Here is a 144,179-nt window from a genome sequence, read left to right on the forward strand (position 1 = left end):
TTTAGTCTAAAACTTCAAAGCAGCGCGAAACTCAATTTGTCTTGGCTGAGTCCCAATTTTAGAGAACCTCTGGGGTAAAGCGACGTCTACCAAAAGTATTTCCATCCATATTGTTTTTGATTTGTGTTTGTATGAATCCTTGTTTAGTCTAAAATTTCATAGCAGCGCAAAACTCAATTTGTCTTGGCCGAGTCCCAATTTTAGAGAACCTCCAGGGTAGAGCGACGTCTACCAAAAGTATTTCCATCCATATTGTTTTTGATTTGTGTTTGTATGAATCCTTGTTTAGTCTAAAATTTCATAGCAGCGCGAAACTCAATTTGTCTTGGCTGAGTCCCAATTTTAGATAACCTCCAGGGTAAAGCGACGTCTACCAAAAGTATTTCCATCCATATTGTTTTTGATTTGTGTTTGTATAAATCCTTGTTTAGTCTAAAACTTCAAAGCAGCGCGAAACTCAATTTGTCTTGTCTGAGTCCCAATTTTAGATAACCTCCAGGGTAAAGCGACGTCTACCAAAAGTATTTCCATCCATATTGTTTTTGATTTGTGTTTGTATGAATCCTTGTTTAGTCTAAAACTTCAAAGCAGCGCGAAACTCAATTTGTCTTGGCTGAGTCCCAATTTTAGAGAACCTCCAGGGTAGAGCGACGTCTACCAAAAGTATTTCCATTTTTATTGTTTTTGATTTGTGTTTGTATGAATCCTTGTTTAGTCTAAAATTTCATAGCAGCGCGAAACTCAATTTGTCTTGGCTGAGTCCCAATTTTAGAGAACCTCCAGGGTAGAGCGACGTCTACTAAAGGTATTTCCATTTATATTGTTTTTGATTTGTGTTTGTATGAATCCTTGTTTAGTCTAAAACTTCATAGCAGCGCGAAACTCAATTTGTCTTGGCTGAGTCCCCATTTTAGAGAACCTCCAGGGTAAAGCGACGTCTACCAAAAGTATTTCCATCCGTATTGTTTTTGATTTGTGTTTGTATGAATCCTTGTTTAGTCTAAAACTTCATAGCAGCGCGAAACTCAATTTGTCTTGGCTGAGTCCCCATTTTAGAGAACCTCCAGGATAGAGCGACGTCTACCAAAGGTATTTCCATTTTTATTGTTTTTGATTTATGTTTGTATGAATCCTTGTTTAGTCTAAAATTTCATAGCAGCGCGAAACTCAATTTGTCTTGGCTGAGTCCCAATTTTAGAGAACCTCCAGGGTAGAGCGACGTCTACCAAAGGTATTTCCATTTAGATTGTTTTTGATTTGTGTTTGTATGAATCCTTGTTTAGTCTAAAACTTCAAAGCAGCGCGAAACTCAATTTGTCTTGGCTGAGTCCCAATTTTAGAGAACCTCCAGGGTAGAGCGACGTCTACCAAAAGTATTTCCATCCATATTGTTTTTGATTTGTGTTTGTATGAATCCTTGTTTAGTCTAAAACTTCAAAGCAGCGCGAAACTCAATTTGTCTTGGCTGAGTCCCAATTTTAGAGAACCTCCAGGGTAGAGCGACGTCTACCAAAAGTATTTCCATTTTTATTGTTTTTGATTTGTGTTTGTATGAATCCTTGTTTAGTCTAAAATTTCATAGCAGCGCGAAACTCAATTTGTCTTGGCTGAGTCCCAATTTTAGAGAACCTCCAGGGTAGAGCGACGTCTACTAAAGGTATTTCCATTTATATTGTTTTTGATTTGTGTTTGTATGAATCCTTGTTTAGTCTAAAATTTCATAGCAGCGCGAAACTCAATTTGTCTTGGCTGAGTCCCAATTTTAGATAACCTCCAGGGTAAAGCGACGTCTACCAAAAGTATTTCCATCCATATTGTTTTTGATTTGTGTTTGTATGAATCCTTGTTTAGTCTAAAACTTCAAAGCAGCGCGAAACTCAATTTGTCTTGGCTGAGTCCCAATTTTAGAGAACCTCCAGGGTAGAGCGACGTCTACCAAAAGTATTTCCATCCATATTGTTTTTGATTTGTGTTTGTATGAATCCTTGTTTAGTCTAAAATTTCATAGCAGCGCAAAACTCAATTTGTCTTGGCCGAGTCCCAATTTTAGAGAACCTCCAGGGTAGAGCGACGTCTACCAAAAGTATTTCCATCCATATTGTTTTTGATTTGTGTTTGTATGAATCCTTGTTTAGTCTAAAATTTCATAGCAGCGCGAAACTCAATTTGTCTTGGCTGAGTCCCAATTTTAGATAACCTCCAGGGTAAAGCGACGTCTACCAAAAGTATTTCCATCCATATTGTTTTTGATTTGTGTTTGTATAAATCCTTGTTTAGTCTAAAACTTCAAAGCAGCGCGAAACTCAATTTGTCTTGTCTGAGTCCCAATTTTAGATAACCTCCAGGGTAAAGCGACGTCTACCAAAAGTATTTCCATCCATATTGTTTTTGATTTGTGTTTGTATAAATCCTTGTTTAGTCTAAAACTTCAAAGCAGCGCGAAACTCAATTTGTCTTGGCTGAGTCCCAATTTTAGAGAACCTCCAGGGTAGAGCGACGTCTACCAAAAGTATTTCCATCCATATTGTTTTTGATTTGTGTTTGTATGAATCCTTGTTTAGTCTAAAATTTCATAGCAGCGCGAAACTCAATTTGTCTTGGCTGAGTCCCAATTTTAGAGAACCTCCAGGATAGAGCGACGTCTACCAAAGGTATTTCCATTTTTATTGTTTTTGATTTGTGTTTGTATGAATCCTTGTTTAGTCTAAAATATCATAGCAGCGCGAAACTCAATTTGTCTTGGCTGAGTCCCAATTTTAGAGAACCTCCGGGGTAAAGCGACGTCTACCAAAAGTATTTCCATTTATATTGTTTTTGATTTGTGTTTGTATGAATCCTTGTTTAGTCTAAAATTTCATAGCAGCGCGAAACTCAATTTGTCTTGGCTGAGTCCCAATTTTAGAGAACCTCCGGGGTAAAGCGACGTCTACCAAAAGTATTTCCATCCATATTGTTTTTGATTTGTGTTTGTATGAATCTTTGTTTAGTCTAAAATTTCATAGCAGCGCGAAACTCAATTTGTCTTGGCTGAGTCCCAATTTTAGAGAACCTCCAGGGTAGAGAGACGTCTACCAAAGGTATTTCCCAGGCAAATACGATTCCTAGTATCATTACAGAAAAAAAGGACGAGAAATTTTCCTCTGAAAATGTTTTACAATTCGTACTCTACCATGGATTTTGGTCAGGTTATTTCGGATAATTTTAACGCTTCAAGGAGTGGATATTTAGTGCAAACATCACTACATTGAAAATCGTGTTGAAATCCAAGAAAACGGAATCTTTGGTCGAGAAAGCTGAGAAATCGTTAGCAAAAATTGAAAAATCACGGTAAATATTTGTTTTGTAAGACTGATTTGTGGTTATATATATATTTTTTTGCTCTGAACATTTATTTGATTAATCGAATTTCCCTTAAATAAATTATCCCATAAATATGAAATTATCAAATGCCAAATTCACAATTTTTCAACATTCTATGGTGAAAAATGTCATCCATGAAAGCTATTTGGATTTGTGTCTGCTTGTCAAATATTGTACCCTGTTGATCAAAATGTTTAATGACTATATAAAGAGTAATTATAAATAGTGATGCTTATCTTTAATGAGCTACCTCGTATATAAAATATGTATTATCGTTTGGGTAGTTCACAAATTTGATAATTTTATTATCAATTTAAAATTTTCCCAATCTTGATACCGCTGGTTTTTGAACGTATCCTCCAAAACTCGTTCAATCATAAAAACCTTTTATATATCATCCCTTTTTTACCTAAGCTCCGTATTTTGGTTTCTTTACATGTTGAATTCAAATTAAGCAGTGTTTTAAAGTTTTTTTTTTTATTTTCTTAAATGTAAATCTACATAAAATCGTTTGATCTCCGACAGATGGCTTACAGAAGGTTGCGTTACTACCGAATACATAACCTAAAAGAGGAAAATAAGCCGAGGGCTATGCATTTACATCATTAAAGGGGTTGGTAATGGTTGGGGTGGAGTCGAGATATTCCATCTAAGTTTTGTCTTTGTGCTTTAAAAATATTTATATTTCGGTTAGCGAGGAAAGTAGCTTAGAAACACTATTGTGCGGTTGAGTTGGGGGCGTTTAACGCGGAAAAGCAACCCTTCTGGCGTTTTGTACTTCAGAAATAATGTTATGTATACAACGAATCGGCGTACAAAGACAATTAACTAGATTATTATTGTGTGTTGTTGTATAAGTTGCAATTTCAACATACTGGCGGTGTATGTTTATAAAACATTCATCTTATCTCGAAATTTTTATCTTCAAGGGGATTTTTCGAAATATTTCTTTCCTCTACATGTTTCATGTCATCTGTTTCAATTTGACGTTCAATATACTTTTATTATATCATGATTAGATGCATCAATTTCGATTTTTTTTTATCGATAAACATCAGAATAAAAAATTAGTTACATTTCAATGTTCCACCCAGTATATATATCCCTGTTTTATACATAAAAGTTCTGGTAACCCGACTTGGATAATCTAGTAAACTGTATTCAGATTGTACCATCTGAGCTTTTCTCGTTTCGTTTGGTCTCAGGTGGCTGAAGTCGAAGCTTTTATCCGAAGTGCAATACGCAGTCCGATGCAAGTCCATTTTTACCAAATCACCGGCGGGTTGTAATCTTTTCTACCAGACGTTAATTCGATTTATTTACTTTTCCGTTCAACCTTCAATAAAGTTACGAATTTGATATTAGATCTTGTTTCATAAGCAGGATGTCCCGATACAGTGCAGAAACGTATATGGGAGCCCAAAATAGTTGATTCCCTCAAAGAAAATAAAAAATTTCGAAAAAATTTATTTACAATCCTTCAAAATACCAAATGTTGTACCCTGTATAAGAATAGTAAGGACATTGGGTAGTGGTAAGTATAAGACATCGAATCATTATGGGGGATTAATTACTAGTCACCATTTTTTTTATTAGTTATTCGACTTTTCTTTGAAAATGACATATGACAAATGACAAATAACGAAAGTAAAAATGATTAAAAATAAAATTATTATTTGCGGTATGGAAATAATTTTTTTTTTAATCAAATTACAGATCAAAAACTTCTTTGAAATAATTTAGTTAGGTAACCCCAAAATCCTCCACGATTGTTCATGCAATATTGAATGTATGCGAGTCGAACCAATGCCCAAATCTCACGTTATGTCACATGACGATCTTACAAAATCAGTATACGCACAAAATGGATGTTTACTGGCACAACAGCCGATTTTAGACGGACCATCACGGTTGAATGTTTCAAGTAACTGTAAACAACTCAAATAGCACTCGTATGACAACACGTTCTGAGTACGTTGACAATTCAAAACGTCACATGATGGAAATGTGACATTTGACGTATTCACATCAATGTTGCCACATCTCAAAGCTTAAGTAGCAACCCTCGAGGTTGATGACCTTAACTGTCTCATACAATGTACCAAATTAAGTTAAATGGTTGCAAAGAAATTATATTTTCTATATTTTTCTGTTCTTATGCGGTACATTTCGTTTTTTATTGGTTTTATAGCATTCGTTATTGAAAGGTTCGATTTGTGATGAAACTTTTCAAATTTCCAGTTATTAAATAGATTATAAAAATTGTCGCAAGAGCATTTTAAAACAAATGCAAATCTCAACCGAGGTCGACAATAAGATAATGACTTTGTTTTACTACAGACGAAGAAGGTGACGTCACTAATAAAATAACAGTGTTTGACAATAAGATAGGCGCCATTTCAATTGAGGGCCGTTTGTTTTATTTCCACTGCCTGCTTCTCTTTAATATTTATCACTTGATTTATACTTCAAGAGTTTAATTGTAATTGATACTTCCCGTCAAGAGGAACTACACGATCATCGAAAAGAAACCTTTGATTGCTTTAAAACTGTTCGCTTGTACGCAGTGTCCCATTTATTTCATTAATGTGATATTGACCAACATTTTATTTCACACGCGCGATGAAAATAATTGAAGTTATTTGGAAGAGTACAACTAAATGCGAAAGATACAATGAAAAAAGTAAAATTTCCTAAAATTTACCCAATTAAGTGTCAATTTATATAAAATAATCGAATTCTTCAATAAATTCTGCACATTTTTCATTCTACAAGTTTTAGTGTATCTCTTCAAATAAGAGGTGGGGGAGAGTTGGAACTTTGTTATGAAGAAATGGCTGTAAGTCCGGTTCTGTTTATCCGATTTTTATAAACTTTATATTATTTGGAAGCGAACTTTGTGATTTTTTGATTATATTACAGTTTTAGGAAAGAAAATATAACAAAAGGGGCCCCGAGAAATACGTGATAATTATTTACAGAATTCTAGTTGTTCTATTAAAGGGTACATTTGAAAAGATACAATTAAAAAAGTAGAATTTCCTAGAATTTACCCAATTAAGTGTCAATTTATATAGAATAATCGAATTCTTCAATAAATTCTGCACATTTTTCATTCTACAAGTTTTAGTTTATCTATTCAAATAAGAGATGGGGGAGAGTTGGAACTTTGTTATGAAGAAATGGCTGTAAGTCCGGTTCTGTTTATCCGATTTTTATAAACTTTATATTATTTGGAAGCGAACTTTGTGATTTTTTGATTATATCACAGTTTTAGGAAAGAAAATATAACAAAAGGGGCCCCGAGAAATACGTGGTAATTATTTACAGAATTCTAGTTGTTCTATTAAAGGGTACATTTGAAAAGATACAATTAAAAAAGTAAAATTTCCTAGAATTTACCCAATTAAATGACAATTTACATAAAATAATCGAATTCTTCAATAAATTCTGCACATTTTTCATTCTACAAGTTTTAGTGTATCTCTTCAAATAAGTGATGGGGGAGAGTTGGAACTTTGTTATGAAGAAATGCCTGTAAGTCCGGTTCTGTTTATCCGATTTTTATAAACTTTATATTGTTTGGAAGCGCACTTTGTGATTTTTTGATTATATTACAGTTTTAGGAAAGAAAATATAACAAAAGGGGCCCCGAGAAATACGTGATAATTATTTACAGAATTCTAGTTGTTCTATTGAAGGGTACATTTGAAAAGATACAATTAAAAAAGTAAAATTTCCTAGGATTTACCCAATTAAATGACAATTTACATAGAATAATCGAATTCTTCAATAAATTCTGCACATTTTTCATTTTACAAGTTTTAGTGTATCTCTTCAAATAAGAGATGGGGGAGAGTTGGAACTTTGTTATGAAGAAATGGCTGTAAGTCCGGTTCTGTTTATCCGATTTTTATAAACTTGATATTGTTTGGAAGAGCTTTTGCTCAGCAATACAAAATCTATAAATTCTAAAAATTTAACTAGCAACGTAAATGCTAGAGGACCTTGTTTCACAAATTTTAGATATCGTGATTTCTCTCTCTTTTGTCTGTCCGGAGATATCTCTAGAAAAGTGTAAATAACGAGAATTTTTTTTGGGTTGGTTCGTCCAAACGGAAATTAAAAATTAATCTAGATTACTATAGATTTTAATGTGAAATAATTTGAATAACAATAAAGCCATATCCAATTATAAATATTTGTTTTTGTTTGTCTATATCAAAACTTAAGTAGCAACCCTCGTATATAAATCAACAACCAACAAATAACTTCACACAGCAAATAAATCTGCATACAAAAACTCACGACAAAAGCATTTGTTTACCCCACGACGACCATTTTTAAAAGAGGATCAGATGACTTTAACAATTCGTTAAACGTGTTGCCTTCTCATTATCAAAACTTAGTGTCTGTAGAACTATAAGAAAGCAACGTGTGTTTCAGAAAAAGAAGAATGGGCGCTAAATTCAAATCAAAATTGTGTGTCATTATCAAGAATGGAAATCGTAATCACATGCTAGTTGAAATGACTAAACCGAAACTCGTTCATGAATTAGAACAAGCGGAAAAATTAATCCCAGCTCACAAATAATACATATGACCTTTAGTAAAAGAGATATGAGACATCCATTCTGACAATTAACGTCGGAGTAAAGTCACAGCGTTAATTACTAATTAACAAACTAACACAGAGTTGGCGTGGGAAGCGTGTGAAATTTTTATGAGAACCGAGTCTCTCGCTAATTTTTCATGATTCTGTATAACGAAGCAGAAAGCAGCATGTGCCTTACTCGATGGTGCCGCTTGAAGTGAATGCACTGTTCGTATTTGGAATCGTAATTGAAACTTCCGTTCGTACAGTTAATATAATAACAAAACGTTATTTGGTACATAATAGTTGTAATATATAATCATAACTTTTTAATCACTTAATTCTTTTAAGAACTATAATTCTCACGGAGATATGGTCTCTTTTATCACAATTAGGTCGAATACGTCCTAATTTCTGAACTAAATGCTGTGGTAAATTCGGCCAGAGAAATTTGGGAAACAATATTTGTACACGTAAACTCGGTCAGATTTTAAGTCAGCTTCTCCTAGTTGGTATTAGTGAACTAACCAGTACCCACCGATCGATTTGAGGTGTTTCTTAGCTTCACTCTCTGTTCTAGTCGCTTTCAAGCTCGAGAAGAGACATCTATTGAACCATTCCACCAACTTACAAGGTCTTACAGTTTCCAGGAGTGGAGCTTAACCAAATCTAACCTAACCTAACCCTACTTAACATAACCTAACCTAACATAACCTAAAATATTGTTATGACTAGTTCCGAGTTGTTTCTATCACATCATCTCATCTTATGGGGTCCGTCGTCTCTGTTACCCGCTCTCCATTTTACTTCCATGGATTTGATGGTGTCGTTTCCTTTTGTTTAGGGTAATTCTATACTTTTTTGTTACAGTTTGAACACTCTCGTTGGTAGATTTTTTTATGTCGTCTAAAAGGGACAAAAGGATGTTGAGGAGTGAATATTAAGTTGTGTTTACTCAAGATCTTGCTAATATCTTTGGATTAGTCCTTCCTTTCACTTCTTGTTTCTCCTGATGGTCGCGACAAAGCTATTTTCTCTGTCTAGGAAGGCTGGCTTAGTCTTTCCCGGTGCAGGTAATCCGTTCTGTCAACTGGATGTCGGGTGACGCCATAGCACTTCCTAGCCTTCGAGCTTAATTGAATAACCTTTGCAGTGTATATTCAAGATGTAGATGCGTTCAGCATGATGGAGATAAGGAGACTTAATCTTCAATTCAAACTTCGAGTGTTTCCCTATGAAACTCGATGTCTCGCCTTCCTCTTCTTGATCACTGAGTAGTCGATGTGGTCCTTGATCATCAGTTCATGATTTAGGATGACCGCCAGCTATTTAGCCTTCGTGATCCAGGTAATTTCTCATCCATTAAGTGTTATTTTTGTAGAAAATTGTTTGGGGATTCTATGAATTGATACTGATGTTCCAGATTGCACTGGGAGTATTCTGGAGAGTACCTGGGACATCCTAGTTCAGATCTAGCTCTTAAGATGGATCCGGACATATCGTTGAAGGGGAGAGCCATGGAAAATTCGATTTATCTTGAATATAAAGTATTCGTTACTTTCAGAATGTTGTGATTCCTATTACTTCTGTTTTTTTTTAACATAACTATTCTCTACATCGATTGTTTTTATAAACTCTTTGTTTTTTTATATACTTATTAGTGATATAAGCTGTTTGGATTAACAGAATTTACAGTTATGTACCAAATGACGTTTCAAAAAACAATAATCGAAACTATTTATTAATTTTGCGTTTTATTTCCTGGTACTTTTCTAGCGAGTCATTAAATGGATGTAATTCTGTTTGTTGTAGTAATGAGTGGCAGCTGTTATGATATTTTCAGGGATAGGATATCAAAATAAAAAGCAGCTCTAGCATCAAATTAATATCAATTTGAAAAAACAACATCTCGAGAGGAAGTCACAGCATTTTATCACTTTTTTCAATTCTTTTAATACTGGTAGGTTTTTATCTGGCGATTTATATTAGTTATCGACTATTGAAAATGATAAATTTTCGATACAAGAAATCTTTCATCAATTCTGGACATTAGGTATATTTCAATTACTAATTAATCAAGATAATTAGCGTCATGTCTCACGAATTGTATTCAAATCCTTTATAATATCAAAGAAAATAGTAATTCACTTTCAAAAAAACAACTACTTTCCTGGCTAAAGTTTCGACGAATATTGAATTACAACTCCTCTAAAGAGCGTGCTGTCAAACGTCAAAATAGAGGATTTCTACTATTCACCTTAGGAATCATTTCGAAATTCAATATTTAAAAAATGAATTCTGTCGTTCCTAGAGGGAGAAAACAACTACTTTCCTGGCTAAAGTTTCGACGAATATTGAATTACAACTCCTCTAAAGAGCGTGCTGTCAAACGTCAAAATAGAGGATTTCTACTATTCACCTTAGAAATCATTTCGAAATTCAATATTTAAAAAATGAATTCTGTCGTTCCTAGAGGGAGAAAACCACTACTTTCCTGGCTAAAGTTTCGACGAATATTGAATTACAACTCCTCTAAAGAGCGTGCTGTCAAACGTCAAAATAGAGGATTTCTACTATTCACCTTAGGAATCATTTCGAAATTCAATATTTAAAAAATGAATTCTGTCGTTCCTAGAGGGAGAAAACAACTACTTTCCTGGCTAAAGTTTCGACGAATATTGAATTACAACTCCTCTAAAGAGCGTGCTGTCAAACGTCAAAATAGAGGATTTCTACTATTCACCTTAGGAATCATTTCGAAATTCAATATTTAAAAAATGAATTCTGTCGTTCCTAGAGGGAGAAAACAACTACTTTCCTGGCTAAAGTTTCGACGAATATTGAATTACAACTCCTCTAAAGAGCGTGCTGTCAAACGTCAAAATAGAGGATTTCTACTATTCACCTTAGGAATCATTTCGAAATTCAATATTTAAAAAATGAATTCTGTCGTTCCTAGAGGGAGAAAACAACTACTTTCCTGGCTAAAGTTTCGACGAATATTGAATTACAACTCCTCTAAAGAGCGTGCTGTCAAACGTCAAAATAGAGAATTTTTACTATTCACCTTAGGAATCATTTCGAAATTCAATATTTAAAAAATGAATTCTGTCGTTCCTAGAGGGAGAAAACAACTACTTTCCTGGCTAAAGTTTCGACGAATATTCAATTACAACTCCTCTAAAGAGCGTGCTGTCAAACGTCAAAATAGAGGATTTCTACTATTCACCTTAGAAATCATTTCGAAATTCAATATTTAAAAAATGAATTCTGTCGTTCCTAGAGGGAGAAAACCACTACTTTCCTGGCTAAAGCTTCGACGAATATTGAATTACAACTCCTCTAAAGAGCGTGCTGTCAAACGTCAAAATAGAGAATTTCTACTATTCACCTTAGGAATCATTTCGAAATTCAATATTTAAAAAATGAATTCTGTCGTTCCTAGAGGGAGAAAACAACTACTTTCCTGGCTAAAGTTTCGACGAATATTGAATTACAACTCCTCTAAAGAGCGTGCTGTCAAACGTCAAAATAGAGAATTTCTACTATTCACCTTAGGAATCATTTCGAAATTCAATATTTAAAAAATGAATTCTGTCGTTCCTAGAGGGAGAAAACAACTACTTTCCTGGCTAAAGTTTCGACGAATATTGAATTACAACTCCTCTAAAGAGCGTGCTGTCAAACGTCAAAATAGAGGATTTCTACTATTCACCTTAGGAATCATTTCGAAATTCAATATTTAAAAAATGAATTCTGTCGTTCCTAGAGGGAGAAAACAACTACTTTCCTGGCTAAAGTTTCGACGAATATTGAATTACAACTCCTCTAAAGAGCGTGCTGTCAAACGTCAAAATAGAGAATTTCTACTATTCACCTTAGGAATCATTTCGAAATTCAATATTTAAAAAATGAATTCTGTCGTTCCTAGAGGGAGAAAACAACTACTTTCCTGGCTAAAGTTTCGACGAATATTGAATTACAACTCCTCTAAAGAGCGTGCTGTCAAACGTCAAAATAGAGGATTTCTACTATTCACCTTAGGAATCATTTCGAAATTCAATATTTAAAAAATGAATTCTGTCGTTCCTAGAGGGAGAAAACCACTACTTTCCTGGCTAAAGTTTCGACGAATATTGAATTACAACTCCTCTAAAGAGCGTGCTGTCAAACGTCAAATTAGAGAATTTCTACTATTCACCTTAGGAATCATTTCGAAATTCAATATTTAAAAAATGAATTCTGTCGTTCCTAGAGGGAGAAAACAACTACTTTCCTGGCTAAAGTTTCGACGAATATTGAATTACAACTCCTCTAAAGAGCGTGCTGTCAAACGTCAAAATAGAGAATTTCTACTATTCACCTTAGAAATCATTTCGAAATTCAATATTTAAAAAATGAATTCTGTCGTTCCTAGAGGGAGAAAACAACTACTTTCCTGGCTAAAGTTTCGACGAATATTGAATTACAGCTCCGATCGATTGCCATCGCGCTCTTCAGAGAAGTTGTAATTCAATATTCGTCGAGACATTAGCCAGGAAAGTAGTTGTTTTCTCCCTTGAGGAACGACAGAATTAATTTTTTAAATATTGAATATCGAAATGATTTCTAAGGTGAATACTAGAAATCTTCTATTTTGACGCTGACAGCACGCTCTTTAGAGGAGTTGTAATTCAATATTCCTCCAAGCATTAGCCAGGAAAGTAGTTGTTTCCGCCTAACTAACTCAAACGGCTTCTGGTTTCTTATTCTCTGGACTAGAAATAAAAAACACCCGGATCAATCAATTTTTTTACGATGATTAGTAAAATAACGGTTTTATCATAAATCATAACCATTTAAAAAATTGTTTTCAACTGATTATCAAATTCTATCGAAGGATGCCAGCATAGCTCAAAGCACCTAGTATCAGAAACAATATTCATTTGAAAATTATAAGGGTACACAGTCTAACGATGGGGTAGAACGGAAATATCTTGAACAAAAACCCATAATAGGGGTAGCAGATGGAATAGAGGGACAAATGGAACAAGTGAATATAGCTTCACGCGACATTAACCTGTTGTTAGAAGACAGTGTCTAGAAAACTCGCCGCCCCGCGATTAATTTCGATGTCCAACCTAATTTGCAGAAACTAAACAACGATCGCTCGTCCGGTCGTGTTTTTATCACCGAAATGAAGAAGACAACAATTTAACGCAACAAATTGAGTATGTCGAGTTGATTCAGTCGGAACGGTTTCTTTGAAGTATATAAAATTAATAAATTCAAAATTTATTTCGATGAATTTTTGTATAGAGGGTGAATAACCAGTTATTTCAAATCATACTAACGCAAATTCTACAAAAATTACAAAAATATGAAGCTTGAGAGTCTCCCAAGACGATAACTTCACAAATCGGTGGTCGAATCTTATTTTTTTTAATTAATTTCTCAAAATAAAATTACTTAGGTGGAATAAATACAGGGTGGCGCAATATAACGTGCATTTATTAAGTATAGGCTAAAAAAATAAATACATAAGGTATTGTTGAAATCTGACCCAAGTCACCGATCAGTGTTACCAACCTAACTTCTCAAAATTCCCTATATAGAGCGCGAAATTCGAATTAAAATATAAAAATGTTTATAAAATGAAGTTTATTTTTTAAAAATAAAATCATTTAAATGACGGCCATCTCCAAGACGGCACTTCTCTAAACGCGAACGCAGATTTGTGAAACCTCTTGTCAATAAATCTGGAGTAATTGCAGCCATTTTCAGGCGTCCCTAGAATTATTCATGTAGATTTTATGTCTGAGTAGTCTTCACAAAAAAAATTCAATAGGCGACAAGTCAGGGCTATGTGGGGGCCGAGGGATATCACTTCTTTTGGAAAGCGGTCGGTGTTTCGTCCACATGAACCTTCAAAGAAGAAAGGGCCAATAATTCCTTAACTGAAGCTTATAATGATGCAGTTTGAGACCTAATTTCAAAATTCGTTGTCGCGACAAGTTTAAAGCCATGCGGATTTTCTTGTACTGACTCCTTCACCATATCAATATTGTCTGAGGTCTTAGACGTTCTTGGACGACCTTTTGCTGGTGGTTTAAACATGGAACCGGTCTCTTTAAAACGTTTAACCCATATTTTAATTAAATTTTCACTAGGAGCTTCATTAATGTGTCTTAATCGATATTCTGAACGATTTTAAGACTTTTCGTCAAAGTGATTCGTGGCTACTAAAACTTCACGAGTACAACTATCCAACTACGCAAGGCTGCGCCACCCTGTATACTGAACTTTTAAGTTTTTAACTGTCTTTTTGGATTCTATTTTGTCCTTTTGAACGATCATATTTAATTTACTCACAATACTGCTGTGAATTTAGAAAATGCGGTAATTCGATCAAAATATCTGTTTAATCTAATTATATTCGCAGTTTTTCACGAATGTATCTCTATAATCTTTAAATGAAACTAAGAAAAATACAGCTAAAGGGCAAATTACATAAGCGCGCAGTCCCAGACTTACAAAAACCAGGTGCAACCATCAACAAATCTGTATATATGAAAAACTAGTTCGAAATAGTACATTGAACTAAATAGCAATAAACAAAATACAGTTGAAAACACCGAGAGAGAGAAAATATAAAACATTGTCCTGAAGGGGGCACATTAGGTCCTTATACAATGGCAATCGACACCCAAGGATCAGTATCAGTCCTGCTTTGCAGTAAAATTTTAGCAGATGAAACAATATTATTTTCGAGAAAGAATTGGCTTGATTTTAACCCAAGGGGGTTAAAGACCGTCCGCTGAAGATGTCTTTTAAAACGGTTCTGGCAAGATTCCGTGTTACAGGTAGTGATGCTTACAAGTAGAAGAAGACAACAAGTATTACCATCCATGCAGACGATGAATTCTTGGTTTTATGATCAGACTTTTACCACAAAATAGGCTTTTGCTTCTGAGCTCTTGATCGAATCACAATCCTCAATAATAGTCCAGTGAATAACCGTATATTTTACCGAAGGACCATGAATGTGTTTGGTAGGATACCTCATCGATGCATTTTCAATTCAAGCTGTGAAAAATTATGTAAATAGAAAATTTACGAATAGATGGAAAGGTCTATGTAATCTGCCATTCAGATTCCCTGATATTTTCAAGCGACTTACAACTTCTTCTTGTTTATTAACAGTAACGTGGCCCTTTAAGTGCTTGCTATCCATCCACTTAATAATTATCAAGCATCATAAAGTTTGTAACATTAAATCATAGACATTATATAAATTGCAGAGAGACAACACAATATATATTGATGATTTCATTAGATTTCATTTGATTGAACCCGTAACATTACACTAATGAGATAAAGTTTGTTTTGTCAATTAGTAATAAGAAATGCTACAGATTTATTTCATTGAGTCAAAAATAGACGTGACTCATTTGAGGAATATTTAATTTTGTTCTGTTGAATATTTATTGATAAATGAGATGACTTAAACTATTATTTAATCATTTGAATCGATTCAAAGCAGTAGTACTGAAAATACAAGAGCTTTAGGGTATTTCTACCCAAATAATGAACAAAATGGATTTTTTTCGACGTAGACTAACGTAGATTTCATTCAACTTATAATTAAATTAATGATGATTATGCTGGACTTATCAATGAAATGACAAGAAGATTATAATGTGGAATATTGACATGGAATCCGAAAATAAATGGGTTTTTGTTGGTAATTAAAGTACATTTGTTAATTAAAATCATGAAAAAAATCCATTCGGAAATTACAGTACAATCTTGATGCTTTACAGATTATTTCGAACGCATTAAACTTCAATCAAATTTTCAAAAACTAATCATACTAAGCGGTTTGTTGTTGGGAACGTGGCAATGAAACACCGAAGTGGACTAACTTTAATATATTTTCCGAGTTTACGAATACTGGGACTGAAATTATGGTCAAATACAATATAAGAAATATGTATAAAATTAATAAAATTTCTATTTACAATAATTAATTAATATTTTCGGTAATTTTGAATCGTTTTCTTGTAATAAATTTGAAAATTCATAGGTTTCAAAATTCTATATTCAAATTGACGTTGATAGAATTATTGATTCTGGTTACTATAGGAATTTTCATTAATTTTTATAGGTTAGATGAGGATAAGTTGTAGTGAATGATGTTCAATACTGATTGGTTAATTTATGGATAACATTTCAATAGGCTAGGTCGTTATGAATTGTAATTCAAATTGGGCGTGGAAACTTTTCTATTTCTGAGTTAGGTTAGGTTAGGTTAGGTTAGGTTAGGTTAGGTTATGTTATGTTATGTTAGGTTAGGTTAGGAATACCCCCAGTCCTTAACTAAATAAAACAAAAGCATGTATGGTTTTAACAAACTTTATTTATTGGTGTAATGTGCAAACAAAAGTAAAAAAATCTTTCGTTTAGCCATCTCTACCTCTAGCGTAAGATGTCCCTTGCCTATATTATTTGTTGTAGCTCCGTCCCATCCATATGAGTCGGTTTATCAAACAAATTTAACTCTTGTAGGACAGATAGGAGTAATTTGGGGCACTAAATCTACTCTGCATTAAATATGGTAGATTTCTTTTACTTTAAAATAAAGCCTGTACTTCCAGCTTTACTAATGCAGAGTTCCAGATTTCTTTCTAAGGAAAAATCGTAAGAAGACTTTTCCGATAGCTTCGATTCTAAATAAGTGTGAAATGTGTAGAGCGTTTGTAAATCTGTAGGCGATCGATGATCCAAATGACGAGGTGCAAATCCCTGGCTTTGCAATTTTAGTATATGGTCCACTAGCTTCTTTTCATTGCTAAATTAGTGCCCAGCTCGCATTTCTCAACAGCCTGGACGGCTATTAATAAGTTTTCTTCTGTCCAGTTACCTCTTGAGGTAACTTGAAAGCTTGACCATAAAGTTGTAGTAGATGGGGTGCAGTTGGAGGTTTGGATATATCGCCTGCACCTAGATCTAAACTGATCAAATTGCGAATAGCATGCTTAGTGATTATTGATTTGACAAATTAGAAACTATTGTAGTGCCTACATTTAGATATTTTCAAACACGAAAACCACAATCTGTGCCCGAAATGTAACCAATCGACTTTGTTGGGACCGTCTGCGACACCGCATATACCGCTGAAATAATGTCATAACTCAAATAATTAGAAAATCTCTTTTATTATATTATTGGTGGTAGAAAATTTGGAAATCTTATTTCAAATTATGTCGCATAAATATTTTCTATTACAGTAACTTTGTTAGTTTTTGACTTATCATCCGATAACTTTCCCTTCAAACGCTTGTTACTCGATAGTATGTTTTTTAGACTTATGACACTATTTGGAGCATCATAAATCTGAATTCTATTTATTTATTATATAATTTTTTATCTGCTTCATCATTCGATTTTCTTAATGACACTTCATCGAAACAACCCTTATCTTTGTCCGTTTTCTAACAAACTTCTCTTTCAAAGTTCAGTAATTTTCCCTTCATTAAGTAAGCAGTCCACGCTGGCGTAGTGAAATGCCGAGTTTTCCGATTTTATGGCTATTTTGCAGCGTCGAGAACAAAGGAAATCTCAAGTGATTTACCAGCGATTGTTCTAGATTCAATAACCGGAAATATACGTTGGACCAATCCTGTCCTTTGATTCGGACTTGATTGTTTTCATAATGTAGCTACGTTTTTGTTTTTTTTTTTACCCAAGAAGACCTTTTCCTAAAATATGAACGTAGAGGGATTTTAAACTTAAACGTAGTGGAAAAGAGTGGAAAATATAACGATTCCAAGACAAATGAATTTTACTTTTACCAGTTATTATTATTAACAATTTCTTTTTTAACTGTTTTTGATTTGAATTCATTCGTATCCACAAATTTGATGTGGGTACCAGAACTTTTTCCCGGTTTTAAGAATCTTTTGACTGACTTATCTCTGAAAAGCAGCTCAAAAACAGGGTTTAAAACATCGACAGGGGTTGTAGTTTTCGAGAAGGCAACATATTTGTGCGTATAAGTTAAAATTTGAGATGTTGAGGTGTCGAATTGAATTTTACAACCAGACTATTTGATTAATGAACCATGCAGAAGTCTACTGGATATCTCTTGAGCAATTGGAGGTTTTGAGTTCATGACGAAGATCTTTTGGCTGCCAATAATTGTAGAAGTGAAGCAATAACGATTGCAGATAAACATACAAAAGACAAAAATAATGGAAACATTAAGTAAACCAGAAGAAATAACTGGTAATAACAAAAAATCCCATTAGAGGCTAGTCAATAGCAGAATAATACACCAGGTATCAAGATTCAATTACCTTGGAGTGAATATATTTAGTGAAAGAAACCTGACAGAGAAGGCACGAACGCAAGCGATGAAAGCATCAAAATCAGCGGTTGTATGAGAGATAAAGTGTGGAGAAACAAAGCGATGAGTCCACAAAGCAAGACCAGAATCTCACATATGCCTCAGAAACTAGAGCCGAGACATCAACAATAAAAAGATTAATGAGAACCACAGAGATGAAAATACTGCGAACCATCAAGGGAGTCACCCTTAGGGACCGATGACATAAGAGAAGAATTGGGCGTAAAGATTCACGTAGAAAGAATGCCAGAAGACAGATGGGCTAAGACTCAGAGACCGAATACATACAGACCACCAAAGAGGTGGTACGAAAGCTGGAGTTCAGCTTTACAGGAAGATCCAGGAAGAGGGCCAAACGCACAGGATTGAGCAGGACTTGGTCCTATTGAAAGAGGAAGAAGAAGGAATAACTGTGCAAATACAACAACTCGTTAGACCATATGAAAGAATTGACGAAGAGGTCTTATTTAGAGAATATTTTTCAACATAAAACAGATAACAAAAGGAGGATAGAAAATGTGATGGGAAACCAAAAAAAACCCAGAAGAAAATGGAATGGAGAACTAGCAGATAAGTTGGTGAAAAGAGGATTGAATTGGAGACGGGCCAAACAAAAGATAGAATTAAATGGTGATTCAATATCTCTGCACTTAGAGTAGAAGAGGTTGCGTTTAAGTCTTCGACAGTGGGTTTGTCAGCTATACGATGTAATCACGAGCTTTTGGGAATCTTAAATACCTCATATCCATACGGAGCCACCTGCAGAAGGTGGAAATTGTGTTTTGTTTCTATGTAATAAACTGGGATCGCTTATGTTAAAATAAGTCTTTACTTTTTTGCGAATTAGAGGGTGAAGTTTGACCATTGAAATTTTAGGTTTTGTACTTGTTTGTTATTCATGTAGACATCTATAGCTATCCACATAGCGTGGCTGTTTATTAGCTTTGATAATGGAAACGTTGTTGGAAATCTTGAGCATTTCGAGATAGTGTCCTGACGATAATGTGTACGAGTTGCACTAAAGCCTCTTTTGCAATTAAAATATTGCTTATACCATTCGTTTCTGCAGCTATATTAGTTACATTTTTTATGGAAAATCTATGTGAATCATTTCACAATTCCACGCTGCATTTACGGGGTGATATTTGATTACAGCTAACGTGGATGATAAAGTTAGTAAAGCATACAATTGACAAAAACGAGTCACATGATTTCAAGGCGAATAAATTTCAATTTGGTGTGTTCTTAATTAAAAGCCCGACCATGTTTCATCTAGGGCCAGTGAACATCATCGGGCTAGTCAGCGAATTGTTCTTTCGGTCAAAGGGTGAGTTGCACATTTTCTAATTAGGATCGGGTGGAGCTGCTCAGTGTTGTATGAGTTCGAGCAATGTCGTAACGAAAAAATATTATAAAAGGAAAGAAATATTTACAATAGGGCAGAGTGAACGGGTTTAAAAGTACTCGATGCACGACAAAAGTTTACTACTTTGATATTAACTGTCAACAACTTTTTTTGTCATACGAAATGTACTATGGCCACCAAAAAGGAAAAAATTTGACACATCAGGTTTCTATGTAACATCAAAACATATATTTTTATTAAAAAGTACAATAATCACTAATACTGATTAAACATTTGTTATTTTCTACTTTATAATTGCCATTTAGGAAATATTTTCTATACAAATCATTCAGTTTTCCTTCAAAGTTTGTATCCTCCCCGTAATTGTGGACCAATTCGATTTTTGCCTCGCTGAGTTTGGGAAATTTTTCTTTCCGATATAAGAATACACTTTTACAAAATTTTTCATCAGTTTTATATGTAACGGTGATTGAAATATGTCATCAGGATTCACTGAAGGACCATTCGCATATGAAACAGCAATATTTTGTGTAACTAAGCTGTAGCCCAAGCAAAAGACTTCAATGACTTCAAAATCTCCACAAATTTTCGAACTATGTTCATTGTATTTAATTTGATTCAAAGGCTTTGGCACAGGCAGTTCGTCACTATGTAGGTCTGTTGGCCGATAACAAGTTTGGGTACTGAAACAGTGTGCTTGAACTTGGTTGTTTGAATCAAACAAAAATAACAATCACTCAGATATATGTGGAACCCAGGATATATCCTGGTGGCGCACAGGGAAACAAAAATAGCACTTTTCAACAATAGGTGATTCTCCAGACACATTACAAAAATTGTTCGGATTATTAGGTTCTTTAAATCATTCCAGAAGTGTTTAGAATCTTTCTAAATTTCTCTGTATTATTGAGCATTATTTATGGATGTTTTAAATGATTTTTTACTACTATTGAGACCTCTAGACTAATCTAGAAAATTATAGATTACTCTTAAACGTTTTACAACACTTTAAATCATTCCAGAAGTGTCTAGAATCTTTCTACGTTTCTCTGTATCATTAAGCATTATTTATGGATGTTTTAGATGATTTTTTAGTATTTTTGAGACTTCTAGACTAATCTAGAACATTATAGATGACTCTAAAACGCTTGGCAACACTTTAAATCATTCCAGAAGTGTCTAGAATCTTTCTACGTTTCTCTGTATCATTAAGCATTATTTATGGATGTTTTAGATGATTTTTCAGTACTTTTGAGACCTTTAGACTAATCTAGAACATTATAGATGATTTTTAAACGTTTTACAACACTTTTAATTATTCCAGAGGTGTTTAAAATTTTTCTAAAATTCTCTGTATCATTGAGCATTATTTCTGGATGTCTTAGATGATTTTTTAGTATTTTTGAGACCTCTAGACTAATCTAGAACATTATAGATGACTCTAAAACGCTTGGCAACACTTTAAATCATTCCAGAAGTGTTTAGAACCTTCCTAAATTTCTCTGTATTATTGAGCATTATTTCTGGATGTTTTAGATGATTTTTCGGTACTTTTGAGACTTCTAGACTAATCTAGAACATTATAGATGACTCTTAAACGTTTTACAACACTTTTAATTATTCCAGAGGTGTTTAAAATTTTTCTAAAATTCTCTGTATCATTGAGCATTATTTCTGGATGTTTTAGATGATTTTTTATTACTATTGAGACCTCTAGACTAATCTAGAACATTATAGATGACTCTTAAATGTTTTACAACACTTTAAATCATTCCAGAGGTGTTTAGAACCTTTCTAAATTTCTGTGTATAATTGAGCATTATTTATGGATGTTTTAGATGATTTTTTAGTATTTTTGAGACCTCTAGACTAATCTAGAACATTATAGATGACTCTAAAACGCTTGGCAACACTTTAAATCATTCCAGAAGTGTTTAGAACCTTTCTAAATTTCTCTGTATTATTGAGCATTATTTCTGGATGTTTTAAATGATTTTTCACTACTATTGAGACCTTTAGACTAATCTAGAACATTATAGATGATTTTTAAACGTTTTACAACACTTTTAATTATTCCAGAGGTGTTTAAAATTTTTCTAAAATTCTCTGTATCATTGAGCATTATTTCTGGATGTTTTAGATGATTTTTTATTACTATTGAGACCTCTAGACTAATCTAGAACATTATAGATGACTCTTAAATGTTTTACAACACTTTAAATCATTCCAGAGGTGTTTAGAACCTTTCTAAATTTCTCTGTATTATTGAGCATTATTTATGGATGTTTTAGATGATTTTTTAGTATTTTTGAGACCTCTAGACTAATCTAGAACATTATAGATGACTCTAAAACGCTTGGCAACACTTTAAATCATTCCAGAAGTGTTTAGAACCTTTCTAAATTTCTCTGTATTATTGAGCATTATTTCTGGATGTTTTAAATGATTTTTCACTACTATTGAGACCTTTAGACTAATCTAGAACATTATAGATGATTTTTAAACGTTTTACAACACTTTTAATTATTCCAGAGGTGTTTAAAATTTTTCTAAAATTCTCTGTATCATTGAGCATTATTTCTGGATGTTTTAGATGATTTTTTATTACTATTGAGACCTTTAGACTAATCTAGAACATTATAGATGATTTTTAAACGTTTTACAACACTTTTAATTATTCCAGAGGTGTTTAAAATTTTTCTAAAATTCTCTGTATCATTGAGCATTATTTATTGATGTTTTAGATGATTTTTTTGGTATTTTTGAGACTTCATTCCAGAAGTGTTTAGAACCTTTTGCGACATATTTACAATGTAACAAACGTAACTTAGTTAAAAGCAATTAAGTTATTGAAAGAAAAACACGTAAATGAGGTCAGAAAAAACTGGATGTGACTGAAACTGACTGTACATCAAAACAAATCACAAAGTTTGTGTGACAAAAATAGTGTTTGTCAGTGTAATCTACAGTCTCACAGATTTTTTTATTATTTCACATTTACCGTGTTTTTTGCTTCTTCATTAAGAATAGAAAGTCTATACTGACATGTCTTTTGTAATTTTATATTGTTGAACTAATTCTATTTGAGAGGCTTCTTCTTTGGAGGAAACTTGTTTAGATATTGTTTCAAGAGCTTGCTTCTTTATCTTTGAATATGACCATGTAAAAAATAGCTAACCATACCCGAATTGTCACCTTATATTGATTGAAAATTTCTGACGTCTATTGACGCCAATGAAGTCGAAATCACACCAATTCCAATATATTTGGGTGTATTGGCGTTTACTTTTGTCAGATATATTCGATTTACATTGAAGCCGATTGAGGTCGATTGTCACTTTATGATGTTGATCCGTCTACAATTACTAAAGGAAAAGTTTCGATCCCCCTTTCTTTAGGTTAGGTTAGGTTAGGTTTAGTTTGAAGGGTCTTCCTAGATAGAAAATTTTACTTTACTTTTACTTTTACTTGTTTCCCCTCTACGTATTTATATTATTAACATTTTGGCTTCGACTTTGTCCAACTTTAAACTTTGTCCACTTCTATCAAAGACTTATCTTAAACTATAATTTATTATTTAATTATATCGCAAGTCGTTTGTATCGTAGATTTATAATGTTCATTTTGTTTTTCTATACCGTTGTCTCCCTCGACTTCAATCTTAACTACGCCATTGACAAATAGTAACCGAGGACATAAAATAAAGGAGCTTTAATGACCGTTCTCCAAATATAGCAGTTAAACGAGCTTGAAGAAGGATAAGATTTAAAGCTAGAAACGTTGCAATAAAAATGAACGGCAATTACAGGCTTTATCTTAAAACTAAGGCCCATCGCTTTAGTCTCGTATTCATATATGTGTTGAAAGGCATGAAGGAATGTACAATAATTAAACTTCGAGGAAAGGAACTGGGGTGTTAATACACCAGTAGCTCTTTATCAAGATAGGTTTGTGTGACGCGAAAATGTCGAAGATTAAATAGATCGCCATGTGGTATGAAAATTTACTTGAGTAAACAGAATTCAATTCCAAGTTTTCAATCTAACCAAACATCTTAAGCGAAATCTTCAAAATGAAGCGAATGATGATTGTTGAACAACATTGTGTCAATGTGGCAAAAAACCTTTCCATTAGATCAATCGAGAAGTCCACCTGATTGAACGACCAGTGACTATCATTTCTTTCGAGGAATGAAGGCCTTGAAGAAGCTGTTAGTAAGTACTTCAGCTCTTTGGGGGCGAACTTACCCGCAGGTGTCGAAGGAAAGCTAGTTTCTGGTTGTACCGAACGTTTCATGGTGACCAGGGCAATTGCCGTAAGGGAGAGATGGCCCATTGAAATAATTGTGGTGTTACAGTTACAGTTGGTAGGCTTGGCGTCGCGTAACGAAGGCAAATTATTTTGTCCTAACCTCAAAATTATTTGTGTTGCGACTCCTGGAAGAAAAACAAAGATGGATGAGTAGTGGTAGACGGCATACAATTTTACACCGATGATACAGAATTATTTTGAATTGTTAAAGATGCCTAATGAATATAATTGGAAGTCGATAGCTGTGAGAGGTAATTTATCGGTCTGAAGAATCCCTAAAAGCCGCAATAAGTCTTGTAAAAAATCATGAATTTTCCGTGCGTGGAAAAATAACGACAGAAAGGGGCTTATGAGACCATCTAGTTTATTCGGAAAAGAATCATCTTAGACCAAACTATGTGAATATCTCGGAAAATCGATATACCCAGTGAAAACTTGTATCGTGGCATCCTAAAACTAAACTAGGGTTTCGTTTTCTATGGGTTTTACGGTAATGTTATTTCTTATCAATATTGTAGAGCATTCAATTCTTTATAGCTTGTATACCTTGAACTATTTTCGAAATAGGGGGCCATCTGTTGGTCTTGATGAAAAGCTCGTAATATTAAGGTTATAATTTATTGCTAAATGTATAATTATCATTTTTAATGCACCTAAATGTTGTTGATTTTAGGTCTCTTTTGTTTCAAAATTAGTTTTTTTTATTATTTTTAAAAGAAAGATAAATTTTGACGTTTCGACTTTTCTTTAAGTCCTTATCTTTTAAAATCAAGAACATTTAAATGTTATAATATATCAGAAGGTCTAAGAAATAAGAAATTGAAGAAAATTATCATTTTTCATTAGCATTTCTTCTGGTTATTCATCTATTTTTAATTAAGTGTCAATTTATTTAATAACACTTACCTGGCAATGTAATTAAGAAATTGTTGAGGAAAATACTACTTAAATTTTATTTTTGACTTTCTACATAAAAAAAGAAAGAAATTTTCAATTCATATTTTTATTAAACGTGTCATTTTATAGATTTATTATTGTCAAAATTGATGAAAATATCGAGAACTAGTTCTAATTTAAATTTTTTTCTTCTTCGTCATCGTCGTCATCGTCCGTCTGTTGCAGAATTTCAAGTTCCTCTTCATTACCGTCTTCAACGACGTTAGTCTCCAAGTCTTTGGTGATTTCTAGGTCAAAGGTACTATTATCATTAATATCGTTTTGATATGGTACAATATTAAGACAAGCTTGTCCATTACACTGGTCGCAAGCTAGATAGCACTGGAACCCCGCTTTCTTGCACCCACATCATAATCCACAACTACTTTATAGTTACACATTTTTGTATTGAGTAATTCACCTGGAGCAGGTTGTAAAATAGTCATGGTAGGTTCCAGGAATTAGTTACGCATTGTCCAGCTCCATTCCTGGGGTTCTAATTCATTCCCTAAACAAGTTTGAGCTGCTCTACTCGTTGGTGTGATATTTCATAACTGTACAGGTTTATTATTTATATTATATGATATATGATTCCCAAGTGTAATTGTTGAAGTTATGAAAGAATTTAAGAGTTTACGGGCTCTAAATAAGATATTTCTCTAACCGCGCGCTCGACGCCCTGTATCTCGAAAACAGTTCGAGGTAAAAAAAATATGGAATACAAAAGTTGTAGAGAATTTAATGCTCTACGATATTGATTATAAATACAAATAGCGTAAAATCCATAGGAAACGGGATATTTGCAAAAAATATTAAAAAAAAATCGATTTTAGTAACATTTTATAACTTGCAACCATATAATTACATGTGAATTTTGAGGATAGTTTTAGGATGTCAAGATACAAGTTTTTACGTGGTAATATACTGGGTATGTCGATTTTCCGAGGTCAATTCCCTATAATAACTAGACTAACCGAATTATCTGGCTAAGGATCTTTTGGACTGCCCATTGTTAATTTTTTCTTTTATTTTAATCCAAAATTAATCTAATTTCAAATTTCGGTTACTTTTTCTTTTATAGAAAGGACCTATCTACGACGGAATCCAAAAATAGTAAACAGTAAAAAAGAAACATCCAAGAGAATGCACGCGTACTCTTGGAGAAGTCGTCGTTGGATTTCAATCCTTCTCGAATTAAAACTGAATCATCGTCACTAAATATTGAGGCAAATAGCCAACAGTTCTGGATACTGGCGTAAATATAACCTTTTATCGAGCTTAAATTTATTAATTAAATGCATAAAAAGTTGCAATTAAGATAGCAATAACCTAAAAACAATCTACTTTTGGCTGAACCGATTTTAATAAAATAAAATAAAAGAAATGCAAACCAAAGATATTACTAAAGTCAGAAGGCGTCTCCTCGGCTCAAGTAAATGCATATTTTCAACTTCTGGAAAGCGTACTTTTGAAATACAATGAGATACTACCACCTAATTGTGTTTATTAACATGGACTAGCCAGATCTGCGAGTCAGGTCTGCAGTTGAGTAGTCGTCGTGGTACTCAAAGCGGTCTCCACAATTACTTCAACTCATAAAAGGAGAAACGACAACCACCATAATTATAATGTTAAAGGTGATTGTTGTCGCCATCATGAAGGACAGAAACGAAAAACTCGGCTATGCCCTTAGGATCAAAACTGCTCCCGAACATCAGCATATATCACTTCAAAAATATATTGAAAACATACTTTGTTTCAAGAAAACCAACAGAAAAAGTTGATATACTTCTAGATAACTATTTTACTTACAAGTAATTCCGTGGAAATATTGGAATATGCTAATCAGCACGAAATTGTTTTGATATAGGTGCCAAGTCTTATCATCTACAACCTTTAGATCGTTAGTAAATAGCGTAGATTTTGTCTTAACCACGATATTCTTTAAGAACGTTTATCTAGTGCTTCCAGGTTGATCTAATGAACTAAGAAGACATCCAGGTTATAGCTCCGAAATGTCAAGAACATTTCCACTATGTTTAATGCTTCACCCTTTTTTAGAAAGTTAAACTTTTCGTTGGGACACCATGTATGTATATACTGCGTGAATGTTGGCAATACTGTAGAATCGTTTCCCTAGAAAAAGGTGTGAATAATAGTCAATATATATATTTGTGTTCCACTAAAATAAAATATCTATGACTCTATTACAGTATTTCTTTAATTAATTTTAGTGTTGATTAAATCGTATGAATGTAATTATCAAAGTCCGGTATTTCTCATGCAACTCTCCAGAGGTGGAACTATGAAATGCACTCCCTTGTTGGCAGAAGAGACTTTTAAATTAACACTGTCATTAATTCGAAAAATAGATTGCTTTGTTTTGCTTCCGTGACGGATAAAACACATGAAAAATGTATGAACTTTGGAAAATTAAGAAGATAGACAACTATATCTCTATGTATGTAAACGCATCATTTTGACAGCAGTGACTGGTAGTCAACGTTAATTTAATTCTAATTCTATTTCCGTTTGTACCGAAAAATATTACAAATAAAAAATAAAGACAATTATAGACAATTAAAATTTATTTATAATTTAAACCGTTAAGATCACGTTGGGGATATTTTAGGTAAACGAAAAGGTAGTTCGAGGTACTAATTACTTGGAATTTAGTATTTAATCCATTTTGTAAAGTTTAACCTATTCAAAAATAGACGATTATTTGGTCAGAAAATTACACAGCCCAATATGCATCCTTATGGGCATCCAATTCCAGTGTATGTCACTTACGACCAATCCGTGTGAGTCATTTCGTTGTTAATTTTCTAAATTATGTCCCCATCAACATCGAAATATTGTCAAAAGTCTTATTACGGTACATCAATTTCAGATAAATAAATAATTTGTGTATAATGTAAAAAAATTATTTTCAAAGTAATTGAAATAAACACATGTGTTGCTCTAAAAAACAAAGAAACGACATTTAATGTTTATTTCTTCAAATCTTTCTTAAATAACAAATATTTCTTGATCTACATTAATTAACCTCTATCGTCTATCAATCAAAATTGACATTTGTGACATCCATGACAGATCTATCATAGACATCATTATCCACAGATAAATGAAGTAAACCATATTAAAACTAGAGAAATACTAAAAGACTTTTCCTTTATGACTTTTCTTCAATTATACTTTTGTTATTATTCTTTTGGAATAAGTTTCGTTATATGTATATTTCTTGACTAACATTAATTAACCTCTATCGTCTATCAATCAAAATTGACATTTGTGACAGTGACATTTGTGACATCCATGACAGATCTATCATAGACATCATTATCCACAGATAAATGAAGTAAACCATATTAAAACTAGAGAAATACTAAAAGACTTTTCCTTTATGACTTTTCTTCAGTTATACTTTTGTTATTATTCTTCTGGAATAACTTTTGTTATATGTAAAAGATTAGATTCTGTTTTTCTATATCCAGTATCAATTTTATAAATTGAACTTGAAAATTTTTTAATAATTTTGAATCGTCCTATTCTTGATTCATCTAATTTCTTTCTATTTAGTTTATTTCCATTTTCCACAAACACCATATCTCCTTCATTGAATTCATTAAATTTTCTATTTTTGTCAAATTGTTTCTTGTTATTTTAATGGTATTCTCTATAGCTATTATTCTGTCTGTACCCCAACTAGTGTTAATGAATAACTTTTCCAGTTTTAATTCATTTGGTAAAATCCTTACATTTTTCCCATACAGTAATTAACTTGGTGCAAATCCAGTTACTGAGTGAATGGTTTCATTATATTTATTCACATATTCTTGAGCTATTGTTGTCCAAACTTTTGTCTGTTTTTCTTCATTTATTGTACTTCTAATTTTATTTACTAAAGTTTAATTTAATCTTTCATTTGAGTCATTTCAAAATGGTGCATTTACTTATCTTATTCTTGTTTTTCATAATTAAAAATTTTGACTTATATTTATTTTTTTAATTTCGACATTTGGAAACGACAAATTTCTACTTCTCGGGCCCTTTCTCGATCCTACTGACTGCGCCAGTTATATTTTATTATATTATATTATTTCTGTCTTTTGAATGATAGTTACAATTATTTATAGGATCTGTATAATTTTTTAAAGGGTAGAAAAGAGCTTAGAGGAGTATTAAAGTAGTATGGACTGCTCTAAACTCAAGTATCTATACTTAAATTTGGTATTAATATTGTTAAAATATCATCTAATGAATAATTAAATCGATTGGAAGCCTAGGCACTTACAGATGCTTAGTTTTTGACTTTTATTTATTTTTTTTTTTAATTTCGGCATTTGAAAACGACAAATTTCTAGTTCTCGGGCTCTTTCTCTATCCTACTGACTGCGCCAGTTATACACGCCTCGACTGGGACGTTTTCGCAACGAATTCGATGCGCGCTCGTGGTGTGATCGTTTCGCGCCTGCTCCGGTTCGAAGTCGCTCGCAATCCGCTAGTATGATAAGGCCCTTACAGTCCTGATATAGCGTCAGTGATTATCACTTCTTTCGGGAAATGAAAATGTGGTTAGATGGAAGATGTTTTGCTACAAACGATGAGCTTATGGTTATGTCTGGTAAATGAAGATCAAGAGACTGACTCCAGCGGAAAGACTACGGAAAAGCTGGCGAGAAGACATAGATAAGAGAGCTGGGACTAAAAAAGGATCTCGTGCTGGAACAAAATCGATGAAAATATATATTTGAAGTTTTCAAATATGAGTGGAATAATTTTTGGTTTTCACATTCGGTAAAATTGAATTTTTCCCGAGTAGATAAATGAAATCCTTCCTCTATTTCCTATTCTATAAATAAAATTAAATCTTTAATCGAATAGCGCAGCCCGGCTACATTATTCCTGGAAAGTTTTCTAAACTGGACACACATCGAGCAACTCGGTAACATTTTATTCCCGTAGAATGGTTAGCAATAGAAATAGCAATCTCCCGACCGCTTCGCTTTAAAGATTTCAATGAAATTAAACAAGAGAGCGTGTATAGGTAATATCATCATGCGGGATGTGGGGAAATTCACTCAATCTAAACCCGGAAACCGATTCCGTGCTCCCGTGGGCGCAGTTCCCGGAGAAGTTTTATATACGTTCCCGAATTGCGGCCTCACTTTGCAATGCAAATGAAAAGCAAAAGATCGCAAATCGACAATGCGATGGGTTTCACTCCAATTCTATATTTGCAAATGGGTTTCGAAATGCGCCAAAAGCCGCAGCTGAAACGATTCAGGCGACACACGACATTGTCTGGGAAGGTCGGCCGGGAAAAAAAAATATGGTGGTTCATTTTAGTCTGGATTTTAAGCGGAAAATTCACTATTTTCCTATGTTAACCCACTATTAAATGACAAATATATGTTCAATAATTATTATTACCGTAGTTAACATTATAAAAAGCTTAATTTTTATTTATCTTAGTTACAAAAACTCGATTTAATTAATTATTGTGACTAAAATCAACATTTTTATTGCCGAAAATAGTAAAAATTGATGTTTGTATGCTCCAATTACCAATTTCTCACCCCTTTATTTAATTACAATAGGGTTGCCAACCGTCCTGCTTTCCCAGGACATATCCAAGTTTTTGTAGTGTCTTGGGACGTCCTGAATAGTTTTTGAGCAGCGTCTTGGCTTCTTAAATTTTAAAATTCGCGCGTCTCTAATCAAATCTTGCATTAGACATAACTTTATGCTGTTATTGACTGTCTACTGTCAAATTTTTATGTCATTATGTCATTATGACATATGTCATAATGTCATTTTTGACTTTATGTCATTACAGGACATCCTGTTGTACTTCTGGTTGTCTACCTTATCTACACAGATGTTATGAATCACATATTGAGCTTTATTATTAGAACTCAGTTTTTCGCGATATCAGTTTTTATAAAGATATTAACAATATCATATTTTATAAAGCAATAAACCATCGAATGCTTCCTAATTAACAAAAGATAAAGCAATTAAGGCGTCACCGTCAGTTACATTTAGTTGAGCTTTAGATTTAATTGAACAATATATACGACCAATAAACATTTATCTAACAGTTTATGTTATATATCAGATTAAAATAATTCGTCCAGATCCAGGGGTGACACTAAATATTTTATCTATAATTCGTTTATTGATGTATATTTGAAATACCGCACATATGATTTCATTCCCCGAAGAAAATCTTTAATCACCGAGGGTTTTTCAAGTTGTGGGATCAAATTAGTGGTTGAAGTATCTATCATACTAATCCTCAAGCCAGGGAAACCTTCTGAAGGGACCAATTAGTCTATTATTACCATGTCAAAGCTACTAGAAGAATTGTTGATAGCGAAAATAAAATCAATTTGGATTGGAGCGCAAAATGCCACCATAGAACCATCGTGTCACAAAAAAAGTTTACCAATCTTCTAAAGATGAAGAATACTATTCGGCTGCTTTTTTAGATATCCTCAGGTATTCGTCAGCTATCACAGATTACTAAACAAAAGTAGGAACCTCCCGTACGGACTTTTCCTAATACTGCTAGTGAAAATTCAAGATTACATCAAAACTCTACATCTAATAATGTAAGGCGTTCCACAGCATTTCTATCTTATGTACACAGCTGATAATTACATATAGGATTTTACTATGGGCTCAGTATAGGCCCAGATCTGGGCCAAGTATGTACAACTCTGGCCCTAGCTTGGAAGCCGTTATTGGCCCAGGCTTGGTGGGAATCTGGGATGATAAAAATGTCCCTCGTTTGGTTTGCAAGCCTGCACCAGGCCTGGTTGCCTAGATAAACCCAAGACTGGGCCAACAAATTTCTATTAATGCAGATAGCCGATGTCGAGTTACCCAAAGTTCAGCCCGGATTGGGTGACTATACGGTGCCCGAGGTCGGGTTACCCAGAGTTCAGCCAGTTTTGGGCCATTATTGGGGTGCCAAGGCCGGGTTTCCAAGCGCTGGCCCCGTCGTTCAAGTCTGGGGGCTCCTAAATGGGATCTTATCATGACCAAGTTATTACCTCTCAAATATTGCATGATGTTCATGGAAAAAATGGCTGTAGTAGTAGAATTTACGATGAGAAACAAAGCCGACGACCTTTGGTCAAAAGTGAACAGAAAGAGAATAAAGAACAAACGATTTTGTCGTCATTTGTTTCAAGAAGGGCCCGAAGGTTTTTGTGTGTCGGATTGGAGTGGCTGGAAACTGGAATAAAAAAATTAGAAGCTGGCCGTTTCGATTTTGAGTAGTTTGATTTTGAGTATCATATCAATTTTTATTTGATCGCATAACAAATTGAGTTATTCCGGATCTGGATTATTCAGTAAGCCCTACAACGTGTTTGTATTTATTTTCTGATAGAAACGCCATAAAACTTAACTGTTTTCCAAATAAAACGCAATGTATAAGGGTCAATTAATATGTTTCTAACGGCGCTAAAGGCAATAAATCAATTTAAAACCGATTAATAATCAGGAATAAATACCAGAAAGTTTGTTTTAATGAAGTTATTCGGGGTTATTACCGAACAAAATTGAGATATTAATTTTGGTTTTAGTATTTCGGTCATAATTCTTAGTCAAACTGTCATTTTTTTTTTCGTGGGGCGTATATTAATGAGTCGTGAACAAATAAACTACGTAAGGTTGTATCATAATTTTCCATGTTTCCCATAAAAGAAAACCTCTTCGCGATATCTCTTCACCGCTTATGTTTTCTTTTCCATAATCATTCATTAATTTTAGACAAAACTTCGGTTGAAACAAATAATTTCAGAAAATTAAAAATTTAAGGTTTTGCAAAATCATCAAACTGTCAATTGTCAACTGTTAAAGTTGTCTACTCCAGAGCGTCCCGAAAACGTTTTGCAGTACGGAGCTGTCACTTTCAATACATGGAACACTCGAAACGCCACTTACGGTATATAAATGAATACAGAACGAACAAATTTGAGATGGCATCGTCTAAACATAACTTTGATTTGATTGAAACATTCCAATTATGTCTTTTAACGTTCGATTGGTAGTCATTCTACACTTTGGGAACGTTGAGGAACGCCAGAGAAATAGTAAAGCAACTGAATGCACAGTATTCGCTTGTTTTCTGTACATAAACGTTCTCAAGTCTCGATGAGTTTTATTAGGAAGTGATATGAAGAAATTTAGAACCTGAGTATCCAAATCTGAACTATCCAAATATAACAAAACCAAGCGAAGAGAGAATTTAGATCTTACAAATCAGGTACTTGAGAAAAATCTACGAAATTATTTCATGTATTTATTCTTACTTTGAGGACTATAATAAATATCAAGAAGTTCTGATACACCAAGGCGTTTGTAATACAAGGTGCTATCTCCATTTAATTAAGGTTGGCGAAAATTTCGGCATACCAGTATCATCTACACCGTCTACTTCAACATTATGAATGTCTTCCCTTCGACAACCTGCTTCTTGTTCTTCGTCTTCTGGAACCATCTCCATTTAATTAAGTTTGGCGACAATTTCGGTCCTGAGTGGTGCGAATTGAAGATGATGAGTTCATACCAGTCCAATCGCTTATGTTCTTTAACCATGAATGTTGTCTGCGACCAGGTTCACGTTTATCTTCGATTTTTCCTTGTTGTTACGGTATATGTGGACCCAAATAAGCGGTTTTTCTTCTCTTTATTGTTGTAAGTAATTCTCTTTCTTTCCCAAACGTTTAAACACTTCATCGTTGAGTCCATGTTATTTTTAGTAGTCTACGGAAGATCCACATTTCAAAAGCCACGAGTATGTTCTTGGTATCCACTTTTAATGTCCATGTTTCTGCACCACACAAGAGAACTGAGTGCACGTACGCCTTTACAAAATGGTGTCTTAAATTTAAGCTCAAGGTTGCGTTAAATAAAAGGTTTTTCACCTTTAGGAATATGGATCTAGCTTGTTCTAGATATACAGTATAAGTAGAGCTAATTTTCTAGAATCCAAATAAGAATCGGAATCAGCCAATTTGTATAAAAATAACTGTTAAACGTTACTAATTCCAAAGAATTATTTTTTACTTGAAACTTTTTTCATTATCTGTCCACATATTAGCTCAATCGAGTTTATTTCTTAATGATGATGATCTATCCACGATTTTTTGCAATATCATCAATCTCATTCATTTTTTTTCAATTTCTTTTTTTGAAGGAACTTAATCTTCTTTGAATTTAGCCAATTCTGTAAATCTATTGGCAACCACTGAGTTGTGGGCAATCTAAAAGTGATAAATTTCATTCTCCATTACTATTATACAGTTCTCAGGAAGATCTATCATCATGGTTGTCACTGGAACGAGTAGATTCAAAAGTTAATAAACCTTGGATATGAAAACGCTGATGGGTGCCGCGTTTGCTCACAATGGAACAAAAACAGCTAAGTGAAGATGTTTGACAACGTTTCAGAACCTTAGATCAATCTCTTCACAACCCAAAATGAAGGAACAATCAAAACAATGGACTGAAAAGTAAGAACCGGCTGCAAAGACCGTTCCATATATAGGCAAGGTCTTGGCGTCGGTTTTTTGTGATTAGCGTCGGGTAATTTTCATTTACCGTCATTTACCAACGTTTGAGCAAAGAAATCTAGTATTTGGCAAAGAAGAAAGTGTTGGTTCATCAAGACTTAACACCAGCTGAAACATCCGTTATTGCAATGGACAAAATCGATGAATTGAAGTTTGAATTGGTACCTCATGCGCCCTATTCGCCAGATTCAAACCCCTCCGACTATTTTCTGTTACCAGATTTGAAAAAATGGTTCGTTGATCAAAGATTTTTCGACAATGAAGAGATGATGTCTACAGTTAATGACTATGTTGATGAGCTTGGAGAGATTTTTGTTATAAAAAGGATATCGAACTTATTGACAAGGATAAAAATATTTTTGGGACCATCCTCGTGAATGTGGGTATAGAAAATTTTATTTAAAACATTAAATACGTTTCATGTTAGTTTTTTATCGTCGTTCGAGGTAGATTCTTTGATTGAATATCATGTCATGTGTCGTATAACTTGACCGACCGTATCTATATAAAATACAATGTGAAATAAACGATGATATCAAATAAACGCATCGTGAAAATACTCGACCCTACATATATTTATCTATACAATATGCTCTCGACCCTAATCTGACCTCCAGTAATATTTAAGGTCTTTATCGCGCACCGCATCGTGTATGCAATAAACACGCAATGTGTTTACATTAACCCTTTATGATATTATGCAATTCATTTGGAAAATGGAAAATGCACTTTAATTCCATTAATGTAGAAATAATCTGTAATTGATTGCAAATCAGTAGTATCTAATCTATTTAAGCGACAAATAACGGGGGTCAAGGAAAACGCGTTTTTCAATTGGAAAAGGTGGTATTATTGTTTCAATTTTCACGAAAAACTACAGTTATATACGGACATATATGCATTATATTTGTATAAATATTATTCCACACGAAAATATTCGAGTTAAAACTTGTTTCAACTGTCTACTGAAAGTTGTGATACGTATTTCCATTTAAAATGCTTTATTATTTTAATACTCATACTCATAGATAGCAAAACTTATAGAATACATCAAGTGGGGATTCAGGTACGGATACTGAGCTTTGAGATTCAATTTTTTAACTGAAATTGTTATATCTACTAAACTAGAGACACTAATACCAAATTAAGAAATGAAAAATAATGTTTACCCCCCGTATAAAATTCGGTAAACGTCTAACAAACCGTCAGTCCACGTGGACTCATCATTATACCATAGAAAACATCGAATCGTAATCATAAATGCATTTCTATTGGCCGAAGCTGTCGGAAGGCGTTTGTACACAATTTCTTCGAAATATTCCTGCTAGAAACTCTGCGATAAGATAAATAATCAGCAATCTAATAATGCAATTATAATAAGAATTGCTGAATTAACCTTCCAATAGACGCGCCCCATTTTAGAACGTGGATTGTCGCGCATCACCTGTCAGGTGCAACGTTGTGTTATATAATCTTAAATGTACATTTTTCATAGATTTTAAGTCGAAAGCACAACTACGAATTGCGATACAAATGTATTTATTGATAAATTTAAAATATAAACAAGTTACACTAAGAAAAAGGAAGAAATCATATTTTACTTTTGAGATAAACTAAACGTACGAATTAATTGATTTCAAAATAAAGTTAAATTCGAAATATATTTTAAAATGTTCAACATTTTAAAGACTGTCCTCATTTTCCAAAAAATTTACTTCGCTCATCAACTTTTGGCACAATTTTCTTTTCCTGCTATTTTCGACATTTTCAGGAACCTCGGACAATTCTCATTAAATTTCTCGAACATCTCTCTTACAGGGCAAAGCCTATCGAGCTGTTTTCGTTCTGCTCTAGTTTGATTGTGGTCGAATCTAAGCCATCTCAATACCATCCCCATTCGATCCCCATAAATCCTCAAGGTTTAATCGGGAATTTCTGTACACACCGGATAAATGTAATAGACCAATAAATGCCTTGATCTCAATTAGGTCTATCTGACGGGCATCTCGATTATGCATTGATTGGTGCATTCAACTATTCGATTCAATATTGCATCAATCATTTTGTTTCCCCAACTTTTTTCTTGTGGAAAACGGTATTTTTCTCCAAGCCATGGAGTCAATTACTTTGCCCTTTTGTCATTGTGTGACTCTTCACATTCTTCATGACTTTGGTCAGTCTTCCTTCCTTGGTCTTCCTCTTCAATATCAGACCCGTCTGATTCCGTAAACTCGTCGTGGTTGTCCTCTGATTCGCCATCAAAGAGTATTTGATGAATATTTGCGATATCATCTTCATTTTCCAAATTAAAAATCTCTTTCTTGGAACTCATGTTGAATCTAAAACAAAATTTCTATTTTTCGAGTAGTCAAGAAAGGGGTTGGTGTGGATCTTTCACAGAATCGAAAAACATGTAAAGAAAAACTGAAATCAGTTGACAAAACAAAAAAAATTTATTTTGGTACAAGTTTTTCATTGTTTTAGCTAATTTACTTTAAAGATTATTTTAGAAACAAAAAGTGTAATATTTATTTATTTATTGTGAGTTAAGCCACTTTTGCATTATGGTTTATGATTTCTCTGATATCATTTTATAAGGTTAGACCATTTTGGCCAGGAATAAAATCAATATTACCATTAATATCTTTATTTTTATTACACCATACAACAATAAAAATCAAAAAACAATTGATCATTTCGGTCATCGAGATTGTCAATGAAAATATCATTAATAACTGTTTTCTTCTTCTTTTTCTTTTAACTTCACGAAAAAGAACATAGAATATTTAAAATAAAATTTAAAAGGATACATTTCACAAAACATCTTTATCTTTACGTAGTTTACGATTCGTAATATTTTTTTCTAGAGATTTGCGAGAAAAAAATAAATCTTATAGAAATTATTTTGAACGGTTTACTATTTCTAGCCGCTAAAATAGTTGCGTTTCGAGTGTTCCATGTAATGAAAGTGACAGTTCCGTACTGCAAAACACTCTCGGGACGTTCTAGAGTAGACAACTTATATGTGAAACTAGCCACTTCAATGTTGACAGTTGACAGTTTTACAAACACATCTACAAATTGTATCCAAATCACAAACATTCCAACTTGCATCCAATCCAATAAATATTAATAATTGTCCTGGAGGTACAATAAACATTGACATTTTCTTTCCTCAGTGTAATTGAAATTGGATTTTACGTGTCTTCTATAAAATGTTATGTAAACTGCGGCTGAAATACTACTTTGTTGGTTTAAGTACACTTCATCATTTTTCATATTATGAACACCTAAGGGCCCTTTCACACCAAACGAATCCGAATCAAGTTGAATCTGATCGACCAAGATCCGGGTTCGAGCGCTCCGTTTAAATGTGAAGGGACTCTTTTCCCGCCTTCAGACCCGACGAATCTGGTTCAATCAGGTTTGATTCGAGGTCGCACTTGATTCAACCTGTCAGATTCCTCGTCCGGTCAGTCTTGAATCAACAACCATACGAGATGGACGTGGAATTATTTATTTTAAAAGTTAAAGATTATAAAGATTATAGATTCAGGTTGATTCAGCTGGTGTGAAAGAGTGGTGATGACGAATCAGATTCAACTTGATACGGAGTGATCCAGATTGATTCCGTTTGGTGTGAAAGGGGCTTAAGCAGTATGACGCATGTAATAACATATTCATGTGCTAATAACAGGGGTTGGAAGGGTTTTCATTAGATCAAAGCAAATTACACATATATATTCATTATTTTCATAGATTTCTATATCTTTTTTTCAACCTTCTTTTGCAGCAGTTGCCTTGAGCGAATGCAAGTTTCTTTCTTGTTCAAGTCTTGTTTTTTCCTCATTATCAACAGCTTTAATTTTAATATTAAATGCATCACACTTTTTGCATAAATCTGTTACTGAGGGATAAAAACTAGAAACTTCGATGCTGGAGTACTCTGAAGTACAGAATAGATAAAAAACGATGTCGATTGGTCGATTTTGCTTTGCGCATCCCAAAATTTTCAAGGTTGAATGCCGTACTAGGATAGTCGAATTATATTTTTTTCATGTTCATATTTTTATTCCATTATTTTTTACATCAGATATTGTGGCAAATTACCGGAAACTGAATTCCATCAAATATTATATTGACCTCAAAATGAACATTATTCAGTCGAATGAATTTATATCATCAACATTTTTGTTTAAAAAATATAATAATAGATATTATCTAAATTCAAAACCATGCGGGGACTAAAACTTGGTGAGTAAAGATCTCATTAAAATATTGATTATCACCAATTCATTTATCGATATTTTGCATTATTTTTATCACAAGTGGTTTCGTTATATTGAAAAAAAAATAGGGAAAGTTCTTTTTGTAGTGGTTAGTTCCATTTGATTGATTGATATTAGACAATCTTTCAATAGCATTTCTAGATCACCACCAAGTCAATTAAGTGCTAGGGTAGATGGAGAAATCGCGCAACAGTCCCGGAAATATTAGTCAAGATATACAAACGAAAAAAATAACAGTTTTTGAAAAATAGCTGTCGTATTTTGGTATGGAAATTAATCAACGATTTTTTTTCGATTTCCTGATAAAGCATTAACAATATTATTAACCTCACTTGGAACCATCCTCTTTTATCCGGACTTGGGACCAGCTACTAGGCTACACAATCCATCCAGCGCTATCATAGGAAGAGTTTTATTTAAGAAAGAACAGGTCTGCTACAGATTGTTATTTTTTTGATCCGCCAAACTACGAAGGAGGCTCTATAGAGTTCAATAAGACCTAAGCTTCATCGATCTCACCAAAGCAGGGTACGATTAAGGGATATAACAACTCTATTGAAGAGAAGGAAGATCCAACATCGATAATTACACATATGTCAGAATGGGAAATAAACTGAGCAGTAGAAGACCTCTGGTGGCCGGTATCAGACAAGGATTAGATTATAAACGAGATAAAGCAAGCTGGAAGAGGATACCCAATGGTGGAAGCTTTCAATATGCAAATATCCCCGAAGAAAACCAAATCTTTTACAGTATCCAGAGAACCAAGAAGATCTAGGAGCGATCATAACAAGTAAAGTAAAGAATGGAGTGAAAGCTCAAACAATTTGGCTACCACTTTACTTGACCACAAGAGAAATGATGAAATAAGGGAGATATGGAGAGACCGCGTGGCCAAAATGTCAGATGATCGGTTGGTGAAGATTGCAAAGGAAGAAAAACCGAATATATCCCGACCACCAGGACGATAATCTACAAGATGGTGTGAAAATTGGTCCTCATCTGCAGCTAGGCAACTATGGGTGCAAACGCAGGACTAACAACTAACGTACGATGAAGAAGAAGAAACTTAAATAAGAAGATTTGCTTACTTCTTCAGAGGAAGTTGAATGTATGGTAAATTTTAGACCCCTGCTTGGATCTGGCGATGTCATATCAAATGGTTAATAAAGGGGTGACTTTTGTACCAGTAAATCTATGTATGCATTTTGTCTGTCTATGGTAATAGACTCAAAGAGTATTTTTGCGTATGTTAATTGTTAGGTAACTTATTCAATAGAAGGATTCAGGTCTCACAAAGGTCCGCTGCTATTTCAGCAAGTATACTATGTCATTTGCCTTTCCATTGTGCCGTAGAAGTGGTATTTTGAACTTTATCTGCTGCACTGTTTTGTGTTTTTACGTATACAATTTGATATTTTTCTGACTATCAACTAGAATATCGAAACTTGAACTTCTGAATATTTATATTTTTTCCAGTGTTCGTTCTAATTTTTCTGATCGAAAATTCATTGGAAATTTCGTTAGTTGAGCAAAAATTGAAGCAAACAACTAAAGTTTTACTGGGAAATTGCCGTGCGAAATCCGGCGCTACTAAAGAAGACTTCGAAATGTTACGATCAAGACAAATTCCGTCAACCAAATCTGGACTATGCCTCATGGAATGTTTATTCGAAGGTGCCAGAATCATAGACAATGGAAAATTCAACAAAGACGGTATGATAACCGCCTTAACACCAGCGATGAAAGGAGACGCGTCCAAATTACAAAAACTCAACGAATTGGGAAAAACTTGCGAGAGTCAAATAAACAATAAAAAATTGGAAAATTGCCAAACTGGTGAAAAAATCCTCGAGTGTCTCGCTAAGAATGGAAATAAATATGGTTTAGAGATTCAGCATAACAAAAATTGAGTTTTAAAATGTACTTACAAGGATTTAGAATTTAATTATTAAATACAATTATTGGGTTCATGTTTTATTATTTGATTTTGTATTCTTGTTATGACCATCTGGAGGATATAGTCAATGTGATCTCAAGATAGGTCTTGTAATAGGTCCTAAGTGGTTTTAAAAAACTAATCAAACAACTTGGTTTGAAACTAGGAAATCCATTTGTTTGAACCTTTCACTGCTGAGAACTCACTGAGAACGTGGTATACAGTCTTAAATGATGATGTTCAGTTAAAATACTAATTACCAGTTGAATTTAGAGCCTGTTTAGACGGTACAGTTAGTTGGTAAAACAGGCAAAAGGTTCATCTATCTGTTCCTTAGTTTGAATCATTGATGAAGAAGCTGGACTTTGTAACCATCGCTCAACAGTTGTTTTGTCCTGTTTTTTTTCCTTTTAGAATAAGTTCATCGTTTCAAAGTGATGCTGCATACTTTAGGATATCTTGAGAACGAGTTCTATTAGAATTTTAGAGCTGATAATAGAGCAAAATTGATCAACAGCTATGGGCAATTGCCTATCACCTGATTTATTCTTTTAGAAGCAGCTTGGTCAAGAATTTTAGTACTTTCCAAGGTGTAGGAGAGGTACCTGGATAATATTCTTACTATGTTTGTGCTAAACAAAGTAAATAACATTCATATTTAGACATATTTATGTAAATAAAACAATTACAAAGAGATCTGCCTTGTTAGGTTAGATTTTGTCTAATTTGCAAAGGTTTATTGATTTTTTTTCAGATCTATCACTTAGCGTGGTTAGGTAACGCTATTTATTTGAAAATCCAGTATTAAACAGCTTCGAGTGGTGCCTCAATTCTCCTAGATGCGCATCTTCTGCCGTGTAAGATGCAAGTAAGTTTGGCACACCAAGAAGTGACCAGAATCTTAAACAACTTCACAGTCACAAAGTATGTCGTCTCCGGTAATGAATCACCACTTGCTTGGTAAAGTTTAAGACTTATTATATCCCACCATTAGCTCTTCTTCTACAGGTTTAAATGCTTTTTGTGCGTCGAAAGTGGGTTCTACTAATTGGTCATATTTTTTAGATCTCATCTAAGGCATACAATGATTTGATTTGTGTTTGAGTATCATATTTTTCCACTGGGAAACGCAAATTGAGCCTTGTAGTTCGAAAACCAGCTTGAGGAGACATTCATTTGTTTTGTCAAGTGACCTAACCTAACCTAACCTAACCTAACCAGCGCACACAAGTTCCAGTATTGAACTGCTTTGATAGCTTGTAGTTTTCTAGAGATAAACCTTCTGATGTGTAAGGTTCAAGTACATTCTGGGCACACCAACAAATAAGCATGATTCTTAATGGCTATTTAGCTATAGTTTTCAAGAAATTGAGAGTGTCCTATACCGGGAAAGGATGTTATACCCAATCATAAGTTTAGGTAAATTATTTCCAAGTTTAGAGGCATTTGGTGCGGACGGAAATGAGGTTAGGAAGTTTTTCGGAAAAGCAAGCACAGGGGCGTCGCATATCGGTTGTGCTGAACGTGTTTTCTGATGGAAGAAAGCTCTATTTCATTAAATGGTTACTAAACTTTCGTTTGTTTACAACTTCGGATTTTACAAGTGAATCTCAGCAATAAAAGTTGAAATAATGAAATTATTTTTTACGGAAAAACATTCTGGAAATTCGTTAGTCGATAATGCGGTGAATTTTTTTATAGAATTCAAGAAATTCGAATTTTCTTCCCATCATCTGGAAAGATATTTTCGGTGTGTTGTGCCACGGAAACCTTAACCTAATTTGCCTGTAACTGATCGAGAATTAAAACATTTCCAAACACCTATATTCTAGTGCTATTTCAAGAAAATGAAAAGTTCGTATCCGGGCGACTAAAAGATAAATAATCTGTAATGATAGTGTTGTAATCCTTGACGGTATATCGTCGAGTTATGACGTCGTGAATCAGCATGTAATCCTGTGGGAACCGACACCAGTTCCTTTGTCTATCTCACTCCGGAGCCTAATTGTTAAATTTAATCCTTATTATTGTCTATAGCGAAGGAAAATATCATCAGAACTGTCACCGCACAATGCGTGCTAATGTATTCTTGCCCATAAAACGTCATAACTGTCACGCTTTATGCTCGAATTCTTCGGTAATGTTTCGCTAAGAATATTTCTAAATTGTACGCGTATTATGATTTAGATTGGTGGTTAAGAAAAAATAAACACCTTTTTGGAATAAAACAAATACATATCTGTTTCTGACGGGGGCAATATGATTCCTAACCTGACGTAATTCATCTGAGAGATCTGAGAGTTTTAATGACGGTAGGTTACTTGAAGCACGAGTTACATTTAACGAGACCAGGAAGCATTTAGGCAGAATCTACCAGTGATTAGCAATAGGCTGCAACCTGGGAATTTGCCTTGACGTTGCTAATCAGCGGTAGGTTTTATCTAAACATGTGCACGTTCAATCGAGGCGTTCCGTATCAAACGTCTCCATATCCATTTTTGTGGTCTATAATTATTCTTCGTCTTAATTCCTATGCACTCTGCATCGCAGAACCAAACATTGTGTCTTATCCTGTATTTTATATGGTTAAGTATTGCCAGTCAAACCAAAACTCATTTCAAAAGACGCCTGTGTTATCCATATTTTTCAACCAGTATTGTTTGGTTTCCTGACGAGTAAACAATTATTTTTTGTAGTATTTCAAGAGCAATTTAGAGATTTTCTTGGAAAGAAATTCAATTGGTCAACTAAATGGTAAAAATGGATAATAATGTGGTACTTGCAAACCCGAAATAAGCACGAAGAAACCCAAGTGAGCCTAAAAAATTTTTAGAATGTACAATGGACTGATGGCTGATGGAAAAAATCAAAATTGAGAATTCTCACGAAAACTTACTAAGACTTATGACGGAAAAGCGAGTGTACAAAATGAGATCTGATGGTTTTTCTCAAAATTAAAAGAAGAGAATTCAGAAATTCTTACTTTCTCTTTTGACTGTCAAAAAAACTTGGTCAATCCCAAAATACCTGATCATTCGGTATACTACATCCGCCAACTTTATACATACAATTTTACAGGCTCCTCAAAACAGTAATTTGACAGATTTATTCGAAAATATGTCAAAAATTTAGTAATAAACCTTTTGCATTTATATTATTTGATCGCTCCTCGTACTTTAAGGGTAAAATGGAGTGAAAATTAAAAATAGAAGAAGAAAAGCCATAAAAAAAGAGCAATAGAGTTTTAAATTGGCTATAGAAACAATACAAAGTATACGAATGTAGAAAAATGTCAATTTGTTTCGTACAGTCCACACTATAGTTCCAATTTATACCCTCTGGATTAAGTATTAGTGTGTGTTATACAGATCTAGTTGCACCTCGTACAAAAAAGTGTAAAATTAGTAGATTCAGCAATACTATGATCGCAGTAGTTCAAATGTACCCTTCGTTATACATGGTATCTAGTTGTATTTTTGATCACCCCTCGTAATTTGAGAGTCAAATACAGGCATAATTGCTATAAGAGGGTTTCATTCCATCATAAAACTTGCCCTTTATCTAATTATAGAATATCCAAGATCAAATTGGTTTCGAAAACAGTTCAAAACAGGAAATTGACAGATTAATTTGAAAATATGTCAAAAATTTAGTTTAAACCTCTTATATTTGTAATTTTTTATCACCTCTAGTAATTTTAGAGTCAAATAGAGGCATAGCTGCTATAAGAAGGTTTCTTTCCCTCATAAAACTTGCCCTTTATCTAATTATAGAATTTCCAAGATCAAATTGGTTTCGAAAACAGTTCAAAACAGGAAATTGACAGATTAATTTGAAAATATGTCAAAAATTCAGTTTAAAACTCTTATATTTGTAATTTTCTATCACCTCTAGTAATTTTAGAGTCAAATGGAGGCATAGCTGCTATAAGAAGGTTTCTTTCCCTCATAAAACATGCCGTAATCGGCCGTACGTAGACGGACAGAGACGGACAGAGACGGACAGAGACGGACAGAGACGTATAGAAACGGACAGAGACGGACAGAGACGGATAGAAACGGACAGAGACGGACAGAGACGGACAGAGACGGATAGAAACGGACAGATACGGACAGAGACGGACAGAGACGGACAGAGACGGACAGAGACGGACAGAGACGGATAGAAACGGACAGAGACGGATAGAAACGGACAGAAACAGACAGAAACGGACAGAGACGGATAGAAACGAACAGAAACGGACAGAAACAGACAGAAACGGACAGAGACGGATAGAAACGGACAGAGACGGATAGAAACGGACAGAGACGGACAGAGACGGATAGAAACGGACAGCATATTTTTTCGTATAACGATGACGAACTTAAAATCTTATTCGTTCGATATGAAAACGTTTAATCCTGAAAGTTTTAATATCACGTTGTTTTTTTTATGATTTTATCTTTGTAGGTATCAATAAAATCTTTTACGACTCATTGTATGTAGACTATCGTCAAAATTCCGAAAATGTATTTCGGTAACGATATTTACAATTTTCGATTTAACGATTTTCCTCCGTAAAGCCTTTGAATTAATCTAAGGATAAATCATCTACTGGATTTTGATAAATTGGGATTTATAGATTATTGATACTTTGAAATGTTTATGATTTTTAAATACTATTTATCAGTCGGTTGGGTTAATACTAGGTCGTATAGATTATTTCAACTTGTTTACTTTAATCTATATCTGCTCAAAACCACGTTGACTTATGGAAGAATCTATCACGTCGTGATCACTACACATACGAATGCAAAAGTTTTTATTGAATAATGAAGGTCATATCTATATATTGAGGTACATTTATTAAGAAAACGCTGTTGAAAGTCCATTGTCTAAACAACTATTAGAAAGACAACCAAAGGGAAAAGTTTCAAACAATCGATTAAAATCCTACTTTACAAAGAACGAGGAGACCTTCTCGGTTCTAATTGTCTGTGTAATTCCTTTCACAGAACCAGCATTCGGGATCGATAGCTCTCCATTGTCGTAATAATCGGCTTCCGTGTACCATTTGATTAGACTTATCAGAACCTACAAGATTTCTACTGCAACTGTACGATTAAAGCAATGCCTCTTTGTTTTTGCTTCTTTCCCGCAGCTGCTCAAAGTGCAAATGGAGGATTCCCACTGCAGGTTCAGGTCTTGCTAGCGGTTGAATCGCTCCAAAATTTGATTCGGTGGTCAAACACACACAAACACACACACACACACACACACACACACACACACACACACACACACACTAATTTGTCTGCAGAGTCCGCTGGCAGCCCGCACGATGATGAATCCATGGATGTCTGATACACTAGAGGACAGCTGTTGGTGTTGACGTTGCACCTCTGTTGCCGTGTCAGCGCCAGCTGCTTAAGTTTCACTAGTACCACTGTCTTTTGTCAGTCTTCTTCTTTTCCATTAGAGAATCTGATTTCTGTAAAACCTAGAGTCTTTAGGTGCCTATTAAGGTGGCAATTCTTCGACAAAACTCATTTTAATATTCATAATATTCTTGTTACTTAGATAAATGCATGAAATAGATGTTCTTTGGTGAAGGCTCAGGTTCTATAAGTTTAACTCCGTCTACTTTAACGTGTCTGTCTGCTATTCTTCTACTTCGCCAAATTTTATAGTTCCATTATAACCGAACAGGACCGACGTCACGGTCCATATCGTGGACGAGTTCATAACAATATATACCCTGTGGCATAATGGCACATAATGAGCCACATAATTTTGTCACGGCTGTGAACTTGTAAACTAGCATTAAACGCCACACGTTTGGTGTCATTAAAGACATTAATATTGTTTTTAATCAAGTTTAGAAACTTCGTTGTTTTTTATTAATGATGCTGTTGATTATCCAGAAATATTAAAATAAATTCACTACTACTATTTTCAAGCTTTAACTGATTTTTAACATCGATATAATCGATTCAATATATTCTGGAACGTCCCTCGTAACGGATTTAGTAGGCAGTCAAACAGTAACGATAACAAGGACTTTAAACCTTTCGCATCCACGAGGAGAGTAGTAGCGGGGAGAGAGTTAAAGGTGGGGCGTCGGCCAGATTTGGGCCAATAAGTGAGAATATGTCCCCACTATATTGTCCAAGAATAATAGAAATTGAGTAGCGACAAGGTCGTGGGACAATCAGATAACAATTAGCGGTGTTTATGTTAATCCAAAGGATGAAAATCCAGTCGATCGCCACTGGATTTTCACAAATTTGATATTGGGCATAAATTTTTGTGTGAATATCAATTTTTGCAATTCTCTATACCTATGAATTATTCTAAATATAATATAATAATCACATAATCTTTTTATTTTAATAAAATTTGGTTATGTTAGGTTAGGTTGGTTGTTTGCTTGCTGCTTCTTTCTCTTTTAGTGTTTTTAGCAAAAGGCTTCGACATCGTCAGCATTGATTTATTACGAGGGCTGCTAATTTTTGAGATAGACAAATAAAAACAAATATTTATAATTGCATATGGTTTCATAGTTTCTTAAAATTTGCTCCATTATGGTAAAAATAAATCATTAGGTGTCAATCAAGGAATATTTGCGATGTAATTCCTTTTTTTTTGACTAAAATGAATGTTGTAAACAACTCAAATACCAATCGTATGACAACGCGTTCTGAGTAGGTACGTTCGCCATCGAAAATGTCGAACTTCATTATGGTAAATGTCAGATTTGACATTTGCCATATCATAGAACAAGTTTCACTTTCACTAAACAAGTGATAATGTTCTCAGTAAGTTGATTGCAATCGAATTTGGAGTAGACTGAAGGCTCACGTGACAGTTTTAGCCTATACAGGATGAAAATGTTTAGATCAATATTATCTATATTGACTAAATTAATTATTTTTTAAACTGGCTTCACAGTTTCAAAGCGAAAATGAGTATGAATAAAAAAATTACGTGGTAGGTATTCAAACAAAAAAAAAATTATAAACTATATCGGTAGTTCACTCTTAATGAAGTTCAGTGTGTCCAATAATCGATAATTACCTTATCAGCATATAAATTCGACCAAACAGCAGTTAGATGACACTTTGGTGTGGAAAATTTGGCTAGAGAAATATGGGATGTTATATTTTCACATGTAGAGTGCTATTTTAAAACCAAACGAAACCTAACCTAACCTCACCCAAAAATATTAAGAGCATACATGTAATACTCCTATATGGACAGTTGGTATGGGAAAAAACGGTGCCGACAATATTCTCTTTCTCTCTCGTTCTAGACACTTCATATATACTGCGCATGCTTCATGCGCGGAAAACATGCGCAGAACTAACTGAAGCCCTCGAAGGAAAGAGAGAACGATACACTATTTGTTTCACTTAGTCGGAACAGCTATCTAGTATATAAAAATCTAATTTAAGGATGTTTTTAAGTATATTATTGTATTAAAGTGTAAATTGGAGTGTTTTTTTCCACATACCCTGCTTCTGGCGCTTTCGAAATATGTGGAAAGCGGTCTATAGGAAAGCGGCATCTTCATAATATTGGACTGGCGAAGTAACGAGGAAATCGCAGATGTAGACGTCATTCAATTTTAGGTTAGGATATAAATATTAAGACAGAAGTTTGAAGTAGCCGTAACAGCAAGGAAAATACGTGTAATCGAAAGGGAAGACGTAGTTAATGAGGGAATTACGTGGTGTGGGATTAACCGTTTTAATAGTGGAGATTGGACACTTCGTGGGATATTTATCTAATTAACCCAAAAATGGAAAATCGATGGTTAGACTGTTAATCGAAAGAAGGTTCTTCCAACAACAACAACAAAACTTGAGAACCTTTGGGGTACTTGTTGTAGAAGATTCAAAAAATTGATTCTCCCTTCCTTATTCATATTTAACTGCGTTTATCTGGTCTGGAAACGCGCTTCTCATTGCACTCAGGAACGTCGAGCACGATATTTATTCATCTACTTCACGTTCAGGGTTAATTGAAGGCTCGATACTGTACAATGCGAAAAAAATGCACAATCATTGGTATTTTAATACTAATATGTAATTTATATATATGTAGTTCAATATTAATATTGATTTTTCGTGAAAATTTTTACATATTATAGGATTATATGTATTAAGTATGCTTCTTCTCTTCTCTGTATCCAGATCCATGACGAAACATTTGAATTGAAAGATTTTAAAAAGCAGTGCGAGAAATAATGGTTTTATCAAGGTCTCGAAGAGCTTTATTAACGTTGGTTCAAAACCTAATCAAAATACGATGGGACTATATACAGAATATGGTAAATTTTGTTACTAAGAACGACTAAATTTTTTTGAAGAAAATAGTTTTGTTTCATTAGCAATGAAACAAGCCATTATTATAGAAAAATTAGCATAAATTTGTTACGATACACTGTCTCATCCACCATATTCAGTTCATTATGATGATTTTTCTCTACAAAATTGAGTTATTGCAAAACAATTTCAAAGAAATTGAGGTTATGGCAAATGTATTATTTTCATACAAAAACCGTGTAGATTAAATGGAAAAACAAAAGTTAAATTCACTTTTCAAAGAAAAATAAATAATTTTTATGCGGTTATTTTGATTTAAAAGTGCTTCTTTAAAAGGTTTTAATCGAAATCATAACCGATGTCAAAAATTCCAACTAAACTGTTTACTATTTCATTCATTAAATCCATCCTAGCGATAGGAGGAGCTTCTCGATTACTCTCCTCCCATTTCCCCTAAATCCTATGAGCATAAGACTCACTGTTGCTTGTGGTTCGCTTAGAGCGGCCACCTCTTCCATTTTATTCCACTTCAGTATGTGGATTTCGATAACCAGTAGTGCATCGTCGGTAGATAATGGGGACACACGCATAAGATAACTCACACTTTTCGTCTTGATTTACACACAAATCGTGCATATACTTCTTAAGTGACAACCCCTACAAACCAGATTTTTATTTCACCAGTGATACTATCTCGATTTGGAACCGATTTTTTTTAGTGATGTTGATAATATTATAATTTTCTCGTCGAAAATGACTTTAGAGTTAAGTACGCATCCTACGATGCCGCTGGACTTTAGTAATTGTTCCAACAGGGACGATTCTGGAAGCCCCGAAGTGAACGTATCAGATTCGCCCAATTCGAGCCCGCCGGCGGGCAGTAGCGCATTTACCATTGTCACCCCAAAAGGAAGAGAAGGTAAGTGGAAAGATCATTCTAAATCCTATTAAACAGGAAAATTATTTATCGATGATATCCATTCGTATAAAGTTTCTTCGGTAGCTTGTGGTGGACATTGAGGTTATGTTTCGCTTTCTTCTATCTTGGGGTAGTTTCTGAATCAAGTAAAATCAACACTGGGTACGTGCAGTTCATATGTAACCTTGGAAAGTGTTTATTTTGTCCCTGGGTATATTTTTCTCTATCTTTAATGTTGCAAATAAGACAAAAAGTTATTGAAATCGGTTGTTTAAAATCAACATTAGGATCAAAACTCAAAATCATCAGTCAACATCGAGAATTGCTACTTTAGTTTTGAAATATTTATAATTAGATATGATTTTATTAATATCAATACACTTTTGAACGCATTTGAACCAATTTTCGAAGTATTTTTTCCATTCCGATCGAGTTAGATACCAAAAAATGTGATTTAAACTATGACCACGCATTTTAGTTTTTATCTACGGGAATAATAAGTAATCGTTGGGTACCAAACAAGGATTTAAAGCCAATAACCAATTCGATGTTTTGACTGTTGAAAAACGGCTTCCATCGAGTTTTTAAAACACATCAACGCTGGTATTGAGCTGTTGAGCGATTGTCGAATTATGCGGTAACCAAATCGAACAATTCCATGCAATAATGAATGTATGCGAGTGGAATTAATGCCTCAAAGTCACGGTATGTCCCATAAAGATCTGGCAATATTAGTTTCGATGTTTTCAGCCGATTTTGGTCGACCTACATGAAGATCATCCTGTAGCTAAGAGCGATTACCTTTGAATTCGGAAAACCATCGAATCACGGTGGTTCCAGTTGGTGCTTCATCAACAAAAGTCCAAGCGACTTGATCGACACACTGCCGTTGGTTTAATCCGCGTCGAAAATTCGTTTCTATTCAATAATCTGGCTGATTAAGAATTATCTTAATTTTATTAATATCCGACGAAATCTTGAATCAAATTATGAATATTAAATGTACTTAGTAGAAGTGTTTATACGTTATTTATAGAAACTCTTTCGTTTTAATTCCGTATAGATGGAAAACGGAGCTCTGTCTGCACAGGCAATCCCTCGCAATCTTCTGTAATAAATCGACTATCGGGAACGGAGCTTTGCCAATCGCCGTTTCCCTGGGGATATATCGCGTATTACCTGACACCATATCATAATTAGGATCAAGCTGGCTGGGTACTGACACCGCTCCCAGATTAAATCTAGACGCGGTATCGGCAAAGATTTCAAGTTTATTGGAAAAAGTTCTGTATACTTCAGACGAGGTTCTTTAATATGTAATCGGAAGTAAGATTTCACGTAGTTTGATGTATCGCTCAACTTTCTGAAGTGATTGATTTACGAGGTCTCCTCTTTCATGTACGAAATGATACGTAAAAGTTCGTTTACCACGTTGTATAAGTCTGAAAGATGTAGGTACAAAAAATCTATTACATTTCACTATTATTGATCTGTACAAATTATTTTCTCATTAATCATTTGTTGGACGAAGTAAAACCCTTCGTTTTATTGTAAAATGGTGGTCGAAAATGTCTTTAGAAACCAGCACAAGCCACATCCCAAGCTGAAAAGCACCAAAAAAGCTCGTGATGTCAATTTGGTGGGTTTGCAAAGTTGTTGTACTTTTTGAGCTTGAGCTTTTTGAACCAAACGATCAATTCTGATGTTTACTATCAACAATCGATGGAACTGGATGAAGAAATTGGGAAAAAAACGGTCAAATTTATCAAATCGGGAAGTTTGGTAAACTTTTAACAACTTTGATTACCATTTATTTCGAAGTTTGCACTTTAATCGCACTTGGTTCAGTTTTTTGCTGATGAGGACCAGAAATTTTATAAGCGCGGAATCATGAAGCTGAAAGAAAGATGGCAAAAAGTCATATAATTGATTAAAAACTATTTTTTGTGAAAAACCAATCGACTAAGCAATATATAAAGGTTTAAAACGATGTTTCGTTCCTTGAGAAACACCTCAAAGCAATACCTCATCCCCAACAAACATATTTTTTCTATATTGGTGTTGTTGAGTAGGAATCTTCAGAAGCTCCGTTCCCCCCTGAATCCAAAGTACCTCGAACAACTGCAAATTTTAAATGACTCACAGTAACAACAACAACAACAGAAAAACACCAAGCGCGGATCCAGGGTCACGGGGGTCCCAAAATCCTGATTAATTAACTTGGTTTTTTTGTTTATTATAAAAAGGTGTCATTAGGAATATGTAAAAGTACGAATATTTCGAAAATCAAAACAATACCTAATAAAACAGAAATAAAATGCTCAGGAAATTCAAGACGGAGAAGTAGAAAAATCTGACATAAACTAATTAATATGAATTGAATCAAATTAATCGAAAAAAGAACCTGGAGTCGGTCTAAGGCTCTATGGGTAAACGACTCAGGAGTTGGTCTACTCGAAAGAATCAAATGTCTAGTAAACCATTTCCGGGATAGAAGATAAAGTTGAACTAGCAAGGGAAGGCAAGAAGAGTCGCAGTTCTTTTGGAATCGTTCGAAAGAACGCTCTTTTAAATGAACGATTCAAAAGAATCGATTTTCGATGCACTTGCTCGTCTACGGGACTCAGTCGCACCTCGGCATCAAGATCTTACTCTCGAGTAGTTATATTTTGTGGGTAAAAGGCTTAAAATGTCCCCCTGGATCCGCCCTTGAAAAACACATTATGGAAGTTAATACTTTTCAAATTCTTGAAGTAATTTTTGTAACAGCATCTTGAGTACTTATTTTTTTGAAACCCGAATTGTTTCTTGGAGATGAATGAATGTTTTCTCAAGTATATCAGAATTAGTACTTCCTCAAAAATATTTGTTAAGTAAAAGTATTTGTCTTTTGGCTCAAAAATCAGTTTTATTGTTGCAAATTCAAACTTGTTTGGCACAACTTCTGATCCAAATGAATTATTTATAATGTGTTCCAAAGGAAAGACTAAATTCTCGCAAATATTTTTTATTGTTTCAGTTTTTCTTTATATTTGTAATTTTGATTTGATTCCTGGATTTAAAATAAAACTTTTTCTATGGTTTCTCAATTTCTTTTTCTAAATTGCTCCCAACATTTGCGAAAAATTCAGTGCACCATCTCTTGAAAGAGAGCTCCCAGATTTGTTTTGTGTATTGTTTACTGCCAGTATAATACCATCTATAGATGTCACGAATTGGTTCTCTATACACCAAATAGTCATTTAAAATATTATTTTGTACTACCATAAAATTCCATACTTTACTAGTAACTAGTTACTGTTCTAGCAGACTTTTTGAATTATTTTAGGTTAAGAAACTAATCACTATCTGCTCGCTCTGTTCAGCTATTACCGAACGTATCTAATGAGTGTCAAAAAAACTGACTTATGACAAGTGACATCCGCGAGGTTATATGTCAAAACAATAGGACTATTTAATATCAATCTATACTAGAAATTTTAATATTAGAAATTAGCTGTGCCTTGGTTCATTTTTATAAACTCTTATATTACTATTATTTATATATTACCAAGAATGAATAAAATCCATGTTTGATATAAACAGATCAATATATCAAACAAAAATTACACTTACAAATTACAACATAATATATATAAAAACAAAACAGTTATGTAATAAGTATTTACAAAATTTCTTTATATACAGGCTTGCAAACCAACTCAGAATCTCACCAAGTCTGGATCAATAACGGCTTCCAAGCTAGGGCAAGAATTTTATATATTTGGCCCAAGTCTGAGCAAATCGTAAAATTCTATATGGGTTACTTACATGTTGCCCAAATTACGCCGCGAAGCTAAATGCCAAAGAAAAGTTTGGTAATTAACTTTAAATCAACATAAATTTGTTTTTCGTACACCAATTTTGATCAAATATAACCTAAAATGTTGCTCCAGGTTAAGCTGAAGAAATTAGTGATAGTTTTATGAAAATCCGTCTAGTGTTTTCAGAAATTAACGTGTACAAACAGACAGACAAACATTTTTTTCAAAACTTGTATTTTTGTGTTCAGCTGCAATTCCTTTATCACCTAGAACCATTTTTTTTGGAAAACAAACCAAGGGACAGACACGCCGATTCTTCAGTTTTATTATAGTAGAAGATAAAACCTTTCCCCATAAGAAGTTTTCAACAACGAGTTTATTGAAGGGTATTTATGGAGAATTATTTTGATAATTTAGTAAAAAAAGTTTAATTTTAATCAATTTTTTGGTTAGGTTAATAAAATTTTGTATTAATAAATTTCGTTTCGAAATAACAGAGCAAACGATCCATAAGCTCTGAAATATCGTGTAGAGACCGGCGATGAAATGGAATGTGAAACTGACGAAACAGAGTAATGTGGGGAAAACTAATTATTTTTTCGTCAATTTCAATTAACGCCAACAAAATGCAATTCAGCGCCTCACTTCAAAGAGAATCTAATATGGAAATCAAATTATTTTAGCATTGTAATCTCGGACTGATCTGCTTTCATCATAATATTATTTTATTACCTAATGTATTTTTTATAAACTACTAAAACTTTAGATTTGTTACAAACACAGTTTTTATCCAACTAGTGAGTAAAGTAACACTTTTATTCACGAGTAGGACGGTTTGATCTACGACGACAATTCCTACGAATGAAAAAAAAGTTACTTTACTCACGAGTTTCATATAAACATTTTTCTACGTCCAATTCTAATTTTATAACAGTAATATTAAAAGTACAACTGCGGACATTATTAATTGGCAAAATTTAACGAGTTCAAAGGAATAACATCGTCTATAGTTGCTTTGGATTTCAACCCACCGTGCGCATAAGATCCAAAACTTTTGAACAATATAATGTACTTAATATTTGTAATGTCATTCGTTGTTATTCATTAATTTGTACAAATAAAACAAATAATTTCTGAAAATTATGCAAAATCATCGAAGTGAAACTGTCAACTGTCAACATTGAAGTGGCTAGAGTCACTCCAGAGCGTCCCGAAAGCGTTTTGCAGTACGGAACTGTCACTTTCACTACATGGAACACTAAAAACGCAGCTTTCTGTAGATAAATGAATACAGAACGAAAGTCCTTGTTTGGCACCCAATGATTTAGAATTTTTACAGATCAATCATAAATCTACGATTGGAAAAGCGGTTGATGCGTTCAAATCACATATTTTGAAGAATTAAAAGACAGTTTTAATGTTCCAAGGCATATTCCACGACATTCCAACACCAAATATTCACATTTTTCCACTTTCTTTATCTAAAAAGAGCCTCAAGCTTTCGAGACGCGTTGAAAGACAATTGGAGGTCTTTTGTTGAGTTTTGTACTTCCTACCACACACTTTCTGTGTGTGATACTCGCTCTAAAATTTTATTTTACTGTACTAATAAGTGAATTAATAATTTGGATACTCGGAGTTGAAGTTTCGTTGATTGTGTACAAAGTTGAAGGGTTAATTGAAGTTTTGTTTTTGTGAGACCACTAAGAAGATTTAAGCAAATTTTGCTGCATCATTTCCTCCGAAAGAAACGTCTTTATGACGCATAATCGCGTCTCCAAACCTCATCTAAGCTGTTTACTAATAATTGACGAAAATACAGCTGCCGAAATAAATCCTTTGACGGTTAAATATCTTAAGTGGGCTTTTGTTCTTTACATTTTTTCCCGACGGTAATTATCATATGATAAAACGACATTTGTTCTAATAAATCAATTTATAAGAAGCCGGGTTAATTAAGTCTGATTTTTGACATCCTTCATTCTCACTGAAAAACAAACGGATAATTGAGTTTAATTGATTGCGTATAGATTAAAATTTCGAAATTTTATGGGAACGTTCCGTTCCGAAATCAATGGCATTGTACGAGACGTACAAGGTGGAAAAAGTGAAAGATCAACAACTAGATATAAAGAGGTGTTATTTTGAACAGCCCGCTATTTCGGTAAATGTCACTTTTGAAGCTGTCATTTTTTGACATTTGACAAGTAGAAACTACGCCATTAATGAAAATGGAACGATACACGCTACAACAAAGCATTGAATTTATTAAAATTCACTATAAAAATGGTGAAAGTTTGGCAGAGACGGTTCGTAAAACTAAAACAATTTTGGGTCGACGTGAAGCACCTTCTCGGACCGCAATACAGAAATTCAAGAGATTCAAGCTCAGCGTCTATGTTTTTCATTTTACTAGTTTTTAACAGGTGTGGAAGATGCCACAAATAATTAGTGAACACCATTCATTCATTTCAAATGACACAATCTCAATTAAGGTTATGTAGATGTCACTAGTATCTAGTGAACAACATTATTTCCATTCAAATGTAACAATCTCGATTGAGGTTATGTTTAGTAATATGAAGTTGATAACAGAAATGTCAATGAGAGTCAGAAAGAGTTGGTATCGCGTAAATATGAACAGCAACCCTGATAGTTAAGTAGAAACTAACTTTTCAAAGCACATAAATACCTTTAAGTCACAATTTACATAATGAGTTTTCTACCTCGGCAAGAACAGTAGTAAGAAACTCGCTTTAATTTATTTTCGTGTACATACTTTTTGCCACTATTTGAGATATTCATTCAAATTCTATGGTTCAAAATATCATAATAATGTGCATGGAATATTTAACTACAATATTTAATATGCTAAGAATTTATATTGAAAGATAGGTTAGTTTAATTGCTTAGACACTTTCAATGATAATTATCGTCATATTTCAAAGTATTTACTCCAAGCTGACAAATTATTCAAAGTAACATTCTCATTAATCAATTTATATTTATTTGGGAAACAGTAAGAAAATCAGTGCAGTAGTTTTTGAAATACACAGACACATAAAAAATGTGCTGTAGAACTATTATTATAATATGAAAAACTCCACCAGATGCGAACGGCAAAAAATTGAAATCCAAGTATGACGCATGTATCAAAATAAAAACCAAAGTTAAATCTTTTTCTTTCAAAGAAATGAAACGGTATTAAGTTTCACGTATTTCATCCGGAAACAATGACTTATAAATAAACATGTGATGCACTTGTTGTTGAATGATTTTTCTATCATGGGAGAATCAGGAAAATTTTGCGAAGGATTTTATGCAAATTAAATTATAAATGGACATTATTTTAGAAAATTGGCAAGTGATTGTGCATTTTTTTGCATTGTAAAATTTTGAGCCCTTAACTAATTAAGTTAACAAGTACCCCAGAAGGGAAGGGCATATCGGAGATGCGACTCAATAAGGGTATAATAGACTGTTTAGGAGATGGATAAACTCAGTTCTTCAGAATCTGATCTCAGCACAAAACAGGAGAACTCCCATTTCAAGGAATTGTCCACAACAGGTTACAGATTCGAAACTTTCGAGTCTGTTATGAATCACTGACCTTTGGAAGACACTTTGAGAACTACACCAAAACCTTTGGAAAGCTTGAAGAAACAGTAATTGTGAGTGTTGTGGTGTAAATTTTCAATATCAGTTGATACTTTATCATACAGTCAAGTTTCTTCTTCTTCTTCTTCTTCTATATCCCTTCAAATACTTTGATAGATTATTAACTATTCCACCATCATTATTTTTCATGTGATTTATAACAATCTCTTAGTTTTTTTTTTATTATTTCAAGTTGAAATTTTGATTATAATGAATAGGAAACAAAAATATCTGATAAATCTTTCATATCATGTTGGAATTTCTAGAACCTTTGATCATATGCATAGTAAACACACTATACCAACTCTCTCAGTTACACTGTCTGGTCTTTCGAGCCGGTTATCAAAAACAGACATTTGAAAATCTGGTTATTAATCAACGACGTTTGGAAGGCTCGAAGGACCAAATAAAGTTATTTCAAGTGTTGTTGTATGATATACAATAAAAAATAAAGAGAAGAAACAAAATAGGGTCTAGTACTGACCCTTGGGGCACTCAAAATTCTATTGGCTTGCAAGATGAAACCGATCTTCGGTTTTATCGGAAGGAAAATCCAAGCTGGAATCCGAAATATTTTGACTGCTAAAAACACACATTCTGGTATCCGTTCGAAAAGTTTACCTTTATTAAAAAGAGTTTTCGTGTAGTATTTTTTTGACCCATCATGGGTGTCTCAACTGGCGTTTCTTTTGAGTGAAAACCCCAAACGATGTAGAGTACGCCACAAAGATATTGTGGAACAGTTATAATCACCATAAGTTTCCCGTGAAAGTGACAATTGGGTGATATACGGTGTGGTATGTGTTGAAGGGTTTTCGAAAGGTTAGTTTTTATAAATGACGGTCAGTTCTAGGATTTATTTGAATACAAAGTTGTTAGATAATTCGTTATATAATTCTTCTGGTTCCGGTTGAATTGTTAGATGTACGCCAATGGAGAAAAATCGTAGATATCGCATATGTTTAGATGTTTTTAATAATTTTTTTTGTCACAATATTGTCATTTCGTTCTTTTTACAAAGTCAACATGTGGCTCCCATTCAATAGTTCGTTTTCTGTGTGAACTACATTCAATTGCATTTAGACATCGAGTTTTTATTACTATTTTAGAAAGTTTTCGAAATCTATTGGGTTTCCGTATTAATTGACGAAATTTATTATTAAATTGACAAAATAAAAATAACGGCATCGAAGAATCAATATTTAATTATTTTTCTCCCTCAATACAAAAGTTAGTTAACTTGAATCTGCCTCCAAGTCAAATTAGTCCTATACAAATATATTAGGTATACGAGGATGGTTCCAAAAGTATCTAGCCTGATCTAGAGAAGACCAAAATAAAAGCTAAGCTAGATTCTACTTTGAGTGAGATTGCTCCTTCGTTATAAAGAGTAGAATATTGGGTAATAGAGTTTAAACGAAGCCGTACGACCTGCGAAGACCTTCATCGCAGTGGTCGATTAAACGAGGTGAGGACTCCAGAAAAGTTGAAGAAAATCCACAAAACAATACTCAATAGTCGTGGACTGAAAGTGCGCGATCTAGTAGATGTAGTAGGCATTCCAAAAAGTGAAAATCTGGACATGAGAAAGGTGTGTGCAAGATGGATGCCGCGTTCGCTGACAATAGTAGAAAAACAGCATCTTGAAGATGTTTTTATCGAGTGTTTGTTAATGTTCCATAGAAAAAAAGCCTAAATTTACACACAAAGCAAAAGAACAATCGAAACAATGGACTGAAAATGGAGAACCGGCTCCAAAGAAGGCAAAGCATAAATCGAGCAAAAACGGCCGCGTTTGGCTAAGAAAAAAGTGTTGGTTCATCAAGATTTAGCACCAGCTCACAAATCCGTTATTGCAATGGCCAAAATTACTATTTCATGCGCCCTATTCGCCAGATTTAAGCCGTTCGTACTATTTTTTGTTGCAGACTTTAAAAAATGGCTAGTTGATCAAAGATTTTCCAACAATGATGAGGTGATCTCGGCAGATTCTTATCATGAAAAGGGTATCAAACTATATATAAAGTAAAAATGACAAAAATGATTGTATCTATGAAAAAATAGTTAAAAGAGTAATTGAAAATGGTAATACCACAAATTTTCTGTCAGTTCCTTCGGGACGCGCGTCGCTATTACTTTCACAGCTTCAACAGATTCAAATCTTGCTCCTTTCGATGCAGATTTGACTTAAGGGAAGAGGTAGAAATCGCAAGGTGCCAGAACCGGTGAATATGGTGGGTGGTCTAATACCGGGAGGTTGTTCTTAGCTAAAAACATCTTGACGGAGACACACTTTTCGGATGTTTGATAAAAATTCGAATTTACTCACAAGTAGGGGTGATATCTTTGAAGTAAGTGAGTTGTGAGGTTATGTGAGGTTAGTACTGCTGGAAGGAGTGGAAACCAGGACCTTGAAAGCTCAAATGATCAAGAAACTTGAGATGTGGCTCTATAGACTCATCCTGAAGATACCCGGACTCACAGAATCACCAACGACGAAGTACCAAGACTCATTGGTCGCAAAAGAAAGCTGTTGACAATTATTAAACAGAAATTTAAACTTCCACGTCAAAATAGGATTCATGGAATGTTATGTGATGTTAGTACTGCTGCAAGGAGTGGAAACTTGGACCTTGAAAGCTCAAATGATCAAGAAATTTGAGATGTGGCTCTATAGACTCATCCTGAAGATACCCGGACTCACAGAATCACCAACGACGAAGTACCAAGACTCATTGGTCGCAAAAGAAAGCTGTTGACAATTATTAAACAGAAATTTAAACTTCCACGTCAAAATAGGATTCATGGAATGTTATGTGATGTTAGTACTGCTGCAAGGAGTGGAAACTTGGACCTTGAAAGCTCAAATGATCAAGAAATTTGAGATGTGGCTCTATAGACTCATCCTGAAGATACCCGGACTCACAGAATCACCAACGACGAAGTACCAAGACTCATTGGTCGCAAAAGAAAGCTGTTGACAATTATTAAACAGAAATTTAAACTTCCACGTCAAAATAGGATTCATGGAATGTTATGTGATGTTAGTACTGCTGCAAGGAGTGGAAACTTGGACCTTGAAAGCTCAAATGATCAAGAAATTTGAGATGTGGCTCTATAGACTCATCCTGAAGATACCCTGGACTCACAGAATCACCAAAGACGAAGTACCAAGACGCATTGGTTGCAAAAGAAAACTGTTGACAATTATTAAATTAAGAAAAACATCTTAAATAGGAAACATCTTACGCAACCACAAATATTTAATGTTACAGAACCTAATGCAGGGCAGAGTTTTATTTTGCGAGGGACGGAGACCCATTTAAAAACGTGGTCGCCGACTTTCAATGAGAAGACGGCATGAGAGAAGAAGAAGAAGAAGAAGCCCAAATTATTTCCAAACTTTTGTTTAAAAAAGAAGAAGAATTAATGGTTAATTTTTCCCATGTGCTTAATGAGAAAACTAAATTAAGTTCATTTCTAACATTTGTCGGATGTTACTTATCAGTTTATTTGATCAATTTTTAGTAAATAAAAGTTGCACGTACCAGTGAGAGGCGGTTACTTTTGAAGGGTTATCTATTTATTTGCATTTAATTTCATTGGTATATCAGTTGACAGGGTATTTGATGTATTTATGATCGCGTTATGTATTTGAGGGCCGTCAAAGCTGTAAATCAAATATTAAAGTAAGGCTTAATGAAAATATTTTATCTCAATATAATTTATAGGAAATTTAAACCTAATTCACTAGATTAATGTTCATTGCAAATATTCATTTTAATAAAAAAACGTCAGCTACGGATATTAAATTTTTCGAATTGGAAAACACCATTCAATAAATTCTGTTAAGACCGCAGAAATATAATTCTTTTCACTGTGCCGAATTATTTTGACTTTCTCTGTATTTTTCAAGCATAATGCTGCACCATAAAGTCTCGGAATGGTTCTCAAGATTGTACCTGAAGATATTTGAGTGCTGTGATGATTTAGAATAGAGTTCTATTGGTTTCTCACGAGTAATTTGGGGTTACAAATGCAGAAAAACGAGGGTCGAAGATCTAGATATTAACATACACATTGCCATCTGATATTTATCGCCTCGTCGAGATATTCATTTCGAGATATCAAATCGCGTATGACTTCCTGGGATATCTGTAGCACACCTTGGAATTCGTAGTTACCGAGTCATACGTCATATGTCATACGTCATTTGTCATGGCATCTCAAAGAATGATTAAATCGACGGAATTCCAGCTGCAGATCAAAATTGATCACTCCTTGTCTTTCTGCCCATGTAATCCCAATTTCCATTTCCCATTTTGAGGCCTATAAAATTAGTTTTTATAGCAATGTGTCAAGTCAAAACATTGCAGCAAAATGTCGGGAACTATTTTCTTGTGGTCCCGGAATTTTTACTTTACAGACATCATTTAAGACATCGTGCAAATCGTACTCGTAGACAGAATCCGTTAGTGATTTAGTAATGTTGTGAAATTATAATAATCATTAATTTAGTTGATTGCTGGATTTTATTATCGTTCTATCAGAATTTGTTTCATTCAACTATTTTTAAGAATAATTATACAGGTAGGGAGATATTGCATAAGATGCCGGTATTATAAGATGTGGTTCGGTTCGAGTCACGTGACCTTTCAGACATTGGGTCGAAAAATCGATTTTAAAAAGGGTATATACAGGGTGTGTGGAAAAAGATACTTTCAATGTCAAAAGGGGTACAAACAGAGCGAAAAAAAGATACTATCGATGTCACAAAAGTATATACGGGGCGAAAGTTATTATTGATGTCAAATGGGGTATATACAGGGTGAAAAGATACCATTTATGTCAAAAAGGTGTAAGTAATTTTATACTTTTGCTGTTCCCTCGTTTTTTGGCTCTAGAAAATCGAAATATCATACGATTTCGATGATTTTTTTTTTAAATATTCGTTTAAAAAATTATGGGAATAAAAAAATGAGAAGTTATATTGGTTGCAGGGCTTTAAATGTTCATGAGAATGCACTAATTCACGTATAATTGTCGAAAACTTTTTTTCAAATAATCAAATGAAGTTGGTATATTTTTTTTCATAATCTACACAAAAAAACGTACAAATTGAAACAAAAATTGTATAGAAATGTAAATTTATCATGTTTTTACAATTACTTTTTATTGAGTTATATGAACAAAAATATTCTTAAAATCACTTATTGTAATCAAGTGTAGAAAATTAAAAGGTAACTTTGAAAAATTGGCCAAATGTGTACATTTGTTCTGAATTTTTAGCACACCTCCCCCCCCCCAACCTAACCTGAACTAACCTAACCTAACCTAACCTAACATAACCTAACCAATATATGTTTTCATTTTTTTGTTACCATAATTTTTTTCGTAAATCTGCCGTAGATTTAAAAAAAAAATTCATCGGAATCGGATGATTTTTCGATTATCTATAGACAAAATTACGAGGGGATCACGAAAGAATAAAATTACCAAAAAAAAATACTATTGATGTCAAAAGGGGTATATACAGGGTGTATAGAAAAAAGACCTTAAAAGGCCATTAAAAAGGTATATACAGGGTCGAAAAATCGATGGAATATTGGTGTAGAAATGACTCTTAGTCGTCGACTGGGATGGCATATATTATAAAGGGTGAAAAAATCGATGTCAAAAAGGCATATTGGTACAAAGTGACTCGTCGTCGTCGAGTAGATTGGCACATATTATAAAGGGTCGAAAAAAAACTATTCTGTGATTGCTCGTGGGGTGAGGCACATACTATACAAGGTCAAAAAAAACTATTGATGTTACACGTGTATATACAGGGCGAAAAATCGATGTATCCAAATTTAGAGGAAAAAATATGGGATGGGATGTTATTAGGGGTATTTTTTATTCAAGAATAAAGAATTTGAAAAAATTATGGTACTGAATGAAATTATTCAAAATTTATTATTTGTTTCATGATATTTTATTATTTTTAACGTTATTTATTCAATTTAATATTTATTAGAATATTTTGTAGGAGAATTGTGGGGGTTTTAGAGGTTTTTGATTGAGGTTTTAGCAGCAGCAGCTTCCCCATCTGGCCAAGCTAATTCTACCGCGGCTATGTGATAAAATTTCATTTGCAGCCCTTCAGGGGCATTTTCATCCCATAAATTTAACATTTTCATTATTTCTACGAAACTTATAACCTTATTGTTTGAAGAAGTCAATAATAATTTTCATTTCTTCATATTTTTCTTGTAACGGTTCACTTGTTAGGTTCCACATGGTTTTGACTGTAGTTTCCTCAAACTCTGTACCATCTTGTCTTCTTTTTTTCTCAACCCAATTCTTTGAAATCAACGGCGAAAGGTTCGTTTCCACCTAATTGATTTTTTGGTATGTCTTTCTATAATTTCATTAATATTTTCATCGATATGTATTCGTGACATCGTGATAAAGTAAAAACGGCCCATGGAATCTGTTTTCAATATACAGGATAAATAAAACCGATTTTTATTACTCATAGTAACTATTGGAGGAATTTATTGTTGGTAACAGATTGGGCAATTCAACGTTTAATGACATCCACGAAAAATGGGTCTCACATTTGGAGGGTATTGCGTTTTATAACGGTAATAATTCTTATCAATTGCGTGATGTAATAAATAAAAAATAAACAATATGTATCTAACAAAAACGATATTCCTGATGGCGTCCTTCGCTTTATCGAAATCCCATAAGTCTCTTAGTTTCTTGGTTCGTCACTAGCTATTTCCATTAACGATTTATCAACAATTATTTATTGATGATAATACTAATGATCGACAAGAAATAATCCAGATAAATTTACGAAAGAAGATTATTTACTGTTTGATCCTTTTGAATTCTTGTTAATAGATAAGCGGATGAAGTAAAAATATCAAAATCTGAATCTCGCCCAACTGAATCTGTTAGATACAGTCTTCCAACGGTCTAAACGTTTGGGGGTGGTTTAAACTTCAGTTCAACTTGAGGATACGGACCAAACTTTTCCAAATTGTTATAATTTTAACAATAATATAAAGGGTTCTTGTAGAATGATGTCACAATTTATATTTGATGAACTCGACAATGATGATGAAGAAATTATCAACATTGTCGAAGCGTCGAGAAAGCAAAAGTTATTAGTCCTAGATTGTCCCACTTATTTTTTTCACAAGGTTAACCAAAACCTCTACACTTTATTGTCAGATAAATTGCATTGCAAATTGTTTTTACTTGATTCAAACTAGAGTTTAAACCACAGTTCCAACTCCAGTTTTATCTTAACCTATAAAATTGGCCTTTAAAGGATAATAAGTAGTTATTATATTAATTTAAGGCGACAATAGGAAATTATCATCCAATGAGGATCTTCTTTTTACACTAGAATAAGTTTTTGACAACATGGACTATAATTTATAACAGTTTTTTTAATTCTAATAACTGACAAATCTTTGTATCTTGAATCTTGTAAACTCTACAATGCAGTTGGAGGTTTGGATGTCTTGCAAGAACTGCTGTGTCAGTAATCGTTGCTATTTCTGTTTTCCTGGTGGTTGGCACATCAAAAATATGAATTAGATTAGAGTATATGTCTAATTGTACTTCCTTATGGTATGCTTCAGTTGATTGGGTGTTTATCTTGACATTTGACAAGGAAATGTCTATCCTCCAAATATGATTTTAATCTTACGTGGAACATGGAAGTTTATTTTTGATCTGGTAAAATAAAATGGAGGAAAAAACTTTTGTTTTATGTTGGTTAAATGATATGGGGTTTCCAAAATAGTTGCAAGTTTCTAGAAAAAAAAGTTATGACGAAGGAAAAATTCGTGAAAATCCATGAAAATTGGATTTTCGGGAAAGCCACACGTCCCAATGAAAAACTGATATGATTTTCAGAATCTCCGGTGTCGAATACATAATATCTGATCATTTTTTACATATTCTCACTATATATACATATATATTTTCATTATTTTGACACAAAACCGAAAAATTATTGTCATGCCTGTGTATAAAATTGGATAATTCCAATACTATGCGAGTTATCAAGGTCTTTATGGCATCAATCAATAAATAAAGCCTCCAACTTTCCCAACAGCTCCATTGCATTCCTTCAGTTTCATGCTTACGCGAATTATACAGGGTGAAAGCTGAGACAAAATTTATTTTAAAAATAACAACTCAAAAATTCGTAGTATTTACAGTTTTGAAATGAAATCGTTGTAATATAAAAAAATCGTGAGAAAAAAGCAGAGGCACTATCACAGAAAAAATAAACCAGTTTTTATTTGATTATACAAGGCGATTTATAAAGTTTTGAATTTGAGCTTTTGAAATAAAATTCAACTTTCAGAGGAGAGAATGCTCAATGAAAATAGAGGAAAAAACTTTTGTTTTATGTTGGTTAAATGATATGGGGATGCGAAAAAAGTTGTCAGTTTTTAGAAAAAAAGTTATGACGAAGAAAAAATTCGTGAAAATCCATGAAAATTGGATTTTCGGGAAAGCCACACGTCCCAATGAAAAACTGATATGATTTTCAGAATCTCCGGTGTCGAATACATAATATCTGATCATTTTTTACATATTCTCACTATATATACATATATATTTTCATTATTTTGACACAAAACCGAAAAATTATTGTCATGCCTGTGTATAAAATTGGATAATTCCAATACTATGCGAGTTATCAAGGTCTTTATGGCATCAATCAATAAATAAAACCTCCAACTTTCCCAACAGCTCCATTGCATTCCTTCAGTTTCATGCTTACGCGAATTATACAGGGTGAAAGCTGAAACAAAATTTATTTTAAAAATAACAACTCAAAAATTCGTAGTATTTACAGTTTTGAAATGAAATCGTTGTAATATAAAAAAATCGTGAGAAAAAAGCAGAGGCACTATCACAGAAAAAATAAACCAGTTTTTATTTGATTATACAAGGCGATTTATAAAGTTTTGAATTTGAGCTTTTGAAATAAAATTCAACTTTCAGAGGGGAGAATGCTCAATGAAAATAGAGGAAAAAACTTTTGTTTTATGTTGGGGATGCAAAAAAAGTTGTCAGTTTTCAGAAAAAAAAGTTATGACGAAGAAAAAATTCGTGAAAATCCATGAAAATTGGATTTTCGGGAAAACCACATGTCCGATTCAAAAACTGATATAGTTTTCAGAATCTCCAGCGACGAAAACCTTGTTTTTGATAATTTTTTACACACTCTCACTCTATATACAAATTTATTTTGAATATTTTGACACAAAACCGAAAAATTTTCAAAAAATTATTGTCATGCCTGTGTATAAAATTGGATAATTCCAATACTATGCGAGTTATCAAGGTCTTTATGGCATCAATCAATAAATAAAACCTCCAACGTTCCCAACAGCTCCATTGCATTCCTTCAGTTTCATGCTTACGCGAATTATACAGGGTGAAAGCTGAGACAAAATTTATTTTAAAAATAACAACTCAAAAATTCGTAGTATTTACAGTTTTGAAATGAAATCGTTGTAATATAAAAAAATCGTGAGAAAAAAGCAGAGGCACTATCACAGAAAAAATAAACCAGTTTTTATTTGATTATACAAGGCGATTTATAAAGTTTTGAATTTGAGCTTTTGAAATAAAATTCAACTTTCAGAGGGGAGAATGCTCAATGAAAATAGAGGAAAAAACTTTTGTTTTATGTTGGGGATGCAAAAAAAGTTGTCAGTTTTCAGAAAAAAAAGTTATGACGAAGAAAAAATTCGTGAAAATCCATGAAAAGTGGATTTTCGGGAAAACCACATGTCCGATTCAAAAACTGATATAGTTTTCAGAATCTCCAGCGACGAAAACCTTGTTTTTGATAATTTTTTACACACTCTCACTCTATATACAAATTTATTTTGAATATTTTGACACAAAACCGAAAAATTTTCAAAAAATTATTGTCATGTCTGTGTATAAAATTGGATAATTCCAATACTATGCGAGTTATCAAGGTCTTTATGGCATCAATCAATAAATAAAACCTCCAACGTTCCCAACAGCTCCATTGCATTCCTTCAGTTTTATGCTTACGCGAATTATACAGGGTGAATGTTGAGACAAAATTTATTTTTACAATTTTTACATGGCGATTTATAAAGCTTTGAATTTGAGCTTTTAAAACACTGTGAATAGTATATTTAAAACATAATCCTAGCACAAAAATCAATTAATGGATCTTGGATGCCTCTCATAATAGTAACCTGTCAAAAATTCTCGCTGTACAATCGTAGTAACTTTCTTCGCCCGACGTGACCACATTTTCCCAAATCTCACTTTTACTGATCCATATTTTATCCTCATTTTTCTTTTTTCAAATACTAAAACCTTTGTTCTATAGCCGCATAGTCTTCGATTGGTGCTGTATTCAATATTGAATAAGATATTTGCAGGGCCGGATTAAGATTTATAAGGCCCGGGGCTAAAATAATGACGGGGCCCCCTTAAGGAATTCGGAAACCCGGAAAAATTCACAAAATAATATCCCTCTTGGACCTGGGGCCCGGGGCTATAGCCCCCCCAAGCCCCTAGCTTAATCCGGCCCTGGATATTTGTCTGGAAATATTTATACTGAAAACATATTCCTTGTGCTTTTAAATTAAGTGTGGTTGTAGACAGTTTTTGAACCAAACTATTTCCTGTTTCTATCTCTATTTTACACTCAATATTTTTCATAATTTCTCATGCAACTATACTGAGTCACTGAATATTTCGTAGATTAGATTAATTTTTAAAGTACAAGTAGCAAATTGAGAAATAAATGATAATAATAATAATAAGATTAAAGTTTTCTTTAGATAAATCTTGTGAACGGCGTTATCTCCTTAAAAATTCTACTTGGGAAATAACAAATTAAGGCCTCAATTGGTTTCAGTTGTATGATTTGTTTCATTAAACTGAATAATAACGTGATTACAGGCGCCAGTTTACAATATAGAGACTTGATCAACAGATTTTATCATTTTATTTTTGTTTGTACAAAAAAAAGGAGTTCAAGTTGTTTCTATTTTTATTTTAGGTGTGGATAGAAATGGTTCACCTCTTCAATTTCCTTCACCAAGTGGTTTCGCTTCGTATTGTAGGAATATATGGGGTTCATCCGTCATTTCAGCGGGATCTAGGTACCTATCGCCTTTTATCGAGGCCAATTTCAAAGAAAAATCTACTGGTAAGTAAAGTGTGAAAAATAACAATATTTTAATCAATATATTTCCTTTAAAGTACTAATTTTAGCTAGCAAAGCGTTTATCACAACAATGAAGCAAAGATTTCTATTTTCCGAAATGGCTTTCATTTTTTTCGTTAGTACTTATTTTATTTGCAGTAGAACCATTTGTCGCGTGGCATTAAATCTGGTGCACAATGCGAATTTTAAACAAAAATGAAAGAATACAATAAATTATTGAAGGAAAAGTGCGAGGTTTCAGTGTAAGTTTGTGGAGAAATAGAATAACATATCAAAGAAAGCATACATTTAGCAGCTTTGGTGGACGATCAAATTAGGAAAAAGCTATTAAGAGGAAGGAATAGCCTAAGCTCATAAAAACTAGACCACATTGCACATTAAATTCTACCTAACGCTGGAAAATACTAAAGAATAAAGAAGACAGATAAGATTGAAATAATGGGAGTATTATTTCATGGGATTATTGACCCATGATCTAATATTCTTTAGAGAAAATTATGAGCCAATGACAGAAAAGGGAATAATGCCTCAAAGCTCACCAAATAAAATCACAGAAGTTTTCTTGAATAAAAACTTTGGGAATTCTTCAAATCTGGAGTTCGAAGGCGCTTTCGGAGATCAGATATAACAACTCTAAAGCTTTCAGTAGCACAAGCTTTCACCTTGTCTTCTCTCTTTAGTACATACCTAACTGAAGCTTCTTTCAGGTGATTTCCTTTTTGTTATTTGAGTTCATTAAGTTTTGCATCATTTGTTTCACTTTTAATTTAGTAATCCAGTTCATCACAAACATCGCAAGTATCATTGTCTGGTAAGTGGAAAGATAAGTTAAAGTCTTCATTAAACACTTTGGAATAGACCCATTTCTTCTGTGGTTTGTGTTAATTTAGTGAAACATAATAAATCAATGATACTCAACCTTATTTCTGTAAGTGAAGGAACTGGACTCGGTTCCTTTGTAACATTTGAAAGTGTATCTTCCTCACCATTATTATCATTTGAGTTGTTATCATTTTGTAGTAACGAAAGTCCAGCTATGGGCTTGCGTTTTACTGTAAACTTCAGAGCCACAACAACCTAAGTTGATGTACGTTCGTTTGGATCAATCATAGATGGGAACTTAGGTTCTTACAACCATTTCAAAATACAAAAAGGGGATTTTTCAGAGGTCTCAAGCTGATATGGCTTAATGTAAAACCAAATTCTTCATACAATGGTGTATTAATTTGAAAATTGTTATATATGGACTTAAGTTCATCTGGTTCTGAGGTACCAACAGATATGAAACATGGCCTGGTAATCAAATAGTTGTTGAGTGGAAAACAGGAGGAACAAGAAAACATGGAAGACCCACAAGTTGAATGTGTGGAATAAATGAAAATATCGAAAAAAGATTATTGACTGGAATCATAGAGACAGCTTAATATCAAGCATGGACATACTTAAAACGTTATAAGGACGATTTAGACGTATATGGCAAATCTTGGATCGAATTTGAAACTTGCCTCACTTGAAAATTACAATTAAAACGCTTTGCGCTGATTTGTATGGAAACTCAATTAGTACAGATTCGATTAATTTATCATTTTCACTTTTTCAATTGCTTGTACCATTTTTAAGAGTTTCTAAAGTAACGTACTATCACCATAGATAAATTTTGGTATTTCGTTAGTTAGTTAGTAGACACTGTTTTTCAACTTTAAACAGAACATGTTGAAACGTTTCAAACCACGAAATAATCTCGCTAAAATTGCTTTATTAGCACACTGATAAGCCCAAATTTGAGTTTGAAATTGTTTGCTTTAGCATATGGAAATTAATCCTCCATATTATATTTTTCATTACATACTTACTCGTTATCGTTAGCTTACACTTTTGAGGTGATTAAGTTAGGTTAGACTAGATTAGTTAGGTTAGGTTGTATTAGGTTAGTTAATTTGAGCTCTGCCGAGATATTTTTGTTAATAAGAGCTGAAAAAATTGCTTTATGTGAAAAATATTCATGATCTTTTCTCTAGAGTTTCATTTTTTATGAGAAACTAAATATTTTCGTAGATATTTAGTAAAATGATTATAAATTTAAATGAAGCTGCGAGGCAAACAAAAATTTGTTTTAGGGTAATTTTCTCCAATCAATGGCAAGCTTCGACAGAAATTCAGAAATTCATCTTTCCGAAAATTTATCGCTTTACTACCTTTTCAAAGTAGACGGCCTTAATTGTAGGACGAGATTTAAAAATATTCTAAACTATGAAAATATAAGATGATTTTGTTAGTAACTGTCAATTCAGAATGTGTTGTCAATGTCAACTGTCAATGTGTTGAATTATTGCGATCGATTAATCGATTTTGATGTGGAATGTCATAAAAAAATCGATTTGACGCAATCTCTACCAGATAATCAGATTCATTTGTCGTCGCACTAAAAAAACAATTGATTTGACAATCCTGGAATAAAAGTAAACCCACTTGCATGACAAATAAAGTCGCTATGTAGTGTCCGAGGCATGTCCCTATCATTTTCCTTTAATGATTAGGTAATAAATTCAGAACGTACATGATATATATTTTTATTTGTTTACCGACGATAGCAATCACATTGGAGCACGAAAGTAGAACAAATAAACAAAGTGGAGTTTTTGTGTGCAATTGCAAGTCACACACACAACTGTCCGAAGACCTTAGATAACGCCGATAACGTGGAATCGATTTGTTTAAAATTCCTAGTACGGAAAATGATAATTTTATATTAGTCCCTGTGAGTTGTTTTAGTCCAGGAGCCGGTAACGTCGAAAACCCCGACATGAGCTTGTTCTCAAACTTTGTACGGTTTTCATTTTCTGATTCTTCACTTTCTTCTTCATTTAATTGACCACTAAGAGTTTCTTCAACTTTTGAATATGCGTAAATTTCCTGTAGCAAATTATTTAAATTTAAACTTTAATTCGCATTTTTCAAGTTTTTCATTCGTCTGAAGCGTAGCACTCTTTTTTAAAGTTTGTTCTTTCGAGGAGAACGGAGAAAAAATATAAAAACTTCTTTTCAAAATAGAAAACGAAATATTTGAGACTTGAAAGTGAAGCAGCCTGCAAGGACAAATGCTTCTACCTTCTAAAATACTCAAAGACTTTACCTGAATTAAAGGAAAGTTATAGACTATACAGGGTGTTCCACGTCGAGTTAAAACTATCTGTATATCGCAAAATAATCATGAAAATCTCTACATTGGGATTTTGGAATATGATCACCCTATATATTAATACATTTTTGAAATCTACGTGAAATTTTAGTATACTGTTGTCTACATTTCTTTCGAAAAATGCATACTTTTTGAGTTATTGATTTTTTTTGTAAGAAATTTGACAGTTGCAGACTCTTGTACATTATTTTTTCACGTGAATACCCTTGAAGATATGAAAATGATTTCTATTTAGTTGCTTTCAGAAAAGTTTGACATATTTGAATCTGTATTGAAACATTTTTCTCTATATACAGGGTGTGTATAAAAAGTGTTCAAAGTTTAACTTCATAAATATCAAATATCTTTATTTTTTTAAATAGAACCACCCGGTTTTTTCTATTTTAATGCATTGGGGGGTAAAAAATAAGACAAATTCATGTATAATTCCTTATACCCAAACCGTTATTCAAATGCATTAATTTTATTTATTCGTTATTAAATTGAGAACGTGCCATTTTAACTATTTTCGAAAATATCAACAATTGACTAATGACAGTTAAATAACTGTCATTTATTACAAATCCTACTAAAAGTATACAGGGAAAACTTAAAAAATATACAATAATACTTAATTTAAAACCTCAAATATCTCGGAAACGACTAAAAGTTGGAATAGGACCACACCTGCATCTCTAAATATTTACAGAAAACATTTAATATCTGGATAACGGTAAAGTTTAGGTATAGGAAATTATACATGATTTTGCCTTATTTTTTATCCCCGAATGCATTAAAATAGAAAAAACTGGGTGGTTATATATGAAAAAATTGAGAAATTTGATATTTATGAAGTTAAACTTTGAACACTTTTTATACACACCCTGTATAAAATAATAAATTTTTAAATATAGATTCATATACGTCTGACATTGCTAAAAGCAACCGAATAGAAACCATTTTGATATCTTCAAGGGTATCCTCGTAAAAAAATAATTTATAAGGGTCTGCAACTTTCAAATTTTTTACAAAAAGAATTAATAACTCAAAAAGTAAGCATTTTTTGAGAAAACTTTTTAGACAAAAGTATACTAAAATTTTACGTAGATTTCAAAAATGTATTAATATATAGGGTGCTCTATTTAAAATAACAAAGTTACAGTCGACTTCTGGTAGAACCGGAATTCGTCCATCTATTTTTTATTAATATTTCTGTTTAGATTAACAGGTTAACATTTTTTCAATCGTGGAAAGTTGTAGATAACATTGATAAGCTGCTCAAAAAGGAGCATTACCTCAACTACTTTTTTAATAGTTATATTTATGTAACTATAAAAAATTCGGGGCTTGATTCAATAACTTAACCATAGTTGTGTACAGTTTATCAGCTGTCTCGTATAAGTAGTTAAGTCACTATTCAAACAATTAATTAAATGGAGGGCTAATAGAAGGGTCACAGTCGCATCGGTTTTGCTCGGGCTACCGGTTCGGAAATGACGTAATTATTCTACTTGTGGGGTCTTCGATGGCCTACACGAGCCGCCTATTTAATATTTCCTTTTCTATTAGCAGGATTAGTCATTTTGATTTTAGATGAGAATGATAAACAAGCTGAATTGACTCGTTCGGGAAAATAATCATTTGAAATAGGGCCTTCAGAAAATTAACGTGGGCACTACGAGGGTCGTTACTTAAGTTAATTTGGCAACACCGATACAAATATGTCAAATCTGACATTACCATCATAAAGTTTGACATTTCTAATGGTGAACGTACCCAAAACGTGCTGCCATGTTGTCATTTCCGCGCGATGATTTTCTATGACTGTCGACTTGGATCAAATCGTTGGTTTTCCGAATTTAATCGCAGTCAATCGTCCAAAGAAAGCTCGTTTAGATTGGTGAAAAGAAAAGCGGTGCTTCAAGAGACTTGGTTCACGACGAGGCAAATATAACAAAAGTTGTTCGAGCAATCAGTTCAGCATCTGTTTACCAGAAATTTTCAAAAGAATCAAGGAAACCAATGGCAGAAAACGAAACATTCTTTACCTCGACAGACAGTCAAATTATCATCCGCCGTGCAGTCCTTGTTTGACATCCATTGACTGACATTGACACATTGACACCTGAAGAAATGGTTTATGCGTTCAAATCACATGTTTTGGAGGTTAGGTTACGTCCTGAATCGGAATGGACAATCGATAATTGGATGAAACGCATGTAAAAGTCTACTGATCTTAATGTAGAATATTTTGAAATACAATAAAGCCATTTTCAATTATAAATGTTTCTTTTATTTTTCTATCTCAAAACTTAACCAGCAGCCCTCGTATACACAATTTTGGCGTTCATCTACCATCTACAAAATTTGAAAGGATATAAATACATTTAAGAACAATTAGATGTTTGAAAAACTCTTCGAATGTTGAGGTTTTTGATTAAATCCAATTTTGAAATCTAGAACAAAAAAAATTTTGAGCTATTTCTTAAATAGCCTTAACTGTCGGGTAACAAATGAAGTAGACCATAGAAAAATGGCAAAATAACGAGAAATAATTGAGGAAATAAAAACTAAGAAATTACAAAAGACAACCTGGTGCATTAGAACCTTCCCTCAACTTTCTCCCATAGAATAAAGATTTCTACGATGTTTACCAATATTCGTCACGGATAGACACCATAAGACGAAGAAGAAGAAGAACTGCGGAATACCAAAAACGGATCAAACAAAATCAAACAAAATAACTTATCACAAAACTATCCTTTCAACGAACTTGCTTTTCAACAAAATCAAAAGCGGGAGAATTGAAGCTGCAAGTCGTTTGATGTTCCTGGTAAAAATTATACGAATACGCATCTAGGTGGAATTGTACAAAATGTTATTGAACCATCATTTCATATTTAATATTCCAAGAATGTTTGATCTCGACGTAATATCAACAATAATTTATGTTAGATTATATGTGATTTACAATCCGTAAAGTAATCAATCAAGCTGCCATCGATAACTGAAATCCCTGCATTATCGGCCCTTTTATGCGACCGCTATCTATTTAACGTCTGCACGGATAATCCTTAACCATACACTTAATGTATTACCGAGCTTCGTTTGGTTCATTATTGCTAATATTTAGTTCATAAAAGTTAATGAACGTTTCATATTATTTTATTATAATATTATGTAATTATTAAAGTTGATTTAACTGTAATTCAATACTATATAAATGCAGTCTCTATATTTAATATCAGTTTTATTAATAGAATTAATCAATTTTAAGGCGTGTAGATTTTTGGGTAAAAGTTATGTACCAAATGACATTCGAAGTTTGTCGTGGATTTCCGATAAAAAAGTTTTTAACCAGCTGTTAGATTGTTATTAACTATTTTACATAATTTGTCGAATTGAATATTTCCATAGATAAAATTACTCATAGAAAAACTTGCGTAATATCAATGTTATAGTATTTTTTATTAGAAAATAAATTTTAATTAAAAAAAAAAACACTAACTAAGCGTTTTCGTGGTGGGAATTCGGCAAAATTAAACACCAAAGTGTACTAAATCTAATATATACCGAGATTTCGAATACTTATGTATTCATTGTCTGAAATTTTGGTCTAAGTATAATACAAAAATTTGTGTAAAAGTATAACGATAATAAAAAACTACTTAAATCAATTAGTTGTGAATTGGAATGTTATAAAACATTAGATTGATTTACTGGAACTGTTAAGTTTAAGTTGGTATCAATCGTCAAGAATTATGTTGGCCAAACTGCTCATGTAAACAAAATCAATAAAGTCAGTCTGTGTCCGTGTCAATCATTCTCAATGATCACAAATAATCATTTGAAGATTTTTATCTAGAATTATCATATATGGAGAATATTGACAAGTAATGACAGTTCTTACTCTTGTCAAGTTAAGTTTAAGTTGGTATCAATCGTCAAGAATTATGTTGGCCAAACTGCTCATGTAAACAAAATCAATAAAGTCAGTCTGTGTCCGTGTCAATCATTCTCGATAATCACAAATAATAATTTGGAGATTTTTATCTAGAATTATCATATATGGAGAATATTGACAAGTAATGACAGTTCTTACTCTTGTCAAGTTAAGTTTAAGTTGGTATCAATCGTCAAGAATTATGTTGGCCAAACTGCTCATGTAAACAAAATCAATAAAGTCAGTCTGTGTCCGTGTCAATCATTCTCGATGATCACAAATAATCATTTGAAGATTTTTATCTAGAATTATCATATATGGAGAATATTGACAAGTAATGACAGTTCTTACTCTTGTCAAGTTAAGTTTAAGTTGGTATCAATCGTCAAGAATTATGGTGGCCAAACTGCTCATGTAAACAAAATCAATAAAGTCAGTCTGTGTCCGTGTCAATCATTCTCGATAATCACAAATAATAATTTGGAGATTTTTATCTAGAATTATCATATATGGAGAATATTGACAAGTAATGACAGTTCTTACTCTTGTCAAGTTAAGTTTAAGTTGGTATCAATCGTCAAGAATTATGTTGGCCAAACTGCTCATGTAAACAAAATCAATAAAGTCAGTCTGTTTCCGTGTCAATCATTCTCGATGATCACAAATAATAATTTGGAGATTTTTATCTAGAATTATCATATATGGAGAATATTGACAAGTAATGACAGTTCTTACTCTTGTCGATAATATTCTATGAATATTCACTCAGATATTACTTGCGGCCAGTACTACAAAATATGGTAATTATCTAAAAATCATTCCCCACCCTCTATCGAGTTGTGGGGGGTAATAATTTGATCACTCCAATTCGTTTAATTATATTTCCTACGTATCCACCAATAAAAAGAGAATTTTTGAATAGGTTTGATTAAATTTAATGATTAATTTTCCATTTTGAAGAGCCAGCGAGAGACTGCTATCAGATTAATTCGCAATCAGACCCGCTTAATATGTTGACAACGCAAAAACAATCGCGAAAAATCTGAAAAACAGCAGGTGTAAGTTCGATCAAAGTTTCAATAATCGAGTATGTTCAGTTGTATACGGTGTAATACAATAGACAGAGGCGGGTATGAACAATCTCAAAGGGATATAAATAGAAAATAAATATGGAAATGCTTGATTTAGTTTTACCTTATTACGAACAAACTACATTCCTAAAACCAAAATTAGATATTTTGACATGTTTACTGCCATGTTTGACACTATATATACCATACATCAGAGGTTCCCAAAGTGTTTGAACAAAATAAATAGGAAAATACCCATGTAGGAGCCCCCATACTTGAACGACGGGGCTTAGCTTGAGCCAACTCGGTCTTCGCAAACCATTGAAGGCCCAAGCCTGCTTGAAGTCTGGGTAATTTAGCCACGGCCATTCTATAGGCACCCAATTCTGGACTGAGCTCTGGGTAACCCGACCTCGGCCATTCTATAGTCAGCCAGGCTTGGCAGAGCTCTGAATAACTATATACATTCAATTATTTAACTAACTAGGCCTAGTACAGGCTGCAAACCAAGCGAGGGACATTGTTATCATCCCAGAGTCCCATCAAGTCTGGGTCAATAACAGCTTCCAATCTAGGGCCAGAGTTGGACATACCTGGCCCAAGTCTAGGCCTATACTGGACCCAATAGTTACTTTTCAGAAGCTGGCAAACAAGAATGGCAAACAAATTTTGCTTCCACTACTGCTAATCATGCACTAGAGCGTCTTACTAAACTTAAAAACTTTAGAATGAGTTGATGATATTATAGAAAGAAGTACTAGACGAACGGGGAGTTAGTTCATTGAGGAATTAGAGTTCGAGCAGTTCGAGATCTTTCGGAAAATGATCCCGAACTGCGCTTATTGATTTGTAACTTTGTTAAAACGACAAAGATAAACCGCTGGTTGATCTAAGCTTTTATTTCGTAGACTGTATGTACTTTTTCTTGTGTATTGGTACCATTATTGCTGTTTATCACGTTTCTGGCATTGTCTCTTGACCCTATATATCACTTATCAAATGATAGATGGTGCAGGTCCAGTGAATTTGCTTGTTTATCATTCTATTTCGTATACTTCTGATTCTGTTTCGTCTTCTTCTGAAGATGTATCGTTCTTTTGCATTCGGGACATTTTTTTGTATTTCCTCCTTCGATGGTGGCAATATATTGGGCTGTAACATCCTCCCATTTCCATCAAAAATTAATTTTTACAAACTATCCGGCCAAATTTGTTAAATAATTTAGCTCTTCCACTTCAGAGAGATATTGAGTGTCGTTTTTGAACTATGCAATGATTGTTATCTTACTCTACTTACTTCGAAGTGAGAGAGCAAACAACTAAAGCCTTAAGAATAACAGCAAGTTTAATCGAGACCATTTGGCGAAATAAACATATCGGAATAGAGGCCAAATCGAGAATATACAAGGCCACGGTAAGACCCATAATGACCTACACTGCAGAGACACGGCAAAAACCAAAAGAATAATGGAAAGAACAGAGATGAAAGTGCTACGCAAGAAACAGGGAAAGAAGTGAGAACATCAGAAGAAAGAAAGAATGGAATCAGTCATAAGTCGTATGGATAACAACAAACTGGTCAATATAGAGCGCGATAAATCCTCGAAGAAGTACCGGCCAAAAAGTGAAGCGACAACCTTGAAGCAGGATAGGAGGCAAGGATGTCGAAGGCAACTACGCCTAATACACGGAAGAAGAAGAAGAAGAAGAAGCAATGATTGTTAACTCTCACGACACCGTTGTTGAATAGACTGCTTATATTTTGACATCTGTTTGTCTAGTGTTGTACTTTTGGCTGGCTTGTCTCTTACCATTGATGATTGATCATTTCCATTGATGCTACGTCTGGTTTCTTGTTTTAATGATAGAAATGTATCACCCTCTCGATCAAGAAGCTTCCTATGCACCCTCGCGCTACTTGCTTTCATTGCCTTGACTGCGAATTGGTTATCACGTCCACCAGATTTAACCTCATCTGATTTTTTACATAATATCATCTCAAGTTCGTAGTTTCACCAGTTAAAGAGGCATTCATAATGCGATTAATAACCCATTGGGGTGAGTTTATTCAGACTTGAGACACCTTAAACTCCTTTTTACGATCAGCCTCTGTTCGGAACACGAGTAATTCTTATCCATAACAACAGCTGTCGCCGTAGAGGTCATGAAATATTCAAAAGCTACCCCCTCGTACATAATACACTTCATTCTTTTTGTCGGATAAATGAATGAAGCTCTATTTACAAAGGCAACAGTGTAGGGGCGAGGAGCAACAGTATAAGGGTGACCAGCCCCTCAAAAATTAGCCTCTGTTAAACTATTCGGTCGTCGGCTAATGGTTCGTGAAACTATCAAAAGAATATATTATTAACTGTTTCTCTCCGGGGAAATATTCGGAAACTGTATAATACGTTCAAATTGATTTATTTTTTGGGCCACCCTAATTAATTATTCTGAAAATCTGTAGAAATTTCGTTGAATAAAGAGAGGTGACTCCATCTTAAGCAAGTTTGTGTACGCTCTTGTATATCTTTCATCGAATGTAACTCTCATTGTTTTTTTTTTATTTCTGTTTCTTGACATTTTCCGGAAACAATTTCTGTCAGCATGTTATTCGCTCGCATGCACTGAAGAAGTGAAAACATTTTTCTTGTATACAAATTGCGGATGGAACTATTAGGGGTTTTGTGGGTTCTGTCAAGTGTTTACATAATATTTCAATGTTTGGTTGTTTCCCATGTGACACAGGGGTTGTTTCGTGACATTTTTAAATCAAGGGTAGAAGAATGATGTTCGAATTTATAGGTATGGAAGGTAAAGTAATGAAAACTTTACCGATTTTCCATCTACTCAGTGAATTACTGTAGAAATAAACAAAATAGATTTGAATTATTAAAAATAAATTATTCTTAGGGGTAGTTTTTTTCTATAATTAGAGAGATTTGTCGGTGTAAAAAAAATTGAACAAAAAACGCGCAATGATTGTGGCTGTTCAGTTCCGGGGATGAACAAGGAGCGAATATAGGGGGTGATAATTGAGGGGGTCGGATTGCATTTAGGCCCTTGGGGACGCAAACAATTAACTCTTCACAAAACACGACCCGGTTCATTGCGCCATTAGTCACACGCTGAATACAGGTTCACACACACACACACAATGATACACTTGATTTCGTAATCGCCGAGAGTCATTTGCAACAATCTTTTTATTAATAATTTATTTACTTTATCAATTAATTTTTTGATAACGCCTTTGTTAGTAATGCTAATTATAATTTCACAAAGTCACTTATAACAACATTACTTCAATTTCTTATTTCTTAGACCTTTGAAATGTTTATGTTTCTTGATTTTAGGTCTTTTCTATTTCGAAATAAGTTTTTTTTTTAATAATTTTCAAAAGATTGATGAAAAATTGACGTTTCGACTTTTCTTTAAGTCTTGATCAAACTATTTTGAAACATTTGCGACATTGAAGATTAAATTTGATGGTCACTTCTTTTATTGACTTATGATTATATCTCCTGTGGCTTGTAGATTCATTATAGTCTATTTGTATGAATGAGAGAGTAATAAAATGATGAAGCATTCGTACTCCACATGCGAATCAATTTGTTTAGTAGACAGGCCAACAATTTAGTTGCTGCTTATAGCTTTTTATGTGTTTAGCATACTTCCCAGTATGAGTAGAGTTATTTATTAAAAATACAAATAAGGATCGGGATCAGAAGATGAACTAATATCCATAATGAGTGGGTCGATTATTTCATCAGTAATATTGTCCAACTTTCCACATTTTTCCGTCGTCTTTTATCCTATAATTAACTACTTTTTCCTAGGACTCAAATTATTTACAAAATACAAAACAAATGTTTCATTCAATTCTATTATTCTTTCTTGGAACTTAAGAGTGTCCTTACCGATTCAATCGGGTTTAGTCTGCAATGATATGGTGGAGATTTAACCAACGTAAATCCACGGTTTTCTAAAATTCCACATTTTTCGAATTGATCTTTATGAAGGGAACAGTTATTTTTCCACGAAACCCTCGATGTATTTAATATTCTTCGAGTTTAGCCAAATTCTTTGAATTCGTTGATATTATTTATTGGGTTTATCTATAAACTTCTATTCCAGTTTTTTCTAAATTTCCAACCCCCTATGTACCATTCAATGGTTTTGTTTTTTCCTCTAGTACTGCTTCTTTTTTATTACCAGTTTCTGTATCGAAGTTTTTCAAAAACAAAAATGGTAGAGACCCCACAACGCTTTTCGATAGTATTAATATTTCGTAAATAGCCTTTCTGAAATGCTTTTTCCAGCTAAAACTTGTTTGTTTGGAAATTTTCTATAGTGAGCTTCGACTCAGTTCAGCGTAATCTTTTGCATCTCAAACCGTAATAAGAACTTTGTCTACTGTCGAAAGTCTCTCTTTCAAATGATTTTCTATTTGAAATTCGGATTTTACAAGCACATTATTGTGTAATAATATTTGAAATGACTGTTCTCCATTCCTAAAAAAAACGAGATAAAGACACCAGGTTTAAAACAATTATGAAAATCCACCAATTGGTATGAAAAGGCCTTTTCATTGGACAAAGACGAGTTAAGGAAGATTACATATATGCATACTGGACTCTGTCCAATGAACTACCACCTGAGGAATATCGGAGAAACTCCCGACAGCTCTTGTCGCTTCAGGAAGGAACCAAAGGATGTCCCCCAACACATCCTTTCTAAGTGCATACATAAACAACGACTATGGTAACAAATTCTTCAATTTCTACGATTGTGTTTTCCATAATATTATCTGCATCGTTTGGATTTTACGAGCTGTTTGAAACATTGCACACTGTACCTTGCAGATAAACTGTATTATTAAGAATACAGGACTTCCTCTCTAATTTCTATTTTCTATTAGCAAATGGGTACTTATATATCTTTTTTTTGGGTTCTTTACAGCTTATGGTTGTAAAAGGTCAATAAAAGCTCGAACACTTGTATTAGCTCAGGTACTGGACTCTGTCCAATGAACTACCACCTGAGGAATATCGGAGAAACTCCCGACAGCTCTTGTCGCTTCAGGAAGGAATCAAAGGATGTCCCCCAACACCTCTTTTGTGAGTGAATACATAAACAACGACTACGGCAACAAATTCTTCAATTTCTATGTTTGTGTTTTCCATAATATTATCTGTATCGTTAGCTGATGACTTTTTAAAAGCAACCATTTGAGCTAAATGTTCCAAACAAACAAAAAAATAATTCTCACAAAGTTATTTCGTCTTATTTTGGTAAACATCCTCTTGTATCAAATCGTTCTTCATATTTTCCAATAAAACATAACGTCAAGGTATTGAGGTACCCGGATGGAGACTGTTCCTCAGGAAATTACATTCGACCTCAGTTAAAGTATTTATAATAAAAATTCGTATTCAATATGCCAGCGATAAGAAATGAAACTTTTTTGAGGTCCATAGCCCTCAACTGTGATTTAAGTTGGTGGTGATATTGCCCTAGATGGTGGTATAGCTATTGATAGTTTGGATTGTTACTTCAACGATAACTAGTAAAAGAAAAAGTGCTGAAGCTCTAGCACACACTAAAATAAAAGTTAAATATTCTTAAAATATGAGTAATTCGATTCACAAACACCTGAAGACGCCAAACTTAGCAGATAATGCGACGTGCAGATTTTGTTGCCTAGAGGACATTCTCTCGAAGTAGATCTCCACAGCAGAAGGTCTGGGTGCGTATTAAATAGAAGAGGAAGATCTCTCGCAATTACATCCAAGACTTTTTGAAAAGAATGGAACCCCGGGGCTCCCCAGTATCGCAGCTAGAAAGGGGGATACATTTCAAAAAGATTTTAGAAAAGATTAGTCATGGATAAGTTGTAGGTGTTGTAGGTAAAGCTAAAGTAGAATGAATGTTCTTCATTTCAATAAATTATGTCTAAACTGTTGAGTTCAGTGAAAACGGAAAGATTTTTGTGTAAAGCAGGATAAAATATACCAAAACCTATCCATCTGGCGGAAATAAATAGTTTTCATCGCTGATACCAATGCAAGCATACAATCAAGGGATTATATCTTTTTTATTTCTACAACCCTTCATCTATGACTCAACTAATCTCAAAATGATACCCTTTAACACTATGGTCTTTGCATTTAGAAAAGACAATCATCGAGGTAATGAACTTTTCTCTGTATTCAACATGTTATTTATGTTCGTGAATAAATTTATTCTCAGCTGCCTTGATCTAGACGATTATAGGAAATTCAGATGAATTAACACGAGATAACAACAACAAATAAAAGTCAATATGTATCAAATACGATGTTTACGAATATTACGATATTATCTATTGTCCTCTTCTAGAATATGGTCCAAAAATCATTAGATTTGACGACTCTTAACGATGGTTAACCCGCTGTCTCACTGTATTCTCGCCCTATGAAAACTTTAGTGTTTGTTGCATGAGTTAAAACCAATCTTCCATATAACCAAATATTTCTATGCGATCTATACCTATGTTCTCTATGATATTCACCAACTTCTGATTATGAATTGTTCCCAGTTCGTTTCTTATTATTCTAGTCAAAACTTTTTAGATAATCTCCAGCAGTGCCATACATCAACAGCTCTCGCAACTGGTATTGTTAATTTGTTATAGAAAGAATTATTGTATTCAATTCTTCCTTGTTTTCTGTTAATCTTATCATTTTTCCCATCTCTCTGGCAACTGATTTTCTTCCCACAGGTTTGATACTTTTCATGAATGTTCTGTATTTTTTTGCTATTAGTTTGTAGTCTATTCAATCAACTGTTTCTTCAGATTTATCTTACGTATCTTCATCATCTATATCAAACTATGTGTAGCTAACAATTATATCTGCGTCGTTTTTTTATTAAAGTAACTTTTTCATTTCAGATCCTATAAAGTTTGGAATAAATCGTTTAGTTTCAAAATCGGACGACGAAGAAGAAAACAGTAACAATAACAATAACAACAACTCAAAACCTTACCACCACCGAGAAGATAGTTACTATAGCGGAGATGAGCGATCGTCTCCAAAATATACCAACCAAAGGTGGGGTCAAAATTCTCCGAGACCTTCCCCAAGTACCTCTCCAGAACTGGAAGTAGATTCCCCTGTACATTCTAGATCGAATTCCCCATTACTTAGACCAACTTCAGTGACGGAAATACAAAAGATAGATCCTTCGAGTAAAAAATCTGAAGCTTTTTCTGTCAGCGCCCTTTTACGGCCGGATAATCCTAAAAAAGCAGACAATCGTTGTATACAAGAAACAATATCAGTAACTAGGTCTTATCTTTATCCGCCTTTTATAGATTTTGTTAAAGATGCGCAACTGAAATCAGCGCAAGAATACAGTTCTCAATTTATACCTAGACATTTAGTACCTTCTGGGTTTTTTCCTCACAATTTATATCCTCAAAAAGACGGCGAAGAAAGAAGTTTTCTGCCGAACCCCACTTCTCTTTACTTCAGCGCTATGGCTGCCGCGATGGCTTCGGGACAATCCCAACCGGGAAGTTATCCAACACCTCCTTCAACTGAAGAATTATATAGATTAAGGCATCATTTGATGAACAGTCCTTCTGGGGTGCATCCGCATCATCATCACTTTCTGATGCGGCCCGGTTTAATGCCCATTGGGGACGTCTACTCGTGTATAAAGTGCGAGAAGATGTTTTCGACACCGCACGGTCTAGAGGTACACGCTAGGAGGTCTCACAATGGCAAAAGACCTTTCGCTTGTGAGTTGTGCAACAAAACTTTCGGACATGAAATAAGCTTAAGTCAACATAGGTAAGTAATTGAATAATTTGTCCAATATAGAAGGTTAATAGTTTTTAAAATTATTTTTCTCTTTATTTCCAGAGCTGTGCATAATGTAGAAAAAGTTTTCGAATGCAAACAATGTGGGAAATCTTTTAAACGATCATCCACCTTATCGACTCATCTTCTTATCCATTCCGACACTAGGCCTTATCCATGCCAATATTGCGGGAAGAGGTTTCATCAAAAATCTGATATGAAGAAACACACCTACATACATACTGGTAAGTTATCAGCACCTTCGAGACTTTCTTCGTGGGATGAATCAGTTATTAAACTTTGTTCATGATTCGATTAGACATAGAGAACAAAACATCCAGTATTAATGGATTTGTTGGAAAGAATTTTTGGAAATATATTTGTTAGAGATAAAGAACGATCAATTCTTGAAATATATTTGTTTTTTTTTTGCTTTAATTTGCCTCCAAAAGCGTAAAAACTTCTTCGTGTACCATTATATTTCCAATTAGGAGATTGGCCATCATCCATGATGATTTAGGATCTTGAATTCTGTGATTAAAGATCATAAAAGAATTAGATAATCAAATTTTTCTAGAAGAATTATTGTTTTTTATAATTATTTTTGTAAAATAGCTTCGTTAGCTCAATGGTCTGTGAGTACTGCTTATAACCTCATGCTGCCAATCATGACAGTGAGAATTTAACATGAAGTTCAGCTGATAGTTTCATTCAAGATATCACCCATGCAACATTATCTGTTTTGTACCATTTTTTATTGCGTTTCGATAACCAAGTTACCGTCTTCAGAGACTGAAGAACCTTCTTCCGCGAAAATTAATTCCAGTGAACTTGGGAACTTGGCGGGAATCTTCACATTCATTCCTTGAGTACTAAACTATAGAGTGGGCTCTAAAAAATTAGCCCTTTGTCCCTATTTAAGCTACTTTTACATATATCAATTTTAATGCTTTCTAATACATCCAACAATTTATTATTGGATTAATTTTTTAACAATTTTACATTATTAATTTTAATATCATGATTATAGCTAACAGCGTGAGCGGCAATACTTGATTTTCCGGTCCGTCCATATTTGTGCTCTTTAAACCTGACTACAACGGATCTCTTAGTCTGCCCAATATACTTTCGGTCACAATCACCACAACTAATTTCATATAAACTCTTTTCCAAATTTGTTTTTTTAGATTTATAAACTAATTTGAAACCTACTCTGCTAAATATTTCTTCAAACCCTTTTGTATAAAGAGGATTGGAAAGTTGGGTTTGTTGTTGGGTTTAGTAAAAAGTGGTTTCACACAGAGAATTGTAAATAGGTTAACCAATCGTCATAGGTTTAAAAAATCTCTATGTGAAACCATCAGATGTAAGAGTAGTTTAAATAGGGACAAAGGGCCAATTAATTTTCGCGGGAGAAGGTTTGTTGGTGGGAAACTTAAGTATAAAACATGTATAAACAATATAATTTCATTTATATCATTTTCATTTCTTCTGGGAATGGAAAAATATAATGAATTAATACTAATATCAAAATTTTTGTATAAATTATTTGTTTTACGTCCTTTATAATCGAGTTGGAACATTGGAACTCTGATTAGTAATTCAACGAAAGATTTTTGACATAACGTTGGTCGAGAACGATCTAATTGCACAAATGTTGAACGGGGAACGCGAAACGGCTCGCGGAAGAGATGGAAAAATGCCGAAAAATGTTTCATTTCCTCTTAAAGCCCGGCTACGTGCTCGAAAACTAATTAGCGATATAAAAATCCGTCGAGACTTAAAAACAAATGAAAGTGCCACCGTGCACGCCCTTCCTAATTGATCCAGGGAACTGGAACTGAAAAAAGTGACACTCCGCATGCAGGGCTTTCACAATTAAGAATAAAAAAAAAGAAATCTACTTTTCAGTAGGGTCGCAAACTGGAAACGTTTCAAAAATTGTGGCTTTCTAATCAACAAATTTTGTTATATTGTGTGAATGACGAAGAAGAAATTGACCATCACACTACATCACTATGGGTTGATGGGACAAAACGTATTAAGCAAATATAAACATTCGATTCAAACTTTCAGCCCAATCGAGCTTCTGTAATTATTCCACCACCACGCGCCCTCTTCGCACCCCTGTCTAAACTGTTCAGTGTAAAATATCATAAAAAAGGTTCGTAGCGATGTTTTGCTCTATTCTTGACTCTATTCGTGGTTGACTCTGTTATATTTTGAAACGATGTTTTGTTCCAAGTAAATGCTCGAGTCGTTAAACGTTAAATTGAAAAATAATCCGACTGAGTGCTATAAATTGTTGCAAGAGGTCTATGGAGACAATTCTCTACCTCGTGCGCGTGTTTTTGAGTGGTGTAAGCGCTGTAGTAAGGACCGAGAGACCACTGAAGATGACCAGCGCCCAGGTCGCCCTGTGAGTGTTTCAACTCCGGAAACAGTGACCAAAATCAACCAAATTGTGCGTGTAGATCTTCGAATGAACATCTGGATGATTGCCGAGGCTGTAAACGACGATAAAGAAAAATTTTACACGAGGAATTACACATGACAAAAGTCTGCTTTGAAAGGGGTCCGATTTGAGTCGATGGAAGCGGTAAAGCAAAAAATGGCAGACCTCCTAGACGCCCTCACCAAAGAAGACTTCCAGCACTGAAAAAACGTATATGGAAAGGTGTATGGCGAGGGGATGGGAGTATATTGAAGGGGAGCATTCGAATGTAGAATAATTTGATTCGTAACCAATCTCTTCCATAGTATTTTTTTAAAATGCTGGACATAGATCTCTCAACCCAGACATTTTGTCCGGTATTGGGCACCTTGGATCCAGTTGGTATCCTTATCAAATCGTCGGCAGTCGTCCTGCTTCTGTATGTATCAATGGGACACCACTTTAATATTTTTTTCGTTTACCTATTATCTGACAATCTTGCGACATGGCCAGTCCAGTTCCATTTTAAATTTGTAACTCTTTTGCATCCGTAACTTTTGTTTTCTGCAGTTGTTCGTTTCGGGATTTCATCCCGTGTGTGTTTTGGTCAAAAACGTTTCGTTTAAGAATGAATACATGTCTCATCTTTACAAATGCAGCCCAGTTGGTCTGACTTGAGTTGCATAACGCATTTAGGATGTCCATATTTCGAGATATGAAGTCAGTGTTGTCATTTTGATTGATTTAATAATTTAAGATAGTAACGAACACGTAGTGAAATTGAAAGGTAGGTACCGTTTGTTAAAACCAAATTCAGTATTTGGGACATTAAAACGCACAGGATTAAAAATCGAATTAACCACTATGTTAACCCAAATATTTTTCTTGGTGTTCAGTATGTCCATCCAGTTCGGATTCTTAACTATCAAATATCTACAATTTTGGCGCAGACTTATTAGAAAATAGATTGTTTTTCACGAGAACTAGTTGATCCATAATTTTTTCACGAAATGCAATATTTCTTCAAGATCATTTTCCAGTAATTCCGAACTGCAAGGATACAATTTATGTGCTTCAAAATCTGCATTTTTTGAACCGAAGCGTCTTTCTGTGAGCTTCAAGTTAATTAAATACAGTGAAAAACAGAATGTTCTCTCTCCAAAACTGAAAAGAGAAAATGGGAAGGTGACGTATTTCTATTTCTTAAATCCAATGAATCAAGAACAGAAAAAACTAGGTTGGAATTATCTAGTTTAGAAGATCCATTCTTTTGGTTACAATAGAAAAAAAGCAGAAAAGTTTTTTGTTTTGGAAAAAAGCGTCCTGACTAACTAGACCATACCGAGTTTTCATTCTGTATCATTTAAGAAAAAAAGCTGTTTCTTTAGACGCAATCAAAATTACCCTTCGAGAAATGCCAGCGCGATGGCAATTTTAAAAATGGACTTTTTCTTAATTGCGAAAAAAGTCCAATTATAAGAAGCTCACCGACGTTAATTGATTTGGTAACAAGAAAAGAATGTTCTGCTTTAAAATAATTATTATTTGGAGAGGGACTTGAGCCTTATTTATTATTTTGATGGAGTTTACGTGGTTCTGTTTATTTTTCGTGAAAATACGGACAGAAAAAAATTAAATTTGCTGTAATTAAACATTTTTGTTTTCTTTCCACACAAGTCACACAAATCATTCCCGTTTTTTTTTTAATTATATAACAAAATAATTTAAATGTTTCAAGAATTTTGTTTTTTATTACTGTTACACACTGAAATAGATTTTCTCTAATTTCTCTCCTCTATCTTTTCTACCCACAATCTCCTTTCTGTGATATTTTTCTTTTGATATTCTTTCATCGTACTTTTTCATTGGATTTTCTCTAATTTCTCAAACTTTCCACACACCATCTTCTTTGATTCTCCAATTCTTATCCTATGTTATGTTTTTGTCTTATTTTTTATAAATCTCGTTATTAGCTGTGCTTTCTTTGTCCTTCTTCGTGGGATTTTCTCTAATTCTTTGTACTTCTTCATTTTCTCTACTCACTATCTCCTTTTCTTATACAGTTCTTTTCCTGTGTTGATTTTTTTCATTTCTTTCTTAAATGTATCACGTTAGAAGCTTCCATCGTCCTTCCTCATTAGATTTTCTCTAATTTCTCAAACTTCCCACACATTATCTTCTTTGATTCTCCCATTCTTATCCTATGTTACTTTTTTGTCTTATTTTTTTTATAAATCTCGTTATTAGCTGTACTTTCTTTGTCCTTCTTCATGGGATTTTCTTAAATTCTTTGTACTTCTTCATTTTCTCTACTCACTATCTCCTTTTCTTATACAGTTCTTTTCCTGTGTTGATTTTTCTCATTTCTTTCTTAAATGTATCACGTTAGAAGCTTCCATCGTCCTTCCTCATTGGATTTTCTCTAATTTCTCATACTTTTTAATCTTTTCTACCCACAATCTTCTTAATTTCTTCAGTTCCCTTAATGTTTTGATTTACAATGTATCAAGTTTTAACTACGCTTTCATCGTTTTTCTCAACTGAATTATCTCTAGTTTCTCAAACTTCTCTATATTTTCTATTCACCGCCTCCATTATTTCTTCAGTTATCTTACTGTGTTAATTTTTCTGTTTTAATTTTCAATCTGTTTCCAAATATCTTATAGATAATTAAAATATAATGAAACTGCGATACATATATAAAAAAAAACGCGCAATGAATTTCTGATACATATTTATTGCTCCATATGGTCCCTAAAATCACATGTTATCCAAGAATGAGGGATCCGGTAGCATGTGGTAGGATGTTGGTACAAAACCCATTTGTTGCCTTAATTTTATTAGCACCCCTAATAATGACAAAAGCCTTGTCCCTTCCCGGCCAATATAAACGAATCGCCTTAGTATCAAATAGCAAAACGTAATGAGATTTCAAAAAATGTGCAACGTACGCATTTAGGGTGTGGATAAATTTGACACGACTCGTATTTTATCTTTCTACAGTTGTTGAAGTAATATGATTAAGAAAATATTTATTTCAAAACAAAAAAGACAAACTGATAATCTATACTCGGGCAGAGAAGACGATAAAAAGCTCTAGAACTTTTGGCGTACATTTTGATACAATAAGTCTTTAAAAATGATTTAAATGATAGATGTTGAAAATGGTATGGTTGAAAAAGTATATTATGCAAATAAGAGGATTGTACCTGGCCTGACCTAGAAGACATTTCAAAAAGTGCATATTAACTGAAAATTTGGACATGGGAAAGCTCCAAAGAAGGCAATGACCGTTCCATATGAAGGCAAGGTCATGGTGTCGGTTTCTTAGAATGCGCGAGGGACAATTTTCCTCGACTATTTTGAAAAAGGTAAAACTATCAACGATGAGAACTTATTGCAACGTTTGAGCGAAGAAATCAATCAAAAACGGCTGTATTTGGCTAAGAAGAAAGTGTTGTTTCATTAAGACAATGCACCAGCTCATACATCTAAAATTCATTCTCATCTAAAGCTTAAATTGCTACCTCATGCACCCTATTCGTCAGATTTAAGCCACTCGGACTATTTTTGGTTCCCAAACTTGGAAAAATGGCTCTTTGGTCGAAGATTTTCCAACAATGAAGAAATTTTGTCGGCAGTTAATGGTTGTGTTGAAGATCTTGACGATTCTAATTATAAAGAGGGTATGAAACTATAAATAAAGTGAAAATGATAAAAATGGTTGTATCAATGAAAAAATAGTTAAAAGAATAATTAAAAATGGTAATATTACAAATTGTGGGAGTTTTAAATTTTATCCCAGAAATAAGGAAAGTACAAAAAAGGTACAGACAATAACATATGCTATAAAAGATGTAAATTATGTATTTATAGGGACATAAATAGGAACAAGAGGATGAAAAATAGGCATGATAGTACCAATATACGAAAAATGAGGAGAAAAAGATGTAGAAACTACAGAGGAAGAACATATTGAAAGATAAAGAAGTAAAAAATTCGAATGAAATAATATAACACACAGACAATAGTTATTTGTATGCTTAGGCCGCCAAATACCTTTTGATTGTACCTCCATGATAATTATTAATATTTATTGGATTTCCATACAATTTGTGGATGTGTTTGTGTCTTCGATAGAATTTGTTGATTGATTCGTATTGTGGTGGAAGAAACTTATGCAAAATCATCAAAGTGGAACTGTCAACTGTCAACATTGCAGTGGCTAGAGTCACTCCAGAGCGTTCCGAAAGTGTTTTGCAATACGGAACTGTCACTTTCACTACACGGAACACTCAAAACGCAACTTCAACGGTATGTAAATGAATACAGAACGAACAACTTTTAGATGGCGTCGTCTAAAAAAATATTTTGACAGTTCTTGACAATAAGTTAGTAAAAATGGTGATTAAAGATATTCAGGAATAGAATATTGTATTAGTAGTAACCGTTCCTGGTACTAAAACAGATAAGAAATGTGTTTTCATTGTTACTAATATTGATTTCATAAAAATTTATCGTGAATATTGTTAATAATCGTCGTATATTCTGCATACCATTGGGAATCCTGAAACATACACGGGTCACTGTTTACGGAGAAGTTTTGACACGCTGCTTGCCAAATACTGGTGCTTATATGTCAATTCTTAAACTTCACTTCAGCAGCGGAAGGATTTATAAAAGACTCTATCGAAAATAAGAAGCTAATTTCCAACTTAATTTCTACAAACTCTACAATTAATGTTAATATTCATCTTAAATAATATAAGTACTTATGTATTTGTTGATATTCAGTCAAAAATAATTCTTGTTTTTGTAGTATTTTAGAAATGTCAAATTTGGAAGTGACGTTTGGTTTCGCGGCCGTTGCAATGGGTAACGGCCGCGAAATTAAATCTCACGGACTGTGCTAAGTACTGACTTATTAGCCGAAAGACTATAAATTTGTACAAAACAATGATAATTATATAGTGACAAATGACTGATACTTAAGAAACCAAAAAAAAATATGAAGAAATTAAAGAACTTTTCTTGGTTTTGTTGACACGTATTTTAAATATTCGTTGTTTTTGTCCCACGTTTATCAATAAAATATGATAAAATGTAATTTTTCAGTCCATCCACTTATATAAATCAAAGCTGTTTCAGGATTTCAGGAAGAATTTCTAAACCTATTTATAAATGAGTTTTTTTTTTTCGTTATGGTTCTCGTCATATCTTGAGATAAGCGTATTTGCATATGTTGTAATGAAACTTGATATCATTGGTGGAAATATTATTCTTATCTACAAATTATGTTCATAGAATTATTTTGGTAACGCCAGATGCACTAAGATGGCGATTATCTATCGAATCTAAAATTTGAATCTAAATTCATTTTGAAACACAGGTCAAAAATTCCATTCTCGACTCATTTCGATCTTTATCAAAATAAAACTTGTCATCGACGATTCGCATAATCACATCAAACAAAAAGAAAAATCTAGAACATGTAAAAAGGTGTGAGAAGTAGAAAGTTAAAGGAATTGATATAAAATTAACCTCGCATCATTCTATTTATGATAAAACAGTAATAATAACGTAAAAACAAACAATTAAACCGACTAGAATGTCGGAATGCATGAAAGATACATTACATACACAGCAGAAACAAATATAATACTTCAGACGATGAGTATACAAGGCAAAACTCGAAAGGAAGATATTAACACGTTGACTGCCAACTACGAAATAACTCGTTCGGTGTTGCGTTCAATGCTGGCTTGTGTGAACAGAAAATTTATTAAAAAACGAACATCTTAAAGAAATCATCCACCCAAAGAGCTGTTTTTTTTATATGCCGGACAGAAACAACGCGTGGTAGACTCTCTGCATAATGAAGCTCCTGCAATTTAATTTTTTTCGAAACTGGTTGAATCTCTTCTCCAATCAACGCGACGCCGAATTCTTCTCTGAATTTTTAGATCAGTTTTATTTTAGAAGAAGTCCCTTTTTGAACAATTTTGAAAAATTCACTAGTGTTGCACGAAATTCATCCGAAAAAATAAGTCCACCAGCGTTTGTATTGTAAAATTTGTCGTATCCAATTTCACACCAAAAATAAATGGGATTTTGTTGAATTTCTGTCCACAAAGTATAATTTGATGTTGTTGCTTGAGAATCATCGACATTATCTTCAGATTCGGAGACGACATCATCTTCACTAACACTTGAATTCTCAGAAGGTTCATAATCGTTAACATCCTCGCCAAAAATCCCGTCAAATTCGGAATTACTCAGATTTGCGTAGTCATTTTGAGTCAATGGTCTTTTCTTATCCGTATTGGATTCTCCATGATTTAATTATAATAATAATTATAAAACAAAACACTCGAGGAATACGTAAATGTAATGCACTCGACAATTTCTGAGATACTACTGACAAATATGGACTACAAGATAATTCGTAAAACCTTTTTTTAAAACACATTTTTTATGCTTTATATTATAACTATGCACTAGAATTAGAGTTTTTAATTAATTGTTATTTTATACGGAATTCTGAACCTTGCCGTGGCAGTCAACGTGTTAAACAGCTAAATGGAATACAGGACATAGCATACAGAAACACAAATTCCGAAACAAATATATAAAAAGAACAACACAGAATGAACAAGACCTTTTAAACAGTTTAAACAATGAACAGATAGTTGCGTCCTAGCCTACTAATATGAACATCCATGTTGACAGTTGACAGTTGACAATATAAAATAGAAAAACACATATAATAATTTGATTTGTGATGCCAAACATACCAAAAGGTCGCGAGGGGATGCGATCTACGGTTATATCTAATGTAAAAACTTACCAAACAAATTTTTTACAACAAAAATCTTTTCGCGAGGAATCAATTCGATCGATTTATGAAAAATTACAATGAGACATTTATTTAGTAAACACAAACGATTTTTATAATTCGTTGGATTATGTTGTAAGTTTCATTTCTTAATTAACGAATGAATTTTGAGTTTATCACAAAACAACGAACGTTCAACACGTAAGAATTTTTTTTTATTCGTTCTTTTTTCTGAACTAATGGACAGGCTCCACGGGGGCACTACCGCGCCTTTGTATCTAAAACAGCAATTATTCGGCTGGATCAGTTTCTTCTTTTGCATTTCCGAAAGTGAAAATTCGCTTTTGCTTCAATGTATAGAAATTTTGGGAAACGCCCTGTACTATATATTCAACATCTTTTCTTAAACTCGGTTGAAGCTGCCTATCTCGAGTACGACTAGATTTGGGAGTGAGTAGGCCGCAAAGTTGTTAACAGTACAAAGTTATAACCCTACTCCTTGTTTAATTAGTAAATAATTTACTGGTGAGCCACGTCGGCAATTAATTACGGCCTTTCGACTAAGATACTGCAGCTGGCTGAAGGGGTGAATAGAATATTGCGAAACTTTGTATTCCAATACCTGAGTAGATACATAGCCTAGTCGATTTAATAAACATCAATCTTGGAGAATCTCTGGAAAGATTAATTGAAGAAGCGGCACGCAATTTTCGTTTTATGGACGGTCTTTACAACTCACCAAGATCGAATTCATTTTGGTTTTTATTGAAAAAACATTTGGTAATACATAATTAATTTGTCTAATGGTTAATTATTTGGTAGTTTCTCGTTTTAAAAAGTATTCTTATTTAGTATTATCCAAATAATTTGAGATCTAATTGCTTAATCATTAAAAAATACAAACTTTTGGGAGAAATCAATCTTACATACTGTGCAGGATCTACAAAACTTTGTCTATTCTTTTATATTTCAAGGTTTCTCCTTCCAAAATTCTGCTATTTTTTCATAAAACATAACTTAGTTCAAACATTCGTCTCAAATCTCATATTTCAATTTTTCCTTTTCTCTAATCGTTGGTTTTATTTACATTATCATTCTCCTCCTTTGTTACAAAGTGTTGTTTAATATATTTTCAATCAATGCAGAAAATTTGGAAAATATTCTCTTTTTTTGACGTTACAAGCTCACTTGCACTGTACTTCTAAAATAAGTTGCTTAGTTGAGTTACATATTTTCTTTAGCTCTCTCTCCATTTATTTTTGTCTCCATCTTTTCCAATTCCAAGTTTCCTTTGAGCTTCTCATGCTATTTTACTTTCCCTTCGTTATATTGGGCCCAACTATCTCAGTTGTCATTCTTATATTTGTTTCAACTTTAGATTCAAAATATGTTTATACAAATTTCTTTTCTGTTTAAGTGTATCTATTAAAGGCGATTCATAAACTTGAGTTTCCGTTTGACGTTGCCGTTTGCGGGTAACGTTTGACGTTCGTACAACCTTTTTATGAACTTGACATTGCTACCGTTAACCTAAAATTTTTGACGTGTGTACAGAAGAAGAAATAACTTCAGCATCACTCTCTAACGTCATACGTCAAAATCAGGTGACAAACACAAACCGATGTGATCAGCTCGTTTCTATCTATTTAAATTTTGGACTTTTTCTATATTTTCTGTATGTATTATTTTGTTTCTTGTTCATTTTCATAATCTTGTTTATGTTCATCGTAATCGTTTGTAGTGCCTGCTTGATTTTATTACAAATTCGTAATCACTATCACATCCGCATAATACACTACTGATGTTAAATTTACAAGTTTTCTATCCACTTCTTTGTCTACTATTATTATTATTATTATTTACCCCTGTAGTATTTCTTTTTATTAACTCTCGTAATTATCAATATTTTTGTCTATCTATCACTTTTATTTCACTTCGGTGAAATCAGTGGATTCGAGTAACTCTTCATCGCTGATGTTTTCTTTTTTATCATCATTTATTTTTATTCATTAATTTAGACAAAACTTCGGATAAAACGAATAATTTCAGAAAATTAAAAATTTAAGGTTGTTCAAAATCATCGAAGTGAAACTGTCAATTGTCAACTGTTAAAGTTGTCTACTCCAGAGCGTCCCGAAAGCGTTTTGCAGTACGGAACTGTCACTTTCACTACATGGAACACTCGAAACGCAACTTTCGGTATGTAAATGAATATACAACTCAGAGAAAAGGTTTTTGTCAAGTCTATGTATAGTAATGTATATTTCGGTTTATCCTTATAACTTTTGATCATGGATATTCAATAATATCGTCGATTTTCACTCTATTTCCTTTAAATTCAAACTGCGGCTCTTCTAATCTATGTTTTATTGTTTCCTTTAACCTATATAAGTGATTAAAACATTATCCTTTTTTAAAAAAGAAAACAGTATACATCCCAACCATTATATCAATATTTATAGACCAACACGCACCTTCTTTCACTAACAACCCGTCAAAATGTTAAAAATACCGATCGTCAGTCACCCGTAGCCCACCAGACGCCCAGCGAGTGCCTCTCTTAGTCCATTAGTGGCACACTCTTCAACAAAAGAGCATCGCGTGGTCGATGGGGATCCCCGCGGTGTAGAGTTACGCGATAGGATCACCCCTTGTTCTCCTATGTATTATAGGCCAGTACTACAAATTCACAAGTTATCATAAAAAAAAGTATATGATCTACACTATTCTACCACGTTTTTGTCTGTAGTTCTATGGATTTGTCTTCTTTGAAAAATGAACAATTGTCAGTGGCGGATTTGCAGATCTACACCTGCTACTTTTAAAATAGGGTAAGGTCCAGCTTTTATGGACTAAAACCTTTCAAATAAAAGTATTGTATCAGAAAACGATGACGAATTTTTTCCATGTTTACAAACAAATACTAAACGACGCGACGCCATCGAACTTGATACATATTCTGTATAGATTGTGGTACTTTACAAGCAACTACCTCCATCTCTAGGTCAGGCCAGATACTTCAGGAACCAACTTCGTATTTGTATCCAAACGAAGAGAGATTACATCCCTTTGAAATCCACACATTACTCAGTGATATTTCAATTGACATTAAATTTTTCTTTGTGTAACAACTGGCCTAGAATTATCTGTTCGTTCGATATAAAAATGCCAACGTAGCTATAACCATCCTCTGGCAAAATGACCCTTAGCTTAAGAACTGTTACGTATTAAAATCGCTTGTTAGAATCTCGACTGAAGGTTTGTTTTACTACTCGGGAAAAATCCCTTTATTAGCAGGCGAGATTAGGAAAAGGCAATAATTATATTAGTATTGAATTGTAATACGCCACCGCAGCTGATTCTCACGCTTCTACCCAATTACGATTATTGCTTCTCGGATGTCAATCGGAACAATTTTATTTAATCCTGCAGGACTGAAATTTAATTTCACTATAATCGTCCTCGGCTACCATCAAACTAAATTGAATTAAGATATTATATTTCGTTTAAGTTAGAAAATTTCTAATCGTAATTTTTTCCGTTTCCCCCAACAAAGATTTAATTCCTTAATAGAAGCACTTCTTAACCAATTTTCAACTTTAGTACGTCCTGTATATATATAAACCAACTGCATAACAGGAATTTTGAAAAACCTCCGTCAATTTGATTGAAGTTTGAATGTGTAAGTCATAATACGATACCACTAACCAGAATTATTTTTGAAACTATTTAAAATCGTATTTATTACAAAAATCATTTTCAAAATACTCTCCATTATAACTAATGGATATGTCCAATCAGTATTTCCATTAACGAAACATTTTGTATACTTACTCATTTATAAAAATGACTGCCTGGTCCATTCTCGTTTATTTTTCTTGACCTTTCCAATGCTGTGGAATGAATGTCCTTTCATATGTATTAATAAGAAAAGTTTGACAAGGTCAGGTCAGGAGAGTACGTGGGAAAGCGATCCAAATCATTTTTATCAAATACTGGTTGAATTAAGTATCCAGAGAATATACGAAGATAATATAAGAAAAACTGAAGCAACCCGGGATTTATCTAATGGGTTTACTGCCGCGAGAAACCTACACCATAAGCGTCCCATCTCACCAACGCTAATTCAGATCTATTTGGTGTTAACACTCAAGATTTGGAAGCGGAAATATGACAGTGTATCACTTAGCAAACTGTGGATGAAGCTAAAACAAATAAACATCATAATCTGGTTGAATTGAGGGTCCAGGGAATATTTGAAGATAATATAAGAAAAACTGAAACTACACCATAAGCGTTCCATCTCACCAACGCTAATCCAGATCTATTTAGATCAGACACTCAAGATTTGGAAGCGGAAATGCAATCGGATGGGAATAAATCTGAGTAAGACATCGACCTAAAGGACGGGAAATGAATAGAACAATATGAGGAGTAAAAAGAAAGCAATATCGACGGCCACCAAACAACGAATATATAACAATCCTTATAAAGCGTTGTTACATATGGCAGCGAAGTGTAGCAGATCAAACAATCCACGAAAAAAACGCTAAAGATGACCGAAGTGGACTTTAGGGGGAAAGCAGAAGGAAGAGGATAAGGAATGACAGAATAAGGGAGATAATAGGAGCTAGACACATGACAATCGATGACGTCAAAACCCAACAAGTGATCTGGTTGTTAAGTTGACATTACAAGGAAAAAGGAGAAGAGAAAGACTACGAGAAAGCTGGAGAGAGGGCATAGATATAAAAAAACTCACAGAAGACCTACGGAAAGATGGGAATAGTTGGAGATTAGAAAAAGGAAGACGTTGGTAAACGTTATAAATCGATACTCATGTATACATCATCGGAGTGTAAATTAATCGAGTGTTATATGTTGAATTTTGTTTTTCTATAAAAAAATGATCAAAATAATTCGTAAGATTTGAAAATTAATATTCAAATTGACGCTTGACATAAATATTAAGTTATTATATTCTCATATTTTGATATAATTATAACAATAAATTGACATCGCCACCACATCGACTAATTTATTTCAAGTTAGAAAATTATTTCGTTTCCATTAATAACAATAAGTGGAACAGCGTTAACGCACATATATTTGAGGGTTTGCGACGTCAAGTGTTTTGTTTTTTCACCCCTTATAACTCAGCTGTGCGCCACTCTTTGTCATTCCGATGTTTATTTTGAACAGGTTGGTCAAGTGCTCGCAAAATATACTATACCACTCGTATATTGTCACTGTAAGTACGGTCTGTTAAGATTTTTTTAGGACACCATTCTCACGTTCTGTCTTTCATAAATTTTTCGAAGTGGTCCCATAAGGAAAATATTATAATTGGGGGAGATGGGATCTATTCGGAAAAAGGGTCCAGATAGATATTTTTCTAGGGGAAATTAGACTCAAAAACTTATCCGGAAATGTATACAAAATGAATATTAATCTTCAAATTGATTGTATAACCGTACAAACTGTTACTTCAATCTATTAAACAATGGTTACTACACCATAATTACTTTCATCTGCATTAACACCTAGTTGGATCGCTTTTCTGATTTTTGTTTTTAAATGTTGCATTAAATGATGAAATACTGAATCTGGCGTATGCCGGATTTTGCTCAAAACTTTCTTTACTCATGTGTAGTTACTTCTCAATCTCCAATATACACGCTTCGTGTCAGATTTCGCCAAAAACGTTAGGTTATGTTAGGTTAGGTTAGGTTAGGTTAGGTTAGGTTAGGTTAGGTTAGGTCAGTTGAGGCACATTCGGAACATTCCTAGATTCATCAGAGAACGGAATATCCAACTGTGAACTGTAATAATTTAAATCTAACACACTTTTGTTCATATATTTTGGCGCTTACAGAATTTCCAGAAGGACAAATTCATGCTGAAGAAAGACCACGACAAAATATATTTCAAGTTGAACTTTTTTTATCTTTTGAAATACACTTCTGTCAAAAGTGAAATATGAATCGTCTGCGATAATAATTTCCAAACTTTTAGCGGGCGAAAAATCGTTGTCACTGAGACTTTTGTTTCTTAACGATTTTCAATTTTCACAAACTGACTCCCAGTTTTCCGCTAACCGCTTTAACCAAAGCCTGATCTGCCTGATCCCGACTTCAATATAAATACCTTCAATACTTAAATACCAACAAGCCGACAGATATCGTAAATTGTTTGTCTGGCTATTCCCATTCTTACAAATTTATTAACCTTGAACGATTTCTTAAGATCTTGATCTCATTTTCTTTTAGATTTTCCATACTTGGAACTGAACTTCTAAGAAAGACGTATTGTTTATATTGATTCTATACTATTGTTATCAACTCGTCCACGAAGCCGGTCCTTTCCGGTTTTAATATAATTCTAAAATTTGGCGTATTCGCGACGCTGTTGATACGCCTTTTTCATAAACTTTTTATGAACTTTTTCTTCATTTATTTTTGTTTGTTTACTTTCTGGAATCCTAGAAATGTCGTTTCTAATATAAATTCGAGCTTGTTTAAGAGCGAGAAATAGTTTATAATTCAAAGTAATAATTATTAGTTGAGTATTAGTGATAAGTTAGTTAAGTGTAGTGTAAGTGTTTAAATAAATTAACAGTTGAAAAACAGTCTAAATAAATTAGAAAATGAGAAAAACAGTCTCTTCGGCGTCTTCAATAGCTCTTTCCTGATATAAATATACATTCAACAAGCCAGATTTTTGAAAAGGTTCTCACTTCTTAGACCAGAAGCTTCTGAAAGTAATATTAAAACAAATATTTCCTACATGTGGATCTTGAGTATGTAGCAAATCGGCCAAATTCTTGGGCTAACTGGCAAATAATTCATTGACATCATCAACCTCTCCTTTGGTCTTCTCATAATCCATGATTATTTCTGGTTTCTTAGTGTCATTATTCTGCAGAGGGAACACACGAATCGTCGAATTATTGTGGAGATTTTCAACAAGCAAACAACGAATAAGGACCCGAAGGTTGAAACTGTGCTTTAAAGGGATGAAAGCCAGCTAAAATAAATTGTTAATTTGAATTTACCAATAATAACCAAAGCATTTGTCTGTTGGTGTTGTACCTAGCGAAGGGCTAAGGGAAGTGGAAAAGAATAAAAGTTGTACGCTTTCCAGAAGTCAAACATCTGGTAAAAAAAAGTCCTAGCTCCTGGTGGAAGGTTGAGGCATGAATATGGCCTGTTAATTAGAAGCGAGCCGTGGTTTTCTCCATTAATTCATATTACCAATGTGCAATCTCATCAAGAAGAATGTCTTGTTCTGTAATAGATCCGTTTCTATGAATTTATCGCCCTGAAACGCAAACAACGATGTTGAAGATAGTCTAGGTTTATAATACAAATTATTATCAAATGATGTACTACTTTCAATGGATTTCAAAATCAAGATTAAATTAAAAAGTCTCTTTGTTACAATTTGGCTATTAGTGTCGTAACAAGAAACTCGTTAAAATTAGCTAAAGAAGGAGATCGCGGGTTTTCCTTCGTCTGCAGCAGCTTGTAAGATGAGAAAATCATCACGTAAAGTGCATAGCAATAACCGCTTAAAACGAGCTAAAATCTGCCGCCCTTTTCGACGTTCAACCCTCTTTCCAGTAATAACCGTAAATTCTATTAAAACATAACCACGGCGAGAAATCTGCCGCCATTACTACGATGCTTCCGGAACCGTCTGTTTTATATCCCAAAAGGAAAAATACAATAATCAGGACCGAATCAGAGCCAGAACAATTAAAAGGAAAGGTGCTTGTATTGAATAGTAAATAAGTCTACCATTATAACACTTTCCAAAGACTTGATTTTTTATTTTTAAGAATTATTTTGCTAAATCGAATAAGATAACTTTGACAGGATTTATGATATCATCAGAAAAATTACTTGAATTTTTTAGTTTCGTAGTAGATAAATTTCAGTTCTTTCTAATTGATTATGCACTCATTGTAAGAAGTTCAATTCGAAAAATTGACATACCCAGTATATTATCACGTAAGAATTTAAATTTTGGTATCTTAAAACTGTTCTCAAAATTCACATATAATTGAATAATCGCAAGTTTTAAATTCAGCGGTGAAAGGTAATAAAAATCGATTTTCTTTTCATTTTTTGCAAATATCTCGTTTTCTATGAATTTTACGCTATTTGCATGAAATATCAATATTGTAGAAAATTTAATTCTCTACAACTTTGGTGTGTAAAATTTTTCCATATCTTGAACTATTTTCGAGATACAGGACGGATAACATGCGGTCGAAGAATCATGTGCAATCAACTAATAGTCCCGATCAAAAACTCGTAATATTATTATTACATATATAATTAACATTTTTTCTCATTTTTTTTAAGTGTCAATTTATTTATTAGCACCTGTCCATGTAATTAAAAATTGTTGAGGAAAATACCTAATTTATACTGACCTAAATTTTAATTAACGTCTTTATGAAAAATGTCATTTTATAGCTTCTTTATTGTCAATATTAATAAGAACAAGTTCTAGTTTCAATTCTCTTCTTCATCATCATCATCATCATCATCATCATCAACGTCGTCATCGTCTCGTTGTTGCAGAATTTCAAGTTCTTCTTCATTACCGTCTTCAACGATATTTGTCATTCATAATTTCATGGGTCGAAGGTTCTATCCTCATTAATATCGGTCTGAAATGGTAAAACAATGAGATAAGCTCGTCCATTACATTGACCGCAAGCTAGATAGCACTATAACCCCGCTTTCTTGCATCCACATCATAATCCACAACCACTTTGTAGTTACACAATGTTGTATTGAGTAATTCACCTGGAGCAGGTTGTAAAATAATCATTGTAAGTTCCAGGAATTCGTTACCATTTCTGGGGTTCTAAATGATGCCCTAGCTAAGTTTGAATTTGATAATAAACTCCTCCTGCTTTGCGTTGAGAGCAGTTTTCAAAGAACTCAACTTATCCACCTCCTTAACAGCCTATTATACCCTTATTGAGTCGCATCTTCGATATGCCCTTCCCTTACTGGGGTACTTGTGATGTAACTCAATGTTGAAACTACAAAATAGAGCAGTTAGATATTTGCTCGGACTAAACAGCAGAGACTTCATCAAAAGTTTAAGAATTCTAACTTTTTGCCTAAATCGTGAGCACGCTTCTCCAATTTCAGGAAGATCCACTTAGGAACGCGGACCTTTACCTACCTATTTCACGATAAGAATTAGTTAAGGGCTCAATATTTTACAATTAAAAAAAAATGCACAATCACTTGCCAATTGAAATCAAATCGATATCATCTTTTCCCGCAATAATTTGAGGGCATATTTACTGGAAAGTGTCTTCTACTATTATTACCCATTGAAATTTTATTTTATTTGTGTTTTTATTATTTTTATGTTTGTCTTTTAGTTTTTACAAGCTTTTGTCGACAAATTGTAATAATTTTTTGACAATAACGCATTTCTCTATCTCTTTATCTCAAAAACAGTCCAAGTTATGAAAAAATGTACTCGTCAAAAACTGGTAGAGCTTTCATGGTGCTCCATTGGACTACCATTGGTTCCAGCATCTGAAAAATGATGTTTTGCAAACTTTGTGTATGAAAGGAAATGATTTGGAAGCAAGTCCATCAGCCACAGAATTTTTCAATGATTCTAAATAAATAGATCAAAAGTATTTCGGTAATCTACGCTTAGAAGGTGTGTGAGGTTCAAAGGTAACGAGTTGTTATGTTTGACAAATGATTGTAACAAATTGTTTGTTTTATGAATGTGATTGCTGCATCAGAAAAAAAAGTGATTGAGATCAGCACAAGAATTATCATCGCAGGTACAGATTGTACAATACCAAGCTTGCCAAAATTGGCGAGGTATCTCCATAACCAATCCTCATTCCGAAGATACTTGCTGAGTTTAATTTTGGAGTTGTGTATTTGAAAGCTCGGAGGTGAGGATAAGGTAGAAAAAATTTGAAAATTGGTATCATTTCAGTATCGTAAAGCGGCGTAATAAATTGATCTGCATATACGTTACCAAAAACTCCATTCAGTACTGAATCTTTTGCTAATCGATCAGCTTTACCATCAAATTCAATCAAAGCACACTTTGAAATATATTTTTTAACATTGATTCAAAAATTTTTGTATTAACGATTCATGATAAATGACTTAAAAACAAGTACAACATATGAAAGAATCAATTTTTGGGTCTTCACGACTTGAGTAGTAATAATACGCCTCTGTTTTTCATATATATATATATATATATATATATATATAGTAAGAGTTAATACAGTCTATTATATGGGGCATCTAGAACGCTCAATCTCTCTAAGAGCTTCTCCAAAAGCCATAATGCTCAATTATTAAAGCGTATTGCTCATATAAGTCGTTTTAAGAAATGATTGCCTGGCTATTATCTTTGTGACCCCGAATGTATTTTTGATTTTTTCTTTTTTATACTCCCTTGTTCGTGAAGATTTATTATCCGCTGTAGTAAACAGCGGATAATAAAAGAAATTGAAAACACAGATACAGGTTCTTACTACATTTTAATTATTACACTGGTCAGATGATTCCATAAGAAATTGGTTTCCTAAATTCAAATATGATACTAGATTTTGGAAAATCTTTCCTTGATCAACTGAGGAATTTTTCTCCTATATATACAAAGTTTGATCCATGTTTATCAACAGTCTTCATAAACTGCTTCATAAGGCCCAAGTTGGACTATTTTTTCTATCGCATTGATATGCTTTGTCTTTGCTATTCCAGATGTGAAGGAAGCAAGGATATTTGTGTTTGTTATTTGTTATTTTCCGTTTTTGTCGAATGAGCAATGGATATTTGTTCCAATTGTGTAGAAAAGCACATTTCAAACTTCACTTAGAACTATCGAGAAATAACCGCCAATCATCAGTAAAATATTCAGACCAATTGTCTGAGGAAGTCCTCTAATTGCATCACCAGATACAAGATTGTCTTCTAGTAGCTAGTAGCTATTAACTTGGAAGTTTCTTGTTGTTGAATTGATAACATCATCTCATAATCGATGTTACCTTCATAAGTATCGAAAGAGGGATCATAAAGACGAGCTCTGGTAGCTGGGGAAACGATGGAATCGACACATCCTCTGAGAGAGAGACTGGGCGTCTGGTAGAGACTGAATCATTTGCTACGATTGTTTGGATCAATATAACTAATGATTACTAGACTTAAATAATAGTCAGCCATGTGATTTTTGGGTTCTCTTCAAACCATCGGCTCTATCTTGATCACCAAGCTTAATGCCAAAGTCAGTACTAGTTATCTATAAATGTGTATTCTCCACATTTGTAGCAAAACACATCAGAATGATTTACACAACTTCTTATTTAATTTAACAAATCGCAAACTTGATATGTGACGACTTTATGGGTGGAGTTCTCCTCGAGTAAGTCCTTATTCAAGTTCTATAATTTTGATGCTTCTCAAGTTGTTTCCTTCCTTTCGAAAAAGGATCATTATCTAAAGTAGTAAAGCTGATTTCATATTTTTATTCAACACCTTTAATATAATCAGTTCTAAAATCCAAAGCGCCAATTTTTTTGGACTGTGTAATATACAGAAAAAACTGTTATTATTAATAGCGGGATGTTAAAGGATCTTAAAAGTTTTGTCATCCATTAAATAACTTTGGTAACAACAGGAAATAAAGAAAGAATGCGAAAAAGATTCGAAACACAATATTAATATCCCTTCCGGTGGCAGAGGTTACCAGGACCAATATCCCGAGAATCCTGGACATTCCAGGATACGCTGTCCGTCGTCCGCAATCCTAAAGCTATGTTCGGTTATTCACCACTCAGGAATGCGTTCTGTAATATTAGACTGGAACATTATTCAAACATATGAAACGTTGGATTTACCCTGACTGAATTTCAAATTGAGTAGGGTGTTTATTGCATTTTTTCACTCTTTTGTCTTTGCTTTTAAATTTCTTGTTAAACTCGCGAGCGATATTTCAAAAATCAGATAATATCTTAATCTAAAACATTTTCCTTCACAAATTCATCCTATTTGATTGTCACATGAGTTTTATGGTGGTGCAATTTTTCCGATGTTGTAAAATTTTAAATTTTTCGTAAAATAACCGATTAATATAACCTTATATACTCGCGACTTTTCTGTATTTAATATCGAGGATTCTTTTGTGAACTGTAGATCTTTCCATTTGACTTCGAAATTAGCGATCCTTTTTCCCATTGTTCTCATTATACAGGGTGTTCCACGACGAGTTAAAACTATCCCCGGTTCTACCGAAAGTCAACTGTAAATTTGTAATTTTAAATACACCCTGTATATTAATACATTTTTGAAATCTACGTAAAATTTTAGTACACTTTTGTCTCATAATTTTTTCCGAAAAATGCATACTTTTTAAGTTATTAATTTTTTTGTAAAAAATTTGACAATTGCATACCCTTATAAATTATTTTTTCACGAGTATACCCTTAAAAATATGAAAATAGTTTCTATTTAGATGCTTTTAGCAAGGTTAGACGTATTTGAATCTATGTTGGACAATTTTTCATTTTATACAGGGTGTGTATGAAAAGTGTTCAAAGTTTAACTTCATAAATATCAAATTTCTCAATTTTTTCAAATAGAACCACCCGGTTTTTTCTCTTTTAATGCATTCAGGGGTTAAAAATGAAGCAAATTCATGTATACTTTCCTATTCCAACTTTTAGTCGTTTCCGAGATATTTCACGTTTTAAATTATTATTATATTTTTTAACAAGTTAGTTTTAATTTTTTCTGTATACTTTTAGTAGGCTTTGTAATAAATGACACTTAATCAACTGTCATTAGTCAATTTTTGATAATTCCGAAAATCGTTAAATTGGCACATTCTCAATTTAATAACGAAAAAATAAAATTTAAAACACAACTGCATTTCTAGAAATTTAGAAAAAACATTTAATATCTGGATAACGGCAAGGTTTAGGTATAGGGAATTATACATGAATTTACTTTATTTTTTACCTCCGAATGCATTAAAATAGAAAAAATCGGGTGGTTCTATTTGAAAAAATGAAGAAATTTGATATTTATGAAGTTAAAATTTGAACACTTTTTATATACACCCTGTATAAAATGAAAAATTGTTCAACATAGATTCAAATACGTTAAACCTTTCTGAAAGTAACTAAATAAAAACCATTTTCATATCTTTAAGGGTATCCTCGTGAAAAAATAATTTATAAGGGTATGCAATTGTCAAATTTTTTACAAAAAAATTAATAACTCAAAAAGTATGCATTTATCGAGAAAAGTTCTAAGACAAAAGAATACTAAAATTTTACGTAAATTTCAAAAATGTATTAATATACAGGATGTTATATTCAAAATAACAAAGTTACAGTCGACTTTCGGTAGAACCGGAAGTCGGCCATCTTTGAAAATATTTTTGTTAAAAAACGTCATTTGCCTGATTCTTCTCCTATTTCTCTAAATCTATTCCGTATCACCATCTCCTCTCTTTAAATATGGTCTAACTTCAGCTGAAATATATCGTTAATATTTTTCTCATATTTTTCATCTTTTCCCAATTATTATTATTATTTCAACGAACGTTATTTTTCGCGGCAATATTCACAAATAAATAATCTGACAACACTGTTGAATGTGTGTAGGAAGCCGGCTTACTCTGCAAGAACACTCGAACCTTATCAAAACTTTAATCCAGCGTTGTGTTAGTAAAGAAAATATTTAGCCGGCGGCCAATCTAAATTTAGTGCTGCAAGTGCTTGTTCTGATTGGTCGTATCGAGAACAGACACCTTAAGTATTGTCTTTTCTCGATTGCTTTTCGCTAGTCGGGATGGTGAAATGGATTTTTCATTAAATTTGTTCGGAGCGGTTATAAAAACTCCGGGATTGCCGGTAATTTACTCAGGAGGAATTGAAGTTGTGATAGAATATCGATTTTCTGTTACCACTGATTACCTCAAGTGAACTATCAATCGTTAAAGAGAAAATATTGTGGGTATGGAAACGAAAGCGAAAACTGTGTCTTTTCCGGAGACGTTGAACACCTTCTCAAATGAGTAAAATCCTAAGAATTTAATTTTTGCTTCGTATAGATACATTTCGTAAAATATCAAATCATTTATTTCATTCAGTACCGTCAAACGTTATAATTCGTTGTCAATTTCTCGTTTGAAATACACTAGTGTACAAAAAAATTGCCTCCTTAGACAGAACGCGAAGTTGTATTTCTCTTAGTAAAATCTTAAAGCACTATCTTGAAAATGATATAAAATATTGTAGTTTTTCTGGCTCTCACTGTCCAAAAATATATTAGAATTATAAAAGGTTATCCACCTGACCCACTACCCTGACCCACAGTTAGTGGTCAAACGTCAACCGACACATATTTCCGTTAACAAGAATTCTACGCTACAATGGACACAATAAGTGATAAGGCTGCTCAAACGGTCATCCTATTGCGACGAACCATCATTTCCAAGAGACTGATAACTTTCTTCAAAGACGCGGTTCCGGAAGAACACATCCGAGAGAGATGACACACATCGCTGAGAAATCCGGCTATTACTGGTCTTCTACAAGAGCTCCAGAGTAGCTGGACAGTCAGAAGGTAGTTAACCTTGAGTGAAAAAGGTCAGCGACTAATCCCAAATTGAGCCCAACCCACCGAGCAGCCTGTCTACGATTTCCCAGAGAACTTGAAACAACGAACAACAGGGCGCAAAGCTGTGCCTGCCTGATTAATCTACAGAAGACCTGTGGAATAATCCGCGCAGTGCTGCTTAAAGGAAAACGTGGCTTTGGAGGTGGTTCCTGGATGGTTTGGGTGGGCATTTAAATGGAAGCAGACTTTTTATTCGAACAAAATTTCATTGTCAAAATATTTTATTACTCAACATATTCTCCTCTTAATTGGATACATGTATTACAGCGAACCTGCAACTTCTCTAGAACTTTCAAAATAAATGTTTCTTCTTGCTCTGGAAACCAGACCTCCACAGCTTTTATTATCTCTTCGTTGGAAGAAAATTTGCGACCTTTTAAACTTTTTTTCAGTTAAAAAAAGAGGTGATAATCGAACGGAGCTAAATCTGGTGATTAAGGGGGGTGTTCTAGTAATTCAAACCCTAAATTTGTGTGCAGAGGCGTTGTCCTGCCAAACACCTTTGGATAACTTGGTTATCGAAATGTGCGCCAGACAGGGTAACTGTAAGTGTTTGTGTAGTGGTGGTCTTCAGTCTCGTCGAAACGCGCGTTAGACAGTGTAATTGTGAGTGTCGGTGTTGTGGTAGTATAAACAGTGTATTAGTATCTATAGAACATATATAAACATCGTGATTCATATCGCTACGTCTTTCTAAAGTATTTTACAAACTCTATTGCAGATAATTCTCAAAAATGTTCCAATTAGACTTAATTTTCGATGCATTTTGTTGATTTATGCTTTCTCGTACCACCACCTATGTTTTGGATTGGTCTAACACTAAAATAATCGAAAATTACACGTGAAATTTTCTTATTGCACATTTCTAAAAGTTTATCGCAAATATCTGTTTATAAATCTGTTTTCATCAAAAGTATTAGTCGTAGATAAAATATTCTACGATACTCGTGCTTGAAGTATCGTAAATAACTGTTATAGCATTTGCGCAGACCAACTGAAGTGTTTGTCTATCCCTAATGCTCTTCCGTGGTCTGTGCAGTTTGAGAAAAATGGGAAATTTTAATTTTCAGATGTTTGACCAACTCGTACCATAACAACGAACAATAAATTATTAGAAGTGTAAGTGTAAAGTTTGACGTCAATAAAGTAAACTAGAGTTACGCAATAAATTAAAATATGTCCAACGAAATTGTGAAAATCGAAAAATCGGAGTATTGAGCCATCATCAAGTAGGTACCTTTATTTGAAAGGGTTAAGAGGTAAACAGATTTACCAAGATATGCTTAATACCCTTGGTGGTCAATGTCTTTCGTATGCGACCGTGAAAAATTGGACTGCAAGCTTTAAAAGTGGTAAATTTTCCGTTGAAGATGATGACCGATCGGGAAGGCCAGTTTCTGTGTCAGTCTCCGAAAATATCGATGCAGTTCATGACTTATCAGACCGTCGATTTGGGCTAAAACGGTTATCTGAAGCACTGAATATTTCATTATATAGTTCAGGTCAATTTGGACATGAGAAAAATTGCTGCAAAATGGATCCCCAAATGTTTGAATGTTGACCAAAAGCGTACAAGTGTAGAAGCATCGATCTGTGCTCGATTTGAAAACGACGTAGACTTCTTAAACCGAATTGTTACTTTGGATGAGACTTGGGTACATTTCTACGATCCAGAAACAAAGCAACAATCGATGGAATGGCGACACTCTGGTTCTCCAAGACCTAAGAAGTTTCGTGTCCAAAAATCTGCTGGAAAAGTTCTTGCTTCAGTTTTTTTGGGATTTCCACGGAGTAATCATGATTTATTTTTTTGGTAAGGGTAGAACAATAACTGGAGATTACTATTCAACATTACTGACCACTCTACGGGAAAAAATTAAAGAGAAAAGACGCGAAAAGCTATCCAAAGGTGTTTGGTCTTTACAGGACAACGCCCCTGCACTCAAATCTCATGTTGCCATGCAAAAAATTCGTGATTTAGGGTTTGAATTACTAGAACATCCCCCTTATTCACCAGATTTGGCTCAACTTAAAAAAATGTATCCAATCAAGAGGAGAATATGTTGAATGATGAAATATTTTGACATTGAAATTTTGTTTGGTTCTGTAGTAGGCTAAGAATTTTTCAATATATCCACGTATTCAAGCACTTATTGAAATCCTCTCTAAAAGTGAAACAGGGTACAATCAAACCATTTAGTCATATTAACGCTTAAACGTAATAAAGAAAGGCCCGAATTGCAAACGATAAATCAAAAGCAGTCATTAACAGACACTCGCTTTCTCTGTCGAATTTCACAGAGTCAAATTGGAATTCCAGACCTCACTGCAATATCGCTGTTAATAATGCCCCTGCACGCGCTGGCTCAGATAACCAACCTATAAATTCAGATTCGGTTTACCCTTCCGGCGACGATTAACTTCCTTTTTTTATATATATTTTTAATTATCATGGAAACTCATTTGGTAAATGGAGATAGCCACTTCCAATGTCGATTTTTATGTAGATGGATTAGTTAATATCTCATTTTTTTTTTGGTAAAAAATCACATAAATATAAATTTACTCACTTTTTCTCTTTTGAAAGGTTCCGATTTTTTCAGCGATGGTTTGAAATATAAACAGGGGATGTCCATAAAAGGAAACTTAACCTAACCTAACCTAACCTAACCATTGAGTGAAGAACAGACTGAAATATTTGAAACTCACACTAGATAGTGAACTTCTCTTGAACAAACATGAAATTGAGATAATCACTAAAGTCACAAAAACCCCGATGGTGTGCAGAACCTTCGCAGGGATGAATTGGGGCTTTAGCACAAAGAAACTAGTCTGAATACAACGAGGAACTATCTCTCGAAAAATACAAAAATTGGCTTGGAACCCTTCTGTAGTATCAGCTTCAGAAGAATAAAAAAAGCATTGGAAAAGAAGTTAGACCTATGTGAATTGAATAAATTAAATTTGTCTTTTACAATGTGTTGAGGTACCAAAACAACAGTGGGTGTTTTGGTTACCTTTGGTGGAACTTGCAGAGAAATATTTCTTATACTTTGTGGACGACAGATCAACTGCTTTACTAGTGCCGATTATATTTTTATCTATATCTTAATATTTGCACAACACGCATTTCTTTACAACACCAAATGCAATAAAACCTCACGTAATAAATAGATCAGCTGACATACCAAGATTGCTGTCAAATGTCAAAAGGAAATGTCAATAGTTTGATACAGATTGTAATTGTATTTTTTACAATCTCGTAAATCTCGGGATTAATTAATTACAATTTCTAAATTAGGACTTGAAATCCCGGGATCCAATTGATGGACAGTTAAGGCCGATTCATAAACTTGACATTCCGTTTGTCGTTGGCGTTGCCATTGGCGTTGACAGTTACAAAATTAAAAACATAGAAATGCATGATCGTCGCCTTCTGCGGTTAGTGACTTTCAGCATAACCCAATTTTATCTTTTTCAATTTGCCGTTCGTAGCAATAAAAAAGAACCAATCGCATCCGTTTGCGATTGTGAAGTGATTTCGTCTGATGCTCCCAATAAAAAAAACTTTCCGTTATTTTCCATGGATACAAGATTTCAAACAAAAAAGAGTACGACATACGTCAAAAAGGATAAAATTTTTAGGTTAACTGCAGCTCATGAATAAGCCAAGAAAAGTCAAATGTCACACGTCAAATGTCAAGTTAAATCGGCCTTCAATTGTGTGACTTGCTCAACCAGCAAATGTATTTGAAGTAATACAAGACATTCTATATACTTTAGTAGTTATTCCAAATTATGTACGTTTTTTTTGGAAATTTATATGTATAACATTTTGTCTGTTTTACGATTAAGCCCAAATTGAGTTTAGCTATTTTTCTTTCTCAATTCCCCTCTGGAAAATAATGATTTATCTCATAATATTAAATTATTTTTCAGAAATCAACCTCGGAAGATCCACGTAAAATCTTAAGTGAATCCAACTCGTTATCTTTATCAATCAACGTAAAGATCTTTACGGTAGTGCTGACTTTATCTTTCTGCTATTCACGAAATGGCCTCATCATTTCGTTTCCCTCAGGATTCACGAATCAGTTTGTGCTTCTTTATCTCCCCCGCGATACCGGGCGTTTTTTATCTTGCTCGCGAACGCGAGGGCTTCGTTACTATAGAAACGGAAGGGCTCGGGCGGGGCCTGTGCCGAAATAATGGCACGAATCACGGCTGCCGCAAACTCTGATAGTAATCGATAATATACCCAAGTTATAGATATATACACCGATATCGAAAATCCTACAATATTTATTATATATCATATTCTAAAAAATTTTCAAACTTCTCTTCAACATATTTGATTTTCCTTGAATGAATTAGCTATGAAAAATTGTTAGATTTCTAAAACTGATGTACTTATTCTAATTATATACACCCTTTCTTTTCCCTAATGGATTCATATAAGCTTCTCCTCGACCAGTGGCGTAGCCGGGAGGGCAATCCAAAGGGTCTGCCCTCCCACGAAATATGTGGTTAGGACCGCTGGTTCACTCAGTCTTCTTCGGATTATTCTACCAAATATGTTTCGTAATGTCGATCGAGAATATGGTCTGAGACTCAAAGTTAAAAAGTCCAAATATACGAGGTCTGGCTATTAAATAACGAGACTGGTTACGAAAAAGGGTTTTATTATAAAAATTATTCTAAATTCGAACGCTCCCCTTCAATATAGTGACTTTCCCTCACCACACACTTTTCCATACGTTATTTCCATTGATCTAAACAGTGCTGCAAGTCTTCTTTGGTGATGGTCTTTCGGAGCTCTGCCGTTTTTTGCTTTACCGCTTCCATCGACTCAAATCTGGTCCCTTTCAGAGCAGATCTTTTTCTGACCTTCCAAGGAAATCTGAGCAGACCCGTTAACGCAAGAGCTTTTGGTCGGGAGTACGATTTTCGCACAGACTTTTGTCATGTGTAATTCCCCGTGTTAAACTTTTCTAACTGACGATCTGTACGCACAATTCGGTTGATTTTGGTCACTGTTTCCGTTTAGTTTAGTTTTCAGAACTATTTTTGACGTATGGTTTTTGTTTCAGGTGAAAAGCCTCACAAATGTACAGTGTGCGGAAAAGCATTTAGTCAATCATCGAACCTAATAACCCATTCCCGAAAGCACACCGGCTTCAAACCGTTCGCTTGCGACCTCTGCGGACGAGCATTCCAACGAAAAGTAGATTTAAGAAGACATAAGGAGACTCAACACACCGAACTGCGACCGATAGTGACATAGTGCCAAACAACCGGAAGTAATAACACACTTCCGGTTCATTACAATACCAAAGATGTACAAATCGAAGAAAACAAACTTCTACAACCATTCCATACCCAAGTTGGTATTACTGCGGATGAGCAAATGATTAGACGGAATCAACAACCTCTAACTAGTAGCGGTTTGTTGACGCCGATGAGGTCGGTGTTGTCCAATATGAGTTGGACTTAGGATAAAAATGTACCAAAGACTCGGTCAAGTAAGGAAAAATACCTTCATACAAAAAAGATGTTATCAGAGGAGTCACGTTTTATTTTTACATTGTTTTCATGTGTTTAAACTCCAATTTAAGTTAGTTGATCTTCGGAAAGTATTATCACTGTTCTAAATGTTCTAAATCTTCGCTTAAGATGTAATTTATAACGATATTTCAAGTTTCTTGTCATGCCATGAAATTAGGTTTGCAATCAAAGCTCTATCCAAGCGCGGATCCAGAGGGAGTCATTGGGGTCATAATTTAAAGTAAAAATTGCGTAGAACTCATCATTATGCTGTCAAAACCAACGTAATTAACTTATATTTTGTGGGTAAAAGCTTAAAATGCCATGTCTTTGAGGGAGGACTCGTCCTAATACTAATCTACCTCCCCCTGGATCCGCCCTTGGCTCTATAAGCAACTTTTCATTGATTGGTAGTTTGTGGAGCTCATTTAAAAAACCTGAATGGTAAGAAAAACCACTAAATCCTGAAGCTACATACACAGAAACTTTTTGAACGTGATCAAGTCAGGAACTGAAATTATGCTTAGCTTCAAAATAAAAAATATTTGAATTTCATTCATACAATTTTCTGGCGCAATATTTTTCTTCCAGTGCTTGCTTCATTCTAATAAAGGTTGGCAACCATCCTTAGGAATTCCTCACGATTTTCAGTCCTGCGTATTAAATTTACTTCTTGAAGGTTTTCCAACCATGAAAATCTTTTTCTACTTAGGCCGCGACTACCTTATATCTTCCCTTCTATAATCAGCTGTAACAAGGCATATTTTTGATTTCTATAAATGTAGCCAAAGTAGGAAGCTTTCATCTTAGCACCTCGTCGTTGGTCACCCGATCCGTCCACGGTATTTTAAGGATCCGTCTAAAGAGCCATAATTCAAAAGCTTCCACCTTGCGCTTGATAATGGAGACCTTCAAAGTCCAGCTCTTAACACCAAATGTGATAATCTCGGATTGTAATCGTTGACATAAATTACCAGAACGCATACGAAAACGCACCCAGCTCCTCCAAGATTCTTTATAAATAGTTTTTTCAAAATAAGATCAATGTTATCATTGTCTGGCTACCTTTTATTTCTAATATCTTCTCAAAAACTCCGCAGGAGAATGTTTATTGAATCGGTGTATGAATCGATCAGAATTACAAGAAGGAATGTATGAGCTGGTGCATTATCTTGATGAAATAGCAATGTCTTCTTAGCGAAATGTGTGTTTGAAACGTTACAAGTTTCTATAATACTTGCCGTCGATAGTTTTTCCTTTTTCAAATCAATGAAGATTATCCCAAAACACCGACCATGACATTACCTGCAGATGGAACGGTCTTTGCCTTTCTATAAAACATTGCCAAAAACTCGATGAAAACATTTTCGCGACGCTGTTGCGAGCACACAGTTTTCTCGTTTCCAAATTTTTGGGGTTTTCTTCAACAACAACTTCATTTTTCGTGTTTACAAGTTGATTGTATTGACAGCTGCCAATCAAATACTAACAACATGGCGTCGTGTACTTTTTAATACAGTGATATTACTCAAGCAACTACCGCCATCTCTAAGTCAGGCCAGGTACTTCTGGAATCATCCTCGTAGTGCAAATGGTTCAAACTTATAACACAGAAATTTATTGATAAATTTTATTCGAAAAAGTTTTATGAAATTATTTACTTTCGTGACTATTCTGAAGATATCTTTTTGTTTGAAGGTAGACTGAATTATATCGTATACAATGCGCAACAGAATGTAGATTATCATAAAAATCAAGTTCAACCCATAAACTATTTCGATGAAATCAGTAGATTTATATAATTCAGTCAGTCGTGTAGGTGTTTAATCTGTGATTATGACCATATGGAATATGGTAGAGAGCTTAGGGTTAAAATCTGTACTATGTAGATTTCAGCATCAGCTTTGTGTATAAATATGTACAGATTTCTATTGAAGGAAAGTTATCACTACTAGATTTCCCAGTGTGCCACGAATACCAAATGTTCTAGAGCACACTGTGAAAATGTGATCAAATTTTCCTGATAATATTTTAATGTGCAATTTCCTTATCGTGCAATTTACCAAAGATATTTTAGTTTTTCAAAATTTGTAAATTGAAATAGACAATATCGATGATTAAGTGATGTACATCAAAAATTTTTAATGAACAATCAATTTTTTATAATATCGGACAGTTTGTTTCCACTTCTCGACGAAACGAACATTTTCGCACAGAAATATAAAATATGATTGCAATTTGTGAGAAAAAAAAACCTTAAATAGGAGAATTATCAACTTGTACCCATTCTTAGATCTTTCATTTTGATCGTGTTTATCTTTCCCAACTTCTCCGATATCGTAAGAGGCTGCATGTAAGTCACATGCCGATCTTGTTCAATCATATTGCCCCCAGCATTCATTACCAAAAGTTGCGCGAAGCGATTCTAAGCATTTTTAAAATCGTCCAAAAAACTTCGATGTTCACAAATACAGTGTTGCCACAACTTAGCATTATCGCCATCTATTTTTCGATTATAAAAACTTCACTCTGTGTCAATGGACTCCAAAATCCCACTTCTTTTTGCTTGAGGTAAAATAATGTATTGTGGATAGAAAACATTACAGTATTTTCGATTTTCGTGATTCATTTTTGAATTCTCGTAAACGATAAAATAAAGATCATTTAAATTGATGAGAAGCATCGAAGTCAAAAGCGGAGTGTATCTTATTCAATTCGGATGCGGAATGTAGAAGACGTACCTAAATTTACTGCAGTGCTGCGGGAAAAATCTCGCAATTTCACGAGACTGAACCGAGTCGGTTGCTATTTCAATTCCGTTTAGAGTTCCCCACTAGAAATTATTTCTAAAAAGGTTACGCAAATCAAAAATTTTCATTTGATTTTATGTCTCATATCATAGAAAATTGGTAAAACTCAACGTTTCGGCCTATTTCATAAAAAATAACATATTATCTTGGTAATCTTTCATTTTTTACACAAATTGTTCAGTTTTTTCTATTCCTTAAGGAACATTAACAATTACAATAGAGTTTTAATGTTTCAATTAGTCCCCTTCATTTTAATTATCATAATTCGGTGTATCAGTATTATAAAATTGATCAATAAATCTTCGGTATATTAAACAGAGCCCAATATTAGTCGCTGGGAGCTAGATATGGAGAATGTGGTGGGTGTGGAAGCGTTTCGAAATCCAGTTCATTAAATGTCTTATACCCCTAATAATTTGTTTATCCCTTTGTAATAATTTAAGAAACAGTATTTTTATACATAAACTTTATATTTTTATACCTGTTTGATTAACTTTGCAAAAGATCCCAGGTTCAAGTCGCGCTTATCAATTTATAAATGGCGAAGAAAATTCAATGTCTGCACAAAGTGCATCTTTAATATTAGTATTGTTAATAATTGATTTCGACTGTCGTTTCGTTCTAATCTTGATTAAAATGTACTTTACGCACTAGTGGGTCAAGAAAATTACCATTCAACTTCTGTATTTTGATAAAATTTTCGTTAGTAGAAAAAATATTGTATGCCATTCGTACGTAAAAGCCATTTTTCAACTCATGTGATATCCACATCCGTCTACTTTACAAATATGAATATTTTTCAACTAAACAACTCCAAATAGTTCTCGCGTCATAATTTGTTAGTTATGTTGTTACAAAACACGCTAGTTATTATTAAATAATCATTTTTTACGTTTTTCTTCAAACATTTTGAATATTTCTTCGTTCACGTATTGTGGCACAGTAGCCACTTCGGAATTCTATAGCTGTCAAAAAAAATAAAGTGAGATAGGAAACAGGAACACAAATGGAAGTTACGGAACGAGTAGAAAGAATAGATTTGAATAAAAAGGAGAATCTGATCTATTCTATTCGTTCTGATGCCCGAAGAAATACGAATTTAAGCGGAAACTTAACACGAAAGCTGCTTAAAACAAAAAGGAAATAAATAACGATTTTTGTGAGTAAAATGATGAAAAAAAGCAAGAAAAAAGTTACCAGCGATTATAAGGAATAAAATCACCACAAGTTTTCTGAAATTTACTTTTATTTGGAGTGTAGATAGGTGGAGAAAGGATTAGAATCAATTTCGAAGTGACTACTGCACCACAATACGTGAATAAAGGAGTAATCAAACATCTATCTATCAGACCGGAGGCTTATTGATCAATGTTATAATTATGAAACTATGTAGTAACGAGCCCTTAATACAATCCGGCAATTAGTATAAGTAGTAAGTATATATAATAATTTGTTATTTTGTTTTTTGAAATTAGCGTAACCTCGGGGTTTTGTACCATAGATTATTTCATGCAGTACCTCAAATCTTGTGTAGTTCAAGTCTAAAAATCAAGTTGCTCAATCAAGGGAGACTGTTTTATATTCCTGTGACGTAGCGGTTCTGTTGTAAATAAAGATATGGGCTCTGAACGATGACTGGCGCCTTAGGTAATATTGTACAACTACCTTTGCAGTTTCACACTGCTTTATTCCATATCTGTATAGGGAGTTTTTGGTATAAAGATCTCAGTTAAGGGAGTATTCACGTACAAAAGGCAATTTGGAATTTGATATTTCATACTAGAGAGGAAAAAATATATATATAACAAACATATACAATTCAGATTTTTGAGTTTCGTTAGTTTTTTTTAATGAATCAATTGAGGAATAGTTATTTAAGCAAATACTGGATTAATGTGGAATCAAACAACGATTCTTCAATATAAGTCAGAAGTAATTACTTGAAACGTCTTCAGATAGCGAATCAGACATTCCATTTGATGTAAGAGAGTCTGCAAATACTGCTGTGGGTAGTTTGATATCTAAAAAATCAAGTAGGTACACCCAAGACTTCCGAAAATTTTAATAATATGAAAGACGTCAACGAAAAGGCAGTGCTTGCTTATTTTAAGAATTTAAAAACATTAAAGGCGTCGACTTTGTGGACCATGTATTCAGTGTTGAGATCCGAAGTTACCTCTTTGATATTAAGATGCTTTTGGGTTAGCTGAAGAGATGGTCAACAATGCAAAAAAATCGGATATTTAGACGAAGGAGCATGTAGAAAGATTTATAAAAAAGTATTGCGGGAGCCTTCAGGAGTGCTTAACTGACGTTCTCCTACGAGAAGGAGACTTATTTGATGAAGTCACATTTTTTAAAATTACAATTCCAGAAAGCAAAACACACTTTATAGTCCAGTTCCCAGAGACCAAAAAAGGGGTTCACCTTACAAAAGGTGTGGTAGAAGATTTTATTTTTTTATTCCGTTTTAATGGGTTTAAAAAGTAAAATATCGAAAATGTGATTAAATCTGGATTCAGCACAACTTTTGATAACCGAAAAACATCGAAATTTTCAGAAATTTTTCGGTTTTTTCGCAATATTTCGAAAAGGAGTGGTTCTAGCGAAAAACAGTTTCTATACAAAGTTGTAGAACATTAAATTCTGTACAAATTTTATATACAACTTTTTCTTCTACGACCAATAGAGAGCGAGCTACAGCATATCAAAGATGGACCATTTTTCTCAAAATGGTAAAAAAGCCAAGAAACGCCTTCTTTTGCGACCTATGCATTCTTTGATTCTATTTTTGACTTAGATTTTGGCCGAATCTCGAAGTGAAACTGTCAACTGTCAACATTGAAGTGGCTAGAGTCACTCTAGAGCGTCCCGGAGGTGTTTTGCAGTACGGAACTGTCACTTTCAGTACATGGAACACTCGAAACGCAACTTTTGGTATGTAAATGAATACAGAACGAGTGACTTAAAGTGTCATATTTCGTAGATAATTAGATAAATAATAATTCCCAAAGTACTGTTTTTTCGGACAAGATCATAGTGCCAGTCGTAAGCGAGTTCTGGAAGTTTGCAAGTCCGAAAAAACAGTTTCCGGTCGAGTTAAGTACATTATTTTTTCGGCAACCATGTGGATCAGTTATAAACATTAATATAAAAACTACTAAATCAGATTTTGTTGAATTATTTATCTATGGAATAAAATTAGAACATCAATTTATTTGAAATGTTTGGTATACTTAAATGTTTGAGCTTGAAAGTGAAGTATCCGAAACATTGTTCTCATGAGACAAATTTACAGCGAGATTAGTACATTTTCAGCCACCATGTATCTTCAAATTCGTGATATCTCCACCATTATCAGCAAATAACTTCGCTGAAGTTTAACGAAAATAATAATTTGTGTAGTTTTTATGATTTGATGGCTTTGAAATTCTACAATCTTTAGCCCCAAATTTCCAAAACTGTGAATACCAACAGGCTATTATGTGGGGTACGGGATGCCCCCAATGACAAATTTTGCCTTTATAGTATCAAATTTTCTTGTCCAAAGTCTTCCTTTTCATTCATATGATCAACTATCATCTTTGTTTGTTCTTCCCGATCACCAAAATCATCTTTTGGTTCATTTAATTGATTTTTTCTTGATAATTATCAAAATTTCTCACTAATTGAAGACGCCCAAGCATTTTTATGGAAAAATTGATATACAAAATGGATTTATCCAAATTACATACTCATATTGTATACCTACAAAGCTCTAAAAGATAGATAACAGCATAGATTAAACAAAATTAGATTATACAGAAAAGCCGTGTTGTCAGCTTGTGTAATTCCATATTCCCAAAGCTCCACCAACAAGAAAGATCACGACAACGGAAAGCTCGGTTTCAGTTTTCACTGTTGCTGTCAACGCTTCCCCTCACCTTGTGGCTTTCAGCTTTCGACTTTCAGGTGTCGACTCTAATTTTTCTTGACGTCTACGATTTCCTATGGAAAATTTATGAATGTTCCAACATAGAAACACATGAAACCCTCATTAATAAATTCAGATAAGAGGATGAAATGATTTCCTTCTCATATTTAATCACTAAAATAAATGAAATTATCCATTCGTTCACCACCAATGCGTTTAGTTATTGTTTCAACAACTGAAGGTGATTTCTCCTTCCGGATTTTCATAATTTCTTCAGAGGAAACAGTTTTTGTAATGATGTCTTTTCTTTCAATTGAATGTACTTATTATTATAGAAAAAATTCTTCACCACCATCACGTCTTCAATGCTGTTTAATATTATTCTTTAGAATTAATCACGAATTTATACTAAAGTACAATTGGTTTAGTTAATCTTTTGCTGGTTGCACTAGAAGGCATCCACCAAATTTTGAAATAACAGGTTTGAATCAGTTTGATCCTTCACCTATATTTAGATGGATCACGACAATATTATTTGTTTCAGTCTTCCTAAATCAAATAGCAATGATCTATGTCGTTATGTCGTGAAAGTTCCATTTTGTGAACAAATATATCCACAAAAAGCATTCTAGCCGATACAATTAACCATATTAGTAGTTTGTCTCTGTTCGTTGAACCACCCAGTACAGTAAAATCCAAATTTACACCTCGAGTAGTTATGTCACAGATCTCTAAGTCCCCTACACCAACACTTCAACACTCACGATGACACTGTTTGACGCGCGTCTATACTTCTTGAGGTTACCTTCAGTCTCTGAAGACGATAACTTGGTTATCGAAACGCGCGTCGGACAGTGTAATTGTGAGTGTTGGTGTAGCGGAGCTGATATAACATTTGTCTAAGAATTTAAGCAAGAAAACAGCATTAAATTTGCTCCAGGTGGATAGAAATGATTAATGTGTCACTTAGAGGAAGTTGGGATGGGTAAATATTGATTACTTATCTTCAAACAAACAATGTAAACGTTTACTAAGAGAAAACCATTGAGAAATTGCGTCAAAAGTCTTGTTTTTTCTATGATAAAGCCCAACCTCAAACTATAAAAGTGACAAAAATCCTACAGGAATTAGACTAGTTCAGTCTAGGTTAAATTAGTTTTCTTATACACGTTAAGATTATCTAGTTTAGTTTAGGCCAAACTAATTTGTCCTAAGCCCTATAGGATGAACCAGTTTAGTCTAGACCAAACCAGTTGATCCTGATGTAAATAAGCAAACTCTAGAATTAAATAATACGGCCTAGTCTAAACATTATAGTACGAGACCTGGCTATTAAATATCGAGATTGGTTACGAAAAAGAGTTTTATAAAACCCTCCCCTCGCCACACATCTTTCCATACGTTTTTTCCATTGAATGAAGCAGTGCTGGAAGTCTTCTTTGGTTAGTGCCTTCAGGAGATCTGCCGTTTTTTGCTTTACCACTCCCATCGACTCAAATTGGGTCCCTTTCAGAGCAGATCTTTTTCTAACCTTTCAAAGAAATACGAGCAGACCCGTTGATCCAAGAGCCTGTGGTCAGGAGTCAGATTTTTTGGCACCAACTTCGCTCAGACTTTTGTCATTTGTAAAATTTCTTTATTGGTGTTTACAACCTCGGCAATCATCCGGATGGTCAATCTACGATGTGGACGCACAATTTGGTTGATTTTGGTCACTGTTTCCGGACTTGAAACAGCCACCGGGCGACCTGGACGCTGGTCATCTTCAGTGCTCTGACTAAAGCTCTTACACCACTCAAAAACACGCGCACAAGATACAGAATTATTACCATAGGCCTTTTGCAACAATTTATAGCACTAAGTCGGAGTTTTTTACAATTTAACGAGAAATTTGAGATTGTATTTTATTAAAAACCGTAGAGAATCCGTCATTCTAAAAAATAACCTCAAAAACTAACTCTTTTCAATTAAAAAAATCACCAAACTTTTTATTTTAAAATGAAATAATCCATTTTATAAAAATATGTTGAATTCCAATTGTTATATTTACTACCAAATAGTTTTTTTAATAAAAACGTGGCGGTTTTCCATTTTCTATTTGATGAAAAAGGTTTAGAAATGGCGCGCAGTCTCAATATTTAATAGCAAGACCTCGTATATAATAATAAGTTAGGTTAGGTTAGGTAAGGTTAGGTTAGGTTAGGTTAGGTAAGGTTAGGTTAGGTAAAGATACCCTTCAATTCTAAGTACTACCAAAGCACACAATATAAAAATAAATAACAATTTTAATACTTGAAATAAGATAACTTTCATTTAAAAAAACACTCATTGTAGTATGATTGTTTGTATTACCAATTATCCATAGTATTCAACGACGAATTATTATTGTTTTAATAAAAACAATTATTTTCCCAATTACGGAGTGTATTTTAATCAGTTTATCTATTTATTTTGATTTCCTAGATTTAATGTTTAGACTTAGTCGTATTAGTTTATTCTAGAGCGTGAATATTTATACGAGGACAACTAGTTTGGTCTAGACTAAACTGGTTTATCCTATCGAGCTTAGGACAGATTAGTTTGGACTAAGCTATACTAGTTAATCGTATTGCGTATAAGAAGAACTAGTTCATCCTAGGCAAAACTAGTTTGACTTGGAATTAGTCGAAACGTCAATTTTTATGAATCTTACATACATACATAAATATATGTATATACAAATTTTGGTGAATACTCTGCCAGGCATCCACCAAAAGCTACAATAAAGTTTCAAATAAAAATTGATATTTATACATACTAAACTTATAGTCCAGTCATTTAAGTAGTTCACCTTGGAAAATCTAGATACTCAGCTATAAAGTCGTTTAAACTTGTTCATTTGACATCCTAAAACTCCTCTCATATAATTCGACTTTAAAAATCGGGTGCCAAAAATAAAAAAAATCGATTTTTGCACATGGGTTTCACGCTATTTGTTGTTGATTTCAAACGGAATTCTAACCGCGCGCGCTCTGCCCTCTATCTCAGAAACGATTCACCGTATGAAAAAATTTTTCAAACAAAAGTTGTAGTGAATTAAATGCTCTACAATATTGTTAATAAATACAAATAGCGTAAAACCCATAGGAAACGAGTTATTTGCAAAAAATGTGAAAAAAAATCGATTTTTTTGACTTTTAACTCCCGATTTTTGAAGTTGCTCACATCGAATTATATGTGAGTTTTGAGAGGAGTTTTAGGATGTCAAATGAACAAGTTTAAACGACTTTATAACTTAGTATCTCGATTTTCCTAGGTGAACTACCTTAAATGACTGTACTATTACAGAATTAGATATTTTTATATGGTATGTGTCGAAATAATATATTTCATTTAATCTGACGATATTTTCATTTCATTTACAACCGTTCATCTAAAGTTCAAATTTCTTCTCATAATTTTGAATCATTCCAAAAAACGGAACCTTGGGATATGTAAATAAAACGATTATTGTTATTATTTTTTCGATTTAATTAATTTAGTGTAATACTACTAAATGTTGAATGTATATTATGAGATATTTGTACATTATTTTAAGAAGTTAGTTATTTGTAAAGCACAATATATATGTAAATTTATCTATCCATAGGCTTTGTGAATGTTTTGTCACACAAATACTTTTCTTTATCACACTTATAAAAAACCAAATAAATAAATTTTCTGATCATAATTTTATTGTTTCATTACCTTTTCATAACAAGTGCTAGGAGCATTGGTTATAGCGAAAGCTCGACACATGTGATTCCCGAAGTGGTCCAGGTGGACCACGGGATACTCGACGAGCTTCTACGATGAACGTGACAAAAAATGGGGGTCAACAAAATTTATTTCCTATCGATAGTGATGAACTAAAATATTGGCTTATCGAGTCCAGTCATAAGTGATTTTTTTATAGGAAAAGTTATTTCGGTGGCAACAGATTGAGCTTCGGGTGATATCGTGGGTCTGTAAATCATCTTAAAAGGGTTACTGCAGAGGTAACTGCAATTCACTGTGTTATCCACCGACAACATCTGGTAGCGAATCATTTGAGCTTCAATTTGTGATTAAATAATAAGCAAAGCATTTAATACCTCATTGAAGACTTCCAACGATTGATGTTATATATCTAAGTAAGCTAGTTGTCGAAAAACGCATGTTTCTCATAATTTTACTCAATTTTAGAGTTTCTAGAAAGTGAAGATTCTGTTTAAAAGAAATCCAATCGATTTTAAAGCAGAATTTACGTATTAGACAGATTTGTTTGAACATTTAATGATCTTAACTTACAATTAAAAGGTAAATTAAAATTTATGAAGGAAAATATTGGTCGGCGCGAATTTTGACAGTTTTCAAACTCGTAGAATGTGCTTTAAAACCAGATTCCATCGATAGAAATACCACGATGGATCGTAAACCCATTTGATGAAGTGGAGAATGTCATATTACGAGTGGAGCTACTCGAGCTTAGCACTAATGAGAAGTTGAAAGTGATATTTAGAAGAGGGTGTCAAAAATTTTGGCTGCAGGTCATCATACACCAAAAATACCCTGGACTGTAGTGAAAATTTGCGAACGTTTCTGAACTTGTGACCACTATAACTCAAAAATCACTGGGTAGATTTCATTCACATTTATACAACTTTTGAGTACTGTGATTGAACTATAGATGGAAAAACTGGATTCGTCGAAATAAAGTAAGAAAACCCTTGCAATGGAAAATGTGTCTACAACCTGCAATTGAAGTTCCTTTAAGGCTCTTATTTCAAAATCTTGATGAACATACTACAGGTTCTAGAGAATCTGGTCCCATAGACAAACAGCTTGAAAGCTGTGAAGACCTTCCAATTGCAAATCGACTGCTAAAAATTGATTGGGACGACTCAAGTACAATTTATCGAGCAGTATCAACCTAAGTAGTGTTTGAAGACTTGGAAACAACCAGAAAAATTCAACCAAGTTTCTAATTAACGACTGCGAATAGAATTTTTTGTTTAATGTATCGTGTGAAACTCCTTCTCGAAATCTTGAAGTTATTGCCGAATTTGTTATTAAGGTTTATAGTCGAATGTGGTTCAATATCAAAGTGAAACCTTCTTGCAAGGATTGAGGTATTCATTTTTGGAAAATCATCAAATATACTTAGCCCAGGGCACTTACGAAAAAAAAAAAGGTTTTTGGTGACAAAATTAAATTAATAGTAGAAAAAAAACAACGTCATCGTGTTCTTGGGGTTAAATAAAAGTTATGTACATAAAATTCAACATTTTTTGTCTATGCGTTATTTTTTTAAACAATAAAAACACCAAAAAATCGGTACAAATTTTGTTTTTTGCGTTTTGCGCTGAACCTATGCAAGAGAATTGAAAAATCTTCAAAATAACCGGAAGGAGTAAATTTTTAATTTTTTAATTTGTTTATAATTTGTCTAATTTTAAATATAAAGGTTTCTTATTCACTGAAAACCGAGATCTAAATGTACTTAATCAATGTTTTGAATATGGGCCCTGTGGCCCCAATAGTTTTTTCAAAATGGCACCGGATGGCCGCGTTGGAAAGAAGAAGAGTAGAACCAAAAATCCCTCATCTCAGTTTTTTGAATTTTTTTTTTGACCTCAAAAAAGGTGCGAAAAAATTATTGTTTTTTAAACATTTTATAAAAATATCGTAATATCAAAGTCACATTCGGAAAGCTGGCAGCTTAATTTGGGGCGAAGTTAGACATTTTTTTTTAAATTCACTGCGGCTTTGTTTTTCAATATTACGGAAAGTTTTTTGCGTCATTTTGTAGGGAAAACTTTAAATTTTTATCAATAATAATAATAATATTAATTATCTCAGTAACTATTGGGCCGATTTTGATTTTTTTTTAAACTGGGCTAACTCGTTCAGCTAAAAATTAGCTGTCACATTAGTTTTTTGCTAAAATTAATAATTACCAGAATTTTCCCCTCTATGAATTCTGCAATTTTTTGACTTATTTATTAACTTATTTATTAACTAAATAAACAATTATTTATACAGGCATAAAATACTTTACATTCTAGGTGAAAATACTTAATTTTATGGGGAAATATTTCGTATTTATTGCTTTACTTGAACGCACTTATAGATTTCATAAAAAATATTTGAAAATACTCCTTTTTTTTTGTATGTTGTTTATAAAAATATTTTTATTTGTACCCTAATAATGCGAAACAATAATTTTTCATTTTGAAACTTAATACTACGTATAACATAAATGAATAATTAATTTTAATTATTAAATAAATAAAATTATTGAAGCTGTCATAATTTTTTTATTGTTTCCATGCAATACATCATTTTTCTTAAAATATATCTTTACATTAAACAACGTCGCTTGGCTCTTACAACTTCATCATCGTCGTCTTTATTATTATCATTTAATTCAGCCGAAGTGAATTTTAAAAAAAATTTCCAATTTCGCCCCAAATTAAAATGCCAGCTTTCCGAATGTGACTTTGGTATAACGATATTTTTATAAAATGTTTAAAAAACAATAAATTATTTATAAATTTTTTTTACTCCTTTTTTGAACACTTTTTTGAGGTCAAAAAAAAATTAAAAAAACAAACTGAGATGAGTGATTTTTAGTTCAACTCTTCTTCTTTCCAACGCGACTTTCCAAATGACGAAAGGACCATCCGGTGAGCAGGAATGGCCCTTTGAAAAAAAGGGCCTCCCATGGTTTGATTGCGATTTTGTAAAAACTATTGGGGCCACAGGGTACATATTTAGAGCATTGATTTAGTACATCTAGATCTCAGTTTTCAGTAAATAAGAAACCGTTATATTCAAAATTAAACAAATTATAAACAATTGAAAAAATTAAAAATTTACTCCTTTCGGTTAAATTATCTAAGCAACAAATTATCGAAATTCAATTTATAAAAGCTTATTTTGGAGTTTTTTGAATTCTCTACAATATTACCCATAGTAACAAAAACGAATATTGCATAGGTTCAGCGCAAAACGCAAAAAACAAAATTTGTACCGATTTTTTGGTGTTTTTATTGTTTAAAAAAATAACGCATAAATACAAAATTTTGAATTTTATGCACATAATTTTTATTTAACCCCAAGCACACGACGACGTTGTTTTTTTTTTTCTACTATTAATTTTGTCACGTAATTTCGTGAATGCCCTGGTCTAACTAGGCTTTAGCCAACTCAGAAAATATCCTTTAAGCAACTGTAACCGAATTTGCCTCTGAGTATAAAGATTAAATAAATTGGAAAGATTGCGAAAGCACTGAATCTCCAATCCTGTCACGATTGATTACGAAAAAATTAAAAAAAAACGTTTCAGGCAGGATATTGAGCTAGTTAGCTAAAATCACGAAATATTATACCAAAGAATGAAGCCAAAAAGGATTATGAGGATTATGAATGCAGCTACATTCTTTAGAGTCTTTTGGCTACTTTTGTTGTTGCATTTAGAGGTACTTAAGATAGGTTAGGTTATTTTAGGTTAGGTTAGGTTAGAAAAATAATAAAAGTTTACACTTACATGACCAATAGAACTTCATAAGCAAATCGGTTCGACAACTTTCTATAAATGTTTATAATATACTTAATATCTTATTGAATTTTTAACGAAACGGAATTAATTTTATAACCTTACAAAAGGTGTGGTTAGTGTTAGACATGAAACATGACACAACTGTCAATGTCAACGAGATGTCATACATTTTATTCATATCATTATTCAGGACGTATCAAAATTTAATATGAAAACAGTAGTTTCGAAAACGGGCATAGAAGTACTGTACCCTTGCACAATCCATCTCCTCACCAACGGTGCCAAAGTGGAATGCGAGTATAGATCGGAGCAAATCGGAAAGGATCTACTAGATTATATCTGTGAGTACTTAAACCTAGAAGAAAAAAACTTCTGGGGGCTTAGATTCGTAGACGTTTACGAACAGAGATATTGGTTGGAACCGAATAAGTTGATTAGATCGCAAGTGAAAAATTCATGTCCTGTACATTTTCACTTCAGAGTTAAGATATATCCACCGGAACCTTTTAAATTGTTTGACGAAGAAGCGAAATATCAAATTTTTATGCAGTTGAGATTCGATTTGGTAAGCGGGAGGTTGAAATGCGGTTCCACCGATTCGGCTATGCTCATAGGGTTGATTCTCCAATACACGTACGGTGATTACGATCCCACTGTTCATTTCGGTAACTATGTACAAGAAAAAATCCTCCTCAATCAAACTTTCAATATAGAAATGAGAGCTATAGCGGTCCACAAGAGCCATCTGAGAGGTCTGAGTATGGACCAAGCGCAAGATTTATTTTTACGCATGGCTAGCCAATTAGAAACTTATGGGATAGATCCACACCAAGTTGAGGATAGTTATGGGAATAAATTGACGTTATGGATCAACCATGAAGGCATGAAAACTTATAATAAAGGCGAAGAAGTTGATAAGTATGAATGGATGTCGATATCTGATATCGATCAAGAAGATAAGAAAATCGAGTTAAATTTAGTTTCTGGGGATTCGGTGACTTTACATTGTCTCACAGATAGCGAGTGTCTTTATATATTTCAAGAAATTCAAAGCTATTTTTCTTATTTTACGACGTTTGGTGCTCACTCGACGTTGGGACAAATTGATAATGAAAGTGAGGTTGACAATGATTCGCTCGATACTTTTGATGGTTCAGAGTCGGAGATTAGACACGATTATTTTTCACCCGGGAAACACAACGAAGAAAACTCACCCGCTCATCACCTCCACAATTTTTTATTTATTTTATTTATTATAATACTGTGTTTTTTGGCTAAAATATTCTATCGATGTAACGTGAACATTTTCGAAAATTTTCGTACATCCATGTGGTTTCAGTATGACATAAAAAAATATTTGAATTTTTGTTACCTGATTAGAGAATAAACGGTAGTGGATTTTATCACGTTTTTTTTATATTTTGAAAAAATAATTTTTTTGTACAACTTTCATTATAGTACTAAATGAAATAAATTCGTTAATACAGGGTGTTTCTGAATTCATTCGATAAAATTAGTACGAAATTAAGATGGGTCTCTACTAAAATAAAATTTTTTTAATCAATTCATGGTGTGGTAACTTAAATTGATTTTTTATTTATTTTTTTTTTTTTGATATTTTTCGTATTTTTTCAATATTCCTGTTACATTATACGGGGGTGAATCGTATTACATCTTCACTGCTTTGCACTCAACGTATTAAAACAATTGTAAATTATGATTTTTATTTTATTTCTCCGCAGCTATTACCTTTGGAAATAATATTTAAGATTAAAAAATATTTTTTAATTATCAAGAATCTCAAGTTATGACTTGCTGACCAGGCAAACGTTGTTCTTACTTGTTTCTGTTTTGATTTAAAATCATTTTCAAAAAATGTTAAATACAATATGTACAGGTACGATAAAGGCCGTTGTTAACGGGAGTTCACAACACGTGTTTATTTACATGAGAGTAAAAACTGTCTTTTCAATTATTAATAAATAATTATTGCACCGGAACTTAATGATAAATTCACGATGAGAGAGAAATTAACATGAGAGTGTACAAAAAATTCGAAATGATTTGCTACGATTCATACAAAAAGGAAATTGAAATATTCGATTGCCATCTTGCAATCCCTTCGCAGATATGTGATTAAATAAAAAAAATGAAAAAATCGCGATGGAAAAATGAGGGTTAATCGTAGAGGGGTGTAAAATTTAAAATAATACATTTTTATTCTAAATAATGACAAAAAAGTTTATTAATAACAAATAAAAAATAGGGGTTGATCGTAGAGGATTGAAAATAAGGTCTTTTATGTATTTTTTAATGGTGTATCATAAAAAAATAAAAACAATTTTATCTAAATGATAAAAAATAAAAATTTCATGAAAATCGGGCACGCAGCTTCGGAGGAGTTTAGTACAAACACCGCGACACAAAAATTTCATATAACAGATTTTATTTCTTAAAATCCCATCAAAAAAAAGTTTTAATGTAATGTAAGGGTTGCTTATTTCACTCCATTTAGTTGTTTGTGAGAGCACAAAAATTATAAAAATCCAAGTATCTAACGCTACTGAAATATTAGGAAAAAAAATAAAAACTCAATTTCAATCGCTACCTTTTAAGGGTGATATTTCGAAAAGTGGTGAATAGCGAAAATTATCTTATAAGAAAGATTCGATAAATTTTTTGGTTTGGAAGATTTATAGATTTTTATATCATTGTACGTGTCAAGTAAACAGTTCGCCATAAAAAGGCATTCTGAAGAAAAATATCATAAATTTCTAATTCAACTGCATATTGTCGAAAATCGTGTTACTTAAATAGAGAAAAAATTTAATTAGATTGCCTACAACTTATCAAAATCTTCACGGTACAATTCAAACAAAGAATCAATAATAAAATAACCTGAATGGTCAGTGATACTTGGAATTTTTCCAAAAGAATTTCCCACTTATGTTAAGTGATTCCTCTTAACATTCGCAGAAACATGTGGTTCATGCACGACGGAGCCCCTCCCCGCTTCCTAAATCATTTTCTTAATTATCGGATTGGTCGGGGAAGTCCATTTGCATGGCCACCACGAATAAACTTCCATTATGACTCTATAAGGCAGAATCTTGGAATGTCTTTCCAGGTTCAGAGAAATAGACTCCGTGTAGAAGTGCAAGGTTTCCACGGTTTGAATTGTACCGTGAATATTTCCATCTAAATATAAATTAAAGGAATCAATAGATCTAGTCTAGTGTGAGACCAGCTTCAGATCATTAAGCAGTACTTTTCGACTTGGAACATTTGTTACATATTTTTTTTTGTTTTTATTTGATTTGTAGGTTAGCCAACAAAATTTTTCTACTTTTCAATTCTCATGTAAGTAACACGATATTCAACAAAATGCAGTTCAATTAGAAATGTTTGTATTTTCAATAAATAATCACAATTTACGATAATTTTTTTCAGAATGTCTCTTTATGGCAAATGTACTACGATCTAAATATCCACATATCTCCGAAACGAAAAATTTAATCGAGTTAAACAAAGAATATGTTGAAAAAATCATTTTTGTTATAATTAGATTGTACAGGTTGTCCCTGTAAAAGTTATGGATATGCCACCCCTGGTTTTTAGAAAGTAGTGTGTAATCATCTATTGAAAATTCATATTGTTCGAATGTATAATTTAGAAAATATACTTAAATATAAATTCTGGTGTCTAAAACGTATGATAAAAATTATTAGTCCCGTTTTACGTCTGTATAAAACATTTAGATCTCGTTATCTTAATTATCATTATAAATTGCTGAAGCAAATGAACAATAAGAATTAACAATAAATTTTCGAATGAATATGTAAACTGAGGAAATTTATCTAGTTGATATAAAGATCCCGAAAACTCTTTCAACTACCTTCTAACTCTGTTCGCCATTTCTCTTCAATTCCACCAAGTTTATCCTTTTAAAATTTAATTCCAACTTTCCGAAACTATTTAGCTAAACAAATTGGCAATTTAGAAGGAGCTTTCAGCATCGAAAGACATTTTCTAACACGACATTTCGCGTGTCGAATTTTACTTCGGCCTCTCCAAACGGCCTCGGCGAGTGTCTCCCTGGAGTGCTATAACGCGCCGACCGTTGAGTGATAATTATAGATCACGTGACAATTATAGGTCACGTGATGACTAATTGTCGACGTTATTCCACTTTAACAGCATTTCGGGTGGTACTTTCATAAACTAGTACGTTCTCGAATCTTATTAATAACTCATAACGGCAATTTGATTAAAAGGGATTCAGGGTCAATTAAAGGTAATTTTTATACGAGAAAAATGTTTTTATAATAGCAAAGTTCAATGTATCATACATTTCGATTCGTAAAATATTGTTTCTACGGATTTTAAATATTCAGAAACTATTAAAAAGAAACAAGGAGGGAAAATAGTAATTAATTGTTCCGTAATTAGTTTATAAACTTTCTTTATTAATAACTACCCTTACGAGGCATTATATTAACATTACAATTTAATATTAAGATGATTCGGCATCTTTTTTCTAACTTAAACTAACTAATCATCAATGGGGAGGATGGGGGAATTGCGGACGCTGAAGGGAAATGACGCACTACATTCGTACTATCAATAATAATCGGTCTGTTTTTATTGATTATTAATCTTTAGTTATACATCTACAAAAACAATTATTAAACGAGATCAATCAACAAATAGAATATTTGTAGCAAAAGCACAACCTTGTCGGTCCGTAATTACCCGTAGCGCTCGGGGTAAATTCGCATTGACCCTGGGTTAATTACGGACTAGGTCCACATCATAGACAAAAATCGCAAGTAAAGCCTTTAGAAGAACTTCCTGCAGTGCAACACATAATCCAGTCTTCGGCGGGTGGATCACTGTACTTTTCCTAACAATAAATGCAAAACTAATCAACATTTCCTTCATTTTCAAAATTATTCAGATTAGATGTAGTTTTATTTTCTTTTTCTTGAGCTTTTCTTCTGTTCCTTTTCTTCTAGATTCTTTTTTTCCGGTGTGCTGGTAAAGATAATGGAATGCTTTTTATTTACTGCCCGTTTGCTGCGACGAATTTGTAGAGTTGGGACCTTTATTAAATCACTAAGAGGTACTGATGAATATTGACTTGTTTAACTTGTCATACTTTGGTTTAAATCAGCTTTACTTAAAGCATTATTCTGATTTATTTCGTCTTGATCAGGTACATTAGGAACGGACTCATCGATAATGTTTATTTTACTAGAGGGCTGAGAGTTAGTACACTTTGGTGTTTAATTTGCCACAATTCTACTACGGAACAAATTATGTGACGATATAATATGTTTTTAAAGGCAACTCTCTCCCTCCAGAAGTATTTGAAGAGTCGGGGGGTCAGTGTTTCGTTTTTGGGTGCTGCTCAATTTTTTTGTCAGTGCCTTCTCGTTTACGTACTTTCCATATTTTGAAATTGTTTTATTTAATAAATTTTGCTGTATGGTTTTGGTTTTTGGTTTGTATATATAAAGAAATGTAGATGTGCGGAAATTTATCCGAAACCTTGTTATTCGACGTTAAAGTATTTTCCCCGGTCTCCGATCTCTATAATCATCGGTAATAGAAACCGACAATTAACTCACTTTACCAACACCGGTCCTGTATTATCCCGTCATCGTTGCAGATTGACCGTTCGTCGAGCCACTCGTTGATTGAATTTCCCTGGAGAGTTTCGGCCACTGGCCACTATACTAGAACACAAAAGCGGCCCTTCGATGATATGATTTGGAAAATCCTGACGAATTAGAGTCTCTGCTCATCCCGTCGATTTATGTTATTTCCCTCACCCAGTCGGTTTTTTGGTTAGTGGCATGTCATCAATCGGTAAAACTCGCTTTTTTCATTTTATTTTATTGGCAACAATTTGACGGGAAAAGATGGAATGTGCAAATTTATACTCACACAGGATGCTATTATACTGTAACGTTTTTCGTTTTTATTCACACTCTTTCTATTCTATTCTCTAATTTCCACACTATACTATACACTTAACTTATATTAATTTACTTATAAATATCATTTAACTAATTCGAGCTTTTCACTACGACTATTCATTTAAAACTAACTTACTGCGTTTACACAAGCCATTTATATAACTAAACAAAATGAATAGACATTATAGAAATTATTTTTAAGAAATACTATAAATAAATCGTCCGCTATAATACAAAATTCTAAAAGGAAACATCGAAAGCGCTTCCGCCATTTATTAAAAATGTGAAATATGCCACGCGCATTCGTCGTATTTTCAAAATTCCATAGTAGTCGGCCTAGGGAACCATTTTGCGAATTTGTTCGTAAAAATACGTTTCGATAGAAACATTTATTTTACTGGGATGACAAAATAAAAGTGATTTTCTCTATAAAATGTTATGTAGACCACACTATACTATACACTTAACTTATATTAATTTACTTATAAATATCATTTAACTAATTCGTTATTTTTAATACGACTATTTATTTAAAACTAATTACTGCGCTTACACAAGTCATTTATATATCTAAAGAAAGTCTACAAAGTTCTAGAACAAAAAGAAATAAATGAATAGACATTCTAGAAATTATTTTTAAGAAATACTATAAATAAATCGTCCGGTATAATACAAAATTCTAAAAGGAAACATCGAAAGCGCTTCCGCCATTTATTAAAAATGTGAAAAATGCCATGCGCATTCGTCGTATTTTCAAAATTCCATAGTAGTCGACCTAGGAAACCATTTTGCGAATTTGTTCGTAAAAATACGTTTCGAAAGAAACATTTATTTTACTGGGATTACATAAAAAAAGTGATTTTCTCTATAAAATGTTATGTAGACCACACTATACTATACACTTAACTTATATTAATTTACTTATAAATATCATTTAACTAATTCGTTCTTTTTAATACGACTATTTATTTAAAACTAATTACTCCGCTTACACAAGTCATTTACATATCTAAAGAAAGTCTACAAAGTTCTAGAACAAAAAGAAATAAAAGAAATAGATAAATAGACATTCTAGAAATTATTTTTAAGAAATACTATAAATAAATCGTCCGGTATAATACAAAATTCTAAAAGGAAACATCGAAAGCGCTTCCGCCATTTATTAAAAATGTGAAAAATGCCATGCGCATTCGTCGTATTTTCAAAATTCCATAGTAGTCGACCTAGGAAACCATTTTGCGAATTTGTTCGTAAAAATACGTTTCGAAAGAAACATTTATTTTACTGGGATTACATAAAAAAAGTGATTTTCTCTATAAAATGTTATATAGACCACACTATACTATACACTTAACTTATATTAATTTACTTATAAATATCATTTAACTAATTCGTTATTTTTAATACGACTATTTATTTAAAACTAATTACTCCGCTTACACAAGTCATTTACATATCTAAAGAAAGTCTACAAAGTTCTAGAAAAAAAAGAAATAAAAGAAATAGATAAATAGACATTCTAGAAATTATTTCTAAGAAATACTATAAATAAATCGTCCGGTATAATACAAAATTCTAAAAGGAAACATCGAAAGCGCTTCCGCCATTTATTAAAAATGTGAAAAATGCCATGCGCATTCGTCGTATTTTCAAAATTCCATAGTAGTCGACCTAGGAAACCATTTTGCGAATTTTTTCGTAAAAATACGTTTCGAAAGAAACATTTATTTTACTGGGATTACATAAAAAAAGTGATTTTCTCTATAAAATGTTATATAGACCACACTATACTATACACTTAACTTATATTAATTTACTTATAAATATCATTTAACTAATTCGTTATTTTTAATACGACTATTTATTTAAAACTAATTACTGCGCTTACACAAGTCATTTATATATCTAAAGAAAGTCTACAAAGTTCTAGAACAAAAAGAAATAAATGAATAGACATTCTAGAAATTATTTTTAAGAAATACTATAAATAAATCGTCCGGTATAATACAAAATTCTAAAAGGAAACATCGAAAGCGCTTCCGCCATTTATTAAACGCAAAAAAAAGTAATTACGGATAAGTAACACTGAAAAATATATGTATAAAAAAGTGGGAATATGATATTTATCAATTTCTAAAGTAATTTGTAATTTTCGCTTGCTTTACATATCTTTGAGCAGTGTATTTAGGGCCTCTAATATCTTAGTATTATATTTTACAATAAAATATTGACCAGATGTTGATTTGGTGGCAATAGAGTATTATATCAATGATTATTCTTGTCAATCTGACAAAAAATTGATTAAAATTTGCAAAATCAATCAATCTAAAGTGGTGTTCAAACTACTCAAAAGAATAAAATTCATTTTTAGATCGTATGCAAATTAAACCAATAAAATTATTCCTACCTGTCGATTGTAGACTTTTTCTGTTCACAGATTGTAGATCTTCCAACCTCATACTCGCCGGCCAAAACTTTTCCACTTTCTCCCTTGTTAAGTCTTCCAATAATTACGCTTTTTTGTTTAAAGGACAATGTGTTGTGTTTTCTTTTAAGGGGCATTTTTATTTAAGCAAATATTAAAATAAAAACCCACTTTTATCACCTAAAATGGCATTACAAACATCCCAGCAAAGTATGTAAATATCCCTGCTCAAAAGCGTACAAAAGCAGTGAAAACGGTGCACATCTGTTTAATGTGAGTCCCAGATAGAAACAAAAGGGTAATTGGGGGAATCCCTGAACGTCTAGTCATAATTTCTATAGGAAATAAGCCTGAAAGTACAGGTCTGATTACCGAGTACTATGAAATTCTGATTAGAGAGTATCCAATGTATCGAAAATGTTTGTTCGGATTACCGATTCTGCTCTGTTTTATTACTGAAACTATAAAAATTATTTCTTGTAATTATTAACGCCCAGCCAAGGCTATTAGAGATGGAGACATGAAATTTTGAGGGTATGTTTGTATCGGTGTGTAGAGGTGCTAATTTTGCAAATTCGATTTTTTCGTTTTTCTCGGCCGCTAATTGGGATATCGACTTCGTTTTTGCACTAAAACATTCTCCGTACAAATATCTAAAAACTAATTTCTGCGATTTTCAAAATTCGACTTGGAAAGGGTTCAAATTCATTTGATGGAGACTGTATGGAGCTTCGATCTATAGATTCTGTGTTACAAGTTAGGTTAGGTTGTACAATACCCATCAGAGTTCCTAAACACGCTGAATCCTCCAGGTTTCCCGGCACATAGATTTATTCTAAAGGTTGGAACACCGATAATGTTGTTACGAAATCTCAATCCTCCCAAACTGTGCAACAACAATCAATAAATCACAAGGTGAATCTTTGAAAGTGGCAGGAATCGATTTGATATCTTCTAAATCTTCTAAATAAGTCATTTCTCATTGAATTATCCCTGTATTGGGCGTGGGTCAATAAACCGCGGACGAAGCCGCGACGGGTATTGCTAGTTTTGTATTTAAATAATACCTTTTTGTACAACTATCATTGAAAATGACGTCCCAAAATCTGCTGAGGTGTTAGAAGGTTGAAAGAACTTTTTCCGAATTTCCATAAGCAATTAAATGATGAATCTATTGTAATCTATTTGTTTATGATTCTGTTAACAAAGAAGTGGAGGATCTACGAACACAGTGGACTGTAAATTACTTTGGTTCTGACAGTTTGAGACATTAGACAACTATAGATGTCATTTAACCAAATTCATACCAATTGGATTGTGAACAGAACCTATTTTTGGTGGTGGTTCCCATTTTATTCATTTCTGTCTTTTATTCAGCATATTTCATTAAGAATGAAACGTCTAGGCATTGAATGAATCAAAAGTGATAAATTAATTTATTGGTGAACTAATCCAGCGATCAGCGATGTTGGATTTCGGCATTCGACATCAATCACTCGCACTCCGAATGAACACAAAGAGAACGTTCACTTCTTTCGTTATAAAGGGCGTGAAAAGTTGTAAAAGTTCTTCAAATTTTTTTATCCATTCGTAGATGGTTGCGGTATGAATCAGGATCTACATCTGCTGATTCTTTTACCAATGAGTCTGAAGCTCCAAACACATTTCTCCTTGCAATCCATGGTCGCACCCACCAACGTCGACTTTTTCTTTGCTTCTTATTTTTTTAAAATCTTCGACCAAACGAGCGCAACTTCCTTAGACAACATATTCGATGGAATGAGTTCGTTTTTTTATCATTTTGTGTGTGTCTTGTGAGCGAGTGAATCTTTTTTAAAAATAGTTGTTGAAAATCAAAATCTCGGTTCATCGAGCAGCGATTTCTAGGTCACCTCATCTGAATCCCATAAAACAAGCTTGGGATCAATTGCAGAAAGCCGTTGACCACCACAAATCACGATCAGTAACCTTATAACAGCTTATACATCTACAGCTTGAAGAAGGAATCGCAAAAAATTGTCATACGTATAAATGGGGGGTAGTTGGTGGGTAATATGGGTAATTTGGGCGCTTAAACGGTAGTCCCCATAAAAGAAATGAAATTTCTTCACATTGGCTTCCATTTTCCAATAAAACACTGGAGTTTATACAACATTGAACTATGCAGATAATTTTTTAATCATGAACTATCATGAACCTTCAAGGTTCAAGTAAATTAGATTCAATTGAAGCTTTCTCTTATTGAATTCCTTAAATAAATAATTATGGTTTATTCTTCTATATTAGGAGTTGATTTGATTTTTAATATTCTGATTAAATTAAATAATTAAGATTCAGGAATATTATCAAATCATATCGTAGCATTTTACTCCCTAGAATGAATTTTATTTACTAGATTGAATACTGACGCGTGTTTCGACAACCAATACTTAATTTTCCCACCAATTAATCATCTCCCGCGAAAATTTCAATGCTTTTTAATGTTTATGTCATGATTGTGCTCTTTAAACCGGACAATAACGGATCTCTAAGTCTGTCCAATATACCTTCCAAATTTCTTTTACAGTGTAATGGTTAGTGTTGGTGTAAACAGTGTAAATATCGCCGATGGTTCCAGAAATTCCAATTTACTAGAATGAAAGTAGATATGGTTAGATTAATGCTAAGTTTGATTCGCCTCTATTATTTTTTATGACGCAAATTTGAGACTTGGAACTAACTGTATATCAGATCCCCGATCGAGGAACCGTTTACAATCCAGATCACATTCTCGAAGATAAAACGTCGATATAGTGGAGGAATAGAAACGGCAACACATTATGCAAAGTGTATTTCAAAATGTAACATTATACAAATTTTATTTATTTATTTGACAATAGGCTCACGTCTCTACTGGAGTTGTGAGTAATATAATTTGAGAATAGTGAACGGCGATCTGTCTCTCCCGATACAACGAGGGAACGATGAAAGGGATTGTCGGGATCCGCCTCCTACCAGTGCAGTCTCGACAAAAATTTCAAATTTCAATTGTAACGACTTCGAAACGAGTCGAAACGGAATTGAATTTCGAAATTCATAAACTAGAAAAAGATACGAATATTATCGTGGTTTGATCCTCTGGAATGGGATTGGTGACAGATCAATTACGAATCAATTTGTACCACAGACGATCCTGGTTATCTGATATTCATATCGTAAAGTTTGGGACTGCTTGTCAGTTATTTGTTCGCATCGAAGAGGACAAACATGCAACAACGTCACCAGAGTCGACTTTCCACTCAACGACGACCATGATATAGATGCTGGTATTTCGACTATGACAGCATCATTTTCTTCAGTTCAAGGGTCTTCATGACTCGATTTTTATTTGGCTACTGCAATAACTTCTTAAGATATAATCTTGCAAACGACTAAATCGAAACTGGGCATAGACTTAGGGTATTATTATACCTAGTGGATGCTTCACGACGTGTTCAGTTTGCTAGTTGTAAAAATGCTATCAAATAGTGAGTATATGTTGCTAGCTTTCCTTTTAGAGAAAAAAGAAGAAGAAGGAAGAGATCAGTGGACCTAAACTTCGTTATTTTGAAAGGAATGCTGTGGTTTTTATTAAATTTTTGTAATCTACGTGAAATTTCAATATAACTTTATGTAAAGCATTTTTACCTATAGTCCATCATTTTGTAATTATTTCACATTTTCGAAATTTTTGGACACATACAGTCCTTCACTAAAAAAATTATATTTCTAAGTTTAAGTGAGTCAGGTCTAATAATTTTGGGATTTGGTCAAAAATAACACTTACAGCTTCCAAAATGTGTGGAAACCTTGATAAAAATTTATATAGGGTATTCAGAAAATGGTGTCGAATTTCGATATCTAAAAACTTCGAAAACAGTTTTTTGTAGAAACGTGAAAAAACTGAAATTTTCATGGTTTTCAATTATCGGTTGTCTAGAGCGACCAGAAAAAAGAGAACGTATCAATAAACAAACGCTTAAGCGCTGCAAAAGTGTTCAAGAAATTATTTTATCTGAAACAAGCATTTCGGAAAACCCATGCAAGCAAATTTTCAGAACACTAGTCGCAGTACTGTACATTGGAGACGACGCATTTGAAGGAGTCGATATCACCAACAGAAAAAGCTGGTTGTGCCGAGGTGCGTGCCAGTCACCATAATGTAACAGGATGACTGATCTGGGGATCCAATGGGACCCCTTGTACCTAAAACAAGTCTTCGAAAAGAACACACACAGCATGTGCTGGGCTAGGAAACAAATAGCCTCAATCCTTCTTACATTAATAATAAATAACGTAGCCTATTGTTGAGTTTTTTCAAAAAATATTGGTTCTGTATCTACATCACTTTCCTCGGGGTTGATAATGACTTTTCCTTATCCAGAATGGATTCTAAACCAATGTAGTTAATTTCAACGATTCACCTTTAATTAACTACTAATCTGTTCATCTCTCATCAATTTATGAATCTTTATTGAATGGAAGTCTGAGTCACGCGCAGTGATTAAACATTTGCGTTTGAACGAGCTCATTTATAACATAATCACGTGTTACAAATTCGAATTGTGACTATTAAGCAAATTGTTGAAAATATTGGTCTTATACCATATGGTGTGGAGATTAATGCAAAGCTAATATGGAATAATTGTCTTCGCCTTGAGTATCACTCACGAACGAACAAGCAAAATAGAAAAGACATTAACACTATTTTGGTAAAAATAAGACAAAAATAGCTTTCTAGTTATTCCTATTTTGCTAATTGCAGTATAATTTTGAAAAATTTGAGGGATGAAATAAATCGTTTTGGTTAGTACCCCTTTCAGTAGGTTTTCTACATGTCCCGCCTTTCGTACGATCAAGGAATGGGGTGGAAAATGACGATACGTTTTCTATTAGCATCTCGGGTGTCGCAGAAATTCACGAATAAGATAGTTTTCAGTTTATTCGCCATTTCTAAACCTTTTTCTTCAAATAGAAAATGGAAAACCGCCGCGTTTTTATTAAAAAAACTATTTGGTAGCCAAAACAACAATTAGAATTCAACATATTTTTATATATGGATTATTTCATTTTAAAATAAAAAGTTTTTGAGGTTATTTTTTAGTATGACACATTTTCTGCAATACTAATGTTGAAAGCTTACTCAATTTTTGTTAAAAGACGAATTAAAGGGTTTTGTTTGATAAAAATTTCTTTGTTATACGAGAGTTGGCTATTTAATAACTGTCTGCGCGTCTAGAGGGCGCCCTAGATGGGCGAGGTAAAAAAAACGAGTAGTGCGTTGGGTATTTAGTTATCTTGTCTATACACCTTCCAAAACACTTTTCCGTCACTATTATAGTATCTGTGCAGTGGCAGTTTGAAATGAACGTGCTTTTTTATCACCATGTGTGACGAAAAGTTGAAAAAAAAAACTCCGACTTAGTGTTATAAATTGTTGCAAGAGGCCTATGGAGACAATTCTTTGACCAACGCCCAGGTCGTCCTTTGAGTGTTTTAGCTCCGGAAACAGTGACCAAAATCAACCAAATTGTGCGTGCAGATCTTCGAATGAGCATCCAGATGATTGCCGAGGCTGTCAACGCCGATAAAGAAACGGTTAGAGAAATTTTACAAATGACAAAAGTCTGAGCGAAGTTGGTGTCAAAAAATCTGACTCCTGGCCAAAAGCTCTTGCATCAACGGTTCTGCTCAGATTTCCTCGAAAGGTTGGGAAAAGATCTGCTTTGAAAGGGACCCGATTTGAGTCGATGGAAGCGGTAAAGCAAAAAACGGCAGAGCTCCTGAAGGCACTCACCAAAGAAGACTTCCAGCACTGCTTCGATCAATGGAAAAAACGTATATGGAAAGGTGTGTGGCGAGGAGAAGGGATTATATTGAAGGGGAGCATTCGAATGTAGAATATTTTTTATAATAAAACCCTTTTTATTAACCAGTCTCGTTACTTAATCTTATATATATTAAAAAAATTGATTATTTCCATTCCGAGTCCGTTCAGGCGTTCTACCCAACCGATTTGCTTAATTTTTTTTTTCAATGAAAGATATTGATGCACAGATCAGCCATCAACTATCGGATTTCATCTAATTTCCACCATTTTCAATACTCAAATGCGATTTCCTCCTGTACGTTACTTATGGGAGTTTTTCACATACACACGTTCTATCCTCAATATCTCAGGTTCTATTCAAGATAGAGACTTCGTTTTGGTTTAAGAACACTCGCTAAAACACCTTCTTTCTTTTGATTTTTTTGAACACTTAAATCGGTTGAGTTGGAGAGGAGTTAGGTGCGGACATTCAATGTGGAGTTATGGATTTTTGTAGGGTTTTGACTATTTTTCTACATTCAAAGATCTATATCTCAGGTTCTAATATAGCTACAGAGTTCGTTTTGGTTTAAAAACACTCGCTAAAACACCTTCTTTCTTTTGATTTTTTGAACACTTAAATCGGTTGAGTTGGAGAGGAGTTAGGTGCGGACATTCAATGTGGAGTTATGGATTTTTGTAGGGTTTTGACTATTTTTCTACATTCAAAGATCTATATCTCAGGTTCTAATATAGCTACAGAGTTCGTTTTGGTTTAAAAACACTCGCTAAAACACCTTCTTTCTTTTGATTTTTTGAACACTTAAATCGGTTGAGTTGGAGAGGAGTTAGGTGCGGACATTCAATGTGGAGTTATGGATTTTTGTAGGGTTTTGACTATTTTTCTACATTCAAAGATCTATATCTCAGGTTCTAATATAGCTACAGAGTTCGTTTTGGTTTAAAAACACTCGCTAAAACACCTTCTTTTTTTTTGAGTTTTTGAACACTTAAATCGGTTGAGTTGGAGAGGAGCTAGGTGCGGACATTCAATGTGGAGTTATGGATTTTTGTAGGTTTTTGGCAATTTTTCTACATTCAAAGATCTATATCTCAGGTTCTAATATAGCTACAGATTTCGTTTTGGTTTAAGAACACTCGCTGAAACATCTTCTTTCTTTTGAGTTTTTGAACACTTAAATCGGTTGAGTTGGAGAGGAGCTAGGCGCGGATATTCAATGTGGAGTTATGGATTTTTGTAGGTTTTTGGCAATTTTTCTACATTCAAAGATCTATATCTCAGGTTCTAATATAGCTACAGAGTTCGTTCTTTTCTATTATAATGATTTCTGATACTTATTTAATGGATTCGATGCGAGCGAAGCCGCGGGTAAAAGCTAGTAATTTAATG

General features: G+C 33.4%; 3 protein-coding genes across 3 annotated transcripts in view; all 3 read left to right on the forward strand.

The window, feature by feature from the left end:
• The first annotated feature begins 38,721 nt into the window (after window positions 1-38,721).
• Window positions 38,722-40,799, forward strand: LOC130903550 (general odorant-binding protein 19d-like). Its single transcript, XM_057815720.1, has 2 exons — window positions 38,722-38,801; window positions 40,316-40,799. Exons 1-2 carry the CDS (start codon window positions 38,783-38,785, stop codon window positions 40,747-40,749), a joined length of 453 nt encoding a protein of 150 aa, XP_057671703.1. The 5' UTR covers window positions 38,722-38,782; the 3' UTR covers window positions 40,750-40,799.
• An 8,837-nt stretch (window positions 40,800-49,636) lies between these two features.
• Window positions 49,637-115,893, forward strand: LOC130903983 (zinc finger protein Gfi-1-like). Its single transcript, XM_057816457.1, has 5 exons — window positions 49,637-50,000; window positions 68,538-68,687; window positions 83,830-84,733; window positions 84,806-84,987; window positions 113,798-115,893. The coding sequence occupies exons 1-5, from the start codon at window positions 49,835-49,837 to the stop codon at window positions 113,989-113,991; spliced, it is 1,596 nt and encodes a 531-aa protein (XP_057672440.1). The 5' UTR covers window positions 49,637-49,834; the 3' UTR covers window positions 113,992-115,893.
• A 12,850-nt stretch (window positions 115,894-128,743) lies between these two features.
• LOC130904275 (FERM domain-containing protein 3-like) overlaps window positions 128,744-144,179 on the forward strand; it is a 21,223-nt gene continuing 5,787 nt past the window's right edge. Inside the window, exon 1 of the mRNA XM_057816940.1 lies at window positions 128,744-129,693. Coding sequence (XP_057672923.1) covers window positions 128,744-129,693 — 950 coding nt within the window. The remainder of the gene's footprint in view (window positions 129,694-144,179) is intronic.

This window comes from Diorhabda carinulata, chromosome 2, assembly GCF_026250575.1.
Source record: "Diorhabda carinulata isolate Delta chromosome 2, icDioCari1.1, whole genome shotgun sequence".
In the NCBI taxonomy this organism is placed as follows: Eukaryota; Metazoa; Arthropoda; class Insecta; order Coleoptera; family Chrysomelidae; genus Diorhabda; species Diorhabda carinulata.

Coding starts and splice junctions, on each gene's coding strand:
- LOC130903983 (XM_057816457.1), top strand. CDS start 49,835: ATGACTTTAGAGTTAAGTACGCATCCTACGATGCCGCTGGACTTTAGT. Junction 68,688..83,829: donor TTTCAAAGAAAAATCTACTG/GTAAGTAAAGTG, acceptor TTTTCATTTCAG/ATCCTATAAAGTTTGGAATA. Junction 84,988..113,797: donor ACACACCTACATACATACTG/GTAAGTTATCAG, acceptor TTTTTGTTTCAG/GTGAAAAGCCTCACAAATGT.